We start from the raw sequence: 138,992 nt of genomic DNA, 5'->3' as shown, positions 1-138,992 counted from the left end.
GCTTTTTTAATGGAATATGTACATAGGTGTTTAGAGGCCCATTTCCAGTGTTCTAATGGTACATTGTGTTTTCTAATCACGTTAGAAGACTATTGGGTGATTAGAAAACCCTTGTTTTCAAGGGTTTGTTGCACATGTGAGATGTTAGCTGTTAGCACAGCTGAAAACAGTTTTGCTGGTTCTTTGACGAATGGGCAAAATTATTATTTTGAATAAAAATCATTATTTCTAATCTTGTCAATGTCTTGACTATATTTTCTATTAATTTTGCAACTCTTTTGATGAATAAAAGTGTGACTTTTAATGGAAAACACAAAAAAAGTGTATAGGTGACCCCAAACTTTTGAACGGTAGTGTATGTGTACACATTTGACTGCAAAATCAAAACAACTACACGTCATTGCAAATACTTAACTCAGCCAAAGAGGTCATGTTTGTCTGGGATTTGGATTAAATAATCTGCAGGTTATGTCACAAGTAGGAAACAATAAGGTTTTAGTGGTGACCCTTTTACGGATCACTTTCACTGTCCTTCCTTCTTCCTCTCATCTACAGCTCACACTGACCTAATTATTATAAAAGTTTGCAAGGAAAAAGGAAGTTGTTGTTTTTTTTGGTTCCCGCCATTGATAACCAACTTGTCAGGTTCCAAACAAAATTCTTTTCCGTGAGTTCGGGGGTTTGCAAACCGGGAACTGTGTCAGTATGAAAGTGTTACGAGCGCTTGCTCTAGTTTGTTTGTCACGTAATCAGACAATGGAACAAAACATAGAGGCTGGATGGCGTCCATCGCCCTGACATTGTCGTTACGCAAAACTAGCTATAAATCTTAAAAAATAAAGTGTTTCCTGTGGACAATAGAAGCCAAGGAGACAACACCTATAGACGGATAGACGGATTATTAGTAGTCAAGGAGGCCGATAACTGATATTTTCCAAAAAATTGATTTGCAGTAAAAGTGAAAATATTGGCGTCAAAACACCAACACTTAACTATATGTTTATTTTTCAGATTTGCAACATGTTAAAGTTAAATGACAACTTAAAGGTGCATTATGTAATAAATCTAAAGCAACTGGCCATAAAATCCTCCTAATATGTCACAGAGACTCAGGAATAATGTTCATATAACAAACTGAACTCACCAACAACAACAGTACAGCCAAAATACTTGCATAAAAAAAATATATTTTGCAGACTGAAAATCATGTTTATGTTTTGAAATCATGTTTTGACATGTGGCGCCACCTATCGCCGTCTACCAATCATTGCAGTCAGTAGAGTCTCAGCTGCCGAGCAACCACAGGTTGCCAGTTACGTCAGAAAACGAAACCTAAAAGAATTTGAATTTGAATGTACTAACTGTTTTTGGCCACATTCTTACATATGGCACCTTTAAACAAATAAATAGCTCCCTAAAGTTTACCACAGTAAAGAAAGTTTTCCAAAATTTAAATATAACCAAAATGTTATTTCATCTTTCACTTATCTCTGTTTTTTTTTTTTTAAGTGCAGGGAGTTCCAAGGGTCAACAGCATCTCTTAAAAAGTTAACTGAAATTTTTAATTTTTAATAGATCTCTTCTCGCCCGTCGGATTTTAAAAAAAGAAAAAAAAAACGGCTGATGCCGATATGAGTCAAAATGCCAATCTTTCCCCGCTACAAACACACACACACATATATATATATATTGTATATAAACAGTACATATATAGTGCTTGAATATACCACCATTAATTACACAATCTTATATAATCTTATATAACATTTCCCTCTGTTTTGACATGTGGCATAACAATCCTATGATATGAGGAGGCCTCGACAAAAATAACAGATCCTCCTGTTCATGTCTCGCTAGCATCTACTGCTGACATGTAACACCGGCCTGCAATGTTCCCAGAAGGTTACATGAAGGGGTGGAGAAAAAAAAAAGGGGGGGATTAAGTAACCTTTGCAGTTCTTTCCAAATTCACACAGTATCTACAGGTCAAACATGAGGCTGGACACGATAAACTGCCTCAGATATTCATTCAGGGACCTTCTTCTGAGCGTAAGTAGGCGCCTGTGGCTTTTTCACTTTTTCATACTATATCTGCGTTTGTTTGATTACGTAAAAACGCCCAGCACACAATATGGACGACTAAAGGAGCACTGAAAATGTTGAATTTATTATGTAATCATTGAAGAGACAAAATAAAAACCTTACAGGCTTGGATAAAGAGTTTAAGCTTAGTTTCTATCTATAAATTCTAAGTAGCATTTATGGTTTTCACACATCCTAAGGATAAGTTTCTTAAAGTGTTGTCATTTCTTTTAAGACGGCTTCTCGCTTTTCTCATGCCTTAGATTCCCTTTAAATTAAGTCATTACATGTAAAGAATCCCTGCCATGCAAAGGTACAGCAGATTAAATGGACCTGTTTGTATGGGAGAACACAGCATTAGGATGCAGGTCACATTTCCCCACGTGGTTTTGTTATAAAGACACCCTGACCTTTGACCTCTAGTTGATACACAGCTGCTTCCTCCCTTCACCTCTCTGTCCTCCGTGGACGTTTTCATTCAGCCTCACCCTCTCTCCTCCATTTTGCCTCCCTGCAATGCACGCAGCGGTCGAACAGCGTGCATCTGTCAGGTCGTTTCCATCACTCGACATAGACCCGTACACATATTACATAACGGCTTGTATTTTAAATGTGAGATACTGTTATCCTCCAAGGCAGAATAATCAGATTTGCTGCATTCGTCATTCAGCTGCAGGTGCGTACGCAAAAACAAAGAAGTGTGACTCTGACAAAAGAACATACCTCATGCATTATGACTGCAGCTATTTTGAGGGATGAATCACTGGTATAAAAGAATAACAGGATTTCCTATACTTTACAAGCTATTGGTGGATGACACGTTGGGAATTCTCACTAACACGTGTGACGTTATTTAATATTTCGAATAGTTTCTTAAGAATTTGATTCGGATCTCTTCACAATGACAGAAAAAGTTGTACTACGGTATTTTTACACATTAATAGTACACTTTCCTCTCATATCTTCTTTCTACCTTCATCAAATCCCTTCTCTGCATTTTCTCCCCTCAATCTTCTTCTTTATGAGGATTAACTGTGCTGTCCTGTACAGGGGGCTGAATTCCAGGAATACGCTCGCGGTTTATAACCTAATATCAGTGTGGGAAAAAAGGCCTGAGCGCCACACACAGATAATAGTCGTGTAAAAACTCCTCCAGTGTCCTCAGATTGGCCTGGTTTCTACAGGACTACAGGAGAGCCAAACAGCCAAAGTTAGTGCAGTGAGTAATGGCGGTGGTAGTTTGGTGGAGCGCAGGTGGTGCACAGTTTCAAACAGCTGCCTGCTGGTGTAAATAACACTGATAAAAGCTACGAGAGTGAGGCAAATGACACTGAATGGCTAGAGGGGAACAGTAAAGTGGGCTGATATATTGTGGACTGATATATTAAAGCTGCAGTGAGTGGTTTTTAAAATAGAAATAAATGTCTGTAACATTTGAACCACTGTCAAATGAGTAAATGCTGATTATTAGCTCCACATGACTCTCTCAGTACAGCAGCATTTAGATCGCATGTCACCTGGTGCACACAGGAAATGCTTTGGTTTTCATCAAGATGGATGGACAGCAACATTGTGCTAGTAAAGTCAGACGGCTGCAAACAAGTTGGTGAAAACACAAATATGCTGCATCAAAGAGTTTTGGAGGTGAATTTCACTGCTGAATAAACCTGGTCATTCGCTCCCGTGCTGCTGCTGTATACGCACAAACTCGCTCTCAGTCAGGTCTGATAGTTTTGCTTGACTGAGCCTGTTTTCAGATCACAGAGAACACAGCGTGTTAATAGTATGTGTTAATGCCATTTCTGCTCATAAGCACAAAGACAGAATCAGGAATAATGACAGCGACACCAAAAAGCAGAGGTGGAAAGAGAACTGAAATATTCTACACAATTAAAATATCACTATTTTTATAAATTTTTACTTACGTACAAGTAAAAGTACTGGTCTAAAAATGTACTCAAGTTAAGGTAAAAAAAAAATTAAAAAAATAGCTTGTTTGAAAGTTACACAAACCTCACATTTAATGTATTATTTTAATTAAAGGCAAACTAACAAATAATATGTCAAAATAATAAATAAAATATGACCCACTCAGGGACATTAACACCAATTTAGCTGTCGTCCTCTGTCTCCCCGCCAAATTTAAAGTTTGTGAATTTATTCATTTTATTTCAGGCCAACATTTTTTTTAACTCAATAACAGATGTGATTTAAAATATAGTGAAGTACATTACTTCCAAAAAAACAACCTTAAAGGTGAAGTACGTAGTTTATAGTGACATCTATACGTCTATACAGGCTCCCGTAGAAACATGGCGTTGTGGCAACAGCGCCCCTCGACCATGTTATTTTACATGACTTTTTGAAACACCAGGAAAATGAAACAAAAAATTATATACAGCGACTAGACAATTCAGGAGCACATTATGTATAAAAAATTGGATTTTGGGTTATATTAACCCATAAATACTACGCAGTGTCCCTTTATGTAAAAGTACACAAACAACCTTCTCAATTACAGTAATTCAAGTAAAGGTCATTCATTCATTTCCACCTCTGCTAAAAGGTGTGCACTGCACCTTTAATATTAAACTATTGACCAAAGCAACTTTTAAAAAAAAAAATGGACACAGAGTTCTCTATCCATTATTGATTATGTCATACTGTAGATGTGGGTCATGTGCCAGCACACAAAGCATTGATGCCAGCTGTTCCACAGGAATCAAGTCCTGGGATACAATATGTTCCCGCTCTGACCTCATCTATGCCAGGAAGACCTTCAGAGTGAAGCATCATGGGAGGCATCTTCATCTGGTGCCTGTGGGCTGATTTCACTTGACTTTTTTTGCCCCCAGTTATCTGATCTCTTCACCGTATCCCTGTAATTGAGTGAGTGAGTGAGCTCAGCTTCTAATATGGTTGGCAAGTTATTTTCATGCACCCCGGCTGAGTCACAGATGACTGAGGCAAGGATCTGCCCCGTAGCAACAGCACTCTCTCCCTGCTTAAAAAAGGAAAAGTGGACATACCAAGTAAGTATTGTCATGTACACTGAGAATAATGAAAATGAAGCACACATGCAATCCCTTAGGTCATTAGATTAAACCCTCCTCAGAAAATGTGCTCGTGAAGGATGATGAAGGGCATTCTGTATGGATTCCAACACATAACTGCACCATCAAGGTTAAGCCTTCAGCAGGTGTTAATGTGCTGTTGTGTAACAGCAATGTAAGTGTCCATTACTGCAGAGAGGAGACGAAAAACAGTCAGCTCAACGTCACCACCATGCAAATACTTGATTTAAATGAGGAAAACACATGGAAGTCCTCTGGATTTTCCCGTGTGCGTGCGTGCGTGTGTGCGTGCATGTGTGTTTGGTGGGTGTTGAGAGGGTATGTGTGAAATGTGTCTGCCTCAGTGTTATATAAGCTCAGGCTGCTGGTTGGTGGCTGGTGGCTGCAGTATCACAACACAACAGAAGCATCACGAGAGACGGCAAGACGTAAGCCTTCCAGAGGCACGCCCGCACACACACACACACACACACGCACACACACGCACACACACACACACACACACACACACACACACACACACACACACACACAAAGAACACATAATCCAGTGTGTGTGTGTGTGTGTGTGTGTGTGTGTGTGTGTGTGTGTGTGTGTGTGTGTGTGTGTGTGTGTGTGTGTGTGTGTGTGTGTGTGTGTGTGTGTGATGCTTTAACCATGTGAATTGTTGGAGCATCAGCTTTTTTGTCCCCATGCACCATGAATAAACATAAACTTGTTTTTCTTTCGACTTTCCTTCACGTCATCTTCTCACCTGACAGTCTATGTTACCTTTTTTTTAACATTATAATTTATTTATATATTATATACTTCCCTTTAATTTCTTTTAGATAATGGTGTTAATTCAAACCATTTATCTTATTTGCCATTTTAAACTGTTAAGCTTTATATCCTCGTCATTAAAACAACATTTTAAGCATTTTTAGTGTTTTTGATTTTACAATTAACTGTGTCACATCAGATTTAGTTGTATTCAGTTATTATTCATTATTATGCCCCTTTTTTAAAGCGCACAAAATGTTCTTTGTGGTGCAAGCATGAATAACATTTCTGTTGTGTCGACAGTGCACTGCGAGTGCTTGCTCTCAGGTACACGACTCCTCAGCAGGCTCTCCAGGTGTCAGGGATCAGAGCTCACTGTTTGATTTGGTGTGTTTTACTGGGAGGTGCTGTGTGACACACACACACACACACACATAAAAAAGTGGCAAAGATGGCAACACGGTGGTAAAACCAACATTCTGGTGCAAGAGGTTCGACTGCGTGGAGAGGTCTTGGTTTTTGATCTGTCAGGAGCTTCTAGGGATGAGTCAGCAGATGATATAAGAGCGAAGCAGGTCAGACATGTGTCGACATGGCAACGCTACAAAACCTCATTATCAAATGTGACACTTGTGTCCCTAGTGGAAATAGACAATAGGATAATTAACCCTTTAACGCCTAAGCCTCAAAATGTCCGTCTGGACTTTTTTTTTGCTTATTTTAACCATTAAAAAAGGGACAGAAAATGTCCTGTAACTAAGTGATTTTGTCAACAAGAAAAAACACTGTAGTACCAGATTTTGCATGTTAAATTTGAAATGTTTAATTTAAGACAACGTTTTTTGTCTCAATGTCCAAAAACAGGCCAAAAAATGGAAACTATGTCCAGGTTTTTCCAAATCTCTCCTCTCAAAAAATGTTGATTTGCTGGCTTTCTGCAACAGAGCAAGTAAAATTACCGTAATAACCACACATTGTCTTTGACGTGCAGCTTCTCAGCTTACAGAAACGGCTGGAATTTTTCCGATAGCAAAAACCATCAAGTAATTACGGTAAGTGTGTTTGTCTGACAACACGCTTGGTGTTAAAGGGTTAAATGCTATTATGAAATCTCATTATTTTTGCACTGATTATACTAAAATAGCTCCCAACCAGTGTTTGTACTTCAGACAACAAACCACATTTGGGATCAAATCCAAACTTTCTCTGCTTTTGTCACTTCAGTGTCCTCTCCTAGTTTGAGAGAGTAAAAAAAAGAAAAGAATAGAAATAAAACCATTTTTCCTTCCAAGAAAACAAACATTTGCTATGTTCTTTAACTGTGACTTCTATCACTGCAGTTTCACATGTGTGTCTATGTGAGATGGTGAGGTTCTGATCCCAACCACTGATTGTCTGATTGTCTCCAAGACAAAAATAAAAACATGAATATTTTTGGAAATAACCAAATATTAAGCCATATTTGGAAGACTGTCATATTAAAACCAGATCTACTGATGAATATACACTGACTGAGGGTAATTTTACTAGATCTGGACCCACACATTGTCCTATCTGGACCAGCATCTATTTTTCTCTTCCATGTCACAACTTCAACACTTCCTGGGTTTTTTTCTTTTTCAAAATAAAAGCACTTTCCACTTCAGTTCCCTGAATGCATTCAGTTTCAAACAAGGCTTTTATTGTCAAAATATTTGCATTTGTGTATATTCATATTGGTGTAATTCATTTACATTATTACTACTAATATTGCATTATACTGCAGTTCACTCTCAGTTGTTTATCCTTTTTTTTATTTTATGGACCTGAGTGTAATTTGACTGACTATCAGGCAGATTAGAGGCATCACTGTTACTTCCTGTGGATAAGATAACATCCCAGAATGTCAAAAGGTTTTTGACTCATTATGTTTGTGATTAGAAAACTTAACATTCCACAGCGACAGCAAAACAATGATAAGAATTCCTGGTGGGACAGACCGTAAAGTTCAAAGGTCAAGGTCAAGGAATGTGATTATTTTGATAATAATACAAGGAGTCATGGTATGTATTGTTGTTTGTGTTAGACCCAGCTCCAGATTGTGTCTTTTCATAACTTTGTTCCGTTTCTTTCAAAATAAAATGCTTCTAACATGTCAGATTAAGACTCTAGATTTCGTTTTTAAATTGTCCTCTTTTTTTCTAAATGGCTGAATTACAATGTAATGTGTAACTAAAAATAAATAAATAAATAAATAAATATTTGACTCTCTCTGTGTTTCCCAGTGGCAAATCAAGACCAACAACACCCACGTAAACTTTCAACAGTGAATTCTGCTGCTCCACAATCCTCTTCGTTCAGCAGGTTGATGTTATAATCAGTGTTCTGATAGTTTTGCTTGTTTCTGAAGTTACGCACTGCAGCTTTAACTCTAAACGCTAAACGTGGTTCCTCCAGACATTCCTGGATAATTTAAAGAGAACAAATGCAGCATTCAAACCAATATTACACATGTTTCTGATACATATGTAATTTTAAAAGGCTTTGTCGTGTAATGCCAATGAAATATGTCGGATATTGTATAAGCAGGTCTCAGACGGTATGGAATTCTTAAGGTAAATCCCTCTCATGATGCTTTATTAAAACAAAAAAGGACCCCCAGCAGCACAAAGACTCTCTGTAGTTTTTCCTGCAGGTGATTGAATCCTCATAACCTGACATGACTAAGCAGAATTTGATAGAAAATGCTGAGCTAACGTGCGAGTGACCAACATGTGAGAGAAAGATAATGAGGTGAACGGAGAACAATGGACTCTATTTTTTTATGTATCGAGTGTAAAGGGAAAGAGTTTATTTATTTTGGAGTCAAGTGCGCTTACGTGTTTCTGTTACGCAACGGCAAAAGATCACCTGTCAGTGCAACTGTGTTGTACTGTTTAGAAAATATGAAACGTGATCCACCACTTCCTCCAAAAAACACGGACATTTAACACATGAGCTTTTCACCAGGTTTGTGGAGAAACACAAAACAGGGAAGTGCATATCTTTGTAAATGTTGCAGATGATCACAGGTGGTAACAAAGCCTTTTTGAACTTGTAGGTGCAGTTTTGCTGCATCACGATGCCTCAGCGACATTGTAAACACTGGTGGATGCATATCAAGTTACAATCAACAACAGCCAATGGCAACTTCTCGAAACTTCAAGTTTTCTATGACTGGTGTTAGGAGAAATAAAACAAAAGAAAGCTTCTTTTTTGGGGGGGGAATTACATTTTTTCCACCAGGTATTTGTATTCAGAAGATTGAGTCACATGGAAATGTCAAACTTGAAAAGAAGCAGTGAGTAAACCCCTTCAGCGCATGAAGAAGTGACAACAAAAACAACAACCTTTAACTATTTTCGTCTCAGAAAAGTAGAGACAAAACATGCTATGAAGAAAAATATCCAGGAAATATAATTATAGGTCCTATATTATACCCTATTTCTCCAAGTTAACCTAGTTCCCTGGTGTCCTAATGAACATGTCTGTGACATGTTTTGGTCAAAAAACCATAAGAATGAAGCATCACAGCAGTTCAATCACCCTGCCAAAACAGCCCTGTTCAGAACGCTCTGTTTAGTAGTATCTCTTAAAAAATAAATAAGTAAAAAGTAAAACGAAACTTAAGGGACAAGAAATGACATCAACCACAGAGGCTACTGGAAGCTAACAGCAGTTAGCATTTGGAAAAGTGATCATTTGTAGGCTCTAGCAGGCACAATGCTGTTATATATAACATGTATCCACTGGACAGATAAATCCTCTGAGGCTGGAAGTTTGTGTAGGACTCTGTGCTGCACTGTGGAGCCAAGAATAGAACTTTTCCTGGACTTCGGATACCCCTGCTCTTGCCAGCACTCTCGCGTGTTTTACGGACAAAGCGGAGCTCCGTGAGACAACAATTCCAGGAATTTACCGCATTGTGACGTCCCAGTGAGCGTGGAAGTCAACAACACATGTTTTATCTCCTGTACTTAGACTGAGGAGGACCACAAACACATGAGTGGGTCATCTTTTTTCACACTTTGGCGACTGGTAGGGCCTCCAGAGTACCCAAATATAAGGATTTAAATGATTAAAAAGTTGATTTAGCATAATATGGGACCTTTAATATTTTGTTTTAGATATTTAAAGCTGTAGGTTGTGGACTTGTTGAGCTGCATTGTGGGTAGGTGATGTTAAGCACCAGGTTTTGAGCACAGAGAATAATATACTGAACAAACCAGATGTGACCTGTGCTTCGATTTCGATAAAGACATTGGTTCAATCATTCATTCATTCACCGATGGAGCCAATCTCAGCTGACATAGGGCAAAAAGGTGCATACCTTGGACAGGTCACCAGTCCATCGCAGGGATGACACACAGAGACAAACAACCATTCACTCTCACATTCTTGGAGTGTCCACTTAACTTCTGCAGGTTTTTGGACTGTGGGAGGAAGCCGGAGAACCTGAAGAAAACCCAGGCGTACATGGGCAAACTCCATACAGACAGGCCCTTGTTTGCAGTGTTAACCACAACTCCATCGTGGGGCCCTGATGTTGGATTATAATTAGTGTAAACATAGACTGTACAGTGTGCTGTGTAAAGGTGGACAACATCACCACCCAAAGCAAAGGTCATGAAGCCGGCATCAGTGGTGTTCATGCGTTAGTTGGTTTTAATCATGTATTTGATGGAATAAAAGTAGTTGTTTACTCCATAATACATGCATATAGTGACATACAGCTTGTTTTCATCATTGTGGTTCTAAATTACAGAAGACCCATCTCTCACGGAGAAACAACCAAAAAGATTTCAGTACCAGCCACTGAACTGTGAGACAGCTGAAGGAAAATGCAGTCTCATTAATGGATGGGTGTTGGTTAACATGGACTCGTGGATTCAGTGAATCGTTACGGCTACAACCAGCCAAGAACTGGGAGGCACATTATAGATGTGCGGCAGGAGAAGAAGTGGTTTGTCTTCATACTGCAGATTAACCCACACCTTATATGACGTCTTAACTCCGTCTTCCTGTCCTACATAGCACGTTTCTTGAGCACTAGCACTTCAGCTGAGCGTTCGGTTTCATAACCTCCACCAAGTCGTGAGACTGTCTGTCTGCAGGATTACTCACAATCCACCCAGCGTCAGAGTGTTTTTGTGAAAAGACTAGGTCATACCTCAAGGAAGCTTTTGTGTTGATCTGATTAAAAGTGTTAAAAATGTCTGTCCTCTCAATAAGATATGAAAAATGCCACCACAGACCATGTGTAACAGCATGTAGCGTTCGACATTTGGTCCTCGGAAGGGTTAAAAAGCATGAGCAAATGTTTTAATCTTTCATTCAAATGCCATTCTCTTGAATGTGACTTACTCTGTAAATGCAGTTGCATACAAAGAAAGCAAAATTTTTTACCTAGAGGCCTGTTTGGGTGCAAGTTTCTGACAGTGTTCACTGTACAATCATTGGAGTGCCTGCTTAGCAATGCAAAGCAAGCATTTATTATAATTGTTCGCGTTTCTTATTATCATTATTCCTCTTCCATCACAAATTTTGCCGCAAAACTGGTCCCGCAGCTTTGAGAAAACCACCCACACATCCTTTACCAAAAACATGTGGTTTGATTTGAATGGTGTGCTATGACTTTTCTAAAAAATCTGCAAAGAATTTCCGCATGCACACGAATAGGAAACGATCGAAAAAATTAAGTCAACCCAGCCCACTTTGGAGCTTCACGGTGTCGTCACACTTTAAAGCTCACATAGAATGGTCCTGTTGCACATAATGTGAGTTTTGGAGGTCTACTTACATATATTTACTTGTTTTTATGGTCAAAAACCTCCTAATTGCTGTAAACGAGCTGATAGAAATCTGTCTTTTCTGACGCTCTCCTGAGCCACGATATTTCAGACATAAATCTCACCCCCAGAAGACAGACTGTCTTGTGATTGGCCAGTACTTGGAAGTGACATATTTAGCACACCTGCTCTCAGAAGCGCAGCTCCCCCCTGGTGGATGCACTGCTACTCATTATCAAAACATTGTTTTAACAGTGTTTAAAAATTGCTTCTTCACGACTCCCCTCCGCAGTCCCTTTTATGACTTTGACCCGGAGTCAGACCCAGTCAGAAGACACTGTCGCTCGTGAAACACCTCCACAACAGACGTTATTCTTCTTCTGTGGTTCAATGTACGCAACCGGACCGGGTTTTTTGAGAGATCTCGCTGAGCCCGAGATTACAATAAAACACATCGTTCTCAGCAGTGGCTGAACTGTTTGTTTTGAACATTCAGGGCTTCTTAAACAAGGTAATGATGCAGATACACACTAAAAAACAGCGTTAATTGGAACTTCCGGTCTAGGTCCGCTAGAGACGTGGTTGAAACTATAAACGGGTCACAAGACTGGGACTTGGGACTTTTCTCAGCTAATTTAAAGTTTTAAAACCGATTACAGTTTTTAAACAATCACTGTTTAAGTTTTGTACTTTTTTGTACGTTTTCAGATTTTATAATGAGTGTGTATTGCGCCTCTAGAGTGGCACACTCTAGCTGAGGTTCATGGAAATAATCACAAAAATCTCTAAACCAGCCCACAATTTCCAGCCTACACAGACAATTTCTTGACATAAAAATGTTGCTATGGTTGTCGTCTAACCCCGTGTGTATTTTTCACTTTCATATGACTTGCAGTTCTTCTTAAAATCACCTAAAAGTGCAGAGAGTTTCAGTCAAAACTCCCATTGATACCCATGATAAAACTCAGCTCTGGAGTTTTTGAGAAATTAAAGTGTGATTTTAAAACTGCTATTTCTCTGTCAATTCACAAATTTAAATTTGGGAGCTCATGGAAGCCTCACGAGCCACAAATTTTCACAGTTTCTCTCTCGCTCCACCAGCCCAAGTACTGCACCTGAGGACATCGGCACCAAGAAGTTATTATTATTATCAGTGCACTCTTAGAAATAAAAGTGCTAAGTAGAACCATATAAGGTTCTTCGTCTTGTCCTCATAGGATAACCCTTTTTGGCTCAAGGAACCTTTTTATAAAGGTTCTACCTGGAAGGTTTTAAAACCCTTTATTCAGGAAAGGGGTTTTAAAGGGTTCTCTGGATCAAAATGGTTCTTACTGGAACCATTAGTGTTACCAAGAACCCTTGAAAAACCCTTTCTTCTGGAAATTTCTAAGAGTGTATTATTATTATAAAATAAACCATGCATAATTAGATTTAAAACAAGTATTTGTTCAGTGAAGATTACATACTGTAAGAAGACAGAGGCCATAGCTGCTGTCATGTAGCTTTAGCTCTCCTGCTGCAGAATGAGTTCGTTGTTTCTCATTAATATATTCATGAGTTTAACCGAGGACCTTTCTGTGTGGAGTTTCCGTGTTCTCCCCGTGTGTGCGCGAGTTCTCTCCAGGTTCTCTATGCTTTCCCACAGACATGTAAATTGTGGATTGAGCATAAGTGCGAGTGTGAACGGTTGTGCCACGGTGACCTGTCCAGGGTGTTGCCCCGGCCTTTTGCCCCATGTCAGCTGGGATTGGTACCAGCACCCCATTTAGATCTAGATATAGTTGTTTCTATGCAGTGGACAATAAATCTCCTCCACGGTGGTAGTTGTCACAGAATCTATGAAGGACCTAGACAGTGCATGCATTTCCTACACAGACATACAGTATTTTAAAGATGAAATGTTGTGATTTGATTCAGAAGACATCTGGACTGTGAGAGCTGTGTCATATAAGACATCATTGGAGTCGTGAGTCTTTTACTCATCCTCCCAAAGATCCAAACATCGCTCCTGAACTAACGTTGAGATAGTATTTCATATAGAGTCATACACAGCAGGGAGTCAAGTTCCACAATGACACAGTTTTTAGCAGTGCATCACCAGGTCAACTGATTCCTCATTCCCCATACGGGTAAAATTGACAAGAAAAATAGTAGATGTTTGCATTTTTTGTCTTTCTATCGAGTTTGCATCTTACGTGGAAGTTAAACTGTGTGAACCCTGCTTGGATTTTGATTATCTAACCTGTTCCTCCAGTACTGCCTGCTACACAACTGTGCCACAGAGTGTGGAGCATCCTCACAAAAGTCAAATCAGCTGTTTCTTTGCTTCTCTTAGGATTTATTTTTTAAAGCAACATTATGAGGAAGTGTGGATTCAATTAATAAATAGTTATTGGCTGTATCAGATTTGGCTGTCTAAGCTGGCATTGCCTGTGGGATATGCAGCAGATGTTGGTCTGGGATTATTTTTTTTAGCCGTTTTTCCTCGTTGCCACATGATAGCATGAAAGGGCGGACCTGCTGTAACACACAGTCATGATGACTCACTGCCACAGGGCAGAAGACTGCAGCACGTCCAGCATTCAGTGACGGCTGAAGTCGTGTGGTTACTTGTTTGTTTACACGGGCTCTTTGCGGATCAATGATCGCCTCTTTGCTGTTTGTGATTGTAAGACACAAATGCATTTCAACCATTAAAACAAAAGTGCTACTATGGCCTCAGCTCTGTCCCGTGAGATCTGTGTCACTTTTGGCAGTGCAAAAAAAAACTAAAACAAAACTGAAAACACTCATAAGAAACACCAACCCGCCCATGAACGAGCCCATGATAAATAACACATTTCTGCACATCCACTTTCTCTCACCACAGTCAAAGAAAGCAAACCCTGGTTAAAAGAGAGCTCCTCTTTTATATCAGTGTGTGGTAACGAGGCACGAACCAAACACACCTGGGTGCATCGTTAGCTGAAATGTCAGACAGGTGTTTCAGCAGAGGGAAAGGCTATGATAAAAAATAAAAAAATAAAAAAATAAAAACTACTCTATACGTGTACATTTAAGAGGCCTGCATCACAACTTTTGTACAGATGGTGACAAGACTACAAAAAATATACTTTAACTTATAATCTGAATAATTTCTCTTATTTCAGTACTTTTATATGTATTCATTCCACTAAAATGCACACAGAGTTAATAAACACAAACACATGCTCCAACTCACATAGATAGATAGATAGATAGATAGATAGATAGATAGATAGATAGATAGATAGATAGATAGATAGATAGATAGATAGATAGATAGATAGATAGATAGATAGATAGATAGATAGATAGATAGATAGATAGATAGATAGATAGATAGATAGATAGATAGATAGATAGATAGATAGATAGATAGATAGATAGATAGATAGATAGATAGACCACGACGTAACAACATATGTGAGTGCATGGCCGCTATAGCGTTCATTTTAAATTTGTCTGCGTCCGTCCAGATTGACACGCATATGTACTCGATTTCACATTCCGTTCCAGTAGAGGGGATTTCTCACCAGAAGTTCCATCTCATTCATGTTTTTCTGAGTTGTTCATGTGTAGTAGCAGTGGACCTAGCAAGTTTCCTTGGTTACCACCGTTGTGTTACTAAATATAACAATGATTTATCGGACCACGACGTAATGTTAAAGGTTTATTGGTAGCAGCATAACTTATTAGCATGTGGCTAATCTGACAACAACAACAGAACGTCAAGCTTACCCATCATGCACCTGGTGCATGCCAGCTACGGGTCCTATTATAACCCAGAATACACAACAACCGTCTTCTCAGTTTAGTCTCTTTTGACCAACTGTATTGGAACGTGTACAAGTCCATGTGGTCACAAAGTAAAGCATTTTGGCCAAACAATGACATCATCATTATTACATGGTTGTGTTTACTGTGGGAAGTCACATCGCCAACAGGAAACGTGTTCTCATTTCTGGAAAAACACCTAAGTCTTTGTTTGGCTGCGTATGAGCGGCAGAGCTTGTAATTGCAGGTTTAAAAAGCTAGCATTACTGTATCTTATGCAAATGTGTTTATTTAACTTTAAAGGTATTTAAAGAAGTGTTTGATGTAACAAAGGTGATAGTCTGTACTTGTTATGGGGCGGATTATAATCATTTGATGTCCCTTAATGATCCGCGCTTTGGAAAAACACTCCCAACCGCCCAGGTCGATAGTGAGGAATCTCAGCTATAGAAACTTCACACAGCGTGAACTTTCCCTCATATTCAACACGGATAACGTTATACATTACAATCAAAATACATAACATAACACCTCACGATGCCAGCGTCAGTTTAAACCGCGTCTCCGGTCAACGTAGCGGGCCTGTAGATGGAAGGGCAGCAATTTAGCAAACACACTACAAATCAATCAGTCATACGTAGCTACAGTGTCACACTGCACTGCTACATACTTGCACTCATAGTGTCACAGTGTGTCCACTCACCACACTTACACAGTCATTTCCAAGAATAGCTCTGCAGTGCGAAAAATGAAAAACTGATGTTGTTGCATTATGTGTCAAGACAAGAGAGGACCTGCTTGAAGTGAAAACACTTTTTTTTTCATTTATACCATAGATGTTTTTGTTATCGACCTCTTCATTAAACTAAAATGACAGAATGAATCGAAATAAATTAACCAATGAATGCAAAATGTGACGCTAAAGCTGGCAGATTTCTAACTTCCTCTGTTGCTACTATTACCATTACCCTCAATATATTTAAAACATTCGATGTATTACCACTTTCAGTCAAACATGTTATGAATGAACTTTGGAGCTGATCTGGCACAATCTGTTCTCTCCTCATTGAAGCCATTTTCCAGAAATATGTACTAGTTATTTCTGGAAAATAACTAGTACATTGTTTTACCGGAGCTGACACTTCACCTCTTCTTGACATCATGTTTCTCACTTTTAGCTGCAGACAGGAAACTGTCATACTGTCATGGTGTAAGTATTTGGTTCCACTTCCTGTGTTCAGTGGACAAGAGACACACAGACCAGACAGGAAGTCAGAGGTTATCGTGTACTGACAAGCCTTTGTTTCTCAATCACTAACCACTTCGTTTATTTCTGAACTGTATGATGTTCATTTAAGGCATGAAAAAAAACAGTAGGGGTTTTCTCTTACACATTAATCATACAAAGTTGAATGTCAAATATTAAGATACTGGATTTTCAATTTTAGGGGAAAAGATTGTGTCTATTTTAGCAAGTTCCATGAGATCGAAATCTTATTTACAAGAGAGACGGCAAAACCTCTAACAGTTCAATCAAATAAATGTGTCACGCATACAACAGAGAATATAAAACAACAGTGAAATGTACGAACAGGAGAACAGAAGCAACTCCATTAACATTTGTGCACTCCTCAAATTTACTACCTTCTGACACCTTTGTGACAAAAATGTACACTTACAAAAACGGCTATTAAATAATCATAAATCAATATTTTTCACTTGAATTTTAATTGATTTATTATTTTTTAGATTTTAACCCTTTAAATGCCAGTTGAATCAGTTGAATTATAATTATTTATTACCAAAAAGTTTTGTTTTTTTTCTAATAAATAATTGATAATTCAAATAATTAAACATGGATTTTTTTTTTTATTTAGATCTTCAAACTTATGCAAATGACACCATGGAGAAGGGAAAGGCCCTTTTCAGATTAAATAAATAAAATATGTCTTTTCCATAACCATTGTAAATTGCAAATATAGCAATAATAAATTGTGGTAAAATCCAATCCTCATGTGTTGTTCCAAACTGTTTTATTGCATAAACTGTATCAAGATTTGTACAATAAATCTCCATGTGTGTGTGTGTGTACTGCTGCTCCATTCATTCCATTGCCCTGACTTTACCCTGCGCTGTGAACTGATTTACCTTTATGTGCCCTTTTTTCATTTTTTTTCCTCTCTCCCCGCTGCTCGTCCGAGACGGTCGGACTAACTTTGTGTTTTAAGAGCTACACTATCACGCACAAGAACACAAACACACATGTACTGGCCCACAAAGCAAAACAGCTGGAGCTGTGCGAGGAGTGAAACTTAAATAACTATCTTCACAGTTTTACGTCTTTTCCAGGTCAAATGCAGCCGAAAAAGCCTAGTTTCAGTTATAATCTAAACACGAAAAAAAACACTGCACTTGTGTTCTTATTTAGATGGATTTCAGTCAGATTCACACAACAGAAAAAGGAAAATAAATGAAGAAATTGGGAGGAAAAAAAAATAAAACGCGAATCAATCAAACAAGTGAAAAACTTGCTGTAATAAAAAAATGCAAACTGCATCACACTGCAGGGTAAAACAATACTAAAAATTGAAGTCTCTTAATTAACTATGGCTGTGTTTTAGGTACAAATGCAAACAAATCACAATTCAAATCAGATATTTTACTTAAAAATCGAATTGAAAAAAAAATTCTGTGTAATCATTGATTTCACGATGGAAAAATGTGTCTGAAACTAGTACTGGTATCATGCTGGATGTAAGGTAGGGCATTTCAATCATCATAGTATTAGAAAAGAACATTAAAAAAAAGATTTATTATTGACTATTGTGCTGCCAGATAATAATTAATTGCTGAAAGTGACTCTTGAAAATAAGGTCAAAGTGTGACCTCTGACACATTTGTTTTGCCAGTCTTTCAGTCTCCACTCTCTTTGTGAGAGAGCCTACATCCCACAGCAGCCCGGCAGAGGTGGACAGGGAGTCAGTGGGTTCACAGGGATGACCGAGGGCCATCCTGGGTGGAAAGTTTTTGGAGAGTGAGACGAACGGCCTGGACCTCCCCTCTGGGGCCCCTAAGACTAACGTGATCCCTCCATTTGTGCCCTTGTCATAAAGAATACGCCCGCTAAACCACTTTCCCACCAGTAAGAGGATTACTAAGGTAATGCTGCTGAATTAAGAGATGCTCCAGCACATCTTGACATTAGAAAGATGATTTTTTTTTTTATATCCAGTGGATTTATCTGGTCAAAACTAAACTCTTATGTAATGTGGAGATGCGAGCTGGAAATATTGGTGTTGGTTTTGTAGCTGCTCCTCTTTGTATGGCTCTTGTTTTGTGCTGAATGAAGCATGTCATCATTCTAAACAGTAATTTTTCCTCCCTTAGCTTACCAAGAAACCATCCCAGGACCTTTCTAGGAACGATATTTTAGAGTCTAGCACTAATTTGAGTGTCTCGTTTGGTAACAACTAGTCTAGTGTATGCTGGTGAGCAAAGGTCTTGAGCTTGTGCTTTAAACATGGCTACAGGAAAAATTACTAAGCAGATTTTGGAGGATAATTCTGTTTTCATAATATATGATCACATGAATTGTTGTTTTTCTGGTTGCTCAGACGGAACCGTTTACATGTACAGGACATACAGTGTGTCTGTTCTACAAAGAAATAATGCACAAAGTACCGTTAAAACAGCAATACACTACAAAAGTAATTAAGTTTTGATTTCCTGGTGCACAAGTCAAATGATTGGTAGGATATTATAAATATAGCCCACCTACACTGGACAAAAAAAACTTAAAATCCATGTTTCAATGGGAATGTTTTTACTCTGCGCCCAGTTTAAATAACCGAGGAGCACAGGGGGTTTTATTAGCTTTGAATCCACTTTTAAGTAAGCTTGTGGAAATGCAAGAACCAGAACACGCTCATTTATTCTTCATCTTTTGTTCTTTTTTTTGCAGTGATGCAAAGTCCTGAACATTGTTTGGTGCAACACAATTATGCACATTCATCTTTTTCGGCAATTAACAGCCATTCGCCATGAATGTTTGTAAGAAATATACCTTTCACAATAGATTTGATGTCACATTGTACACTCAGGTAACAATTGTCTTTCTTTTTTTTTTTTTTAATGGCTGCACACCAGCATTCACAAAGTCCAGGTTCACCCACAAATATTAGTGTGAAAGGGACCATAATAGTTGTTTGCACCCATTTTGTTTTGGCTGTTCTAGTATGACACAATCTCAATGAACCCTTTGTTCCTAATATACGGTGGCCCTGAGGCGCAAATCACAAAACACAACACAAATCACAAAACACAACACATATCACAAAACACAACACAAATCAAAAACACAAACGCAAATCAAAAAACACAAACGCAAATCAAAAAACAAAAACGCAAATCAAAAAATCCCGCCCCAAGCAGAAAACAAAAGCATTTAACACAACAACATTATCTCACAACGGAAACGCAAATCATAAAATGCAAACAAAAAAGCAGACAACACAACGGAAATGCATGTCAAAACGGAAACGCAACTCAAAAAACAACAACGAAAATCGTTGTTTCCCGCGATTGACCAGTGTCGTCGCTCATTGCACAGTCCGTGTTTACACAGACTCGGGATTCGAACTGGGGCTATCTGTAGTGTGCACTTCTACAGCAGCTCTACCAAGTGAGCTAAAGTGAGTTAATGTTTTTGTGTTTTCTGCTTTTGTGTTTGCGTTGTGAGTTAATATTTTTGTGTTTTCTGCTTTTGTGTGTGCATTGTGAGTTAATGTTTTTGTGTTTTCTGCTTTTGTGTTTGTGTTGTGTGATTTGTGTTTCCGTTTTAAAGTTAATGTTTTTGTGTTTTTGATTTGCGTTTGTGTTTTTTGATTTGCGTTTGTGTTTTTTGATTTGTGTTGTGTTTTGTGATTTGCGTTTGTGTTCTGCACCAAGGGCCACCGTACTAATATGAGTTACGCGCAATCGTTTTGAAGCTAACACTGCGATGGAATGCGACTGGCATGGAAAAGTGTGTGAAAATTCAGTGGTTATTTTGGCGTTTGAGGTCAAATCTACTGGAGTGTTGTCCAAACTGTGAAGACACTCCAGTGACGGTGGTTGGACTTTTCCCACTGTGTTCGTAGGTTGTGTTTACGTAGTGACCTTGATCCTGTCGCAGGACTCACGTCCGATCAGGATCAACTCTGCCCCTGTGTGTGAGTGTGTGAGTGTGTGAGTGTGTGTGCGTGTATGCGAGCGTCACAACAAGGTTTCCAAAAGATAACACATCCTTTTTGGCGACTTGTTTGCTTTTCAGTCTGATGGACACCAGCCTCTTTTGTGTCACCAAAATACAGCGGCTGCACTCACACGCCCGAGAAAGGGGCACAAGCGCACCCGCATGTAAAACATGGAATTTAAGATTAAACTAACAGCTACGAAATCAGCAGTCCCAGGAACTATAGGATCATACACCGGTTATGCTCTCACGCATTTGACCCCTGCAGAACTTTTCATTCACACCTGAAACAGTTGAGGAAAAACCTAACATTTGTTTTCCTTATAAAGCACGAGGTCTCCTCCTGTGTGGAAAAAATTAAAGAAAAAGTTGTCAGTCTATATTGTAATAAAGATCCTCCTCAGAGGTCGACTATTCCAAGAAGACACAGTGGGGAAGGGGGTAAGTAAGTTTGAGGCGCAAGAAAATCCATGGTCTAAAGTCAGGGAAAATGAAAGTTTAATAGATAGAGACAGGCGGGGGGCTTGGTGGGAGACTGGCACATTTAGCGGTGATGTTCATTTGGACAGTATACGGTGGACTTACATAAGAAATGGACAGGAGGTTACTCACTGTGGGATGATTGGATCTGGACTGGTCATTTGGGATCAGATCATAAGTAGATACTAGCACGCCACCATCGCCGTGAACCACCCTGGAACCCAGAAACTCATTTGGACTCATTGCAGGGACACAATTAAAGCCGTATTTCCACCATGTGGAACGGTTTGGTTTGGTTTGGTACAGTACTTATTTTTGTGTGATTCAATTAGTACCAAAATAACCAACCCCAATTGTTCCATTCGTTGGTACCCTTCCCTTGGCACGTACCAGAGTGAAATGGTACAGTAGTCAGGGCGGAGCCACACCAGAGACAGTCAGTCGCCACCCACGACAGCCGATTGGGTGACAGAGAAAGTTGCGATTAGTATAAATATACTGTACCATGGAAGTTGAAGCAAACACCCGGCGTCTATTCTCTATACAAAGCTTGACGTCTTGTTGAGACAAACCGCCACAAACTGGGCAAGGAAAATCACTCTACCCTCACCATATCAGGCAGCGATGGCCAGTCAGCAGGGTCTAAAGGTGCAGCTTTGATAGACTCATCGTGTAATTCAGGAGGGGTTGACTGGTGTTTGATGTTTGATCAGAAGGCCCCTTCCAGCAGCTGTTTGGGGTGTACATATTTTTTGATAGCATCTAGACAGACATAGAGTAGATAAACTTATTACTGTACAAGCAAAAAAAAAAAACTTGGTGCAGCTTGCATTTTCATCACTTGGCTACTGAATTTAGCCCAATATCAAACGTGTACAGTAGAAGGAGGAGAACTAAGCAGCAGCAACAGTGTCAATGGGCGCACAATTGTTAATAATAGTGATGACTTTGGTAAAATTAATTTTCAACTCTACCAAATATCAATCAATCAATCAATCAATCAATCTTTATTTATATAGCCCACAGTTTACAAAACATAGTTTGTCTCACGGGACTTCACAGGGTTGGTAACATCCTCTGTCCTTAGACCTTCGACCAGGGTAAGGAAAAACTACCAGGGAAAAAACCCTTGTAAAAGGGAAAAAGGGTAGAAACCTTAGGGAGAACCACAGGTGAGGGATCCACTCCCTGGACGGACAGACGTGCAGTAGATGTTACCCAAAACATACAATACACAATGACAGGAATAAAAAGTGAAAAAGTCTTTAAAAGCCAGGATCATCTGGATCACTGGGTTTGTCACAGCCTGTAGTGAAGACTGTTGTGGTCAGAGACTTGAAGATGACAGTCTTCTTTCCTGTCCTGACCTCATGTCGTTCACTGGTGTCAGCAGAACTGTAAGAGATTAAAACCAGTTAGAGATGAGCAACATGTAGATTTATGTGCTACATCTCATGGGGGAACATCGGGTAAGTGGTGAGGGATAAAAAAATCGAGGACGGGGTAGAGAAAGTGCGGCTCGTGCAAAGTCTGTGTGCTCATTCTAAGTGCATGATGGGAAATTCCCCCAGCAGTCTAAGCCTATGGCAGCATAAGATAGACTATTCTAATCAGGACATACCTGATCTAGCTTCGACTATAGGCTATGTTAAAAAGGTAGGTTTTCAGTCTCACCTTAAAGGCAGAGACCGAGTCAGACTGTCTGACTGAAAGCGGAAGTTGGTTCCACAGGAGAGGAACCTGGTAACTAAATGTTCTACCACCGATTCTACTTCTAGTTATTTTAGGAATAACCAGTAGACCTGAGTTCAAGGAGCGCATCGGTCTATTCGGTTGATATAAAGTGATTAAGTCACAAATGTAAGAAGGTGCCTGATTATTCAGGGCCTTGTATGTGAGTAGAAGTATTTTAAAATCGATTCTACTTTTCATTGGGAGCCAGTGAAGAGAAGCCAGGACAGGAGTTATATGATCACATCGTCTGGTTCCAGTCAGTATCCGTGCTGCTGCGTTCTGGACCAGTTGAAGGCTTCTCAAGGACTTACTAGGACATCCAGACAGTAAGGAGTTACAGTAATCCAGCCTAGAGGTTATAAAGGCGTGGATTAGTTTCTCAGAGTCTTGTCTTGATATAATGTTGTCTTGATGTTGCGAAGGTGGAAGAAGGCTGTTCTACATATATGCTTAATGTGTTCATCCAGTGATAAATCCTGGTCGAACAGGACTCCTAGGTTCCTTACTGTAGTGCAAGGGACTGAAGTGTTACTGCCTAGGTTTAGAGCTCCAAGTGCTGCTCTTATATCTTTTGGCCCTGAGGACCATGACCTCAGTTTTTTCTGTGTTAAGCATCAGAAAGTTACGAGTCATCCACGTCTGTATGTCTATGAGACAATCCTGGAGTTTAATAGATGGGTTTGGGTCGTCCGGTCGTACAGATACATATAGCTGGGTGTCGTCTGCATAACAATGAAAATCTATGTTGTATTTCCTGATAATGTTTCCTAATGGCAGCATGTACAGGGTAAAAAGAATAGGTCCAAGCACAGAACCCTGAGGGACCAGACAAGTGCAGATCCTCTAATCCCAACGTCTTGTTCTAGTCTATGTAGCAGGATCTCATGATCTATCGTATCAAATGCTGCACTGAGATCCAACAGGACCAGTATAGAAGCCAGTCCTTTTTCAGAGGCCATAAGAATGTCATCTTTTACTCTAAGTAGTGCAGTCTCTGTACTATGGTGGGTTCTAAACCCAGACTGGAACTTTTCGAATACATTATTGCTACACAGGTGATCACACAACTGGATGGCTACAGCTTTTTCTAAAATATAATGACGAGATGAAACTAAAATGACCAAATCCAAATCAGACCAGACATACAGGCAGAGATGATAACTGTGGAGAAACTATCCTATAATATAACCAATGAAAGGACTTTTACATTCTTCTCATCACAAACATAAACAGCGCCGATGCAGTGCATTTCATATTAAACAAGCTAGCAACCTAACTCAACTTAGCTAGCGAGCTAGCACAAATATAATGTATTCACACAAAACAGCATTATATATATATTATAAATACACATTTACATATATTTAAAAAAGATGGCATATTGTTACCTTTATATAGCGATTTCTTCTTTTCCTCTTTTCTTCTCTTGCGATTCTGGGCTTGGACGTCCTTTTCATCTTGCAAGTAAGTCATTGTTGACCTCCGCTAAGGAGGTATATGTGTTTGCCGCAGTTTATTTGTTTGTTCTTCTGTCTGTCTGTCTTTTTTTTTTTTTGTCTGTTTGCTAGCAACATAACTCGAAAAAAGTCATGGATTTGGATGACATTTTTGGGGCCTTTCAGCTTAAAAGATTGGATATTTTAAGTAAATGTAGAGTATGACGACTGGCACTCAGACATGCTAGCAGCTAGCCAACTAAACTGGAAATGCTAACAAGCTGAAAGGGGGTATTTATCCGTCAAGTTTTCTCCACTTTGAGTGATTCATTTCTCTAATAGTTAGTGTTAAGTGTGTTAAGGCAAATTATGGCATCAAAACAATACATTTTGTATAAGATAATGTCAATATGTGATCACACAAAGGCAAACTTAAGACAAAAGTTAACATTTATTCATTCAAAACAAATAAAAACTTACTTACTGTACAAAAAATAACTTGCATAAATAAAAGCTTAGGCTAGCTGCCTTTTTCTCCCATAAGTTACAAAAAATAAACTGTACACAAATAACACAAACTGGTGTTTTGTGTGATTTTTCAAAATATAAACTTTTTAGAATTTTTTTTATTATTATTACTTTTTCAAAAATCGATTTTTGAAGTTTATGATTCCATTCAGAATCGTGGATGATTAGAATTGCGATTCCTATGTAACTCAATTTTTTAGTCTAGTGTTGCAGGAGTGAGGCAGACACACTTCAATAAATATATTCTCCACAAGTGCTTGTATACCCAGGACAAGGGCAGTAGTCAAGTTAAACAGTGCGGTCGAGATCAAATTGACTGTGTATGGAAATGTACCGAGTACATCATTTCTACTGCTAGCTGTCGCTCAATCAAAACATAAAAGACCCAGAAGTGACATATTTTGGCTAATTTAAATACACTATTCAACAAATTATATTCGTCTTTTTAGATATTTTAATGCAGCAATGTCACATGTTGTATACAGACAGAGATAATCAGTTATTAAGTGTATTGTTGGAAGCAGAAAATGTGTTTGCTATTTGCTACATGTGAATGTGTTTTCTTGTGACTTCTATGTTGGAAATCCTTTGTTGTGGTTTACATAAACTTGCCAAACAGGGCAGCAGTAAACCAGAAGCTCCTGTGTCTTCAAGCTAAAAATGAAAGTTTACAATTCAACAGGTGTTTTCACTCGCTGATAATTAGGCCTATGTGGTTGGGTTGGAAGTGGGCGGGGCTATGATCTCCAAGTCTAATTTAAAAACATAAAGGTGTGAGTAGTCCCGCCTCCTCATGTAGCTGAAAGAGGTCATATTCAAGTACAGAATGGAAACACACGAGAACAGAACCTTTAGTAGTAGTAGTTCATTGCACTCAAATTCATGCAAACAAATAATGGTGTGTAGAACATGCTGTGTGTGGAGGAATATTATGCAATTGTTGTATGACAGAGAAAAATGATCCACAAGTGACCTCAATGAAACAGGATCTCTAAACACACTGTCACAGGTTACACATAAATGTGGTTCATCCTGTTTATGTCGTGTATGTAAATGTTAGACTTTCACACAAGCTCATGTTGTCATTGTCATTTACATTTTGTTTACATTCTCTGTCCGCCATTTTACACATGTCTAACGCCAGTCTTCAAATGGAACGTTGAAGAAACACATTTAGGGGCTTAATTGCTTCTTTTTGCAATAATTTGACTTTCAAGAAGAAGATTTCAAATTTAAAAAATAAAATAAAAAATCTATTATCTGTAGCATGCTAGCTTCACCTTAGCTTAGCATTAGCATATGTAGCATTATTGTGCGATACATAAATAAGAGTGGAGAAGATTTCAAATTTTAAAAAAAATCTGTAGCATGTTAACTTCTCCTTAGCTTAGCATTAGCGTACGTAGTGTGCATACATAAATAGTGAGAGTGAAATCTATCATGTCTTATTCTCACTAGGAAGTTGTTTTTGTTTGTTTGTTTTTAATCATATTATAATTTTCTGACAATGGCTCGGTGGTGTCATCAAAGTTGAGCAACTGGTTATTATTCTAGCATAGAGCAATGAGTAGAACACTCTTTCATGAGGAACACAATGCCATTACCTTATGTCACTCGTCTCAGGTGACACATTTGCAGACACCTGAGTTTAAAATGTATCATTCTCACTTCTCCAGAGATTTTAAAGACTGCCATTTGAACAATGCTGCAAACCTTTCTACTAATGTTTTTGACAGTGTTTCAAGTCTTCCTGTTTCTTGTGAAAGCTGTGGTTTCCTCGACTGATAAGTGAAACTGGGACAGGATGTCATTTCACCAAATTATTACAAAATAACCACCACAACTCTACCCTACCCTACTCCCCCCTAAGGGATCGTACCTATGTTCCCCGATCGGGGAGCATCACCCTTTTTTTTTTTTAAAGGGTCAGATGTTCCCCGTTTTTCCCAAGAAAGGTCCTATGTTCCCCACTTTGTGGAAGCCTGGGTGTGGAGCTCCAGGGTAAAGGGTTAGGGTTAGGGTTAGAGAGAGAGAGTGAGAGAGGGAGTTTCCCAGTTTGTTCACGACCGGCAACAGCGGGGAACATAGGACCTTTTTAAAAAACAAAGGTCCTATGTTCCCCGGGTCCTTTTTGGGTGAAAGCGGGGAACATAGGACCCTTTGGGTGAACAGCTGGGAACATAGGACCCTTTTTTAGAGAAAGGGTCCTATGTTCCCCGGTCACATACAAAGCGGGGAACATAGATACGGTCCCCCACCTACGAGGGTTGACAATTAACTCCTCAGAGGACGTCGTCATCAGGTAGCAACATTTCTTCATACTCTGCATTGACTTCTATTCCTTTTAAAGCCTAAACACCTTACCCCAACCTGATTCATTACCAGCCAATGCTTAACCTTAACCTTAACAGTAATTTACATCCTAACTCTGACCTCAGAAATTAAATACGGTCGGACCCAATAAGGACGACCGGTCCTGACAAGTACATGCACACACATAATAAGCACACGCCCATATGAGTTTGCTGAGTGGCATTGTTGTGGGCTTACACCCAGAGGCAGCTTAATCATGCATTATACAGTTCACAGTTCCAGACGCTGTTACAGTGAACGCCTTGTTTCTTAAACTTCTCAGGAACTGGCTCCCAGTGTGACAGCCGCCACATGATAGGGTCAGCATTATTCAGTGTCGGCAATAATGGACAACCCTGTTGTAGGAAGTCTTCAAGTTCTCTTCACCGTGATTTCACTCTTGTTGACTATTTTGACCACACCCTCACTTAACAGAACGGCCATGGACACTCCCTCAGCTAGACTTCCTGATCTTCCTCCAGTGGGTTCATTCACATTGTAGTAAATGTTCTGTATACTCTGTGAGTGTGAGTGTGTGTGTGTGTGTGTGTGTGTGTGTGTGTGTGTGTGTGTGTGTGTGTGTGTGTGTGTGTGTGTGTGTGTGTGTGTGTGTGTGTGTGTGTGTGTTTTGGGGTAATGGGGCACCAGTGATCAGGCCATGTTCTTTCTTGCACCCCTGACCCCTGCTCCAGTTTCCTGAGCCTTCTTAGGTCTGTTGGCTGGAGCTAAAACCCCAAACAAAGGATTGTACATAGACACACACACATACTAATGTGTGAATGAGAGCAGTGGAATGCCCAATGAATGTGTGTGTGAATGTGCCGCAGATTATGAGTATAAACACAAGTTTTCTCCACTTTGAGTAATTCATTTCTCTAATAGTTAGTGTTAAGTGTGTTAAGGCAAATTATGGCATCAAAACAACACAGTTTGTATAAGATAATGTCAATATGTGATCACACAAAGGCAAACTTAAAGGGATAGTTCAGAATTTTGAACATAAGATCTATTTTCCAACTCAGCCGGTGTGATGGAGACGTTTTCAAGAAATTTCATTCTGTTCTTCTAGTTGCCGAGTTCGCTGATGCTATGGCTAGCGCAAGTCAATGATACAAGGGGGTCGTACCTATGTTCCCCGGGTCCTATGTTCCCAAAAAAGGTCCACTTTGTATGTGACAGGGGAACATAGGACCCTTTTTTTGAAAAAGGGTAGGGTTAGGATTAGGGTTAGAGAAAGGGTCCTATGTTCCCCGGTCACATACAAAGCGGGGAACATAGGACCCGGGGAACATAGATACAGTCCCGATACAAGTTAGCATGGCATTAAAAACACTCATACCAACTCCACAGTGCACCCGAGGCAAATCGATTGTAACGGCAGACTATCTATGTACATAACTGTGTTGATAGAATAATATTTGAAACAAAACTAACGTTGCATAGCATGAATTTTTGAAGGACTACTTTCTCAGCACTATACTTCCGGCAGGGGAATCAGTCCGCCGCTGCCGGAAGTATGACGCGCTGCTGCTGCTGCTGAGACATAAATCCTTCAAATTGCAAGGTTGGTTTTATTTCAAACATTCTATCAACACAGATATGTACATCGATAGTCTGCCGTGGAGTCGGTATGAGTGTTTTTAATGCCATGCTAACTTGTATCATTGACTTGCGCTAGCCATAGCATCAGCGAACTCGGCAACTAGAAGAACTGAATGAAATTTCTTGAAAACGTCTCCAAACGTCTCCATCACACCAGCTGAGTTGGAAAATAGGTCTTATGTCCAAAATTCCGAACTATCACTTTATGACAAAAGTTAACATTTATTCATTCAAAACAAATAAAAACTTACTTACTGTACAGAAAAATAACTTGCATGAATAATAGATTAGGCTAGCTGCCTTTTTCTCCCAGAATTTACAAAAATAAACTGTACACAAATAACACAAACTGGTGTTTTGTGTGATTTTTCAAAATATAAACTTTTTAGAATTTTTTTCTTTTTTTCAAAAATCGTTTTTTGAAGTTTATTATTTGATTCAGAATCGTGGATGATTAGAATCGCGATTCCTATCTATCTAATCTATTTTTTTTTCAGTGACCTTTACAAGAAAATGTCTGCACATGATTAAAAAATGATAATTTCTGTAAAACAGTCCAGCTCCGCGGATCTGTTTGCATCCCAGAAATCCTCCTCTCGTCACTATGGAAACAGTGATCTCTCTCGGGAGGAGAATGTCTGCAGTGATCATGTGTCACAAGATCTCAAAGCCAAAATTAATGTGAGGACTAAAAAAAAAAAAAAAGTGAAGCTGTTCCTGGTATAAATAATGATGATATGACATAATGATGTTGCATCATGTGTCCAAGAAGAAAGATTCCTTTATTTTCATTGACCTGCAGCTGATTCCTGCAGTCAAACCTGAAGTGCCCTGAGGAGAATAACTGGTAATAGTAGTAGTTTATTCAGAGATTATTCAGTTTTAATAATTTATTTATTTAATGAGCAAAGAAACCAGTAATATCTCAGTCAATAATCAGTGTGGTTTGGCGTGTAGCTGTAGTACAAACTGGTAATAGTACAAGTAGTAGAGGGCCAAAAGAGTAAAAGTGGTATTACTACACAACATTGCAATTTACTGTGACTGTGCAGTCTTACATTTTACAGTGTGTATATCTTCTGTAAATTACTGTACTTTCACGGCATAAATACTGTATTTATCAGTGTAGATTACACTTTAAAGATCCCTCCAGGGGAGGTTTATTGTAATCCTGGAAATGACTGACAGCGCACCACAGTAAAAAACTTGTGAGTGTTTCAGTAGTGGGAGATAGTGACGAAGATGTGTGCGTAATCCTTATCAGCATGTTGTAAAGCAGCAGAAAAACAGTTGTAGTATTTAGCAGCAGTTGCGACAGAACGGAACATTATTTTCTATCTTTTCTCTCAGGTCTTGGAATTGAAAGGTTTTTCCATACACCGGCCTAATAATTAACAGAGTGTGCTACACTGAGTCCTCACTACATTAATAATAAACTGGAAACCAGAGCTGTGGAACATTTCCCTCTCACACACACACACAAATACACACACACACACACACACACACACACTACACCTGACCTAACGAGATGAGCCAACATAATTGAGGATCAGGACGGCTGCTGTCACATGACGGCCGTTTGTGCGTAATCTCTTTCAGATATGGAGGTCTGCTTTGAAGCTGTGCTCCCACCCTGATGTGGACTGACAGGTGTCCAGGCCACTTTCTGTCCACGTTCCCTTCAAAGGAAATACACCTGACGTGAACCTGCGTCTGCGTATCTGACCAGATCTGTGAGTCAGGGCCAAATCTCGTGAATAACAAACACATACATTAACAAGACGGAGCTGATTACTCTTGAAGCTGCCCTAAGGTACATGGAAACATACAAAGAAAACTTCCATATTAAATCAACGTTTTAATCATTTAAATCCTTATATTTGGGACTCTGGAGGCCCCACCAGTCGCCAAAGTGTGAAAAATGACTCACTCATGTTTTTGTGGTCCTAAAAACACACGCGATGATGACTTACGCGCTCTTTGGGACGTCACAATGCGCTAAATTCCTGGAATTGTTGTCTCGCGGAGCTCCGCATTATAACAGCAACAAAACATAATTTTTTCTTCTTTTTTTTTAAATGTTATGTTTATCTTCAATTTCTGCCATGTGAAAATGATTTCACCTTCATTTTTACACACTGGGCCTTTTCCACCACAGCAGCATCATAATTTAGTTTCAAGTGCACTTAGCTAAGGGTTATAGATCAAAACATTAAAGCCATTTGCCGGGATCAAACAACAGCCACATGTGAGATCACATTACTCGAAGCAGAACTACATGAATTATTCACACAGTCGACACGTGCTCGTCAACATGACATTTGTTTTGACTCACTGTGGCGCTTTTGGGGTCAAGAGAGGAAACAAGGGTGATGGTAGTGGTTCATTTGAGAGGCACAAAAGGTAACCACACCACACCCTGACTTCTGCTATCACTCAGAACGCAAATAAAACTCTATCTCACATGCCAACACTTTGTAGGACGTTTTGCCTCAAACTCTTGGGAAATACTGTACTTCAGTTTTAAAAAAAAATTTGATATTACTCATATGAACGAAATAAATACACACATTAGAGACATGTACATCCAGCTGGAATAATGTGGCGTCAGAATCCTGCAGTTCATGACTTGGACTTAAACCAGACTTGATTCAGACTTAAAAGTCGAAGATCTGACTAATTCACGTGTTTGAAATCAAACATTGTACACACACACTTCATGTTCCTCCTTCCTGTGGGAAGGCACGCAGTTCTTGGCAGACACTAGGGACTAGACGTGGACTCCATCAGTCTTTTCTTTGATGACTTAAACTCAGACTTTAAATGCTGAATATTTCACTTCTACTTGAATCAATTTATTGATCACTTTGGGACTTGGGACTTTTATTTGGGGACTTGAACACTGAGGCCTACACTGAACTTTTCTTTGGTGACTTCTGAATATTTGGGACTAGACTTTTGGCCAATTCCAATTCCTATCTTAACCCTAAATCTTAACCCTCAAGCTCAACCCTTAATCTTTACTGGCCCTCAAAACCAAGTGTTGAGGGTTATTTTGTCACTTAGAAATGGGACACCCCTTAAATGCAGATACGTCTTCAGACTGTAGGGGGCAGAATAACACGAAAGCTGCGTCCAGTCTGTCAACTCCGAAAAAGAAGAAGAAGAACACATTTACGTCACGATTATTTATTACGATCCGTTTGTCAGTCAAGTTATTAGATTGTCAGTTAGTTATAAGATGATACTCATACAAATACCACAACCACGGACATATTCAGCTGACAGTTACCTCACACCACAGCTTATTGAAAAGTAAACCATAGCAAAATCGCTTGTCCGCACTGGCCAGCTATTGACAAAAGATCATAAAATAAAAATAAATGTGACGCAACAATGACCTAAATAATCCATAATATGGGCCTAAACTAAGATAATACAATGGTTTTCATCATTTTTATATCTCTATTAACAAAGACAATACTTAATTTGTAGCGCACTCGTTTCGCTGCTTTCACACCATCTTTGTTATGTGAAAACATGCAATGCATTCTGGGTAGCCCTTGCTCCCAAGGGTGGTCTCGGAAAATCTCAATATTGAGGGCGATACAGCCCTTAAACTTGCCCCTCAACTTAATTTTTCTGAGAATCGGGACAGCACTTGCACTAGAGGGAGCGCGCATTTTTGAGATTGAGGGTTAAGATTGAGGGTTAAGCAAGGAATTGGAATTCACCCTTTGACTCAAGTCAGATTTTGATGACTCTGACTTAAACTCCAACACTGGGACTAGACTTCATGTAGAAACAAACTTGTTATCGTATGTACGTTTCTATTGCTGAGTCACCAAAGCACGGAAGAGTCATGTAAAGGTTTTGCACATTTGCTGTACATCAACAATCAACAAGACATGGAAATATGAATTTGATGTTCCAACGTGTAGACGACTGGTTTAGAGTTTTGACAGTAACCTTTTTTTCTAAATATGTGAATATTCGCAGCTATCAAAGACATCAAAGCTCTATCAAAGATGTATGGTGTCCTTTATAATAACATCAAAGGTCCATGATACCACATTCCTTTACTGCTCAAAGTCGTCAGTTCACTCCTTTAAAGCGTTCATATATTACATTGTAAACATACGCTTTCATCAATTAACTAAATGAACACAATACTGTCTCCAAAGTCAGGCTCACACTTTCTGATGACTCTGACTTAATGTTGATCACTGGGGACTTCACCAGTATCAGATCCTTTATCATAAGGCAGCTGATTGCTCATTGACTGTGTGTGTGTGTGTGTGTGTGTGTGTGTGTGTGTGTGTGTGCGCGCGCGCGCGCGCGCGCGTGCGTGCGTGTGTGGTTTAACCCGCTGATTGACTGAGAGTACAGTGCTGCTCTGTAGTACAGTGTCCGTAGGTTTCCACTCCACTCTCTAGGTCGCTCCTCTGTTTGTACACAAACCCACGGCTGTGCTGGGGTAAAAAAAAAGTAAAAGGAGGGGGGAGTGAAAAAATCCGCCACGCCTCCTGCTGCTAACTCCTCCCCCTCCTCGCTCTCTCTCCCCCTCCCCCTCCGTCTGAGCTGATGCAACGCTCATCTTTAAAAGGGTGAGTCTCCATCCCTCCTGAAGCAGATCAGCGAGTTGTATTAGAGTGCGCCACTTCTCTGGTGAAACTGCCTTTATTATAGTGACAACATTTAATTCCTCTTTTGCTTCAGCTTCCTTTGTTTGTTTATTTGCTACTTGAACGGTTTCAGTGTTTTTGACTCTGATAACAGATTTTTATTATTATTATTATTATTATTATTCACATTTAAACGAAATCCAGTGAAGGATCAGCGACTCTGTTGTGAAGAAATCCTCTGGACATCTTTTCATTCATTTTTCTAACCAGTGGAAGGATTTTACAGGGCTCGTGCCTCATCTCTGAAAGGTAAGACTGCCGGCATTTGCTCCACTTTCAGTCAGTCAGTGATCATTGGGTGTAGACGCGACGTGTGCGTAATCATCCATGATCTCACTGTCTGTGCTCATTTGCTTTGAATTCTGAATATCACTTCATTTAAAAGAAAGGTGTTGCCTCTTATTTCTATGTCCGACCACATGCGATGTTTATTTTAAGAGTCTGAAATGTTAGAGTGACCCGAGGCTTTATTTGTAACCAGGTCAGTCCTGGTCTAAATAAATATATGATGAGTGTGGTGCTGCAGTGCTGCTCTCATGTTTGGAGGTTGGTAGAACAACTGTCACTGTGCCAGAGCAAGAGTCAACACTAATGTCTCCATTCCAAAATATCCCTGAGTCTATTAGAGAATGTGGCTTTAATCAGAACCACCAGACTGAATTTGAGCGCTCTCTCTGCGCTCTGCGCAAAATGGAGGGGCCATGCCCATAAAGGGACAACACGTGCCTTTGTTTCCATTGGAGCCGGTCATGGATATAATGTCACTAAACGCCACCTGGAGTCACTGCGCCTTTTTTTTTCAGGGAGGACGCACATGTGCGCACAAACTTAATGATTGTTGGTATTACATGTTAAATGTTAAATGACAAGTCTGGTTCAAGTGGCTTCATTTTATTATGGAAACAAAACCGTATGTGTTTTGTGAGAAATAAAAAAAGACGCACGTTTTCATCCCGTTTTTCTAGGTTTAGAAGGAAAACGTGCGCAAAGTCTGCGGCGTTTTCTGAGTTTTTTTTTTTTTTTTTTTTGTCATTCAGCGCCTGACAGTGTTGGAGATGCCGGTCTGGTATTTTTCCACTGCTGCCGGTGCGTCACTCACTCCCCCCTCCCTCCCTGCAAAAATGCGAGTCACATGACCAGCTGCGCGGGCATGGAGGCCATAATATTGATTATTCTGAGGGAACGCGTGAACGCGCACAGCTCGACTGGCTGGAGTGGGCGGGCATGACGCAGACAGCAGGAATGCGTTCAATTTGTAATAATAAGGGAAAAGAAGAGGAGGGGGGGAAGGAGTAAGATGAAGAATTACATTTATATGACACAAAGTGCGAACACATGACAAGGAAAAAAAGCATATTATAATAATAATAATAATAATAATAATAAAAGACGATGAATGAGATGACTGAGACTGGTACCAGAAGTGTTTGAAAAGAGGTGAAGTATCTGAACCAGTGTCCACATGAAGACACGGAGGCCACCTATCAGGACAACAATACCACAATCAGACGCACATTGTGAGAAAATACCACACATACCAATGATACAAAAAAAATCGGGATGTCACATGAGGCAGTAATGCAACATTACACATGTTAAACACCCTTAAAACAACAAAGAAGATGAAGTATATATATATAACTAAATGTGATGTGTGATTTTTCTGCAGCATGAATGAGACCGGTACCAGAACGGAGATGGAGTATCTGAACCAGGGTCAAGATGAAGACAGCATCTACCAGGACAAGAAAACCCCTCTGGACTGGTGAGGAACAACTGCAGTACTTGTTTATGTTCGCACACACACACACACACTCCAAACACCGCCGGTGTTCATGTCTTTAAATTCTTTTCTACTTCCCTTTTAAAAAACCAAAGCTCGGATCCGGAGAACCAAAAATTCCTGCCCGAAAACAACCTGGGAAAGAAGAAGTATGAGACCGAATACGTAAGCGCTCCTCTGTCACTCCACTTCATTCCTCTCCTGTAAACACAGGCTTTGCCGTTCCCTAACACGCTCTGGTTTTCTCCACAGCATCAGGGCAATGCTTCCTTTGGCATGTCCGTCTTCAACCTGGGCAACGCCATCATGGGCAGCGGCATCCTGGGTCTGTCCTACGCTATGGCCAACACTGGCATTGCTCTCTTTGTGTAAGTTTCTAATTATTCGTCCTTCTTCACGGTGCAATAATGCAGGATGACATCAAAGTCACAAAGGGAAAGTCAGCTTTTGACAACAGATGAGTTCTTGTGTCACACCTAAGCCACAGCAGAGGAGAGGTGTGGTTTTGTTGCATCAAAGCCTTGTGCTGTTTAGATACAGGGCGGTTTTTCCGGCCTGTGGTGTGTGTGTGTGTGTGTGTGTGTACCCTGAGGTAAGACTGCACAGGAGGTTGAAGGTTTATAAATGCCTACTGCCTCACAATCAGGTTTGCTGTAGTTCACTGAGCTCCCTCTACTGGTTATACAGTGTAACCTATTTAAATTAGACCCTGGATTTGTGATATTTTCCTACATTGCGCCATTTTAGGTGTAAGCAAATAAGGAGATTGATGTCGTGAGGTGAAATAAGAGGCCACTTCTCCTTAGGTCATGCACAAGAGGTTTGACGACCACCTCAACAGCGTTCTCTGTCAAACGTAGAAAAATCAATTATAGATACAACACAGTGGTTTTTTTTTTTCAAAAGTCAAAGATGCACTTGAATGACTTGCCCTGCCACCTAATGACAGTTGCACGTCTGTTTGAGGAGTGACGGGAGAAGCAGCTTAGCCGAGTTAATCCGGCTGCTTTGGGCCAGCGTTATGTAAGGAGAGCTCACAACACGGTGATCATGAAGCTGCTTTGCTGTCAGCAGCCATTTGACCAATCTGAGCCCGACAACTGCAGGAAGTGAGATTACAAACAGCGAGTGGCTGCTGCGTTGCTGATATAGTGTGTATGCGTGTATAGTTGCTCCCTATCGCAGATTAAGACAATGTCGCACAGTGTGTTTGCACTTCAAAAAGTCTATTGACATCAAACAAGAGGGACTCCAAAGCATATATTTGTTGATCCCACAGTGTATAACGCGATAACAGATGAACAGTTGTGATGTCAGAGGCAGGTAGGGCACGTCAAAGGCTTTAAGCAGCTGGACAGTCAGAGGAAACGGTGTGTCTTTACAGAGCAGGTCTTAAATGACCCGCACTATTAATAGTGCTGGTGCTGCAGCATCACAAGGGCGCTAAGATCATCCCTTACAGGGACAACGTTGCAGACGATTCTCCCGCTCACAGAATGTCGTGACAAAGTGCACTCGGGTCACAAATCCTCTTGTCCTGCCTGAGGCTGAGGAAAATAACATTTGTCTTTATTTTGGCCTCTGTTTACAGGATTCTCCTCGTGGCTGTCGCCATCTTCTCCTTGTATTCTGTCCACTTGCTGTTGAAGACGGCCAATGAAGGAGGTGCGTATCTGAAACAGCCGTGTATATAATCTTCTACAGCATTGATTTTCAATGTGCGGCCCGGGAGCCAATGGCGGCACGCAATGAATTACAGTTGATAGTTTTAATCCAGGAGCTACTAAGCTTGTTAAATGTTTATTGGACATTACTGGATACAGACCAATAAGTGTAAACAAAAATACTGGGTATTTACCTGGTTTCTATATGGTGAATTTTAGTGTATTATTGATTTATAAACTAGTAATAAGCAGGTAGCTAGTAAATATATGGTAACAGAAATGTGTTACTTGGTATTAACCTGTAATTAGAAGGTAAGAACAATGGCCAAAATACTGGGTAATTCCCCAGTAAATTGTAAAGCTATTATTTTGTATTAATGCTTAAATTACATTATATTAACGCTTATATTACTTAAAGGTGCATTGTGTAATAAATCTAAATCAACTGGCCATAAAATCCTCCTAATATGTCACAGAGACTCAGGAATAATGTTCATATAACAAACTGAACTCACCAACAACAACAGTACTGACAAAATATTTGCATTAAAAAAAATATTTTGCAGACTGCAAATCATGTTTATGTTTTGAAATCATGTTTTGGCATGTGGCGCCACCTACCGCCGTCTACCAATCATTGCCGTCAGTAGAGTCTCAGCTGCCGAGCAACCACGGGTTGCCAGTTACGTCTGAAAACCAAACCTAAAAGACCTCGGTATTTGAATTTGAATGTAGTAACCGTTTTTGACCACATTCTTACATATGGCGCCTTTACATTACATTATATTAACGCTTATATTACTTAACGCTAAACTATGGAACTGCAATCTGGTCATTAAAATGATTACAAATGGGATTTCTTTCTGGTTTTTTTTCTTTTGGCGGCCCTCAGTCCAATGTTGGGTTCCTAAATTGGCCCTCAGGTGTCAAAACGTTGAGAACCCCTGTTCTACAGTGTCTTCTTTGTTTTTTTTTCATTTTTAATTCTTTTTGTTGTTTGTTCTCCACAGGCGCACTTGTGTACGAGCAGCTGGGCTACAAAGCCTTCGGGTTGCCGGGGAAACTCGCCGCATCCTTCTCCATTACCATGCAGAACATTGGAGGTGAAAAAAAAAAAAAATCTATTGCCAAGCTTTGTTTTTGGAATGTGGAGTAACTTCCAGTAGAAACACAAGAGTCATTCTTTAAGCATTGTGTTCTTCCATGGACGTCCTAATCATGTTTTATTGTCTTTTCTAGCCATGTCAAGCTACCTCTACATCGTCAAATACGAGCTGCCCATCGTCATTCTGAATTTTGTGGGACCCGACAACCAGTGAGTAACCAAATCTAATCTATCTAATCCCAGCAAACATATTTGATCACCTTCAGGCGCTGACAAAAGCTGTAAACAAAGTCGACACTAGCATTACGCTGTTGTTCTCTGAGAAAATATCATCCGGTATGTGAGAATCTCGACACAGATAGAGGTTGTGTCACTTGAACACAGAGTGAAATAAATGACTCTATCTGTGTGCCAAGGATCCGGTCTGATCCGCCTCGATCGGCTCTGGGCCAAAGAACAATCGATCGTGTTTCGGTAAAGACCGATCTGTGGCAATGAAAATGTTTATAAAGCAGTTGTGCAAGGACGTTTCGTTTACTCGTTCCAAGCGGACGTGTTTGTAGAGTCAGGACTTGGGTTCCACAAGTGCTGCTTGTCGGAGAAGTCTCTCTGTTGTAGCGGGGGAGGGATTTTAAAAGAACCTTCATACTTCTGCGTCGTGGACGGATATGCGATGCAATTACCCGCCCGATCTCTTCAAAGAGCCCTTTTAGAAGATGGGGCCGGTTGCCGCGTCGAGACGGAGCGCGAGACGAGCTCTTCGGCTTAGTTTGTGAATGATGCAACATCTGTGAGCTATGCAGTCACTGAGAGAAGGAAGACCACACAGGATGTGTCAAGACTGTTCTTTTAACGTCTCCTCCTCCTTCTACTGCACTCTGAGAGATAAGGGTTCCAAAAGGGTTCTTCTGCAAGGGCTGAGGTTCTACCTGGAACCATTTGCTTCTGAAAAGCAGCAAAAGTTGCTTTCAAGGGTTCTTGGTAACACTAATGGTTCCAGTAAGAACCATTTTGATCCAGAGAACCCTTTAAAACCCCTTTCCTGAATAAAGGGTTTTAAAAGGGTTCTTGGTGCCTTTTTGGCTGTTCCAGGTGGAACCTTTTTTAAAAAAGATTCTACCTGGAGCCAAAAAAGGTTCTCCTATGAGGACAAGCCGAAGAACCTTATGTGGTTCTACTTAGCACTTTTATTTCTAAGAGTGTTCTACCTGGAACCATTTGCTTCTGAGGGTTCTTGGTAACACTAATGGTTCTAGTCAGGACTATTTAGATCCAGAGAACCCTTTAAAAGCCCTTTCGTTTCCACCTGGAGCCAAAAAGGGTTCTCCCGAGGACAAGCCGAAGAAGCTTATATGGTTCTACTTAGCACTTTTATTTCTAAGAGTGTACCAATTATATACACTTCTTATAGATTGAATTAGTATTGTTTTTATGACTTTAATCAATGGCTGGTTGTCACTGACACGTGGTTCTTTGCTGTGTTACAGAGAATGGTACACTAACGGAGACTACCTGGTGCTGCTGGTGTCATTCATCATCATCCTGCCACTTTCTCTGCTCAAGAACTTAGGTAAGAGCTGTGCCTGCGTCTTCTGAACACGTTCAATGACTCATAGAGAGCATTCCACAGCTTTAAAGTGGAAGCATATCATAAGAACAGTCGCTCATGTGTTGCCTCCCTCGTCCTCCTCTCCTCCCCCAGGTTACCTTGGTTACACCAGTGGTCTGTCCCTGCTCTGCATGGTGTTTTTCCTGATTGTGGTGAGTCAAACACACACACGCACACACACACACACACATATTGGCACATGAAGCAGACTGCTGTTCCAGAGACGTCTTAGTCAGAGAGCACAGTTCAACTTTTCCACAGCTCCCCTTCCTTCCCACATGGAACACTGGGAATTCATTGTTGAACATTTAAAGTATAACACAACAAAGTGACGCCAACTTTGGCATCTTTTTACAAGCACATACTGATTCCTGACACTAGAGTTTCTAAATGTCAGCACACAATGTTCACATCTACAATCTCTTCATCTGTCCTCCAGGTGATCATCAAAAAGTTCCAGATCCCGTGCCCTCTGCCCGAGGACATCAACGCTCTGAACGAAACCTTCAGCAAGTTGCTGAACTCGAGCTTGCCCCAACTAAACTCCACCGCTGTGGACTACAGCGAGGACGCCTGCACGCCCAAATACTTTGTCTACAACTCACAGGTGAAGTTCTTTGACGCGTTGAAAGTGCAGAGAATGAGATTGTTTGGAATCGAAACTTGGTCAATCTTATTCATTTTGTCATGTTTTTTTTTTCTCCGCGTCCAGACCGTCTACGCCGTTCCCATCCTGACCTTCGCCTTCGTTTGCCACCCGGCTATTCTGCCCATGTACGAGGAGCTCAAAGAGTGAGTGCACGACTTTCTTTTATCCGGCTGTGGTCTTATTAAATTTAATCCTCGCAACTTTAGAATTGATGTGATTATTGTGTCTCAATGCAACATTTTCTCTCTCTCTTTTAAACAGTCGTTCCCGTAGAAAGATGCAGGGTGTCGCCAACGTGTCCTTCCTGGCCATGTTCATCATGTATCTGCTCGCCGGACTTTTCGGATACCTGACTTTCAATAGTGAGTCTGGGGAAGGGGAACCCAATTGTGTCATTTTGAGGAAAAAACAGAACTGTATAGTAACAAACTTCAAAGCAACAACGGGTTAACAACACCAGTGTGGGTGTAACAAGCAGTCATTGGCCTCAGGTCATTGACCCAGAGTTAAGAGGACAAGCCTGCAAGTATTCATTAGATACAGATACACAAAATATCAAGGACAGGCCAGGACTGTTATGTAAGACTGTGAAAAAACCCACCTGATGCAGAACTGACAAGTGTGCCAGCATGTTTGTGTTCCTGTTTGCCGTGGCTGGAACATCTGAGTATAGAAAAGTGTTCTTGGAACAACTAACTGGTTATACAAGAACACGACTGCGCACTTCCTCAGTCGTCATGACAGGACAAAGCTCTGCAAATAGTTTTGAGCAAAGGGTGTGTAGGGATTGAGAAATCATTGTGACGTTTGGAAAAAGGCAAAAAGTGAAGCCGATCACACTAAACACTGCGGTGTTTAAACACGAGCAGCTAATCTAACGGAAGAGATCTCGAGTCTCACTTTAATGGCACCTTTCCCCCCCAAGTACAAACACACACATACACAGTCATGATTTTTGTTTCCCGTTTCTGTGGAATCTGCATTAGACCGCGACATGTTCATCTCGACTGGTTTTACCTGTTTTGCTCGCCAAGTGCTTCCTCTCTAAATGGCGTCTCCCGTCTCCCTCCGCAGTTCACGTGGAGCCCGAGCTGCTGCACACCTACTCCAAAGTCTACAAGTCCGACGTGCTCCTGCTGGTCGTCCGTCTGGCTGTCCTGTCCGCCGTCACCCTCACCGTTCCCGTGGTGCTGTTCCCTGTAAGTGTCAAAGATCTCAGGCCTCGTCCACACAGAATCAGAACTGTCCCGTATAAAGCCCAATTTATACTCCTGCGTAAAGTGCTCTGCGTCGACACGATATTTTTTAAGTGTCCGTCACTCTGTCAAGGGACAACGGAGACGGCAAGAGCTGCGATTGGTCCTGAGGACAGGCCGAGCTAACACTGCTCTGTGCCGGCTCACAGAGGTGGAGCTGATCACCGCCGACAACGTCGCTGTCAAACTATAAATACGTCATATCTTAATACACACAGCACATGTTGAGACTAAATGGCCAATATCTCGCCTCAAATTATCTTAAAACTGCATTCCGTGACACAGAAAAGTGAGAAACGGCCACTGTTTCAACAACAACAGTCTTTCTCCCCCTTTCTCTCTCGGACACCATTGCTCACTGTAGCCAAAACACAACAACCTTGCGCAGCGACCCCTACTGATCGGGCGGGTAATTGCAGCGCGTATCCATCCACGACGCAGAAGTATGAAGGTTCGAGGCGTCTCCGTGGTGACGCAGTTGGATAACGCATTACGCAGTCGGAGAAGTATAATGTGGCCACAAGTGTCAGCTAACCTCTCTGTCTCTCTTTGTAGATCCGCACCTCCATTAACCATCACCTGTCCAGTTCCAAGGAATTCAGCTGGATCCGCCACATCATCATCACCGTGGTCCTGCTGGGATGCACCAACGCCCTGGTCATCTTTGTCCCCACCATCAGGGACATCTTTGGCTTCATTGGTGAGTGTCTCGCTCTGTGTTAATTCCATGAAAAAAAGACAAACTCAAAATACAAAAAAATGTTGTGACTAAAGTTTGGATTTTCCTTCTGCTCACAGGTGCATCTGCTGCTGCTATGCTCATCTTCATCCTGCCCTCGGCTTTCTACATCAAACTGGTGAAGAAGGAGTCCATGAAGTCTGTGCAAAAGATCGGGGTAAGGAGTTGTTTTAAACGTACGCTAAAAGCCGGACAGACTGATGGGACACATCAGCTCATACTGTCTCTCTCTCTCTCTCTCTCTCTCTCTCTCTTTAGGCCACTGCTTTCCTTCTGTGCGGCCTCGTGGTCATGATCGGCAGCATGACCCTCATCATCATGGACTGGATCCATAACGCCACAGTCAACGCAGACACACATGACAACGGACACTAAAGCTCCCCCCCGTGCCACAGCCGGGACGGAAGCGAGAAGACGCCGACCACCACGCAAAGATCGAAAAAAAAAAAAGAGTCATGTAAATTAAGAAAAAGACAAGAACTCATTTGCTGCTCAGCTCTGACTTCCTGAGCAACAGACCATTGCCATTCCAAGAGAATGTATTGAAACTTTGTACAGTTTGCTGTTATAGGCCACGAAGATGGTGTTTTACTCGTTTGTGTTTTTTCGTCTCTCTTTTTATCGTATCGTTTTTTTACGTCTTTTTTTGCGCGTTTTTACTCTCTTTTTGGTACAGCTGAAAACAAATAATATGAAGGTGCCTCATAGTCTTAGAGTTCACCACGCAGCTCACACTCAGGTACGGTGTTACGTGCACGAGTGTGGCTTTGACCTCAGATCTGGTCTTAACTGAGAGAGGTACGTGCATCTTTTGACAGAAGAGGCAACAGATTTGAATGTTTATCCTCCTTAAGGACAATTACGTTCCTTCCATCATTTGTTTCATCTGTTTTTTTTTTTTGTTGTGCGTTTTTTTTTTTTTTTTATCCTTCTTCAACTTTGCCAAAAAAAAACTTTCTTTGTAAAGCATCTTTGTAAATTGAGAGCACTTACAGTTTAGCACAGTTGTAAAAAAACAAAAACAGATTTGTCAGTTTTCACAGGCAAGGCCTACCACGCCACCTGCTCAGTGTTTGTACCAAGGCTTTGTGACCTTGCTTGTAGTGTCAGCTTTCCTTGTTAACACATACAGGTCAACAGAACCTGCCTTTTTGAGCCCAACACTGGGAGCTGCAGAGTATCTCACAACAGGACTCTTGTCAAACTGTATTTATTCTTTAAAAACCTGCTGAAGGTCCTGTTGGAATCGTGTGTGCAGCGACGACACTACTGCGTTAAAAAAAAAAAAAAAAAAACCTGGAGGCTGCTAAGCCGTCAGTTCCACCCTTCTGTGTTTAAGGGCAGGGAGGGAAACTGAAACTGTTTTTCTTTATGAGAGAATACCTTGAATTTGACCACATCTGGTGGTTGTAATTTACCTGTAAAACTTGCAACAAAAACAAATAACTTTAAAACTAGACAGTCAGTCGTGCTCTTTGCTACTGACGACCAAACGCTGAGGAGAGCGTCTGTCTGTCACCAGATTGCGAGTGTTACTCAGTTTGGTCACAGTTTTTCTGCTTTTGGAAAATGTTTCACACTGAAGAACTTGAAAGCTTGATGGTGACTTGCTTCCTGTTGAGTCTCGCGCTCGCGTCGCATGACGGCGCGCCGTGCTTCCGACACTAACTTTAAACATCACCAAACTGTCGTTGTCCAACATCTATTTATGGAGAAACCATAAAATCAATGTAATTTAATCTATTTTACTATATTTATAATATTGTATGTACATATATGTGTATATATATCTACTGAGTTCAACTGTATATATGCTTTGTTTTAACTTTTTTGATGAATTGGAGCTGTCAAACAAAAACGATAAACCCAAAACTGGTGAATTTGACGATATTGAATTTGCTTTAACGCGACTTTAAGCTTCTTCCGTTCGTCTCCGTTTGATCGACTGAATTTTCCCGCTCTGATTCTGAGAAAACTGTTACACGTGGAAATCCTAGAGAGAGGGCCGCAGCGGTCTGTTTGTTGTTTTTTTAATGGCGGCCCCTGAACACAACCCCCCCCCCCTCCCGTATTCACAAACTGTTGTATATGCTCGTCTTGGTTAGAGAGTACGTCAACCATCTCTGGACCTCAGGAGCAAAGAGGGCTTCGCCCACCAGTGTTACACTCTTGTTTCAATGAAACACTTTGTATATCCTGTAATTAATGTCAAATTAAAATCAAAGATAAACTATGACATGGTCTTTGTCGTCTTCATTAAGTCTGTTTGACACAGAAATGAGAGTGGTGAGCTGAGTGGGACCTTCTAATGTCTGGTCAGAGGCAGCTAAATGTATTAAAACCATGTTTATGAGGGAGAAAAAAAACAGTTCAGTAACCTATATTCCCTATTAATTTGCTGCTCTTCTGACTAAATTAACAACTTTCTAATTTTAACACGCACAAAATAAAACCTTCACGATTTTATGTAAATAAAAGACATCAAGCATCAGGGCTGTACATAGAGATAAGAGTACACGTGTGCTTCCTTTTTTTTTTTCCACCCCTTCACTTTCCCCTGTGGCCTTGAACATGAACCCAGAGCAACAAACCTGTGATAAGTGTCCAGCACACAGATAAACTACAGCACAGCCACTGTTTTTTGCTTTTTCCCCCTCTGGACAGAGCTTTGAAATGTGGTCTGTATAGATCAGAGTCCATCAAAACATGTTGCGTGTTTTAAAAAGACCAAAAACATTGATGCAGTGACTCTGTACCTCAAACCACTGAAGACAAGACAGGGTCAGAAGTGTGTGGTTGTGATGATTCATCCATGAAGTTAAGCCCGTTCATCTCTTTTCCTTGACAACACTGCTCCCTAGTGGTAACAAACCAAGATGGGAAGAGTTTATTTTGGATGCAAAGAACTTGGGAGATAAAAGAACTCTAAATTTACTGCAGTACTATATGTTGGAAAATTAATCTATTAAACAAAATAAGTGATTATTGTCTGACAACACATTTGCCACATCTTCAAATATAAACGGACAGTCTTAACACAATTCCACACAACTGATTGATTGAACGTCAGATCTAGACTGTGGACAAAATGTGCTCTGCTCCCTGAGTGTCCTGTGAATGTCGACATATCACAGAGAACATGAAACTATCTTGTAATTCCCCATCCAATATAAACACTGTTTTTGTACAGACCTCCATCCATCTTGGTTGTGTTCTTTCATCTTCTATCCGCCGCTGGTGCAGACATGGGATGAAAGACGGGGTGCACACTGGATACGTCACCAGTCCATCGTTTTTTGAAACCAGAGAATATGGGGGAGAACATGCAAACTCCATGTAGAAAGGCCTTGGTTGTACTGTTTAAAGCAATTTTCACATACTTTTCCATTCAAAATCACAATATTATTATTTAACACCAAGTTTACATGAGCACCAAATACACTTGGGACAGCGATAATTGCAACTCTTACTCAAATAGTTCAATTCAACACATTTTCAGTGTATCCAACTACAACTATCAACACTGCTATTAACACTATTAGATATAGACGCGCAGAGTGTATTTGGCCCCAATCAAAAAAAGGTATTAAATTCAATATTTTGCTGTCACTTTATCACAGCAAGGTTTATTGTGTACTTATGTAATGCAATGCTGAAACATTTGGTTTCATGGTTTGACTTGAAGCCTGGGAGTCATTTCATTGGATAATCATGGTTTAAAGTTCCAGTGTGTAAGAATTAGTGACATCTAGTGGTGAGACCGCAGAATAGAATACTGCTCACTCCCATCCCCTTACCAAGGCTATGAAAACATTACTTTCAAGCAGTTACACACTTATAGGTGGTATATTCAACTTCTGCCATTAGAACCTTCCAAATGTTACACACTGGACCTTTTACAGGCAGAAAAAATGTACACACAAAATGGTATGAGCCACTGTTTGTAGGGTGACCGTTGAGAGATGCAACCAAGCAAGATGGAGACAAAAAGAAAAGGTGCCAGACCCTCAGTGAGCGAGAGAAGGAGGCGTTTTCCTCTGACAAACACAAAGAACATCAGGAAGCAGCTAATTTATTTTACTACTCTCTGGACACGTTGCACAGTTCATGTTCTCGCACTGACATTTATTATTACACATTGAGGCAGGATGTTGGGGTCAGTTTCATCTGATTAGCCCCTCCCCAGGACCTGCACCACAGTCACTGCTGACTGGCCATTCCATTTAGCATTTCTTCAACCAAAACAAAATTATATTCACACTCATCAGATTCCAGCCCATGGTTGGACCACAGATTAATCGAGACAATGCACTTTTTTCTTTTTTAAACTAGCCTTTTTCTCTGAAATATGATATGATATTAACAAAAAAGAACATTGACAATATTCTGTTAATAAGCTATGTGATCATGGTGCCATGGAGGAGAAATCTTTCTTACCAGCCAGCACCCTGGGAGAGGCTCTCTACTACAGGAACTAATGTTGTTCAATGAGCATTGCATCACAAGTATCAACCCCCCACCCTCCCCCATCCTGCGCTCCTTACAGTAGTTCCCAAGCCACATGATCTATGCAAAATAAAGGGCTCTTGCATTATAATTTCTGATTGGGTCATTCTTTCCTAGCAAAATATGAAAATCTATAGAAAAAAATCTTCATCGTTCAATAAAAGGTACAGATATCAAAAAATGAAAATGCCGGCTCTCCAACAACTTTCAGTTTGGAGGCCAAATTCCAGCTTGAGGAAATTGCACTTGAGCAGCTGAATGGGTAACTGAGGGCGTCGCTGTGCCGTCAGCACAGCAGGTGGTCACTTCTTGCGAGCGTGCTTGTATTTGTCCACGTAGGCCTTCACCAGGTTGGCCACCTTGCTGGTGTTCACCTCACCGCTCTTGCTGTGACACACCTGAGGGGGGGGGGAACAGAGTGAAGGGTCAAACAAACAACATTGTGTATTGGCACCACATGTGGGACATGAATGAAAATATGGAATCCCAGGTGGACTTAAGAGTGTGATCGAGAGAAAATGGACAACATAAGTAGAGATGCACCGATCCACCTTTTTTCACTTCCAATCCGATCCCGATACCTGACTTTAGATAGCTGCCGATACTCCAATAATATTCCGATATGAATGCTCTGTTTGCTTGATTATTATTATCATCATTGTTTTTATCATCATTTTGATTAAAAGGCTTTAATAAACTCCTTTATACAAGCAAGTATGATATGTACGACTTTTACAATGTTTACAGCGACTTTACAGACCCCTGGCGGCACGCACGCACGCACACTTTTTGCAGCCAGCTAGCAGAGCAGTCAGGGAATCACTTGTGGAGACATTTCAGCAGACACATACACACACACGCACAGACGAATCGGAAATTTGCGATCCAACTACAGAGATTTCCAATCCGTCAATTACATCTGTATCGGAACCCGATACCGATACTGGATCGGATCGGCCCCATCCCTAAACATAAGGAAGAGTAAAAAATTTTAAGTGTTTGTTGTTACGTCTGCGTGTACAACTTACAATCTCCATTTCAATGACACCTTTTCAGCTCCACCTGATGGCAGTTACTGTCATTAAATGCGCAACACTAACAAAAGGCAGATGGAGTGAACAGTGGAGATGTTGTGGATTCATTCTGATACATTTCAAGAAAATAACATGTCAAGACGATCATATTTTGATGGCATGATTACACTCTGAAGGGAAAAACATAATTTTATACTGTTTTAGGATTATAATTCATTGCCACTTTGACATATTATATGTCATTATGGAGAGTGTTAAGAGCAACGCTCATTTTCCTGCTTTGCTGCTGTTGCTTTACATCGTTATCTTGTTATTGGTGCAGCAGACTTATGTTCTGCCAGTTACACCTGCAGGAACTGTGCTACTGTTGTTCATAGAAATATGCTTGACTAAAGCTTTCACACCATTGTTTTTAACCATGGTTAACAGTGAAATTGGTTCATAAATTCATCCATAAGAGAACTGCACACAACATAGCAAATTATTCCTTACTATGCCCCATGTTTTACTTTGCCTGAGGGTTAGGGTTAGGGAGGGAGCTTGAGCAAACTGAGGTTGGACATAACATCTATAAAGCAAGTTGCGTCTCTGTGTCTGTGACAGGCATATTTTGCTGACTGTTAGATCGCCCAAAGACTTTGGATATGGGTTGAGTTTGGCCGATGGTGTGCATCCTTGATTTTCTAATTTTCACTGATTTATCACACTACATCAGACTGGTGGCAGTTCATCAGCAGCAGCTGTGCTGTCTGGAGCAGGGAGGTGGGAGTGAAGAGGCATTTTCACAAGGTTCAACACAGAACATGGTGTTACGACGAAGTGTCCATTCACCAATACGTGAGCACATATTTATTTTGCATTCGCATGCTACTACTTCGCGGCTAACTTGGCGAACCTGTTTCCAAAGGTAAACTAGCGAGGCTACGATTAGTATTAGCGTAGGGCTAACATAACATAACACAAACACTGGGCAACCTCATTAGGCACAACACAAATGTTTTCATTTTTACTAGCGTGGCTGACAGTCACAACAGCTAGCTAAGCTAATGCTAATGAAAAATGAAAAATTAAAACATTTGCGTTGTGCCTCATGAGGTTGCACAGTGTTTGTATTCTGTTAGCCTTTACGTTCCTTATCAAGCATTACCATAACTGAAAAAATATTCTTCAGCTCCCACTATAGGATGCATACTTCCTACGGGCACTGCACTGGTTCAATTAAACAGCAATATTTTAATTTAACAGAGACAACACATTATCCAACACAGCCCTTCAGGATAAGAAGGCGCAGGATGTGTTTGAATTTCACAGATGGAGCAAATGTAATTGTTGCAAATGATGACACGCTTCCAGACATTAAGAAAAAGAAGCGCTCACCTTCTCTACTGCCTTGCGGACAATCTCCTTGTACTCCTCCTTGGTGATTTCCTTCTTTTGGTAGTAAGGTTTAATGGCTGTCTTCACTTCATTTACAGCTTTCTCTTGGATCTGTTGTTTCTACAACAGTGACAGTTATGTTAGATGTCTTGAGGATGAAAATGAGGGACAGAAAAACATGACATTACTTCAAAGTTACCTTTTCCTTTTTAGAGCTGTCGGGTTGAGCCTTGTGATGACCATACCGAGTTGTAGAGGATGGTAGCACTTGGCTTGGTGCCGTCTGTCCCTGGGTCACTCCACCAGCTTTGGTAGGAGTGGGAAGCAGGGCAGGTTTGCCATAACCCACCATGGTGCCGACCATCTAAGGAAAACCAGGATTTAAAAGGGTTTGTGGTAAGTTTACATACAGCACTCATGTATTTTAAAATGTTCTTCTTCAACCTTTAATGGACTTTATGCACTGAGCATCACCTACAACTTGCGTTAAATAGAAGCCAGCCCCTTAACTTCTGGTCATCACTAATGGGAAACTTGGACTTTTAAAGGTAACATTGGTGATATAGACCCAACTTTTACCTCGTTTTTAGTAGTTAGCTCCAAGGGATTCAACATGGCATAAAATTAAAAAGGTATTTCATTTTAAGTGTCATAAGCACTGGAGCATCTATCTGTGTGAATACTCTTGGTAACTTGGTACCTGCAGGTTTGGCTGACAGCTCACCGGAAATAGTTAGGCTGACTGATTGAAAACCAGGGAATGACATATAGTCAATTCACCACAATTTACCATACCTGAGTCATGTGGGGATCAGGCTGGGCTGCTGCAGTCAGGCTGCCTTGCTGCATGGGTGGAGGCGGTGGGGGAGGAGGTGGGAGGCCCTGAGCGCCAACAGCAGGCACCTGAAGCAGTGGCACAGCAGGGTGGAGATGCACAGGGACTGGAGGAGGCATGGCGTATGGTGCAGCAGGCTGCAAGCTGACAGGCAGGGCTCCTCGTGGGCCCTGCATGGGGTAGTGATGGTGAAGAACATTCAGCTGAGGAGGATGAGGAGGAGGCACGTTCATCACAGGCACCGGAGCGTTACCTGGGACTGCCTGGGGAGGGGGCTCACTTTTAGGGGGATCTGCAAATGAAAGAATTTTGTATTTAGAGAAGTGTTTGGCAGTAACAATGCATTAACTGTAATGTTTGAAGTTTGACAGTTGATTCAGAGGACTATATTTGTACAAGTACAAATATATTTTAATTAATCCATTCATTAATAACATGTGCACTTGAATGAAGGTGTTAATGGTTCAAGCAGAACATGTAGATTCAAACAAGTAATTGACGCAAGTACGCAAGACCTTCAAAAGGTATAAATGAACAACTTCAAAGTCGTCAGTTTCCTCTAAAAACACACAAAAATATATATTTTTAACTTTTTGTGCCTGGTAACAGTTGCATTACAGCATTAAATTTACATTTTCTTTTGGTATCAAATATACTTTGAATGTGGATTCATGTCATACCGTTTTTAAACATTTTCTCAAACAGCAACAGTAGTGTTTCTGACAAGAAATAACTTAACATAAAGCTGTTTTTTCACAGTAATGAGAAAAACTGAAGAGAATTCACCTGCTACTGCAGCTGGCTGCTCTTCCTTTAATCGGTCCCAGGCTCCCGGTCCACCTCTCTCCTTCTTGGAGTAATAGTCCTGAACGTCAGCAGGTAGTGTCCTCCTGACAGCCCAGCTGGAGGCCGAGGACCATCCCGAGCGGTCGAGCATGGAATCATCTGACTCTTTCCTCCGGCCACCACCCCTGTTTTCATTGAAGCGACTGTATGCATCATTCCCTGAATTATTGCCTGTACCTGAGAAGTTGTTTCTGGGCTGCCAGCGGTTGTCAGATGTCTCTTCCTGCTGGGTGTAAAAGCTCCTATTACCACCACCACGCCCTGCACCTCTGCCACCCCGGCCACGTGACTCTCCCTTATTCCCACCACTGCTGCGGTTGTCTTCCCAGCGTGAGCCACCACTAAAGCCAAAGTCCCGGGTCTTGCTCTCAGCTTCAGTAGTCTTTTCTGTGACCCAGTCAGGATTTTCTGACCAGCCCTGGCGTTCTGGGGAACCTTCAGAAGGCACACCATTTTCAAAGCGGCCAGCGCCTCCGTGATACCTCCGCCCTTCACCACCAGACCCACTGCCCTGACCCGACCTCCACCCACCTCGACGCTCCCTCCTCTGCGGAGACTGCTCTCTGGATGTTGGATATTCAGGGCTGGGACCCCGTCTGTATGACCTTGTTCTGGATCGAGACCTAGACCGAGATCGGGACCTGGATCTAGAGCGACTCCTTGATCGTCTTCTCCTCCTCTCACGACTACGCTCCCTCCTAGAATGGTCTCTCTCTCCATCACAGTCACGGTCACGATCCCGGTCTCTGTCTCTGCTGCGAGCCCGCGAAGAGCGGCTAGAGGGTGGGCTGCCATCACGCTCTCTTGAGCGTGAGCGTGAGTGCCTGGATGGCTCTCGCCGAGAGTCTTTCTTAGGTGACCAAGTGGAGGTTGGGGAGTGGAAGCGGGAGCGGCGCTGCCTGCCATTCTTTCTCTCCTCGCTCTTTTCCCTCTCATGTTGGCCCTCGTAACTCTCATTCTTGATCACCTGGCTTTCTGAAGGAGGAGATCCTGCAGCAGCTGAATCAGCATTCTCCTTTGACAGTTCCAAAACGGCACCATGCTCACTTGTGGGCGAACTGCAGTCCATGGGGACAACATTAGTGTCATCCGTAGATGGATGGTCCATGCTTTCTACAGAACCATCAGCTACTGAAGGCTCCTCTGATTCAGCCCTCTTTGTATCGCTGTCCTCAACAGCTTTTGCCTCAGGGTCAGTTACACATTCCTCTAACTCACCAGCAGGAGGGGAACCAGTCTGGACCAAGTTCTCACATGATTCGGCTTGTACTTCTTGCAAAGATTCTTCATTATCTGCTTCAACCGACTCTGCACAAATGACCATGTCAACATCCCGATCCTTTTGCTCATCACAATGGGGAGATATCGGGTCTTCCAGCAGAGCATGTTCAGAGTCAGGGGGTGATAGAGAGGCTCTTTTCTCAGAGTCCTTGTCTCCAGATTCAAAGGGACTGGATGGCTTCTCCTCCTCCTCCTCCTCCTCCTCCTCCTCCACCGCCTCCACGTCATCCTCCTCCTCTATTTTGTCCTGATTGCTTTCAGAGCATGAATTAGGGCTATGAGCAGGTGAATCTGAAGGACAGGACGGGTCCTTATCATCTTCCTCTGGCTTAATTACTTGTTCATTGGGTGGTTCCTGGGTCTCATCGGTGTCCTGTCCCATATCATTACTCAAAAGTCCTGAACTTTCTCCCATATCAGGACTGTTAAGATGGTCCTGATCTGCAGTAAGGCTTCCTTCAGCATCAGATTGCTGCTGCTCGGATTCATTTGTGTCCTGCTCATTGTCTCTTTTTTCCTCCTCCACATTGTCACCGCCATCGCCCTCGTCCTCCTCTTCAGTTGCTGCTGGGCTGCTAACAAATTCGGGAGAGCGTTTTTTTCTTGTTTGGGCTTTCCGCTTGCCACTCGCCTTTCGGTTTATTACCTGTTTGCCCTTCCTCTTGGCTGGTGCTTGAGAAGTTTTAGTCGGCTTGGCGGACTGGTTGGTCGACGAATCAGAGTCTGATGAACTTGATTGAGGAGGTGATGGGTCAGATGCCGGAGTCTCTTCCTGGGTTTTGCTGTTGCGTCCAGACCTTCTGGTTGGTAAAGAATCAGCCCCTTTGGTGGAAGCTTTGGAGGTTGAGGCTCGACTGCCTCTCTTCTCTCCCCCTTTGGGACATGTGATGGCACAGACGACACCTTCAAATACTGGGGGAGAAAAACTACATCAGTAATTGTATTTACATATCCATCAATGATTTGCTTAGTCTCCTTTATGCCAGTCTATAGCACATATATAGGGTATTTTAAATAGTTTGTGTGCACATGTGAAACTTCAATTCATGGTGAAAAATTGAGAATCTGTGCAGGACAATTACATCCACATAGACAGGCAGTCTATCACATCTTAACTAGCCAATGTTTTCCAACTGTCCAAATTAAAATCATATGCACACGATTGACAAGTGTATTCAACATTCGGCAAGCATCTTGTTATTTTTTGGTGATGGAAACATTGTAGGAGAAATGTTTTGAGGGTGTCTGTGCTCCACCAAAGATCATCTGTGAGGGAAGAGGCTTCCCTCTGACACAATTATGTGTCTTTTTCCGGCTGATTTTTTCATGTCACTTTCATAAAACATCCCAAAAAATAATAATTTGGGTGTACCAACTTTGGCAACTCTTCATTAATTAGGCAAAATATGTCCACTGTGTCTCAAAAGAAAACCACTAAATCATGCACTTGAGAAAATGAGAAACCAAAGTTTTTCCAATGACATTCATTAAGACACTCTTACAATCTATTAGTAACACATTCAACTCCTAAGGTGTCAGATGTGACTCACCAAAATGCCCAGAGCCCACGGGTGAGCTGGGGCTGAAGGGAGGTGTGCCGAGTCCAAAGGGAAACGTGTGGCTGCAACTGGCTGGATAGAAACTCTGCCTAAAAAACACAAAATGGTAACAAATAACTCTCAGATTTCCCATCAGTGACTGAAATAGTAATATAGACCTGACCTTGATTTTGTTTGAACAAAAAAACTTTTTTGCTTGTAAGAATTAAAAATCATGTGCGACTTAAGCTCATAGCCGATTGGGTGAATTTGGTTTTACCGCAATGGTAATTGGCTCGAGTCATGGACAAACACCACAGTCCAGAAAGAGAATCGTGTTTTGTAGTGTCTACAGTATGAGATCAGATCAGATAGGAATAGAGTTGGGCCATATGAGCAGAAAGCCTTTTTATAGAAGTGACAAGTGTTATGGAGTTTCTTGAATGCATCTCATAGCTGTTCCTCAAAGCTCTGTTTCCATAAGGTTAAGTCACCTCACTGTGTGTTACCCTGCAAAATAGAACTCTTCTATACCATGCTACAGAGAACTAGCCATTTTTTTTAGCAACAACGTTGTCGATCCTTTGCAGCTTTAATGGCTTTGAACCTCATCTGTGTTGTAGTGGAGATGATGCCCTATGGTCCCCCATGTCACACATTATGGCAGCAATAAGTCAACATGCAGCTATAAGGTTTATGTTATGATATCATGCAAAAATGGATGTCAGTATTATTTTGAATGGTAAGACATGGTACAGCCACAGACCTAGACAGAAATTATTCCTGTCAGATCAGTGTTGCTCACAAAGGAAAGGAATGCTCTGAACTTGGATTTCTAACTATCAAGTTCAGTTTAGTCATCATGTTTAAGGGGTCCCCACAGCCTGTAAAAACAGCTGTTAAATGTATTCTGTGGTGCTCGGGGGAGATGATGAGACTTGCAAGTTAGGAAAATAAAGTCTTAATGGCAGTCAGGTGGGGTTTATTTATTACCTTGAGGTGCCATTAGCAGGGATGGCAGCAGCACAGGACAGCCATGGACAGCCCTGCATCTGGGGTTTGCACTTGGCAAAATCAGTGTCATAAGGTATGTCCTCTGTCATCCAAATAGACTCCGCACTGCAGGATAATAAAAACAAGTTATTATTTTATGAAGCACCCACCAAATATGCAGAGGACTATATGGAATATATTTAACAGTATGCTCAAACAGCAAGGAAAGACCTTTGGACGCAGTGTACCATGCAAACCAGCAGGTGGCCTTCTTAACATATTATGATATTTTTCCCTTACCGTACAGAGCTACATAGAAAATTGCATGTGAAACATAAGGGTATTGAAGTAGGTAGTAGTAACAATAATTATTAGAAATATGCAGGGGTCAAAGTAATCCCAGTAGGCCAGTCACTATTCACACTAGTCAGGAACCATTACAAAAGTAAAGGTTTAATACAGGAGTACAAAGAGCAAAAATATAATATTCATTATTTTGAAAGAAAAACATTAAAGCAAAAAATATAGAGATAAATATATATTTTTAGAAAGCATTAAGCAAAGCTGATATATTTCCCACACTGGTGATGTACCATGTTTAACATATTTTGTTGTCCGTCTACAGCAGACTGTGACAAATAAATTGCTTCTAAAAACACAATTTTTGTCAAAGCGATGTAACTTTCTCTTCAGAAAATTTTTTATTTTGCATAATGTGAAAGGAAATTACAAGCTACAGACCAATGCATTGATGATCAATGATCATAGCTTCTCCTGACCTGGTGATTTCATTGTAAACCAGACTATTATGACCGTTTTACAGCTAAAAGGCAGTACCACAGTTACTTGTCACACTACAGGACAAGAAAACATTATCGTGTATTACTGTACATGTCATAATTTACTAGAATTTTAAAAAACTCATTGAGGGGTGTATGCCTTACAGGTCCTGTGTTGATGTGGTTGTTATTGAGACACAGGGAGACGGTGACCAAGCACAGCACTCTGTCCCTCTAACCTGGAGAGAAATTGAAAACTGATGAGATTGGATGGAGGATTAAATTGAAGCAAATACCAACCAATGGGCACATGAGAGAATTAACCTTTTTTCTGCTCAAAGAGGAGGGGTCCTCATCGTTACCTGCAACGGACATTTACATATTAGACCTCACTGAAGAAATGGAGTAGGTAACAGATTTCTTAAGGTAAAATGGTTTGTAACTTACATTTCCTCACAAGTCCTTTTGTTTTGGCATCTGCTGTCCTCTCAGACTTTTGCCATCTTAATCTTCTGGCAGATTTGTTTCTGAAAACAATAATACAATTATAATTGTTCTGAGATTGCTTTCGCAAAACATGATTTCATACTTTCTGAGTTAGTAAGACTGAAAAATAAAGCTTTTGGTACTTTTCCCTGATAGTGACTGATCAAATACTTTCACTTTCTGTAAGCCGTTATGATCCTTTAATCACAAAACATTTCAACACTCACTTGAGACAGACTTTTTGTTCAGGGTTTCTACAGCAACAATTATCAGCTTCAGGTTGAGTTGTTTGCTTCCTCACAGGAACCTTAAAATAACAATGACAAAAGCAATGCGCATTTTATGGTAAAAACTTTGACACAAAGGTTAGTCACGGCTCTGTGTGCTTAAATGACAGCAGAAGGTACACAACGTAAAAAAAAATTGAAAAAAAATCTGTAGTTCTGTGTTAAATGACAACCACATCATTACAAATAACTAGAGATGCACTGAAAATTTGGCGACCAAAACGTATCGGCAACACATGCAAAAACTGATGCCAGCACGTGGCCGTCTTTCCCGCTTAAGCCTTGATTATGCTGTGTCCCGGGGCTCTACAGACAGCTCATGACCTATATATTCAAAATATTCAACTTGTGCTGCCGGATAAACGTCCGCCGCCTAGCAACAGTAGTAAACAACAACTTTACGCATATCGCTTACATTGGTCTCAAAATGACAGACCGTCTCTCTGTGGTTCAAGTATTGGGACAAACATCCCAGCTCCACCAGAATCACCCGGAGGGCTTTTCCCCCTGGGTCACCACTCGTTTTTTGTAACGTGGTACCAATCTCCAGGCTCTGTGTTCTCGGACACAAGAGTCATACAAATGCGTATATAAGCGGACTTGCTTGGCCAGTCTTCCATTGAAAATTAAGAGTTGGTGCACGCCGCAGCTGACAAAGTTACAAAAATTCAGAGGTGCACGCCCTAGCGCCTTTTGGAGCTCACACGCCTGGTCTGACACAAGATGATGACATCATTTCTGTCACATGCCCGGCACACTATGGCGACCATAAACCTAGCTTTAGAGTCTGTCAAAGATTAGTTTGGAACACCAATAACGGTGGAACAGCCACCTATTAGTCTCTTTGCGCAAAATCGAAACTTGGCTTCATACAGTGCAGATTATGAACTACCCGTGACATTCCCTCTGATCCACTGCACTTTGTCGCAACTGTCCTCTATCCTCATCATAAAGATCATTATGTAGGGATAAAGCTACACATCGAGAAATGATCCATGCTGTGCTGGATACGGAGAGCCCGCTTGGAGACGGAGGAGCATGCACGCTTGTTGTCTGATATGTTCGATAAGATCCTCAGAAATATTTTCATAGATTCTTAATTGATTTATTCTTTGAAGCATGTATATTAATATACACAATTGCAATGCCTTGACTTTCGTGAGGTAAGTACACACAGTCAGGGCCATAGAAAATAAAAACGGAACAGAATTGGCATAATAATGTCTTTCGGTTTTTGGCCAAGTATTTCCTGATTTTCGGTTTCGGCCAACAATTTTCATTTCAGTGCATCCCTACAAATAAAATTTGTAAGTCAATTTTAAAATACTCCTTCCATGAACAGACTAATCATATATAGTGACATCCAGCATTCAGACATATTTTGCACAGACAGCATTGTGAGATTTCAAAAATATATAAGAACATTTGCTAAATTTATTGTAAAATTTCTTTGAGATATGTTGGATTACAAAATAAAGTCCAGCAGTTAACAGGGCTAACACTTTTTAAGCTAAAATTGGTATATCCATTCGAACATTGGGAAAGTTCAAGTTCAAACCATAAAAATCAATTTGAGTTGAGTTGAGTCAAAATATATATCTAAAACACACAGACTGTGTGAAGCTTGAAGTTCAGCTTGACCTGTTTCCATTCTCTCTTTGCTCAACAAGCAGACAATAAAGACACTAAAGCACCTGAAAGCCAGGTGTTGAAGTACTTCTGGTTAAGTACTACAGCTCATAAGTTACTGAACAAATCAGTTAACTTAGAGCTTAGCTGATGGGTAATGGGTCGACAAAGACTTAATATTCATTCAAAAATGGACAGCCCTAACAGCTAATGACCTGCTTTGTAATGCAGCCGTCATATGCTCAAAAAAACCCCGAAAAAAACGCTGGTATAATCCAGACTAACCTCCACACAGCGGAGATTCCCATCCCATCTGTAAACATGAGAGAAAGGTCTTCTGTCCACTGGACAGGACGGAGCCATCTGTAACTTCAAAATAAAGACATACCAATTATTTTAAGCTCTTTGGAGTTAAATTTGTGGTGAAAATAAAACCGACTTGACAATTCACAGGGTATGAATTCATGAGCATAATTTTGACAGACACAGATGTAATGTCATTATTAGAAGCACATGCTGCATTCTAATAAACAGTGAAATAAACAAAATATCTGCCACTAAACTGATGCTTTTAGTCCAAACACACAGCACTGTACTTCACATGCATAGCAGCATTGAGCATTACCTCTGCCCATGTGACAAGACATCTGAGGCAGAAGACGTGGCAGCAGCTGTCAGGCATGGCAAGCTCGCTTCCAGCCAGGATGCCTAAACAGATAGGACACTTCTCCGCCTCCTCAGTATCCGCCCCATCTGACGGGCCCTGACCGCCTACAAATACAGAAGAGGGGATATTTGTTAATTACAACAGAAATATTAAGACATATTTTCCAATAAGACCATTTGAATTTGGAATTTGGAAAACATGGATCACAGAAATAACTCACTACTTTCAGCTCCAGTCATGTCTGGCCCTGGGCTGTCCCAATCACAACTAAAACAGAGAAAAGAAGAGAGGAAAAAAGGAGAGAAGATTAGGAACTAGTTGAACAGGGAACTAAAACTGCAGCATGACAAATATTTAGGAATGTCAATTTTTTATTAAAATTCTAAATTGTATTTCAATAATTTCACATTTGAGCTGTAATTTTCAGTTTGAAATGCCTGGCTGCAGTCTCATAGACCATTTGAAGTAGTAACCCTTCAGATCCAGCAGATGGTGCTTGTAAGGTTGCCTACCATATTAGCATATGACCGTGACTGACAAAATCACTTGTTTTGTACAGGTCTCTGTTGTGTACAAAGGCAGCCGCAGCAGCTACAGCAAACCTACATGAGGGAGGCTTTGTGGAGTTCTGGCTCCAGATGGAATAAAATGTTGTGAGAAAAGTTTCTCCTGCATTTACTAATTTGTGCTCTGGATGTGGATAGTAGGGGCCTTTCTGCATGTTATCCCTGGGTGTGCGTGGGTTTTCTCCGGGTTCTCCGGCTTCCTTTCACAGTCCAAAAACATACAATATGGGGATTAGGTAAATTGGACAAGGTAAATTAGGTGTGTGAGTGAATGGTTGTTTGTCTGTGATGGACTGGCGAACTGGCCAGGTTGTACCCCACCTATCGCCCTATGTCAACTGAGATGGCACAGCACCCCCCGCGACCCTCATGTGGAGGATAAAGCAGTAGATAATGGATGGATGGATGTGAATAGTTAGTACCGAGTCAAGCGCTATTCCTAGTCTTCCTACCATCCACAAACTTAAATATACACACACATATATTGAATTTACACAGCTATAGATTTTTACTGCCCTTGATTTTCAAAATCAGTCCCCTACACTGGGTGACCTGAAACTGAAACAGAATCTCTTAACAGCAGTACTTACAATGCTCTGACCGTTTCCGAATGAATTTATGAACACACTCAGGAATCAGCCGGCTAATGATTCGACACTATAAACCCATGTCTGTGTAATTTGACTCTTAGTATACACTCCGGGCTCCTCATATATATATATATATATGGTAAAATACCTTAGGCAATGACACATGAACTATGAGTGAGGCCGTGGAAAATGTGGTAAATGATAAATGTCTCTGTCTGTAGGTAATCGACTAAACAAAAACATGTTTGCACATTGTAAATTCTTGCCCTTGCATTTAAAATATGCACCTTTAATAATAAGCATTGGCAAAGTAGTTATACTGTAAGCACACTTGCCATGACAAATAGTAAATCTAGCTTCTTAATTTCTCCAAAGCTGTATCAGCAATGAGAAAGCTTGTTCATTTTACAGTCTTTAATTGTTTAGCCCCAGGGTTGATTTGATGCTTGGTTTTAGAGTCCATCCCTACACTAAGAAACAATAAGCTCTGCTATTCAGGTAAAAATTCAGACAAAACAGAAATGGACACTGTGACAGGAGAGCGGTAAACGTGCGTTATACTGCTTAGCTTCCTGCAAATGGCACCTGCAGTAAGCGGCATTGGTTGAATGGTACTGGTTAACTGATAAATGCCAACATGCATAGTTCTACAAAACCCAGATTTCAGTGCCACATGCACACACAGCAGATAATACTTTCTGCCTCACAGAAGCAGCAGAATTGCGTTGTGCCAATGTGTGTCAAGGAGCCAAAGCACTGAGTGTGCATAAGCTGTGAGTTGGATAGCAACCTGAACGTATCTGGGTATCTACAGTATATGAGGCACACTTGTTTTGCAAAGCCAGGCATCTAAATGTATCTTTTAATTGTGGTAGGATATGTAGAGAGGTGGAAATGATAAAGGTATCACATGTTAACAAAGATGAGAATCCAACTTTTCAACAATAAGTGCATATTCGTCAAGGTAATACCCCTGAATCTGTCAACAGTCAATATTCCATCTCTTTTTATTACATAAACTACATTGTAGGTTGCATGCAGATAAATCCCTCTCCAACATGTAGTCCTACAGTAAGAGTCCCAGCTACAGTCTCGGTAGATTTTCATTATTGCTATATCACAACCTTGGCTAATGTGCACAGGCGGACAAAACAATCAACAAATATACAATTTGAAAAGTTCGGTAACTGACTTGTCGACAGCATTAAGAATGTTTGAGAAGAACATGTATGGCTGCCTTTCCCTCCTAACACTAAAAAAATCTAAACAAATCAACATGACTTGCTTTGTTACAGTGCAGGACTGGACATAAAAAGCAACTGAACTAGTCACATAATTCAGTAATAGAGGAAGGTGATATACTAATTGTCTGGATGTGAATGTGTGGACAGCAGATGCAGGTGATAACTCTGGCAAGTCTTGAACCTCAAGGCTCAAAAACAGGAGTTGAGATTCCTTTATAATCGTCTTTCTTTAGCCTTATTAAATTTTATTGTAAAAGCACGGCAGGAAATTTTGGCACAACTCTAAATATGCATGAGAATGGAAATTAAAAATGTCAGTATCACTTAGTGTCAAACCAAGGCATTTCAGCAAATGGCACGTAACCCTTTACAACTTATTCCAACCTTTATTGACCAAGGTATAAACAGTCAAGAAATAAGGTAAAAACATCAGAATGAATGGGCACAAAATCAAACCATTGGCATGACATGATAAGCATGACAATGTAGCTGATGATATAATATTTGAGTATGGTGATCTGATAACAGATAAACGAAATTCAAATTACAGCTTCTTGACTTGGTCTTGTCATTTTGTGTTGTGTTGCTGCGCTGTTGTAAATAGGATTGTAACTATGCCAAAAACTGTATTCCATTTAAAGTAAAGAAGTTGTGCAGAAATGCATGTTCTATCACACATTGGTGCATAAATGTTGTTAGAGTAATGCTCAGTACTGTAGCCTGAATCGTTCTTGTGATGCAGCAAATTCTACAAGTGAATGAGAAAGTGTTTTCCATTTAAAACCCACTAATTTTACTGAAACAGCAATGGCTGATAACATGGGGATCAGGTAAAGACTGAATGATCTGATTAGTTGTGATTTTAGGTTTCTGTGATCCAGACGGCACACTCATCATTTACCTTCACTATTATAGTTGAAGTAACATAACTCCTACACGCCATCAGGCCTCTGCAGCGAGCAAACAATGAGCAGATTGGTCCTATGCCCCAGACTCAAATCCTCCCATGGCTGAGTTCGTGGTTTAGTCCACTTTAATTGTTTTGAAATGTGTCCAAGTCTACACAACATACTCAAATCACAGCCACTGCGAAGGGAGAGAAACCAACGGGTCTCATTTCAAAACACTTAAAATAAACCAAGTCAACACAAGCCATCAGTCTCTCGCCTTGTGCTCAATCTGTCATCTCACTCAGTTATTCGATGGACTTTAGCTATTCATTTAACACTACCGGCTAACTTGTTATTCTGATATCCTCAACTGAGCTCTGGCCTAACGGTGCATTACGAGCATTGTGTTAACTTCTATCAGATGAAGTGACTGTTGTTAGTAGCAGCTGAGTTTATGTGTGGATAGTTGTTTGGGGCAGATACGGCCTGGCTCCTGAGGGCAGAACATTAGCACCAACTTGACCAACCAGTGCCAACACGACGGTGACAACATGGTTGTTGTTGCTTTACCAGACAGCTACTGCTAGCTAAAAACACCGCAACATACGCGCTAGCTGGTTGTAGTTAGCACGGAAGCAAACACGGCTAAATAGCGTCTAATATTAGCAGCGGCGATTACACTGAAGGTCATGAGTTAGCTGGTTGGCTAAGCAAATTTAGCTGAAAGCTAGCTGCATTGAACAACAGCACCTGTCTGCGTCGCTTTTAGCTTGCTAGCTATTAGCTCCTGTTAGCCAGCAGCGACAATTGTTACTCACCTTTTAGTGCAACTGCGGCTGGTATGCACCTTTTAAATAATATTTTTAACCGTCCAAACCCCTGCTATGAAAATGTTGACGACTCGCACTATCTGGGAAGTGTTTCTGGCTAAAAACGGAGTGGAGCTTTCAGAAAGTCTCAGCCACATGTCTCACGGTCCGGCAGAGAGTCCGTGCAGCTGGCGACACCAACAGGCGCCGCCGGGTATTGCAGAGCCAAGCGGATTTGTCCATCTGATGATAATAAAAATAACAACTAACAGCTGAAGGAGTCATCTGCACACATTTGGAATCTCACATATATATATACCCTATATATATACATGCAATTCATATTTTCAAACTTAAATGTGTTGCAAATAAAAGGTATACAAATTAATTGATTAATTAGGTACTTGGCACTGCATTATTATTTCTAACCTCGATAAATGCTGTAAGGTTCGGTGGACAAGAGTATTTCATATACAATTTGTAAATAAAAAAAATTTTCTTAATTTAAAATATGCAGTGTACATGCACTGTGGTGCAGATAGAAAATGCATATTGTTTAATAAATATGAAATAATATAAAATAAGTTTTGTGTATTGTTGGTTATTAATTACTGACAGTAAAAATGGAAAACGGTAAAATAGCAAAATATAAGGCAAAAAATAAATGAAAATACAGATTCCAGTTCAAGATTAATTCTCAAACTATATAATTAACTTAACAGACAACAGAAAATAATATTAAACCGGGAAACACTCAATTAGGAATTAATTAATGTCTATCTCTTCTTTTTATCTACCTGTTCCTTTTGCTTTTTTCCTACTTTTTTTATAACTTTTTCTTGCAGACATTTAATTTTATGATCGTCACCTTCGTTGCTGCATGTAGTCAACTTCCACTGTCATCTATCTATAAATAAATAAGCCTGTGTCCAATTTGACTGTATGGACAGATTGTTTTTTGTTATCATCAACTCTCACATAAGCGCAGAAAAAAACAGCACACTGGATCAAATCTTACAAGTGAAACAACTGACGAGTTGTTTCACCATCACAGACACAACACAAGTCAAAGTGAGAGTGGGCACAGAACAGAAGGGGCCAACATTCACAAGCTGTGTGGGCCTTTTTAGTGAGTGATTGAAGTCCACACAGGCATCATCATGGTAACGCTCTTTGGCCTCAGTGGTTACAGAACCTGCAACATAATGAAAGACATGGTGGTTAAATTGAGCAAGGGTTGATTGTTTTCTTTTTGGGTTTTTTACCATGACCTCAACAGCACACAACACTGATTACTGCTGAGCTTTGAACAACATACACGGCTGTAGAAGTAATCTAGCAACAAACACGTCGGATTATACTTTGAGCACCGACAAAATGTGCCACCTTTTGGTTATTGCAGTGAAGAAAGCACTTCGCGCGTTTCAGAAGAGGTGGGAAGTGGAGCGCTCAACAAAAGTCTTTAACAATTCAATTATACGTTGAAAGGAACAAGGAAAGAGTGCAGTGGTTGAGCAGAATAAAGGGCCGAGCTTGCCAGTAAATAGAGATTGTTAACTTAGTTTCTATCAGACGTGTTTGAAGTTTTCAGTGCAAAACCATGAAAACGGAATTCTCGGTCATGTCTTTATTTAAAGCAGAACACACAGAAACAGGAGTACAGTGAGAGACACTGTTTAAAAATTTAAATTTTTAGTCTTCAGATCAGTGTGGTATGTTTATAACTAAGGGAACACATTATCTGATCAACGGTGACTCTATTTCCATAGATGGACGTTAAATCATTTTGTCATCAGGGAATTATACATTTTATATCGGTAAATACTTTATGTGAGACTTTTTTACTTCAATATTTAGCAGTTGCACTACTTCAGCTATTGATTACAGTAAGTCTAATTCTTATTTAATTGATAAATTTCCGCTATCTTTTTAGCCTATATGAACTTGTTTTATATTGATATCATTTAAGCCAACAACTTCTATTTTCCGTTACTTGTATTAAGAATTCAATCTGGCTGTTTGTATCAACTGTTGACATCATTTATATTAATAAATGTTATATAAATGCCATCTTGCCACCTCAGTTTTCACTCATTTATCAATTTGGCTACAGTAGGCAGTAATTAATTACATCCTTTGAATAAATTCAATCACAACACAAAGTGTTAAAGTATTAGACAGCTCGACAAACAAATTTATTTTTCTTTCATCAAATCCCTGATATAGATTTTTTCCAATCTTCTGAGCTTCCTGCACAGCAACATATACATGATCTGCTCTACATTTACTGCTAAATGTGCTTCGATGAAAACGGGGGGGAAATGAAAGGAGCGAGAAGTGAAAAACCAAAGCAAAATGTTCAGTGTTTTATTTAAAAACTATAAACAGTCACCAAAGTAAATAAAGCCAATCTCTAACAGACTGTTAGGTCTATGTATAGTCACACATCCTACTGACACCGCAGAAATGAGGATGGTTGGGTCGCCCCGGTCAGATGCTAATACGACAGGCAGTCATAAATGTTACACAACACACGGTAGAGAGGACAGTCTGAGGACGTGAGCCGGAATGTGGCATGGTATTAAGAATGAAAAAATAGTACAATAAAACTCCACACTATATTAAGATAGAAAAAAGTAGTGAAGAAAATATCATACCTGCACGTAAAGCAAAGAACACAGGAGAAAACCTGTATAAAAACTCCATGTATTTAAACCAATTTACAAATACAAAAGAATTTTGGTACGCGCACTGTGCCCGTACAATGACAAAACGCTTACAGTGGATATATGTCACTTGTGTGTGCGTGTTGAGGGGAGAGTGTGAGAGGGAAAAGGAAGGAAAGAGAATACCTTCAATATTTTTTCTTCTTCTACAAAATGACATGAGATATATTATTCCATACTCTTTCAGCCAGCAAAATGAGTTCTACAAGGTATTATAATACAAAAATGTCACAGTTCCACAAAAAACTGTTTTTTCCCCCATCCCTAAGCTTTACAGCATCAGTACCTTTGCAGAATTATTTACAGGTTTTTAAGTACATTCATCCACTGCTGAGTATAGAATCACATTAGATACAAGTGACCAGGGATCATAAAAAAGCAAAAAACAAAAACAAAAACATACTAGTTTATTCAATCCTACCAAAGTAATGCTTCTATTACTCCACAGAGCAAGTTCTCCAGTGGCTGCATCGGCATGAAAGAGGATCTTCTTTATATATATTCACAACATATTTACAAGATTCTTTTTCATTAATTGTAATGGTATTTATTTCAATAATAAATAAGTGAAAATATATTGACTCAAGTAAGAAAACCAAGCTACCAATTTTCTAAAGGAAAAAAAAAAAATCTCTGCACCAGTTGCCGGCTGAGTCCTCCTCCACCCGACCCTGTGGGACACCAACAATAGGCCCCGCCCATTTCACGAACCCCCCTGCCCACATGTACTTTTCAGTCAAAAGCCACTCACTCCAACGTACACATCAGTTCACGGGAACAAGGACAAAAAAATTAAAAGAAGAGAGAAACTTGAAAAGTGTGCTCGTGTTTGGGGTTTCGTTGTTGAGTCCCTTGGGGAAGCAGTCGTAAAGCACTCTCCCTGGTGGGCAGCTGGTGGAAGACCCCGTGGCAGTTTGTTTTAGTGTGTGTGTATGTATGTATTTGTGAGTGTGTGTCTGTGTGTGTGTAGGGGCAATTTGAACACAGGTGGCCAAGGAAGGAGGTGAAGGGGGTTGAGGGGAGGGTTGGCAGGTGCAGCAGAAGGAGGGTCTTTGTTGCAGTTCCTGTCCTCTGCTCCCCACGTGGACCCGCTACGGCTCACTGGTGGCTTTTTTTCCCCCTCTCGTCTAGGAGAGGGACGGGGTGGTGGTTGAAAAAAAGTTGTCCTTTTGGCGTTAAGCCTGAAGCGTGCGTGTCAGTTCGTAAAGGCATTTGGCGAGCGTGGTGGAAACCTCCATGTTACTTAGTGCGAGCACAGAGAGGTGCGTCTCATGCCTCTTTACCAACCTGAGAGACAAAGGAGGACACAAAAGTACAAACTTTAAGTTGAGAAAAAAAACAACACCCAAGGATGAATGGGTTCGTCATGTCTTATGGCATTTTTATGGCGAGACAGCAGGTTGTAAAAAGAAGTCACTTCAGATAGAAGACAATGGGAAATTTCACACTCAAGTTATGATGTCATGTATGATTTTCCCGAGTAATTAACGGTCTCAATCACGAGTTTCAGGTTTCAGAACATGATGTCAATTGTGAAATTATGTTCCCATTTAGAGGAAAAAAGATGATTAAAGTAGACAAATTATTATACCCCATTTCTCCAAATTAACCTAGTTCCTTGGTGTCCTAATGAACATGTCTGTGACATGCTTTGGTCAAAATAACTTAAGGATGAAGCACCACAGCAGTTAGCATTTGGAAAAGCGATCATTTGCTGACTCTAGCCGGCACATTGCGTCATATATAACATGTATCCACTGGACACGTAAATCCTCTGAGGCTGGAAGTTTGTGTAGAACGCTGTGCTGCACTGTAGAGCCAAGAATAGAACACTTTGCGGACTTCCGGTCACCAGCACTCTCGCGTTTTTTAGGACAAAGGGGAAGTCAACATTGCGTGTTTTACTTGGACAGGGTTAGTCATTTTTTTCGCACTATACCTACTCATAGGACCTCCAGAGTCCCAAATTTAAGGATTAAAATTATTAAAATGTTGATTTTGCATAATATGTCTCCTTTAAATACAGCACATCTGGGTGGACTGTAGTGTAAATGACTGCTGGTATTGTTTGACAGGGGCCTCACTGCAGGTTTCCTGTTCCGAAACCTCAAAATGGTGCTGGCTGAATCACCAATCTCAAGGCTTCAAAATGAGAGTTGAGATTATTTTGAGCAACGTAACTACCAGTTGACACTTGGTCAAAAGAGACATTGAAGAAGATGCTAATCATAGACGCTTGCTCAGAGTAATGTGAGGAGGTCCACCAGTACTCATGCATGCTCATTTCTGTGCTCAGAGAATAGAAAGTGTATGCAAATGAGCACAAACGCCTGGCAATAAATCGCCATGACTGGAATGGGGATGTGAAATAGAGTGCATAGAATCCTAGATTTATGTGAACCATAATTTTAGTATGAATGGGAATGTGAAGTGGCTTTCTGAAGACTGTAGCAGTATTTTTCATATTTTAAAATTATATCAATAACAAACACCATGTGAGAAACTTACATGCGACCACAGTCCGAGTGCTTGGCGATGTTCTTCAACGTTAAGGCAGCAGTTAGTCGTATGTGTTTGGTTACTGGTCCCTCTTTCTCGTCCTGCCACAGGAAACAGCCAACATAATCATGAATACTTATATAGATCATTTAAAAAAGTCTAAATGTATGATGCTTGTTAATAAAGGGGAAATGTGGTCAGGATCGGTCCAGTTCCACTCACAGTGAAGTCCCTGAAGACCAGGTTTCGAGAGCCTCTGCGAAGGGCCATGAGAGCTGCACTCGGATGATTGACGATTGCTTTTGGTGCTCGTGGTGCCGGAGAACTGCCTGCCACTGGAGGAGTCCTTCAAAAACAAATGACACACCTTGCATCAGTGCCTGTTGTCCCAGAATCTGTGTTGCTGCATTACCCCTCAAGAATCTCCATTTAATTACAGTTAAAACAAGTTCAATTGTCCATGTTCACACACTGGACTCAAATGAAAACCAGCCAATCAAGTGTTTGCTGCTCTGTGTGACTGTATGCTACTTCGTAATACACATGGCTCCAATAATCAGATTCCATTCATATTCCTCTTAACAGATTAAGAAGCACACTGATTATGACTCATCTACATTAAATCCACTGCAGGGAATCCGATTAAGACCAATACAAAAAGTCTGCATTGTGTGACTAAGATCAGAATCCTCCAATTTTTCCAATTTTGCCTTCGATGGGTAAAAGTAAGTTTCAAGGGTACAAGCAGGTACAAAACACCAACATCAAGATTTGATTGTAATTTGAAATGTAGAAAGATGTTCATACTGGGAAGAAGTCTGATTGGGACTTTGTGCCTGTTCCTCTAGCTTGAGTGCAGCCAGCAAAGCCTCTCGAGAACAGTGTTTATCCTGGGAAACCAAAAGCAGACACATTTAGGTGAGAAATGTCAGTATTAGATTGTTTAAATAAAAAATAAACTCATTAACTTCATTAAAAATGTTCTTAGTGTAAAGCAGGGAGTCTTACCTGTAAATGTGTGATGAAGGATAGTCTCTGCCGAGGAAAAGGTTCACATCCTTCCCACAGACACTGGCCTCCATACATGTCCTTCCCTCCATGTTTCGTTGCTGCGTGGTAAAACACCTGAGACGGTGTTTCAAACCACCTGGACAAACAAAGAGGAACAGATCAGCAGACTGTTGACTGTAGCAACTATGGTTAATTATGAACATTAGACAGTGGTGGATAGCAACGACAAGTACCTTTTACAGGACTGCCACAGACATTTAAAGTTCTGCCCTGCTTTCCTGCTTTGCTCTGGTGGCGCTGCAGAGGTTTGCTGTGCTGGGAGGTGAGGGTTGTGGTTCCCTGCTGGTGCAGGCTGCGATACAGGGGATGGGGTAACGGTTGGCTGCGGGGAAGAAACATCATGAGAACAGACAATATGGTATGGTCCATTATAAAAATGAGCAATTTGTTTCAATTAAACAACCAAAAAGATATTTAGAAATCCTAAAGGTGTTGGCTGAGATGTAACCGCTGTCCTTCTAGTGGTAGGAGTTGTTCTCTCAGCAGCATTAATATAGGAGGTGGGTATCGGTAAGAGCCACATGGTCTTAACTGGTCTCACCTTCTTAACCTCCACACATCAACTCCAAAACCACACCTGAATCCTTCGAGCCACAAGTGTTGTGGAGTGTGCGCATATTTGTTACATTCTCGTATGCTATATATATACATACTTTCCCGAGTGTATTTTGAAAATGATCTAAAGACCTTTGTTTATATTTAACAGTCACACATGACAGCTTGTTTCCACATGTCAGTTCTTGCTCTTGGAATTATACTTGTTTTCTTAGCTCCCTAACCCTAGCGACAACAATAACAACAACACAATGGAAATGAGGTGTGCTACCATTCAAGATGCAGGGAAAGATTTTTCAGTTATGCAAAAATGCAGATGCATAATAGACACTCTTATGCAAAATTCCACATCTCGCCTATTCTCATTACAGTTCACCAGCTAACACTAAAACACATCATACACACACCCACACACACACACATAGCAATTGGACACCCTGTCCAACTGGAACACCATGTGTAAAACCATTTCTGGCCACCTGAAAACAACATGCAACTTCAAAATTTAACTATCAATTTTCAAAATCACTCACAGGAGCCACATTCAAATGATTCTCCGGAGTATCAGGCCATCAGTAAAAAAAAAAAAAAAAAAAATCCAAAATGCTTCGACACATAATATTAAAAAATATTAATATTCTCGTTGACAGACCTGTGTTTCTGGCAAATAATTCAGTTGGGCTGTTTGCCTCAATGTATGTAACAATGTAATTAAATTCGAGCTAAAAGCTATCTGGGCTTCCTCCTGTTGTCAGTGATTCATTCAGGGAGAGCTGTACATTTTAAATACTATCAGCACTGTTGTTTAGTTAAAATAGTTAATGAGTTAATGTTAATTCTGGGGGTTTTTCAAAGTTTTTTGTTCAAATCTCTTGTATTTTCTGGATATCTTCCAATAAGGGAATAGAGAAATAATGACATGATATTGTCATTAAAGCATGGCTAAAACAACAAACCTAAGGTGGCACAAGACGTTTGCACTTCTGCAGCGACTCACCGTTGAGCCAGCTGTCTCTGTGGCGGAGCAGTTCCTCTGCTGAGTGGCGTTCTCTATTGCTACTTTGGCTACTGTGCTTGGGTCTGTTCCTGCTGGCACTGCCACCATGGTGGCACTGCTGCCGGCATTGTTGGGGTCACTGATGGTGATGATCCGCACTCCCACTTTATTCGGGATCCCAGAGGACACTGCCGCCATGCTGCGGTCCTCGTGCTCAGCCGGCCTCTTGAGGCCCCGAGCCTCAGAGGCCATTCCATTTGCAGGAAAGGCAGAAAGACTCTGGGAGGTAACAGTGGAGGGGAGGGAGGAGTTGGGAAGCAGTTGCTGTCTAAGCACAGCATGGCCAGGCCCCAAAGGTCCATTGGTTAATTCCGAGGGAAGCCTATTGCCTACTGCCTGGGGTCCGTTGGCCAGGCGCTCAGCCTGCTGGGCTTTGGCAGTGTCCTGCTGGGGGAGCAGAGGACTAGGGAGAGGGGGGTCAGAGCTGTGACTCTTTTCAGAGGGCCCCACCTCCCCATTCCCCAAGTACTGTTTGGAAGCAATGTGATTTGGAATGTTTTTGTTTAAGTTGCCACCACTGTCACCCCGATCAAAGTCACACACTCCATTGACCAAAGTCTTTTTGGGGTCAGGGTTGCCCTCCATTGGTTTGTTCAGGCAGGGGGACAGGGCCTGTTTCCCATTAGCAGGGTGACTCTCTGTAGCTGGGCCATTGAGTGCCCCCTGGCTGTTCCCTGAGTGGTATGGAGGTAGATCGGACTCCATGCACTTCCGACCATTAAGCAGCTTCGCACCTGCCACAACATCGCCGTTACTCGTTTTGCCATTGGAGGACTCTCCTTCTGCCAAAGAGGAGTTCTCCATCACCTCTATCTTCCTTTCATGGATGTGCAGACCCGTGGCATCCTTAGCCTCCTCCTCCTTTTGACAAATGATCTTGTCTCCTCTAAGGGGAGTTGGCAGTGGTGGTGGCGTCGGAGGAGCTGCTGGAGTGTGATGGGGCATCGTTACAGGAGAAAATGGAGGAGGGGGAACGACTGGAGCCACAGCCCCTTGGCTCACAGCAGCAACAGCAGCAGTAGAGGTGGTAAAGCCAGTGTTGGGGACCACGGTGAATGTGACTTGTCCAGCTGCCGTAGGGCCCTGGATGATTGTAGCTGCTCCCGGGCTACTAGTGGAAATGAGCTGGCCTGGCAAGAGCTGGACCGTCTGTAGGGCTGGAGCCCCAGCAGCAGGAAGCTGACCAGGAACTAGCTGAACATTAAGCTGCTGAGGAGAGGAATTCTGTGTGCTGTAGCCTGCCTGGTAGATGATCTGTGGACTGGAGGCTATCGTGCTATTGGGAGGGGGCACCTGTGGAGCAGGCAGAATGAGCTTCCCACCTGGTGTAGAAGGCCCTCGCTTTGGAAGCAACAGCTGTTTAATCAAGCTGGACTCTGTGGAGGTAGGTTGTGAGGGAGGAGCTTGGGAAATTATTTGGAGAGGCAACGGTTGTTGATGCTGCTGTTGGTGCCGTTTCATGGACAGTGCGTGGCTGAGAGTTTGATTGGGCTGGACCTGGGTATTGGACTGAGAGGCAGGAGGTGTGCAGGGACTGGAAGCAGCTCCAGATTGCCCTGCTATCTGGAGAGTCGGGGCACCTGGTCTGGCGGCGGGGTTGGCAAGAACAATCTGGTGTATGGCAGGGGTGTAGGCTGGGCTCTGCTGAGGATTGGGGCCAACTATTACAACACCCTGCGCCTGCTGCTGGTTGGGACTGGCTATCGTGGATGCTGGTCCACTTGACTGATTCGGCGCAGGTTTGGGAGCAATATTTTGAAATGTGACACGCGTACCCTGGGAACTGGGCACACTTAACGTTTGACCACCCCCCACCTGGATGGAGGAGGGTGCCGATACTGCAGCAACACAGTGAGGCTCCACTTGAGGAGCTCCACCATGAAGCCCAGACAAGGGAGGGGTTTGAGGCAGAGAAGGATGCTGGGAGATAGGGGGGCACACACCTTGTACCCTGGCGGTGAGGATATGGCCCTGTGGTACCTGTTGAAATATGGTGACGGGTGTTCCAGTAGGAGGTATGGGGGAGTGTTGCAGTTGATGAGCTGCAAGTGGAGTGGTGGGGTTCTGAGGGCTGTGGTTCTGGGTCACCAGTGTTGACATTGGAATCTGGACCACTGGACCAGGTCGCTGCTGCTGCTCTGCTGCCAGAGGATTTGGGGGCAACTGCGGAGGCACCTGTTGGGTCATCGGGGGACGAGAAACAGTTGGATAGCTTGCATGGGTAGGTTCCTGTGCAGTCAAGGCCATGGATGGGGCGGCAACACCAGTGCTGTGGTTAGGTCCTAGGGTCCGAACAAACTGGGATCCATGAACAGGGTGCCCTGCAGTCAGGCCTGGTTACAAACAGATAAGAAACTGCTCAGGTCTAGTCAGCAACTTAAAAGCCTAGTTTGTTCACATTCTAAATCTTTACATTGACACAATGTAGAGGAAAATATACAGTACTGTGCAAATGTCTAGGGCCACCATTAGATTTGTTTTTATCAATGCTACAATGACCATACAGCATAATTTTTTCTCAATCACTTTACTGGAACACAGCCAGAAAATATATGAAACATGTATACAAGTTTTCAGGAACAGCTTCTATGGGTTTACATGTGAAGGATGTAGTGTACCCTTACATTTAATTAGCACAACCCTGGCTCTCTTAAAACTGAAGTGGAACCCATAATTACAAATATATGCTGTGAAAAGGTTTTATCAAGACGCACTTTAGCATTACATGTATATATTGTTTGAATGAAACTCACTGGCAGCTTGTAAATGTACAAGGCCAAACTCCCATGCACATCATTCCAATCCAAATTATCACATAATTAGAGACATGAATACAACAAAGCTGTTGGTGGTGACCTGGGACATTTGCACATTATTATATATGTAATACATATAATTTAAGGTAGGCCTTCCAGAATTAATCTCCTCACAATATCTTTTCTGAAGTGATTTTGTTTGTTGTTGTCTACATCTTTGCATCTCTGCATATCATAGCTTTTGAGATTTGGCTATTGTCAGTATTGTTAAGCAAGCATCAAAACTGAGCCATAGGAGAATAGTTGGTATCTTAGAGAAACTCAGTGTGTATTCAAGTATAACTTTAACAAACAATTTGATCAATTTGAACCAATTGTACTTTCTATACCTGGTGGTGGGCCCTGAGGATCTCCTGGTGTATCTTGTCGTGCTGCTGGAGGTGGAGGAGCTGTTGCAGAATTTTGCTGCTGTTGCTGCTGAGACTGCTGGTAGTACAGCTGGATGGGCAGCGGGATTGATCTTCGCCTTAGCCCTACCAGAAGGATGTGAACTTGTCCATTTACCTTTGGCTCCTCCTGCCGCCGCATCGTGTGGTTGGGGAACACAGTCCTGTAGCGGGAGAGGCAGATGCAAAGAAAACAGATGGGTGAGTAGGGATGGCCACATGAAAGATGTCATAATCCGTCGCAATGTGGTGTCGCTATTATGATGCCATGCCCCCTCCCTGCCACACAGACACACAATGGCCTTGCAATAATGTATTAGTAAATTAATTATTTAAATTCTATTCATCTCTACATCACCTTTACTCCGTTTCACTTGTATGGCTGCAGTATTATCATATGCAATTAGTCTACAATGATACAGGCAGAGTGATTCAGTGATACACAAACCAGCAGATCGATCCTCAGTCACTTTCATATACCGCTATTTTAAGATGTATACACATCACACAACATACGGCTATTTTAAGTGTGACACAGACATCAAAATGTTTAAGATTTACTCAAAATTTAAGCAGCCATATCTTCACATTTGTTGGCATCTTGTTAAGCTTTGCTTAGGTCGTGATGCAATAGCAAACAGCACCACAGGCTGTGCATCAAACGGAGAAAAACACAACTTTTTAAATGGCAACATCTGCTCTGGTCGGGGCACAGAGATTTATTAGTTCTCTGCGTCGACTGAAAATAAATACAGACGTGTGAGAATAAGAAAACTCACCGTAGACATTTGAGGAAGCCAGTAGCGTTCAAGATGTTGCTACGTCCCATTTTACTACACGTGGCCAAGTACTCGGAGTACATTTCTGATCGAGATACAGAACCCTCAGAGTTTGACTCAAAGTGTGCTTTTAGCCTGATTGAGAAACAAAAAGCACAGGTTATCATCATTAGAACTCCACTGCAACCATCCACTGCAATTGAACTATGTTTAGCGATGCACGTTGATAAATTCATCTTACCACTGCAGTGTAAATTTTTCCCCGTCTAGTTCAACGATTCCAGGTGGTGGTTGAGTGGATTGTACTGCGACCCTTGTTACTGCAGAGACAAAAACAAGAGAATTATCAAATCTAAACTGAAAGACCACCAAAGAAAAACATTGTCCTTTGATTCAATTAATATCACGTTCGTAGTGCTCCCCTAGCCGTCCACTAGATGTCAGCACACTGTTTGTTCTGGAATGACTGCAGAGTCCAAGGTTAAACAGGTGTTAAGTCTCACCCTGGGGTCAATTGTCAATTAACACAATGAAGGCACTGTGAGGAAGTTATTACATGTCTGTTTACATAAAAACTGTTTTGTATTTGTAACCCAACAGGTGACAATTTCTGTGGTCGTCTTACCATAACTTCTAGCTACTTACATTTATCTTTTATTTTTGATCTAAACTGCTTTCTGGAGTATCTATGATGAGAAACGGTAAAAAGAAAATCCCCACTGTGGCTCAGCGACAGGAAAGCGAGTTTTACTTGCAGTTGGACTGCAAGTAAAACTGGCAGTGACTGTGGATTTCAAGTTTCTTATGTTACAACAGCAGCATAAGGAAAATGAATCAGAAACTTGTTAGGTTTCTTGTTGGCTTCATCATGTTGAAGCTGTTATGCAGTATTTTCAAAGTTCATCTAGAGCTCAAACATACAACGGATGACATTGAGATTCCTTCTTTCGTTTTATTCTGAATACCAAGAATTATACCAGTCATTTGCAGTTTATTTGCATGGACACACCCTTTCAGTTGGGCCTTCTGCCTGTTGATAGTAAAGTCAAAATAAACAAAGGTGCAACATTGATGGAAAAAAAACCAACTGAATTTTGGATCAAGTTGAAATTACCACTACTATATTTTATAATACTAATATGACAAAAAAAAACTCATGTTATGGTTGATTATCCATTTGTGATGTTCAAACTGTCCAATGAACCTTAAAGATTGAGGAAAAACCCAAGTTTTATGTTGACGCATGCCAACATTAAGCTATGATGGTTACATTCCTGAATAACATTCCACAACTGCACTTTCAAACTAGTCTGTTTAGAAATTAGCGTGGAGTTTACACAACTCCAATCTGGAGTGTCAAAAGCAGCATTTCAACCACAGGCCCACCCCAGATTTAAGAGCCCTATGCCGGGAACTCTGTATATTTTTGACTTCATGGATGAGGGTCTAAATATTTCACCTCCTATTATTTCAAGTTATTTCAATACCTGTTTGCAAATCAAATCTCTTTTCTGATTTACAGCAGCATTATTTGAATTAGAAAAGCATAGAATTTACTTGTCAAATTTACTTTAAAGTGACAGTGTACAGCTGAAACATACCCCTTTGTCATTTGATGCATCAGGTTACAGCTGAGAGAAAATAAAATCACATACAGTGCCTTGTCTCACCATGTTTATGATCGTTCACACTTTGCATCAAGTGTGAATGACGTAAACCAAGTGTGATTACAAATTCACACACCAAGTCAAATGTAAACATTTTCTTTTTTGTTTTAAATCAAATACATATTTTGGGAAATACTATTAATGTATTCCGCATTCCTGCTGCCTAGCAGACTGGAGTCAAACCACTTAGTGACCACAGGTTGTTCAGACAGACTCATTTGCCAAATTTCCAAACCTAGCAATGTAAACCAAAGCAAACAATGAACTGCAACATTCTATTTGCTGATTAAAAAACACACACAAAAAAACACAATCCAAAACCTTGGGCCGACTATTGCAGGTACCTTTGGTTGAAACATGATAATGCCAAAAATGCCATACTTTTCTCAGACTTCTCTGAGGATTTTTCAGTCAATATTAAACATCTGAATACCAAGTGTTAGATGCTTATTATGTAAATAAATGGTTTTAAAATCCTTCACTTATTTTTCATGAAGCCAGCCCTCGGAAAACTTGCATCGACCCATGTCACTGTCGCTGCCGACAATAGGTGGCTGGCTCAACAACAGGTATGGAAAATAATAAATAAATGAGAATCGCAGTCAGCAACAGTAACCATGGTAACTCGACACCATTGTACAGCCAGCTTGATTAGTTGAATATCATATACAGGTAGGCTATGTTGTGTTAGTAACTTGTTTTGATTTGTCTTTATCAATATATTTAATTTTCGAAAGTGAGATAATAGTCTGGAAACAACACAAACTTTTTTCCATACTTTTTCCCTACTTTTCCAGATCTGGAAATTACTCAAATTAAATTCCATACTTTTCCATGTTGCGTAAGAACCCTGTAATGACTGTTACTGACAGATGGAGGAGATGTAAAAGCACTCACCAGGTGCTGCTGCTGCTCCCTGCACGGCAGCAGGTACCTGCTCTACCAGCTGTGGCCGAACCTCGGCTGCCTGGTCAGCACTGGCTTGATGCTCGATCAACCGTACAGCTGTTAGGGCGTCAGGTCCAAACGTATGAAGGTCTACTGATACTAATCGCACTAACAGGTCTGAGAAGAGAGTGAGAAGCAGGAAGACAAAAACAAAACAAGGGTGAGAAAAGGCGAGCATGGTTTAAATCCATCTCAATTCAGCTGTTCAATCAAACTCAATGAGACAAAGCAATGGTAAATTTAAAGGGCAGAAAGTAAATGTTATAGAAACCGGTTACACATCAATGGAAAATATTGTAGAAAGAGAAACCAAGTAGAATCCTATGGCCTGCTTACCTATACTGTGGTCGACAGTGGCAATCTTGGTGCAGGGAATGTCTCCAAGCTGAGCCAGTAGATACAGCACCTCCAAGGAGGCCATGAGGAACATGAGGTCAGGCAGGGTGAGGAGCATCATTACCTCCCTGTACGAGTCCTGGTCCACGTACTCGCAGATTAATACCCCGTTGTCCTCGACCTTACTGAGGTTGCCAAGGATCTCCATGGCTAAGGAAGCAAACACAAAAATACATCTTTATTTTTAAGATACTACACATACTAGACAATGGCATTAACAGCCAAAAAACAGTTTTTTTTATTATTATTATTATTATTATTAGCCTACTTCTGATGTACATAAATACATCTTCATGAGGAAGAGCACTCACCTCTCATTTTGAGGAACCTGTCCCTGGACATTAAGCATTTGGTGATGGTGTGAAAGATCAGGTGAGTTGTCCGAAAGTCAACGGGATCCAGCTGGAGCTACAAGGTGTCAGATAAGTATAATTCAGTCAGACGGCAACAGCAGCAACATCCCTTATGAATATCTGACAGAGTGGACAGTCCATCCTCCTCAGTACTGGGATGACCAAGCAGCAGAAAGCATGCCACTGAATAAAAACTGTACTCAACCAGAACAAAGTCTGGCTCGTTACTCGCAACACATTACACAGTGATCTAGTTGGGTTTTGATTATTTACACAAAAACATAACAAGACTTTGCAGCTTCATAAATCTGAAGAATGGTCTAATTACCAAACACGCAAGCATGTGATTAATCACATCCAAGCCTGGCTGATTGTATCAGGGACTATGCATGTTTCTAAAAATAGACAGACGCACTTTCATGTATCTCACACTAATAAATTGAACTAGGTCTGTACAGACAGCCAATATTTCAACAACAATTTCTAATTTTAAGCCTGTTTTGATTGTGTGGCTCTGTCTTCAGTGCATGTCTGTAGCTGCTATAAAATATGATGACAAATTTAGGTTGAATTAAGATGAGGAAAATATTCTAACGATGCGACTGCTTGTAAACTGTCTGAAGCAACAGCTTCCTCAGAAAATGAAAGCCATGGCTGCCAGAGTCTCTAAAATGTACCACTATTCTGTCCCAAATCAAGCCAGCACATAAGTTTCGGAACAGTCACAAACTACTTAATGATTAACTGACTTTCCTTATTAATTAGCTCATTTTAAGTACATCAAGTGGTTATACTGTTGTCTAGTATGTTTCTGTTCATCTAAAACTGAAAAGCTACAAACAAGCTCGACAGAGCTGCTGTGCCTTGCAACTGCTTCTATATTGAAATTGTGCCACATTGGGGGAGGAGCTTAGCTCATAATGAATTAAATCTGTTAAGAACAATGCAACCAATAATGTAATGCACAGTTGACAACCCCCACCCCCAAGAACAGAACTGATATCATGCATCAACTTAAAGGACTCATCCTAGTCTCTAGTCAGCCCATTGTGAATGAGATGATAGCTGTGTCACAATGACCTACATTTTAGATGCAAATCACCCTAAGACGGTTCACAGTTACAACATTCCACAACTGACCCAAATATGACAAAATCTTGCAAACATGTTTGTACAATTCCCCAAAAACCCCAGACGAACCTCAGCAGCCACGTTGCCCAACGTGTCCAGTCCGAGCTGTCGGAGAGAGATGAGGTTACAGTGGGCACAGAGCAGGAGGAAGCGCAGGCACGTTCGGTTGGCCGCCAGCAGCTTGACGTTGGCCTCTTCGAAGGAGAGGTTCCGCAGGATAACGGCAATCTGCAGCACCCGCTGGGCCTCCATGTCACTGATGCCCTGGGACCGCGGCGGGTGGAAGAGGCTCTGCCACCGCTTCTCACATGATGTACCATCTGTAGAGAGGAGGGGAAAGTTTAGAATTATTTACCAGGCGAGGGTGTGAGCACATGTTTAACAAGGATAAGCAGCGTGAGAGATCCAACTTTTTATTATCACATTGTCATTTAGGGACTTCACCGTAATTTGGGTTCGAGCACGACAGTGCAAGAATGCAAGGTATTATATTTTTTTTTTTCGGCAAATAAAAAGGCCTTTGAGGCCTTTCCCATGTCCCAAAACTCACAGATTTTTGCGACCGCATCAATCCTGTTGAAAGTTTACGTATTTAAAAGGTTTAAAAAAGCATGCAAAATTGGAAGTGGGAGGGACTAAAAACGGATGCAAAAAAGTGCTAGTCGGTCATCTCCTGTCGGGTTTAACGTACAAGTACGAAACTTGGTACACACATTCATTAGGTTGTGCCGTAAATAAAAGTCGATGACAACTGTTCTGTAAATCCTACAGGAAGGCTGCCACCATTTTGGATTGAACGCGAAAACAGAGGCGTTTTTGGCGAATTTACACCAATGCAACAAAATCTATTTTGTGTTTGAAAGTACGTTGCTAGGACGTAGGATACCAGTCTGACATTTCTACAATCGTGTGTCAGTCTACTTTTGTTGGGATTCTGTGTGATCTTCACTTCATTTGTTGTTAATCTTGTGTATGCTAGGTTGGTGAAGATGCATCCCACTTCTCCCACACAACAGAAATTGACAAAAAGTGTCAATAAATGGAAATCCAACCGTGTTCTGACTTTTTTTTTTTGGTCATAAGTGATTCAGTCAGTGGCAGATCAAACTCTACAAACCATCCTGAAACATCATGAACGCAATCCACCTTTAGGAAAATTTAGAGGCCACCCCCCCAGAAGACACCACCCGATTTACAGCGGTTTCATTTATTGTTTTACACAAATCGCTTCTGTAATTTCGACACCGATGGATACGACTTATAACTTATTTTTCCGCATGGTAAAAACTTACACCAGCCTGAGTAAAGCTTTGAGTCCCTTGAGCAACCGTCATCTCAGACAAACATGTGTTAGTCAGGTTATGAAAACATAATTATTTTCATGTCAACAGTCATGTCATAAGTGAGTATTTGATTAAAGGGCACAGGCACCAAATACATTCATATGTGGTCATACCTGATCATGAACAATCACTGAGGACGGATGTTAATAGCAGGTCTGAACAGTGCCTTAGACTGCCTCTTATGGCCTTAATCACCCAGTGTGTTTACCTTGTGCTGGGTTGTTCTTGTCCCAGATCAGCTCCCTGACTTCAGTGTCCTCCACCACCTCTCTCCAGAACTGCAGAGAGACAGAAGCTGTTAGCGGGGCCATTAAATGCATAATAATTGTACTGATTTAAAACATTTAAAAACATGCAGTAACTTCTATGAGACTCAAATAAAAACCTATAATACTCAGTTACTTACTGCCCAGCAAGCACATAAATAACTCTCTATTTTAACAGACCAGACTGTGTCTCAGAGTAAGATACTGAAATGCTGCTGGCACCAGATCTCACCCAGAGTGAACTCTGACCTCACTTAACGACAAACTGCCCTGAATTGAGGAAAAATAATAATGACTTGCTTAACAGCCATGACTGAGCTTTTATGCATCTTAAGTTGACGGACACAAAAGCAGATTTATCTCCATTCTGTTTAAAGATGAAAGAAAACCACACCCAGTAAAGAGTAATCATCATATTTCCTGCCGATCTTCACACGGTTAAAAGTGTGAATTCTTTGTAACAGCTGCATTTTATTTCCATCTATTACAGTTAAATAAGAGACCAACAAAAGGGAACAACTAAGAGAATACACACAACAGATCACACACAAAACAGCCATACTTCTAACTTTACCTTGACAAAGTCCCGGCAGGTTTTCTCCTTCCAGTCTGTACCAAACACCCCAGAGAAGCTGCCTAACGCTACACATGTAAAGACAGAGGGTTAGAGACTTCACAGTGAAAAAATATGTATACAATTCAAATCAAAACTAGATTTTCCCATACAAATTAAGATTAACAAAGAATGAGTCTCTTTTTAAAATAATTTTTACTGAAAACAAACACGTCTTTTAACTGTTCATTATCCGAACTTAAAGTATAATCTGAGCGAGGTCGTGGACTTACAGTCATCGAAGACGCCGGCGTGGGCCAGCAGCAACGTGACAAGTTTGGGGTCCTTGTCCAACTGCATGGCATGCTTGCTCTCATTGGAAAGCAAAGTGCAAACATTAACAGCAAAGTCCACTTCGTTGGGCAGGCCCGAAAGGAGAGACAGCACCAGTTTATTGTAATCACACGGTGGAACGAAATCCGTAGACAGTCCATAGCTTTGGCGGAGATAGTCTGAATATGGTAAAAAAAAAACACACAAAAACTCATGGTTACTAGAAAATTAACTTTTGTTATTTATACAAGCTTAATATAAAATTGCCATCATGATAAAATCACCAACATGTGTTTGCTAATGAAATAATTTAACATGTCGTATTTAAAGCTGATTAATGAAGCATCAAAGCTACATTGCATATTGACAACAGCAGGCAGAGGAGACAATGTGTCAGAAGAGCTTCAGGGAAGACATGAAGAGTTTATTTTTAAAAGTGGAAATCAGTGGAAAATGTGAACATCAGCAACAGAGGGGATCAACCCTAGCACAGAGCTCCAGAAACTAGGGAGAGGAGCCGTCATTTCATTATACCACCATTATCATACTACTGCCTTTGCAAATCTTTAGCCACTTAAACGCAGAGCGGTTTTTACTTTCAATGAGCTCAATCAAAACAAACGTACTTCTGAGCTGTCGGGTGAAGGTCTCGTCTCACAGAGGAACATGACTGTCAATGTCCATGATTGGCTTTTTATAATTAAAAGGTGCAGGAGTGTAAAATAAGATATTGGCAGGATTTGAAGATATACTGTAATAGCTATACTAAATTTCACAAAGAGGACAATCAGCTGCTTGTATCAGTTTCATACTGTATTTATGAGGAGCCGGGTCAGCTCTACAGAAGCTGCCATGTTGGACCACCGTGTTTTTGCAACAGCCCACAACAGAGAGGCTAAACCCTAACCTGCGTAGGTCCTCAACACACTTGGAAGAGGAGGGTGAGGTGAGATATTCAGCTACAATATGCAACTTCACTTCAAAGGCTGATAAATTCTACACACTCCAACTTTAAAGGTCCAATCGTAAAAACTAAAGAGCCGTTTGTGGCAGAAAGAATCATCACTGTACCTCAGTTAACTATGCATTGATTTACTGTTATCAACCACTTTATGTACTTTTTCCATACAAGGGATATTTTAGATTTTGATTTCCATGATGTAAATTCATTCTATGCCGATTCTCAACCACCTGCAGCACAGCGACACCATGTAGAGCTGCAGAGGCAACAGAGTGTTCCTCTTATAAACCCAACCGAAACATGACAACAGGACAGAGTTGAGATCAGTGGTCAAATAACTCATCATCACGGAACCAGCCAAGTCAACCACACTGTGCTACTGTATTTTGTTTACATTTAAATCCAGAGCATAGGACATAATATGTCTATATGTATGTATATTATACCATGTTGTTTTAAATGTCTGCATGCACGCTACACCAACAAATGCCTCAAAGCAGATGCCTACTAATGTTTGGCATGATTTTTTTTTTGTTCTGCAGTTTTAACCAGCCACTAAAATGAGTATTTTCAATCTAATTCTTAAAACTCTCTTTCTTTTTAACCCCACAGGAAAGTGTGGCAAGTAACTACTTTGCCAAATTTGAATGTTCATATATTTGAAGCGTCATTCTCTGCCCTGAAACACTGGTGCGACTCTGGTGTCATCAAGCCATATTTTTAGACAGACCAATGTGTGCAGGTAACCACTGGAACTTAATAACTAATTCAAATTAAAAAAAGGATATGTAATGCATACGTTTGCAGACGACAAGCCACAGAATAAACTCATCTCTTCCCACCGCACGTGTTTTGGAGTCACCACCTCAGCAGGCAGTGGAATGATTACCTGGAAAAAAGGGTATGTGACCAGCGGGCTGGGAGCTTTTTCATCTAAACTCAAACGGTTAACACAACAACAACAAGTGTTTTGTGCTCCTCTTCATCAATACCTGCTGTCAGGGCGGTCAATTACCTCGACAAGAAGCTCAGTGGTCAATTTCACAGCTCTGTGCAGCTAATGGACATCCAACATTCACAGCACAAACAAGAGGCTGGGGCTTTGATCTGCAGCACTACCAACGCTTAGTTTGAAATATGATGTGGTTACACGGACTGCTCTTTCAACACAAAAAGCAGCAGCGTGCTTAGGTAAAAAGAAATGATATATATATACAGTTAGGTGTGTGTCGGCAACTAGCAAAGAACAAATAAGCCCTGATGAGAACAGCACGTTTCATAGCCTTGGATTAAAAAAAGACAAACAGTGATGAGAAAACGTGTAAATAATGTGTGCTAAATAGAATGAGGACACATGAAGTGGACAAACATGGAACAATTCGCATGGAAAGGTAATCATTTGGCTGTAGTTAATGTTAAAGCTCAAGAGTAACTGCGTCATGGTATGATGAAGAAAATTTTTTTTTGCTGTTGTTTTAAACCACTATGGGTTATAAGATGTATGATCTCTTACTTCTCAAGTAGAAGTTTACAAATCAAATCAGCTCAATTTGGAGAGTACACAATGCTAGTGCAGTGTCTGTATCTCAGACTTCAATACATTGCCTTGCATATTATCTATCCTCAATGCAAACAATTGTCTTTAGGCATGCAGAAGCAGCTCGTTTAGTGATATATCGGTTGTATTTCTTCCAATTGTAAAGACAATTTAAAATTATACACAATTACTTCTTTGAATACATTAAATAGTTTCTCCCCTGCACAACTACCTGGCAACACCCTGAAATTAGAGCCACATTTTGAGATTCCCTGGCCAAAAGCAGCACTGCCACCTGCACCCACTGGCAGCATCTGTTATAGCTGAACAGCTGCTCGAACAATTTAAATAAAAACAGGACATCATTGGCAGATATTGCTCCCAAAATATCTCTGCCGTTGGTGGCAAAACATTTTATCAGCATGTCCCTAATGTAATGTAAAAACAATTCAACATGATCTGGCTGAGCTACGGACATGAGAAGGAGGAGCCAAGAAGACAATTCAGAGGTGTTGCAGTCAGATGTTTCTTAAAGCAAAGATGAACTTTGTTCGGCAACGGTCAGACCTCTGGAGACAACACAACCAATCTACTCCAGCAGCTTAAGTAGAAGCATCTATATGAATGTGAATGTGCAGTATGTTTCGCTTGGGTCGGGGAATAATCTCACTGATCTTGATCTGTCAAGGTTCCACAAAATAAACAAACTTAGTAGAGCAGACAGAGAAAAACTGCTCAGGTGGTTTTGTATCAATCTAACTGAGGATATGGTGCTGAACAAAGGTGTGGACAAGTTGGATATAAGACAGTGATGCAGAGATGAATCAGTGTCAAATAATGTCCTTTGTGCAAAATTGCGCCCAGAGACTGTTTTTTAAGTCTGGATATTCTCAAACCTGCATTTCAAAACAGAGACCTCTGTTGATTGTCTGCTACAAACACACTACCTCATTTCTGTTTTAATATCATGCCTCACAGACGTTCCATTGAGTCGTTACATCTGTAAAGCACCGACAGCTGCGATACTCTACAGTACATCGACTGCTCAAGTTGTTATAGCCACAGTGCTAACATGTAGCCTAGTTTCCCGTGCATGCCTCTCACAGCTCTGATGAACCGATGCTTTGCTGTGATCACATCTGTGTGAGTGCGAGTCGACTGACGGGCACACAGAAAGAGACAAGAAGCAAGCAGAGAAAAATGTGCATCCATGTAACTGATAGAGAAACAAAGAGTGAACAAGTGAACACAGTGAGGCGGTCTCTCTGCTTACCCGATACAATGTGTTGCTGGTAGTTGTAAGAATTGGGAATTGCACCAATTGGGAGAGAGGCTTTGGGATTCCCTGGCTGCGCTTCTTCCTCGTCCTCGCCGAAGTGGTGAACTTTCTCATATTTCTCTAGATATCTGCAGAGAGGAAAAAAGAAAAACACAAGACAATGAGCCAAGACTCCCTTGGTGTACATTTTACCATGAATGTGTGTTCGGTGTGTGTGTGTGTGGGGTCTGTCGACCATACGCAGGAGCACAGACGCAGCATTTGTCTCCGTCATACTTTGCACAAATAAAGTAAACCACTGTGACACATCAGAGTGTGTGGTGAAACTGAAGCCTTTTATCGATTAAACACCAAGATTCAGGTCTAGCATTTGTAACCTTTTATAGTAAGTTACTGACGGAGCCTATTTTTATCTTTCCCCAAACTTTAAAATGTCAAATCAAAGCAGAAATGTCTGTATGTGCAATGCAACTCAAAAGGATGGGATTACAGGAAGTGTAACAGGAGATGTTAGGCTGAGAGGTAGAGCTAAAATGGAAATAGATAAATTATTGAATTAAGTATCACACTGAAATGCAAGATACTTAAAGATTTGCTCCTGCATGAAAGCTAAAGAAATGATTACCTCCCAACAGTTAACAGTCCCAATTATTAAACTGTAGAAAGTGACATCACACAACCTGACAGAGTATTGTTTGATGAACAGAGAAAATCAGGCAGAGTTACAGTGCTAAATCAAGCTGGCTTATGGCGCAATAACCTGCTGATCTACTGCAAAACATCTTCATCTAAGCCATAACTTATCCACATGGCTATCCTGACATCAGCATCGTCAGCATCGCACACAAAACATCACCGTTTATAACCACATACAATATTTCATAAATGCCGCTGCCGACACGATAATTGAAAATACAGAGAGATTTGGATGATCTAACCCATCAATACAGGAAACATGACACTAACCTAACTAATGTTGGAAGGTTAACATCACTATATGACCAGCTGTGCAGATTTTTGTGTACTGTGTGAGAGATGAGAGTTTATTACAGCTTACTTCATATGAAAATGGAGTCCATACACACATCCTCTTTCATCTGAAAGTATAAACAAAAATCTGCACAATGCCACTTTCTCGTGTCCAATACTGATATCAGCATTTCTGTTAACACATTAGCCATTTCAAGCTACTTCAAAAACATAAGTCTCCAGCTAATGCTCTTCACCCACTGATACAGAGTACTGTTACCGAGTCTCGCACCGATACCGAGTATCGTATTGTTGCCTAGTATCGCACTGATACAGAGCATCGTACCGATACCAGGTATCGTATATTCAGAGTATGTAAATAGCAGATTAAGTTAGTAATCGATTAACCTCTGCAGCCCTAGCGTCAACGTCGTTCACAACATCAAGTGAGCGTAGAGAGCCAGCATTACCGCACGGCAATGTTTGAAGGCAGCATAGCGATGTGCCTTTTTACGTCCGGGTACAGGCTGTGCATGTCTGAACATACAATCTGCAGGCGCCGTGAGGACAGAAGATTAAGATAGAGTCCTTTTTATTGGGCTGTAAAAAAAAAAAGGCCCCAAATGCTGCCACATCCAAACATTTATTAAGTTGTCAAAAAATAAATTACACAAAAATAATTTCATTTTTGACTGCACACGCGTCTGTTATTGAATTACTGCCCAGCCCTACAGCTTCAATAATAAGAGGATGAGGAAATAATTCCACCTCAAAATTTCTGCTAAAGTCTTTCATCTGATTTATTTGATTAGTCGTCAAAACATATAACGTATCGCTTTCATGTGCATGTCTTAAGAAAAGACGTCTAATAAACCCAGTGCAATTCTAACTATTATTTCATTCTGTCTTTGCTTACAAAACAAAGGTTTAACCTTAAAATAACACTTGAGGACTATGAATAGGAGACAAAAACACACGAGTTAGAGATTTCACTTATTTCAAGTAAGGAGGAAATCAGTTGACTGACCTTCTTGTACATGTTGTCAAGGAGACACACTGCAGTAAAAAACTGCACAACGAAAGTTCATTCGTGTGACTTTGGAAAGCATCTTTATACATGATGCCAGCACAGTCATGTGACTACTGCTGCTGCCGCACCCCCCAATATGACCTCACATTACAGGGTAAAAAAAGAAAAATACATCCTGGAAAGATGAGATGAAATAATTCAATAGCTGAGATTTAAAATAGAACAAGTGCAGAATATAGCATTCTTCGTCACCTATGGCTGTGAGAGACTCATGTCGTCATGTCAACATATTTTCCAAGAAGAAATCACTGGTCACTTCAAGCAGATATAGATGACTTTTGAACTGAACTTCTCACCGTGATAGAAAGATTAGACCATCCACATTTATACTGATCCCCTAAATGTGTTGCTTTCACTGTTATTCTGTTTCCGAACAGGACAAGGATTTTCACTGAGAGATAACTCGTAACTGATTAATCTGTGGATTATTTTCTCAGTTCATTCATTAGTTGTGTGTTCCATAAGGATTTTGAAATTGTTGAAACATTCTGACCGGCACTTAGCAAACCATAAAGTGGCGACGTCTTCAAATGTCTTGTTTTATCAACATACTGAAATTATTCAGAGCAAAGAATGCAGGAAATAATCACATTTAAGAATCAATACAGTTGACAGTTAATTCAGCATATCTCATCTATTAATAGTTGCAGCCCTACAACACAGCAGAACAGCAGCTCTGAGGAAAAGAACCTGCATCCTTCCTGGCATCTTGCCGCTTCTTTTTTGACAGTGACCAAACGGTTAAGAGAATCATAATAACCTATTTCTCCAAGTTAAGCTTGTTCGCTGGTGTCCTAATGAACATGTCTGTGACATGCTTTGGTAAAAATACCATAAGAATGAAGCACCACAGCAGTTCAATCACCCTGCTAAAACAGCTCAGCTGTAGTAGTATCTCTTTAGGTCCACCTACAGAGGCTGCTGGGAGCTAACAGCAGTTAGCATTTGGAAAGTGATAATTTGCAGGCTCTAGCAGGCACATTGCCGTCATATATAACATGTATCCACTGGACAGATAAATCCTCTGAGGCTGGAAGTTTGTGTAGGACTCTGTGCTGCACTGTGGAGCCAAGAATAGAACTTTCACGTTCACGTTCTTCACAGACAAAGCAGAGCTCCGTGAGACAACAATTCCAGGAATTTAGCACATTGTGATGTCCCAATAATAATCTCCTGTACTTGGACTGAGGAGGACCACAAAAACATAATTGAGTGATCTTTTTTCACACTTTGCCGACTGAGAGGACCCCCAGAGTCCCAAATATAAGGATTTAAATGACTAAAAAGTTGATTTTGCATAATATGTCCCCCTTAACTAAGGAAGAGGTTGGGTTAGTAGAAAAGACGCGACTACAAATAAATAAATAGATGTGGCTATAAATAACACTCAAGTTCAGCTAGCTGAGTTTTCATGATTGTAAGCCCAGCATCATCGTGATGCTTTGTGCAAACTCATGAGAACCAAATGAATCTGTGGCAACTGGACTTACAGATTTCTTGATGTTTCAACAGGCTTCTTCAAAACCGTACACCACCACGTCTCAAAAGCACTGCAGCAACCCTACGTAGAAAGAAATACCTGCAACACAACCAACAGTGTTCCAAATAGAGCTGCGACGTTGACGAAACAAGTCCAATCTTTTGAACGGATCTTTTAAATGAACGATGAGAACAGAGTCACGTTTGTGAACCGTTTGTTTGCCAGCCATTCTTTTTACACGCAAATTGTCCACACTGCCTTTACATCAACCTGGAGGAGGAGCCGAGCTCAGTGACTCCAAAACAAAACACTGCCTGCCACATCGCTGCTGCTGACAGACAGAAAGGGAGGAGATAAAACTTGCGAGTGCCGCACTAAAATAACACTGCCAAAATGAGGAAACGTAGCAGCATCTGGATGCACTTTTCTGGGGCAGACAGGCAAGGCAAAACAAAATGCAACACATGCCAAAAATGCAACACATGCCAAAAATGCATCCCCAAGTTTTTTAGGTGAGGGAAAAGCCAAAACGGTGATCTCACTGTCAAAGCATGGTGATATGGCACTAACCTTATGGAATGTTTACAATGAAAACACAAGCCAAAGAAATGTAATCAATATTTCAGAATAACTTCCTCCAATAATGTATATTGGTGCAATGTGCAAGTTTGATTCATTCATTCTGATCCAAATCCTTATAATTACAACCAGTGACAAAAATTAGTTACCCCTATTTGGTTTCTCAAAAATAATTAAATATGTATAATATATAATATTGTATACTACAATAATAAGAACGAGCCAGTCTTTTGAAAGGAATAGCTCCTCAAGATCCCAGCTCAAGTTCCAACATCCAATGAGTAATTCATCTCTCACTGTCACTCACATTTTAGCTAAATATTATAACTGCCAAATCAGACTTTTTTTCACACCCAAATGTGATGTTAGGAAATCTGCCAGACAAACAGCAAGACACAAACACACACACACACACACACTTCTACAAGCATGCATCAAAATACCTCAGCAGTGAATGAGCGGAGAACCCTGCCTGTGTGGTCGTGAGTCACTGAGCAAACAGCCGTTTTTGAATGAGGCCCCGCTTGTTCACTGAGGCCAAGGTAATCCCCCGTCCGCTGGCTGCCGGGTGACACCTTGGACTATAAATACACTCAGCCTTCATTTGTAGAGAGTGAGGAGCGCATGAGAGGGAGAAAGAGCGGGAGAGATAGGCCGCGGCCCCAACTGCAGCATCATCAACCGCTGTCTGGGCACAAGCAAAAAAAAAAAAAAGAGGGGGAAGAGGGGTTGACTGCAACTGCTTCTCCCTGCACTTCCCCTTTTTCATACATGCACAATGAGAGGAACATAAGTCGCCCTGCTCCCTGCATCAGTAGAATGTGACTACCCACCAACAGCAAACTACTGGGATGTCATCGCTTTAAGCAAACCATTTAGGGAAGTGTGAGTGTCATCACTAAAACTGATCTTAGCTTTGCTTCCCAAAAACATTAGGAAACTAGCATGACAGGTGACGGATAAACAAGCAGCTTCAAAACAGCGTCTGTCATTGGTATTGTGTTATTTACGCTCATGTGGATCACACAAGCCGCACACAGACACTCCTGGCTTCCCAGATGCATTCAATGTGTTGGTGTGTGGGAGTTGATTGCCCCCTGCTGGACATGGACACAGACATGCAATCAATCCCACTGCCAACCTCTGTACACAAAGGTTAGCTGGTAGTTAATGGCGCAGGCCTTTCAAAACACAGGCCGAGGGTGGCACGCTTTGTCAATAGTCACCAGAACTTTGCTGGTGACAGACATGGAGCCTATGGAGAAATTTGTTATTTAGGTTCATCCTATTCACAATGTTTGTTATGTAACAAATAAGGTCACTACAGAGTACTGAATAAGAAAGTGAGCGAGTAAATAATGCAAACGAAATGGAATAACCTAAGGAGGAGTGTTTTCACCAAAATAGCCAAAACAAAACAATCGCAGTGTTTCCCCTACATTTGGCATTGTTGCTATGCTAATGATTATAATGATGATAATCGAAACATGTTCAAGTGAGCAGTAAAAGCTGCAAATTAAGATTTTTATTCATTTCTTTTTTAACGTAAAGAAAAACACCACGACTGAAAATAAAGCCCTTGTGGAAACAAGGTTGCAAACATCTCTATTTCTTTATCAGGCTGCTGAAGTTCAATGACACAGTGATTCATTTCTTGGGAACAAACTAAGCTTTTTTGCAAAAGAAACTAACTGAATTTCACATCAGTGCAAGATCAGCCACAGGTGACGCTTGTCAAAGAAAGTGCTATTTGACCAATCTTTCTCCTTTTTTGCCTTTGACTGAAAAATGTATTTTCCTTAGACTGTGTACTTCATTTCTTACAACATTATGGTTCACCGTCTACCTTTGTGTTATTGAATTTGGAGAAAGATTTTTTTTGTCTGTGAGTGCGACTTTGCTTCCCTTGTACCCAAATACTCATCCTGTCCCTCAGTGCTCCACTGATATGTATAAGATGTTAAACCCACATCCACCTACAGATGCTATTTATTTTGTGGATTTCACAGTTTCCCATGAGCCTGGCTCTGGCTTCACAAATTTTTGCATTATATATTGCCAATTTACCACTACCAGGAGGGATCTGGTTTAGGACCTTGTTCCGTACCAATGTTTGACCCGGATTATCTGAGAATTTAAAGGGTTTACAGACCGAATCCGCAACATCCACACCCTGGGGTCATCTCGATTATATCAAATGTTCAGTTATGAGTTAAAGGTGCATTATGTAATAAATCTAAAGCAACTGGCCATAAAATCCTCCTAATATGTCACAGAGACTCAGGAATAATGTTCATATAACAAACTGAACTCACCAACAACAACAACAACAACAACAACAACAGTACAGCCAAAATATTTGCATTAAAAAAAATATTTTGCAGACTGCAAATCATGTTTATGTTTTTAAATCATGTTTTGGCATGTGGCGCCGCCACACCGTCGTCTACCAATCATTGCAGTCAGTAGAGTCTCAGCTGCCGAGCAACCACGGGTTGCCAGTTACGTCAGGAAACGAAATTTGAATGTAGTAACCGTTTTTGGCCACATTCTTACATATGGCACGTTTAAATGATTATGTCAGCACAATAGCCAATAAGACATAGATATTTACACAGAATTAGGATCGCAAGTAGAGTTGTTAAATGCATCTACCCGAACATTTTCTCACCCAGACTAATTTATTTAGCCTTCGGCTTTTGTCAATACTGGGGATGGGAATTTCACACATTTTTAGAGTCGATTGTCGAGTTAGTTAAGTTGTTAGTTAGTTGTCCCAAGTTAATACCTCTCACTGCAAAGTTAATACTATCATTACAATCAGTTATTGCACCAGCAAGCCGTCTTGGTTTTCCTCTTCATATTTTAAGGTTTTGGAACAAATTGAGAAAAAAGAAATACTCTGATCTGCTGTGATGTGCTTTCAGTCACTGTAGCTATGAGTGATTTATTTTGCCTTGCAGGTGGCACATACCTAAAATATGTCTTCCTGTATTTTCAATGAAAAATTAATTTTCTTCTTCTTGTGCAGACCTACAAATGTTGGACATGCGTGTTGAGTAAAAGGCACTTCAGCAATTCTTATTTTTCCTGAAAGCTGGAGGCCATGAAACATCAAGAGTCCATGTAAATGAAATGATTCTAGCATGAAAGATAAGAGCTGTCAATCTGCCTGTTAGCAAGGAACCTGGAGGAGATTAGACCATCATTGGTGGCCAACGCTGCTGGAAGGAAGGTGAAATTACAGACTGGCCAAAATACAAAGTCTCAAGAGCCTTCAGATGTTATCCGTGATGGCAAGTTTGCTCTGCTGCTCTGATTTTTGTTTTGACACTTTTCGGTGGTTTAATTTGATGTTTTGACACACTATTATGCTTCCGAACCTCTCTACTCAGGTAAACCATATGTAAGGAATGATGAGTTAATGTAGCTGGGTAAAACTCAGTCAATGAAAATAAATATCTATAAATATAAATATTAAAGGAGGCACTGAAATTAGCCAATCTGAAATTCTGCTGTTTTTCCAGGTCTTTACTATCCTTGGGAAGTCTGTGCAACTGTGTACTGACTCAATGACTGTGCAGCTTTTTCTTGACAGAATTACAGCTCGTGTGTGTTAAATTGGAGTGTTGGACAGTGGGTCTGGCCAGGCCAGGCTGAGAACACGGTTGAGGGTTGCGTCTGAAAAGTTGTGCCATCACTACCTTGCGCTTCAACACAGGACAGGCAAGCAGCGAGTGATTCCTGCGTCACCGAGCTGCCATGTACCACGACACACATCAGCGGTTCACACAGTGAAGTGTAGGCAGCTGTGGAGCTAATGATGTTTTACAAAGGGGTTTCCATTGACAACTTCCATTCAAAAAAATACATTTTATTCTGCCCATGTACTCAACTAATGGTCCTCTAGTATAAGGCTTTGTACATCCAGTGGGCCAGCAAATTTCACTTAAATTTGACTTTGAAACAGGTACATATTTAAATATTCAGATCATTTTCACTGCCTTTTGCCGTAAGAACCCAATTCACTAGAAGGTGTGGTTGCTCTAATATGATTATGTGGTCCCCAAAAGTAATTTATATACAGGCTGTGCGCATTTCCTCATGGATTGTGTTTTTCATCATTTTTCCAGGATATAGTTAACTAGAGCTGCATTATGATCAACAAAGATGTAAAATCTCGCTTTTCATGCAGGGCCTTGAACATCTCTTAAGTCCACACGGCACATCAGATGAGGCAGGGGAATAAAGACTCCGCTAATGCAAGCCAGATCAAAGGCCACTTCATCCAGATGTTTCAGATGAGCAGGAGAATCTACTGGCACACACAATGAAAAGAGCAGCACCGCAAACAAGATGGTAACTGGAACAGTCATGTCCAAGTGTGAAGATTAACACATGCAAAGCAGATCAAGGTGTTGAAATGTGTTTCTTGTGTATAAACTGTGAATTTTATGCTCGTCTTAATTGAAAAAGCACTACAACGTAAAGAACGCCATTAATTCTAACTGCATTCAAATGTGAAAAGATGAGTCGTTACATTCGCAGTCAGTGGACTTTAAATTATTTTTCAATGCCTGCAAACCATTTTCAGCATCGTCTACTTCCATATAAAACTAAACTAGAGAAATTACTTTGCATCAGACTCTATAGTCTTAATGGATAACCCGTGTGACGCATGTGAATTTCTATTTCTCTACCGCCAAGTTTCTTATTCACTTGGTTCAGAAACTCACGTGGCATGGTTTGATATTAGTGAGGGATTTCTGGGGATTTCTATGGCTGTGGAAATTCCACTTAATTCACATTTTACATCAAAATGAAATTCACATTTGAGTTTATGTTACAGACTAACATTACTGACTATGAATCAGTTGCTAAGATACAGGGTTTTTGATTCTTTCTTGCAGGAAAATAAAATCCCAATGCACAATTTCACATGAACAAAAACTCTGATTGCCAGTGTTATGAGGAATTCTGGCCTCAGCAGTGAGGTCACAAGTCAAATACAGTTGAGGAAACCAACTGGTACCAAGGCCTGCGCTAACAGCGAGATAAGTGTAAAACATTCAAATACACAGAAACTTTAAAAAGCGTCAGTGGAGTTGCACCTGCTTCACACAGCTGAGAGGCACAGCTAAAAGTTTGGTCCAAGTATTTAGCCGTTATGAAAATAGCATGTTCCAATCTAAAAAAGAAAGACTGCTATGTAGTGGTTGATTAAGCAGAAAGAGCTGGTGTCACAAGCTTGTTTCTTTTGTGTAAATCACCGTACATAGTAAAAACTGTCCTTGGCAGAAGATCTAGAAGCCTAATGTGCACATAATATAGCACAGATGAGAAGGTAGAATCTAAAACACGACTGAAATCCTTTCAGTAGATCATTCACTGCCATGTTTATTCATCAAATCAATTTTGATTCAAGCGTGCAAAAGGTCCTGTAAATAAAAAATACTCCTCAAAACAAATGTCCGTAGTACTGGGTCACGTTAAAACAACAATCTCCTTATAAAAAGTGTAAAACAAGGCGGAAAACAACTTCCGTTACACATTTCCAACCATGTGTAAAAATCTCATCAAGATAACAACAATAGATGACTTGTGCGTTTAAACTAACACAGAATCTGATCTCCTCCTAGTGAGGATGCAGTGGGAGAAGGCAAACAAAGGTTGAACTGAGGCACCTGTCACCTAACTTGGCTTCTCTGTTAGTTAGTATAGTTCAGAGGAAGAAGTCCCTCACAGGCTGTGGCTGCACCAGATGCCTTATTTCAAAAACACCTCTCATTCACTCTACGAATTACAGCGAGTGCTTGGATGCAATCCACCTCCAAAAGCATAAAACAGTGGACAAAAAACCTATATAGAAAATCATTGTATAAGAGCATCGACTCACAATTATCTAAATCAGTGCAGCCACAGAAAAAATACAACCAGCCTTTCGAAAATAACTAAATCCAGTGAAACAGTAGCATTATGCAGAACATAAATGTATGTCAACTTATGTTCAAAGTCTTCTACCGCATACGTATCGCAACACACACACACAGTGTGTCAACGATGTTGTTTGTTTTCTCATAATACTTTAAAAATAATCAGTGATGTGCAATACATTTTAAGAACCCTTCTAAAACTTCATCATGGTGTATGCAAGCCTCGGTCATGTTTCTTGTTTTCCTTCAACGCTTGCCCTTCATGTTAGCAGCTCTATTGGGCAACATCTTATTTATTGCAAGTCTTTCCGATCAATAATTCCCTCAATCTCATAAACGAAGCTTATTCTCTAATGTGTCACTGTGATTTGATGCCAGTGCTTTGACCTAGAGCGTGAATCCTTCCACCCAAAAGCTGAAATGAAATCAGTGCCGTGAGGTAGGGCCGACAAACACGACACTTTAACAAGTGGAAAACCAGCGTGATAAATGTTTCTGGACAGCTGCGCTCACTTATTATCTGGCGACATTCAGATATCAAATCAGCGGCAGTAGGAGCTGGCACTGAAGTGCTTATTAACCACCTCTGCGTGGGAGGTGCTGACCCACCAGAGCCACATCATGATCTTCCCATTCAATCATAACGGGAAGTTTGGTCAACAGTTGTCCCATCCAATGAGACAACAGTCACAGGTGGGATCCCAGCAATGACACATCCTACCTGCTGTTCTACACTTGCAGAGAAAAAACCCATCAGAATTGGTACTTGGTGCAAGTAGTCAATGTTAAGCTGAGCTTGTTAAAAGGCCTACAATAAAATTCTTGATGTTGATTAAAAGTGTAAAAGGGTTTAAAATGCCTGCAGCAGCTAGAGGTTAATAATCTATTATCACAAACATCTATCTAACTTAAGTGCCCCCAAGTGAGATGCTGATTATGACCCAGCTCCAATGAGTGTATCCAGAGTGTAACTGGCTGTGACCTCTGAACTCCCTGGATGAGGACAAGCTGAAGAATCACTCCGGCAACTATTAAACTGCTAACCCAATTTTTCATGAATAAACTGGGAAAAAGTAACAATTGATTAGAGAAGTAGACTGGAAGGGGTGAGAACTGCCTCTATTATTAGCCTTACCTCACGCAAGACCACTGACACCAAATACGCAGAGCTGACTTTAGATAAACTTAACAATGCATCTCTAAAATATGTCATGAAAAAATACACAGCATGTCGGTTAAGGGAGTCGTCAGGCTCTCCTCATTCATCTCCCAAAATATTTTTCGTAAAAAGATAAGAATTACAGTCATTTTGCTGTTGTGAGTAACAAAGGTGAACGTTTAAATGAAAAACTGAAAGAAAAGATAGACGGCCATGATGTTAATGACTCTACATAATCTTATGCTTCTTGTCAACTGCAGAGCAAAGTATCAACCTACTGGTATTTATAAAGCACTTTCTGACACAAGATAATGGAAACATTAGCTGGTCTGATATGTGCCCTCTTATAAAATACTTTAGAAGCTACACAAAACAGTCAGCTGGCGTTCTACAGGAACAACCATAAGATGAAAAATATCTCTGAATTATGCATTTCATTGAAACTATGAGGAAAGTTTCCCCATCTATCTAGAAAATGCAAGGAAGTTCTGTCCGTCTGGTTATTGCATAACTGCCCAACGGGCCACTTTACAGGCTTCAAATTTGGCAGGTGACTTACTAATAAGGGCACCAGCATGTGTAGTGTTTAGATGAACTATGCAAGATTTCGTTAAAAAAATAATAAAAACAGGAACATATTGAACATGCAGTAAATTAGAAAGTCAGACCACAGAAGTGCAACACCTTTGTGGTGTTTTGGCACTCCAGGGGCGCAAACTCTTATGTATAAGAAAACCTTGTCTCAAGTTGTAAGTAATTTACACAAAATATATAATAGTGTATTCTGGGGGAGGAAGAGGCCTCAAATGCATTAACTTCATTAGCACTGCACAGCGAGCAGACATGTGCCTGAGGTGTTTCTCCACAGCAGCCAATGCTGTCAGACAGTTGTAGTGTATGTGAACTTTTGAGGAGCCACAGGTCTCATGAGCCGTGTACTGTGAGTAATCAAATCGGCCACAACGCTTGCAGCCTGCAAGAGCTTCCATTGAGGGCAAACTTGGCATACATGCACAGATAATTAGGCTCTGCTTGTACCATCAACCAGTGACCCACAATTGCCCCTACAATATCCACGATAGGCTACAAGCATTTCCCCACCATGGAGCTCTAACCCCCCACCCCACACACACACGCACACGCAGGTGCTGCTGATGGGAACAATCGTTGCATGAGGTTTGAGAGTAAAGGGAAAAGGAGTGTAGAGAAAGCAACAACACCACAACCACAGATGCCAGCTGTTGGAGAGAGCTGCTTACAACCAGGCTCCCATCACTGGCAGCTGACTGCGTTTAGATTTGGAAGCTGCCTGCAATTTATGTTAACAACACCCAGAGCTGCACAATGCAAGTTCATCTAAATCAAATGTACTGTGGCTGCACCATTTCCACAGAGAGAAAAAAAACAATAATAAATGAAGACTAGTTATTGTATTCTGCCAAACAATATTAGAGATTTGACTAAATTTGACCATATACACCTCTCATAAAAGATAGATCATACCTGCTTTAATTTATGTGGAAGAGATGCGCGAGTAAAAGTCTCCTGCTCTATGGCAAATGCACACAATATTGTACCACTGCAGCTTAGTAGCAGAGGAGAGTGTAGGCTGACTGCATGTGCACATTTGTAAACATTTCCCACATGCTACCTGAGAGGATAGGAGCTGCTGCATGGCCATGCTACTCACCGAAGGTAGTACTGTTTTAAAGCAAATGCAGCGTTGGAGCAACCTCTGGGAAAGTTAAACTCTTCTCCAAGTTCAATCCATTGGTTTTTGTCAGAGACCTGAAAGGAGGAAATAGGTTCATTAGGAGATTAGATTAAGAAGAAAGACCGGCAACGACAAGAGAAAAAGAGCGGTTAAACTGCAGCCATCTGTTCTGCTACAGGTTCCCCCTCCAACGAGGCAATACTACAATCACCAATCAATAACTTTTTTTAAACTGCTCGAAACACTTAAAATTACTAAACACCCCGTTGTTGTCTTGCAATATCTTTTAAACAATATCGTTGAATTAGCTGCTAGCATAGTGAATCCTATTTACGTTTGGTACATCAGTAAACACAAACTACCTTACTCCCTTGAAGATAATATCGATACAGTTACAGTTACGGCTAGTTAGCACTCAAGCTAACAAGCTAAGTTGACTTTTTTGGCAAATGTGCATTAAAACCCGACGAAGACAAACTCTATTTAAGTGTCTCTGTTTTGAAAAAACTAACGTGTTAGCCTGCGTTTGGTTTTTGGAGTAGCTTTTTGGTTGCCGTTGACTGTATTCACTACATGGGCCTGTGAGGCCTACATTCTGAGATCAGCCATGAAGCCGAAGAAAGATGGCTATGGCGAGAAAGAAAAAGCAAGCTTCCCCCGGCTGGAAACTGCCGGCAAAAGCCCGTGCGACACGCTGCGTCCTCCGCGGTGTATCCCGAGGCCGGGCTCTGTGCCGGTAATCGATGTTAAACGTGCCCGCTAATTTTGAGTCGCTCCAACTGCACTCTGACTCCGAGCGGTCGGACTCTCCGATTCAAACCACACAACAAACACAAGCCACCACATTGCATAGAGATACACTGCAAACTAGCACAAGGCCAACGTCGAGCCACTAACGCTGTTTATTCACACGGTTTACGCTTGCACCGGGTTTCACACACGGAGTTGTAGAGTGATCCACGGAGGAGTCCACGGACGGCAGAGTGTGGAGAAAAATCCACTTTTAGTTCCCACTCACCTTAGCAAATCCACCTAAGGAGACGACTCTGATATAGAGAGTATTCAGATCCAGCTCTTTCCCACCCACGATAGGAATCTTCTTAAACGGTGTTCTGGAGGGATAACACACGAAATAAATGCACAAACACTTAATAAACAGTTTTGCTTTAGTCACAGTCTGGGGCAATTCAAATTTAAAGTTATATTTCTTGGTAATAAAGACGCCCCAATCTCACCCTCTGCTCTGGTGGAATTGCCGCAGCTCGTCCAGGAAAGCCTGTCCTTTCCTTCGCTGATCTAGTAGATTTTTCCCCGTCGAATTTGCCATTGTTTTTGCACGCAAAGACGTTTAAAGCCCACTTCAGTCGCTTCTTAAGACACCAAGGATCCCATACTCCGCCGGCGCTCAGTCATTCGCGAAGCTGAGTGTTTAAAAAGTTAAAGAAATAGCTGATAGCAAGAAGAGCGGCAGCTCGCTAATAAAGACTGATGCACACAGAAAGCCAGCCCGATTCAAGCCCGGACTAAGTTCCAACGAGCCGTCACAAATACGAGCGATTTACCCGCGGATGAGGAACGGCATGACGGAAGGTGTTGAATTAATGCTTTTGGTCGCGGTTGTGTTCGTCTGGAGTGGTTTGACAGTGTGTTACGGACGCGGCTCCGAGGCTATCGCACACACTGTAGAGCGGCAGAGGGATCCAGTTCTCAGACAAAAAGATGTGGAGGCCGCGAGCCCGGCCTGCCATGCGTGCAGCGCCCTCTGCGGCCACCGGCGGCACTGCACCGTCCAGAGCTGAGCGGGTGTTGGAACAATAGAGACTGTTTTCTTTTTTAGGGACCGTCTGACAACTCGCCTCTCTGTTAGGAAAACGGGTCAGGAGGTACTTGGAAATGTCCCATGGGGGGAGGGGGATAACACTAATTAACATAGGTTCCTTGTTATCACCCAAAAGGCGAGTAATGGAGGGCAACCATGTGCTTTACTGGTAACATGCTGTTTCAAAGGCTGACAAAATAAACTTAGAATATTTGTAACTGCCATCAAAGTAAGTGTCACAACTTCCTGTTATCAGTTAATAATTACTGTGTAACGAATGTATAATTACAAAGCCAAAAACACAGGAATATTTTCAAAGATGATAAAGATAAGTTAAACCAACACATACCATGCATTGTTATAATACAATTATTTTCAATCCACTTCCCCACAAAGTATACTCTTGTGAATATGTAGTTACTGTTTACAGGTAACCTATTTTGTGATGAACTAAATGCAACAGTTTTTAGTGCTACATAAGTGCTCTGTTTTTTTTCAATAACAATATATATTGAAATATAATTTTCTTCAATCTCTATATAACAAAGGTTCAATATATATTGAAATATAATTTTCTTCAATCTCTATATAAAGGTTCAAGATATATATCACCAAAATTGTTTTTTTTTTCAACTTCCAAAACTTAAAATGTATCTAATTATGTGGCATTGTCTGAAACATGTTTATCTTGATAACATGTTTGATAATATCACCCTACAGCTAATGTATTATTCATGTGCATGTCTGCATATATCTATCTTACATTGATGACCATGTGCCTTATAATTGTCATGTTTCCTTGATAATGTATTTAGTTTAACTAATTGGAATTATTTTACGTGTCATTTCAACCTTAACACTATTATAATGGAGTTGTCACAATGACATCGAATTAGAAATCTCATCATAACAACATAAGTGAATGCTTGATTAGTTGATGTACAGGTCTGTAATGTTTTTATTTTGGTGGAATAAAATACAGCAAATATGTCTATGTCAATTCAAAAATAGAGATGGCTACACTCCTGTGACTGTGTCTGTACAAGCACAGGTTTTATTTTTTATTATTATTATTATTAAGTTTTTACGGTTTAAATATCATCATGATCATTTATAAATATTTTTTATAATATTTTTTTATATAACAGTTTGTGGCTGTGAAGTTTTAAAACGCAGATACTAGCTACCCCTATCCCTTGCTGACCACTTCAAAATGACTTTTATCTCTCGGGATCATTGGAAATTAGTCCTGATCCCTTTTCTCTCTGACTGCCAAGCGGATATCTTCTTGATGGGGTTACATTCAACCATTACACGTACCCCTTTGCTCAATGAAAAACCTGTCACAAAATGGCGGAGACGTACGTTAGCAGACCCCATTTTGAGGAATTGACACTAGACAGCGGAACAGAGTGTGTCCGTGGTTGTGGTTTTCACACAGTGCTCTTTTTTTGCAAACAAATTGTGGAACATCGGAGTTCACCTCACGCCTGTTTGGGCTCTGCACCCGTCAGCCGAATTCTGGGCTAACGAGTCGGTCGTGCGCTAGCTAGCTCACTAGCCTAGCAACTTTTAGTCAACTTCACGATAAAACCATGGATATGTTTCGACGAGTTTATGTTGACCCACATACCCGACGACATCTCGCAGGCGAATTCATGTAGTGTTTGGTGTCGATATACAACAATACAGCTTTTTAAAATGAGCGTTGCGTGGTTTGGACGCTAGCTTTGTCGGCGGCTCACACTAGCGAGTCGGATTTCAATCCCTTATTAACACTTAGATTACTAACCAGGTTACAACTGAATCCCAACAGACGCTTTCACGTCGAATATACCATCACAGTTGTCACAATGGGATGTTTTTAATATCAAATACTAAACGCTCTTATCTTGAAATTGATCTAGTTTAGTGTTTTAGGACCGCTTTGAGGGACTGCGATTCTGTGGCTAATGGTTAAATAGGGTATGCTAGTTAGCCGCCTTGTGCGCACATCTTCGCTTAGTATGTTTCACCCTTTTGGTAAATGTCCACGGTTTTGACTGTCCACGAGCTAAGACCACTATTAGCTCATCTTTAGGATATTAGTGTCCATTTAATGACTTCATGTTTGTGTGCGGTTTGTTACAATATTTAAGGAAGGCTGTGGTGAACGCAATCTGTAATGCGGACCAGCGTTGATTTGTGAGTGTTTTTTATCAAACAGTAAGCCTTGAAATTAATTTTAATTTACTCACTGCCTTTGTAGTCCAGTGAAAGTTACAGCTTCTCATTTACAGCTCCATTAAAAGCAAAACACGTTATTGTGTGTTGCATTTATACCTCTCCTCCAATGCACTGTATATGATTTCATATGTTAGCAATAAAAGTAATTAAAAAAAATTACAGTTGTATACTTGAACCAGTCATGCAAACTACTCCATTGTGAGTGCTTAACTATCATATTGCATGCTTATTCTGCATACATGGGCATGCTCTTCTTCGTTAATGTTGGGGGATATACTGTATTTTCATTTCAGCTATCATTCTGGTGCATATAACAAACAATTATACACTGTGGATCGATTGCAGCCGTTGTGCTAAAACTACATGTAGTTGACTTGCATGCAAGTTTTATTTTGCTTTTATTGTCAGACCTACAACAAAATATTACTTAAAAAGCATGGGTACAGCATATACCATATGTCAGGCATGGAATTGCTGTAGCATCTAAGGTTAAGGGCTGCAAAAATGTGATATATTTTTTTTTACAGGAGATTTCCCTGTAACTTAATTCATAGCATCCTGACAATTAAATGAACGATGGACTGTGGACAATGCTTACCTACAGTATATATTGCCCTAATATCAATAATTATAGTTTTGTGTTGTTATTATATGCTTCAAAGTCACTAAATGCCCCAACTGAGTCCTTTACATTGTATTGAAAATGAGTACTGAAAAATATTGAACTTCTCTGTCCTTTAACAGCTTTGTTGCCACCCATGCATTGTGTGCGAAAGTGATGAGTAGTGTGCAGTGACTGTAAATGTGCACTTGGCGGCTGCACGTTCAGTTATGCCATCATGCTAAGGTCCTTATCTGATGTGACAGCAAGGCCTCTCGTGGCATATGGTGCAAACGGGGCCAGTGAGCCCAAGCTGCCACCAAGCACCCAGACAAAAGACCCCAGTGGGAGGCTAACTACACGTATAACCTCCTTTTACACCTCCCTGCAGCTTCCTCCTGAGCTCCGTGTCTCTGCAGCATTGTGGGGGCTGAGTTATTTGTTGGAAAGTGGCTCCATCTCCTGGCTCATGAGTGTCATGTATGGAGGGAATATGATGGATTCACCTCATTTCCTTAGGAACACACTGTACTAGGAGGATCAGTTGAGAGATTTTAAGTAGGAGTCAGTCACAGTTGGATTAAGATGCATGCTTGAAGATTAGACGAGAGGAGGGAGCAGTGGGTGGTAGATAATGATCCTAATACAACTGGAAGTTATGCAGCACAGCTTCACTGAGTTCTGTTCTTAAGTTCTTTTCTTTACTCAAAGCTTTTAATATCTTGCCAGTAGTATTTGTGTTGACAGTGCCTGATGATTAAACATTTAGAATCAATGAATCAGATTCATTTGAGTGTAATGTAATCTTATTTATGTAGTGTTATTATTATACAGACCAGCGACTGATGCCTTTAAAAAGTGTTATCAAAGTAGGAAAAGTTTCCCCATCACATACATTGCATACATTGAAATGAGCGCCAATGAGTTTGAATGACCACATTTATCTGTGATGGTGTACAACGTTCTCTATTGTTTTGTATATTTTGTTGCCGAACAAGCCACTGCTTGGGCTTCATGGTACCAAACTGATAAGGGCCTAGAATTTAATCTCCATAGAAAATCATGTCTCCTATCTTTATTTGTCAGATACAAACTGTAGGCTATGCCACTGCAGGTCATATTGACCTCAAGGCTGATGAATCAACTCAACAACGCAGACTCCAAACCTCGTGAACTCTCTTCGTTTATTAGGTTTGTCATGGTTGATGTTAGGTTTGTCAAATGATGTAACATTTCGGTCATTTTCACTACACATACTGTTCTAATCTTTTGTTTGCTGTCAATTCTTTTTTTAAAAATATTTCCATTTAATTCAAATGGTGCAACTTCCCATATGTTGCAGTTTACAGTTTTTCCATCTAAATCTTATTTTTGTAAACAATCACTGTAATACATATTCAAAATACATATGGTATACATACTTTACACACACACAAACACACATATATATATGTGTTTACACCATTTACATTGATCATGTTTATGATTATGGCTTCATGACTTGTGTTTCCTCGTAATAACAAAACAAATAAGGAGCATAATATAACAAAAATATAAATAGCAACAAATTAACACCATTGATGTTCACTAAATCCTTCTGACACATTCAGGCTCTCGCCCTGTGAGTCTATAATATCAGCACTTTAATCCAACATTATGTTTGAAGACGTCTATCACTCCAGCTGTCATGATTTCACAGTTACTGTCAGGCTCTCGTGTTTCAGTTTCAACCTCCGATCACTAGGTGGCACTTGTGTCTAAAGGATGTGAGGGGACTGTGTGAATCCCCTTTTTGCTCTGTATTTTGTGCACTTTTTGTGTTCTCTATTACAGAAGTGTGACAGCATGGCTGTGTGCTGTTCGGCTGTCATTGTTCACGACTCACGAGACATTTGAGGGTCTCAGCAGTGAACATGCCATTGGCCCTTCAGTTACATAAGTTAAAAACAGAACTTTTTTCTGAAGAAATTGCAATTATGTTGTTATTGTCTCTCTTCTATTATTTTGTATAGCACTTTGGTGGTTGTTTTAAAGTACATTACAATAAAGTTGGATTGGACTATTTGGAGCAAAAACAATATTAATATTATGTTTGTATACATGAGGATTAAAAGGATTTCATTTATTCTGAGAGCATAATGGAAGAAAAGCTAGTATTTGTTGAATCTCTCGCAGAGTCTGATCCAACATTGTTGTGATTGTGATCCAATCCAATGGCTCTCACTTGTCTAACAGGGCCTCTGTTCCATTCAACAAGGCCTTGGAGCTGGTGCATGTAACAGAATACGGACGTTGTTTATGCCCGTAATCGCCCCCATGTTTTTAATTTAAACCTACAAAAAGTCCACATACCTGCCGTGAAAAGACTGACCACAAAGTGAAGTCATTTGTGTCAGATATAACTAATAAAATTAACAAAATTGGAAACATGGCTGTCTTATGAAGTATAGACAATCAGGTGGGCAACAGGAAATTTATTTTGGTCCCCATTCAAATGAACCGTATTTTATTTTCTAGCCTATTAAATAACATACTTTAAATGAAGCTGCGATTCTTTTATCAAACACATATACAGCTCTTGCTCTTGTCATGATTTATCTTGTACAGTGGGTTGTGATCGTTTATCATATTTACAAAGTGGGTCCTCATATATATAAAGTTTGGCAAACACTTTGGCTGTACTCTACTTTTACTACAAAGCACCAAGTGGCATACGACCCCATTTGCTTGCATATGCTAATGTTTCCTTTCACATTACAAAATAAATGCAACTGACAATGTTCTCTTTCCATTAAAAGCTGCTTCCTTTTTGTTTAAAACACAACTCTGTCGATCGCTGCCACGCATTATTTTGCCACAATTTTTTCATGATGAGGTGGCAAGTAACGTTTCCTCCTGATGACTCTTCCACGGAGTCTGTGTGCAGCACCGCGCCACTATTGCAGAGTCAGATGAAGTGTGTCAAGCGTGGCTCGTTTGCAGGGTTTTATGTTGCATGTTAGCACTTTTATAAGAAGGTTGTTTCTGTCCCCCGCTGTCTTGCGTTAACTGCCACTTTCAGACGCTAAAAACAAAACTTTTTCTATAGCTTGACCTGCTCTGTCGATAATTGAATCTTCATTTTCAGATCATCAGTCTCCTGCTTTGAGGGGTTCATTGTTGTTGAGTGATAACACAAGGTTCTGAAGAGTCAGAGCATCAGCTGACAGTGAATAATGACCTGCCTGAGTCAATTAAGGCCTAACGAGATAATGGACAAACAAGGCTGCACAAACTTTTGCACACGCGTCATTCACTTTTATAATATTTATTTACTTTCTATTGTTTACTTCATAAAAAAAACAAACAGTGAAAAGAGCTCATTATGATGTGGGTTTTTAGTTGTTTGTGTTTCCTAGGCTCCAACAACAGAAGAATATCCAGTTTCCGGCAGCTTCAGAAGGTCAGCTGGCAGGGACTCAGCAGCTGGAGGGCTGCCTTGTTTCCTGTAGTATTTATAACAAGAAAAGGGTTGTAGTAGGGGCTGCCATGGTTTCACTCCACAATGGCGAGGGTGCGGCTGAAACTCAACACAAACCTGTCCTCCCTCCCCCTCACGAGACCATGAAAAGCCCCTGAAGAGATACATGGTGGTAAAAGGACTCATCCTCCCTCTTGTACTCCATATAGGACAATGTCATGTATTTGATGGGTCAGATATGTCTATGGAGACACTGTGGTTGTCACTTCTATCACTGCTTTGACAGGCAGAGGTGTCCCCAAGAATTGGGCCATTAAAACCTCTATCTCAATATGCACATTAATAAGAAACAGAACAGAAAACGTGAATTGAGCAGGAGGGACAATGGGGACACACCTCACTTGTTTTAATCAATTTCATGCAGCCCGCAACTTAAAATCAACTTATGAGTTATTTTGTTTTAATTTTATTATACATCATTCCAAAGCAAAACCCTCTTATTTTGGGAAATATGGTCACCAATATCATTATTGTGATGTAATTATGGAATATTGTGACATCATTTTAAGCTAATAATACTGAGTAGTTGTGTTAAATTTAACATTTTAATTAATAAGCTCACGTGCTTACTATGTTGATTGACCCTTAGAGCTGTTTGTGTCACAATGTGGTAGACTTTAAAACTAATTTGTTTGCCTGTTTTATGTTTTTTTCTATATAGGGATATTTCCTCCTCACATTTTCTATCCAGTTTTCATTTTCAATCTAAACTTCTTCTGACTTCAGATGCTATATTATAGACGCTGCACAGATCCAGTTTAGATCATTTCATTGATTTGACAGCTATAATAATTTACTACAAAGTCAGAATTTACACTCTAAGCATAGGAGAATGTGAAAATGTATCATGTCTTGGTGCAGGAGAATGTACAGTAGAATACAGTGCCATGAGAACACAACTAAATAGGTAGAGTAGCATCAATAGGTTAAGTTAAACTTTATTATCCAGAATGTGGAGAACCATAAAAACATGAATAACAAATACAAGATAAGACAATGATTTTCAAGAAAGACAATAACACTTGAGGGACTGGACATACATTACTGTCAGTCCATTTCAGTTTAATTCCAGGTGAAGTGAATTGCACCTGGTTTGTCTAATTCCATCAACGTGCTAAGATGTAAATGGCCATAATCTGGCATAGTTACATGATTTTCATAAATGAGCAATGTCTCGTTCTTTAAATGAATACATAAATGTGACATGTGACAACTGTCAATGCCAAGCCATCATTTCTTCAAAGTCGACAAAACTGAAAAATAAACACATTCATTTATTTCTTAACTTATATCATCATATCATTCATAAAATCCTTTAACAATCCAAGAGTGTATGGCTGGCTTTATTTATTGTCTTGTATATTGTTGTTATGAATGAATATTCACCATTCAGTAAAATGACACTCAGGTGAATCACTGACTCCGCCCCCCGGCGCAGGGAGCGCTCTGATTGGCTGTTTCGAACAGCGCTTCTGACACAAACTCTACAGTCAGTGCGTGGAGCAGCAGTGGAGAACGTGAGTAACTCCTCACTCTAACCGGAGTAACATTCAAGTTTTCCACCAGGAAAAAACGACCGAAAAGCAACAAAACGGGTCCAGACTTTGTGCTTGAAGACTTTTATCTCGTCAGTGTTCCTGGTAAGTGTTAAACTTTTACCTCGCTTGAGATAATTTTGTCTGAGGGGAGAGTTCGTTGATCCGTAAGTGCAGCGGTTTGCTCCCGTTTCTGTCCCAAAATCCATGAGGGAGCCTCGTGGAAGCTGTTGACGTGGAAAATACTCACTATTATTGTGAATAACCCACGTGTCCCGCATGTTCTTAAACATAAATAGTCGTGTGAAATGTAGAAAACTGTCAAGGCAAGCTGCCAGGAATTTGAAATGGAAACGGTCTGAGGTGACGCATAGATTTTCCAAATTGTTAAAAACAGTCTTTAATGTTGTTTAGAGTTTGATAAAAGCGGATGTGTACGTTTTTATATGAACCCCAACTCTCAAAATAACCAAAAACTTTGACTGACTTTTCACTCGAGCCTCAAACCAGTTTAAAGGGTGCAGGTGCAGTGTGAACCAGATTTAAACCAGTTCACATAAGTCTGGACAGATGTCAGTGTTGTGTCATGGCAGGTTAATTGAATCAGTTTACAGGTAGATATGGTAAATGTAACCCGGCTGTTGGATTATAAGTGAGCGATGTCTTTATGATTAAGGGTTTGGTATATGGAATGATAATTTGAAATGATTGTGCATTGTGATGAAAATCTCCTACAATAATCTACCCATGGTGAGTCAACTTAAATATAGTCCTAGTGATTCATGTTAAGAGCCACAAGGGGATTTATTTAAAGCCTCCGTGTGTAATTTGTTGGTGTTTTTGTTAACCTTTCTGTTACCATCCTGTCGCCACCAATGGGATTTGGCATGCATACTTCTCTTGAAGTTGACGATATTTAGAAAATTCAAAAACTATGGACCCTCGTGACCTTCATGTGGAGGATAAAGTGGTAGAAGATGGATGGATGGGATACTGGCCTGATTATCATGATGGTCATAAGGGGTTAATCTGAAAACAGTCAAGCAAAACTATCAGACCTGACTGATGCAGTGTTTGTGTGCATTGCAGTGCAGTGCAACATTGATTTAATTAATTCATCAGTATTTTTTTTTCAAATCTGTGAGATTGAGAAATGTATTTTATGAAATCCTAATAGCTGTGAATCAAATTAAACTAGATCTTGGACATATTCTTACATTAAAGGCACCACATGTAAGAATGTGGCCAAAAAGGGTTACTACACTCAAATTCAAAACACAGAGGTCTTTCAGGTTTCGTTTTCTCCGCCATTGTAGCTCAGACGTAACTGGCAGCCTGTGGTTGCTCGGTAGCTGAGACTCTACTGACTGCAATGATTGGTAGACGGTGGTAGGGGGCGCCACATGCCAAAACATGATTTCAAAACGTAAACATGATATATGTCTGCAAAATATTTTTTTAATGCGAATATTTTGTCTGTACTGTTGTTGTTGGTCAATTCAGTTTGTTATATGAATATTATTCCCGAGTCTCTGTGACATATTAGGAGGATTTTATGGCCAGTTGCTTTAGATTTATTACACAATGCACCTTTAATAAAAAATAAAAAATAGTTTTAGTTTTCAAAGAATATTTGTTTATAATTATCACAAGATTCTCCTGTATTGCAGTTATATTGGTCAGAATAAATATGACAGGAAATTTCCATACATTCATGTTTTCCTGTTTGAGGAAAGAGATGAAGTCCAGGGGGAACAGCTGCTTCCTGCAAAGAGGGGTTCAACAGTAAAATCCTCTTCACACTCAGGTCATAAGTTTATAGAGATGACAAGGATTTTTATTAGTATTTAATGCCACAATGGCAATATTACATTTTTTGACCTTGAGAAAAGAAGAATTGACATTTAACATTGACATTTTATTTAGACTGTTTTATTCTCCTGTTCAGAACAATAGCTTGTCTGTTTCCCCAAAGCACTTATCCTACCTTTGCACTTCATGGTACAGACCAAAGTAAACAAATACAGTATGTTTCAGGGATGCCACTGACTAGTCCCTAATGAATAGGTTCCCCTATATGAGTAGCAACCCCAATTCCAGCTATCTTCATAATCTCCATCTGCTTGATCTCTGGCATCAGGCCTTGTGTTATTGGACCTGCTGCAGCTCATGCAAGGAGTTACACACACACACACACACACACACACACACACACACACACACACACACACACACACACACACACACACACACACACACACACACACACGCCTCCTGTAAGCTGTATCCTGAATAAATGAGGGGTAATCCAAGATTTCATTATCATCTCCTTTGTGTCCACACATGCGGCATCAAAAGCCCATATGTCTCCATGTGCATTTTTAACTCATTAAGTCTTCTTTTTGTGCCTCTGTGTGTGTGGTAATATAGTGCTTATACATGGCAATTGTGCGAAGGGATTAAAATTATTATCTGCACTTAAATATTTAAAGGTACAATAGACATGATTGTTTGAGCATTATTGTGGTCAAAAAGAAAATCTATCATGACATTTTAATGTACTGTAAATCAAGCAGTCAGAGTGGGAGTAGGATGCTCCGATCAGCTGTTCCATTACACCAACTCTGCATCCAGGACTTTTGTTGTGCTGCAGCTGCAAAGAAACCTAAAAAACAGGATAGATTGTAAAAGAGAGTTGGACAGCAAATGCAATGAAACGTGTCAGAATCGGCAGTTTCCAAAATGTAGAGATCGTTTATGAAACAAGTGAATGGTTATGTGTTTATCTGTTTGAAATAGATCAGGAGAACAGAGAACCTTGATCCCAAAACATTAATGAGACTACCCTTTGCTCAGTAATCCTGCCTGCATCAGCTTTAATCATGTCTTAATGAAGAATAGACCATTGTATTTAAATCAGACATTGATCAAAGTCGTTTCCTCTTAAATCTTTGTTTTATTTTTCAAGCTTAATAATTTGTTTTTTTTAGTCATCCATTAAACCAACTCCTGTCATACTGTTGGATTTAGGACACACTGAGCCAGTTGAACTCAAACTTATCTCAGTCATGTGGATTTTCACTGAAGCTCCTGCGGTTCATGACACTGAAAACAGTGACATGATCAGTAGAAACAGTGACTGGGGTTCATGTCATGGACTGAGTACAGCTCTTCATAACTGATGCCATTTCCAATCATTGAAATTCTGATATGGAGGCTGGTTCATTAAAGTGATGGCAGGATGTTAGTGTGTTTGATATTAAACAATTTATTATTATATTAAGTCAGACTAACCCATATGGTCGGTAGTGCAACTGCTTGTACAAATTCAGGTAGATCAGAGTTGGACTCAACATTACCACCCCCGCTTAAACCTGTAAATAATAGAGTAGGGCTTTTATTTTCATGATCGCTTAATCTGTTGATTATTGTCTTGATCGATCGAGTAATCACTTGGTCCATAAAATGTCAGAAAATTTTGATGAGAGTTTCTCAAAACCTGGAAATGCTCATGTTCTCAAATGTCTTGTTTTGTCCACAAACCAAAATATTTGTTGTTATTTTGGAGCAAAGAAACGAGAAAATATTTACATTTAATTGATCAGTCAATTAATCGAGTAATTGTTTTAGCGCTATAATAGAGGAGACGGTTAGACAGAAGGACAAGACAACAGTGACAAAAACATGGCAAGTTATTTATTCTGGTATGTTGTTTTTGGGCTGCGAGTATACCGATTTTATTTAAGAATTGAATAGTTTAATATTCACGGATGGCAGGAAGACTCTGAATGGTGCTCAAAATGCTAATATCTAGCCACAAGCTGAATTGGTAACCACCTCATACTATAACAAGCTGTAAGGGGGCGTGTTGCCCTCTAGCACAGCGGAGGCAGACACACTTCATTCAACTAATCGATTCCTCACTAGTGCTTGAATACTGGCTTAAGGACAGTGTTTCAGTTGAACAGCGTAGTCGATGGACTTAATTGTGCATGGAAACAAACAGAGTGAAGATCCAAAGGAGCCTCTGTTTTCCCCCACCATGTAGCGCTGGTAAGGCTGATTAAGGTGAAAGGGCTTTTAAATCCCACCCCTCACCCATCCACCCCACACGCACTAACCAGGATTATTATTTGACAAAAACAACGTGACTAATTAGGCTAAGCTCGATGACCCCTTGACCTTTCACATCCCCTTGGCCTGTCTGAGGAGTTGGGAAGGGGCAAAATGGCAGTTTGTGCTCCACAGGCTTATCTGAGCTGAGCTGACCCTGATAAAGCCTGTTTACCTGGCCACACTGGGGCTGTGTGCTTGCCTCGGACATTTTATTGTACTTTTGTTTGTTGGAAGGAAAAACTCCAGGTCATCGACATAAACCTACAACTCGGCAACAACAGTTTTGTTTCATCGTTTTGAAAATGTGACCTGTCACGTGTCGTCAGTGAAGAAAATAGGATTTTCAGTATACAGGATCACAAACTATATTTGCATTGTTTTAGTTTAGTTTCTGTTGTTTATATTAATATTCTGACTTTGTTTAGTCTTCATCAAGTAAAACAATGTAGCATTATTTGTATGTTATCAGACAAGTATTTATCCTGCCAAACTGCTGAATAACCAGCTTTTCTGATTTGCGTGCGTGCGTGCGTGCGTGCGTGCGTGTGTGTGTGTGAGAGTGTGTGTGTGTGAGAGAGTGTGAGAGAGTGAGGTCAGCATCAACAGAGGGCACCGTGCCAGGGTGGCTGCAGCTTAAAGGATGCTGTGCCTGTGTGTCAGTTACTGCTGACTGACTCAGTTAACTCTTGGCTTACATCAGGGAAAAAGTAGAGAAGTTGACTGAGAGAATGGGGAAACTGACACATCGTGGTGGAACTCTGTCATTAGATGTTGATGGATGATTTGATGATGATGTCCCTCAATGTCAAGAGTATAAAGATTTGTTTTCAATTGTAGGTTACTGGGCCATGAGTGGACATTTCATGTGATGTGTGTCATGACTACATCACAGAGCATTGTCGTCCATATTGTTCACTCTGCAGCTAACACTGCTGTCATGAGAGGATATTTATCTATACATTAACTGTTGTGGTCACTGGTCTGGTGTTCATTTGTGACAGTAACCGACCCCTCATACACAAAATACACGAAAATATAAACGCACAAAGAAGAACTTGTAGTTATTGTTATGTGACAAAATAGAGTAACTATCCAAAAATAACAGTACAACTTTATCAATAAAGTGGCTTTAATTTGTGAGCATTAGGATCAATTTCAAAACAAAAGTCCCAGAGTAATGGCAGGTCGCAACACAATGGGGGTCGATGATCCAAGTTCACAAACTTCAATAACGTGTGTCCACCATTAGCCTCAGGCAGAGCAGTACACCGGCGAAGTATGGATCGTGGCCTGGGGGATGTTGTTCCATTCCTCCTGCAGAGCCACTTGAAGTTGGTGGCCGTTCTGTGGAACTGGAACCCGCTGGCGGACACGCATATCCAGAACACCCCAAAGGCGTTCGATAGGTGACATGTCTGGTGTACGGTGTCATTCAGTTGTGTTGCCACAGCTGTAACGCTCAACCCAGCACTCGGCATGCCAATGGCACGCTCCCTCATGATTTGTGACATCTGTGGCATATTGACAAGTGACAAAAGTCCACATTTTGGTGTGCCCTTTTATTGACCAGACCATAAGGAGTGTCTGTGTACTGGTCACGCATATTGACCACCGCTCTGCCATGCTCCATGACCATGAGTTGAAATACTCAATCTGAGATTGTAGTCAATAGGAGTGGCCAAGTGTCACTGGACTACTGGGTTTGAGCAAAACAAATCATTCCATAAACAAATGCATCAAGAATCTGAGCAAATGTCATGATATTCTGTTTTTGTTCACCATTTCAAGTTTGTGCGTTTATATTTTTGTTGAGTGTACTTTAGATGTTGGGCTAATTACAATAAAGCTTCTTCATAGACTACAAGCTACAACAGGCTTTGTCTAAAGTATTGGTTCCATCTTTGCCCTCCAAAATGGAGTACAAGAATCCATTGACCAGGGCAAATATTTATATTTTAATTAACAAATTATGGCTCTCTAAAGTAAACAGTCCATGTCAGTTTCACTCGCCGGACCTTGCTACTTCATGTCTTCTCGCGGCGGCGTTGCCCAAATGAACGTGGGATACATGGGTGGAAGTTACCTGGCCAAAGAAGAGGGAGTTTACAGCGGGATAATTTGGATAACTTTTCATGGACGTTTTGTTTTCTTCAATTGAACGGACAGATATCGTGATGTATCTATTCGCTATATGATTGTCTTGTTATGCATCGATTATCACAGAATCATTGTATCGTGATAGTATTGGTAGTGTGGTCCATGTATCGTGTATCATATTGTCAGGTACCCTGTGATTCCCACCCCAATTTTCTGGTGACACTAAACATTTTATCAAAAGGAGGAATCCTCTCCGCTCATCCCTCCCTTTCCCAAGCACATCGGGGTGCTTGACCTTCAAATACCATAAATGAGGAATAGAAAACCTATGAAATGGCAGATGCTGATATTGATGCCCGTTATAAAGACAGACATTTTATCTACTATTTGTGGGGAGACTTGACTCTAAAGACTGACTGAGTTGTGCTCATTCGGTTTACTGAACTAGAACTCTGTGCCTCTGTTCATGAAGGTTACATTCAGCTGGGTATGAGGTCTGGTCCTGAGTACAGCACTGACCTGGTGGCGTGTTGGGAGCTGTGGATTAGCATCACTGAATCAAAATGGGATTGGCAGGTGGCTCCCACCCATTCAAGCCTTTAAGATGGGCTTTACTCCCACTGTCATCTCACCTCTAAGGACAGACCACTCCAACAAGGACATCGGGTTGGAAACCAATATATGTTTTAATCCAACTTGAAAGGGCAGATAGTCTTTCTTCTTGGAAAACGATCATGAGCAAGTTTATACAGGCCCACAGGGGACTTGGCGAAAAGTTTTTTTTCTGTTGTTCTTTTGTGGGGCTCACTTTGTCAGCCAACCGTTTAGTGTATTTACTTATTTCATTCTCCTCCACTGAATGAATTTCCCTCTTGGCACATTGCAGCGGGGCCCCATCTGTAGCAAAAAAAAAAGGGGGAGGTTGGACTTTAAATGAAACACTCCTCCAACAGGGTAATTAAGTCCAGACACAAAGGGCTCAGCAGGAAGAAGTTTAACAGAGAAGGAGTTGATATTGCAGGCTACGGGGAGGTTGAAGCAGGTTCAGTGGCTCTTTGAGCTGCTCCACAGCCACAGCACATTACGTCTGTTGGTGATGCACACAAAAACATGTTAGCCATCATTTTATTGTAGATAAGTCACCAAGTGAAATGCCTAAAAATGAAGCATGCTCTTTTTTTTGAAGATGTTTCCAAACAGGATTGTAATTAGAGGTTTTCATATGTAAGTACATAGACATAGACAGTGCTTGTCGTCACTGACGTACAACACAAGAATCAAACCCAACGATACTGAACTGTAGTTCAGTTAAAAACACTTGAAAATCCTGAAAACATGCGCTAAATCTCCAACACTTAGCAAGGACATTTCTAAAATCTTAACAGAGGATTCTGGTGTGTTTATGCCGTATTTGAGTTTTTAGTAGCACAGAAAATAACTGCTTTGTTTGTCACTAGTTTGTGTGTTGCGTCTAAAAAGACATCATGGTAGTTTCATGTTCCACAGGACACTATCAACTACTATTTGTTATACTAAGGATGAGAACTTATGGAAGTTATTTCCAACATGTATGTGAAAAATTGATAGAAATAGTCAAACGCAGGGTTTTCCCTTTTTTTTTTTGAACAGTTCAAATGAAAATGGGACGAGTTTTTCGTTAAAGTTGGATAAAATGTGTAAAGAATGAATGTTTCCTGCTTTTATATTTCAACACATTTTATATTTCCCTTTGGGTGTCCCCCACCCTTTGGCTTCAAAATAAGCACAACAACACAGAGGAGGGACAGCTGTTTCTGCATCACGTGCGTCTTTTATGTCCTCCATCTGTGGTAACTTACAGCAATTTGAAATCATGAAAATAAATCCTTTCTCCGGAGACTCCAACAAAAACCTCATATCGATTTGTTTACTTCGCGTACTCTTTGCTTTCAAATGCGTTATGCAGGTATAGTAGGAAAATCAGAGTGACATCACCTATAAACATGCCACTCTTATATTATTACATAATGTGCTTCTTTTTTTTTTGCACTTATGCACGGGTGCTCGCATGCTCTGCCAGAGTGCTGCAGGCTGCATCCGTGCTCCACGTGCAGTGTGTTGTGATGATGACGACGTGTGATGTGGAGGTGGACGTGCTCTGTTGTCTGGAATAGCTCTGATCCTCTTATATGATTACTGGCTGAGACTAGAGAAAAAGAGAGACCTAGAGAGAGGCGACCTGCATGGGGGCAGATGTCTCACCCCCACTCTCAACACACACACACACACACACACACACACACACACACACACACACACACACACACACACACACACACACACACACACACACACACACCTATGTTTAGTCCAGGCTACAGGGAAGTTCAGACTAGATCCCTTTCCTTTAATAGGGCCAAAGTCTATTGTACTGCTCATGTTTGCCCGGATAAAGGAAATTCCACTAATTTATCCACCACCTTTTCCTGACAAGTAGGGGATTTTTTGAGAACAAAAGTTATCTAAATTAGCTGTCAGCCAGTTGATACAGATACAATTCTGATGGAGGTCTGTCATACTTACCATATTATGGACCTGCACATAGCTGCTTGGCATTTCCACATGTGCATATACATGCCTGTGGTTCCACAAGTATATCCACATCAGTCTTGTGCTCCACTCGTGCATCCTCAATCTCGCATTCCATTTTCGTAGCGGCTATTTCTCCCCTGGAATCAGCCACATATCCTTGTTTTGTTTGAGTGCTGAGTTTGACCAGCGGACTTCCATACGGTGTGTTTCCATTAGGGATGCACCCATTAATCGGCCAGTGATCGGAACCGGCCGATTTTCACGTGATCGGCCGAAATCGGTGACCGGCCGATCAGACAGAATATTCTGATTTTAATAAGCCGATCAAAATGCACCCGCATCGCGCAGCATCAGCAACACGCGTGCACGCGGCTACACGCACATGTAGTAGAGTGTAGGGCTGGGCGGTATACCGGTTCACACTGAATACGTTTTTTTCCGTTATGATATGAATTTTTAATATACGGCCGTACCGGTCTATTTGATTACACAACATCCGCTCGGCTGCTGCTGTCTGCTTTGCGAGTGAGCGCTCTGCATGTAAACGTTTCATTAATGTTTATATATTTGTTTCAATCACTGAACGAAGCCTGTCATCTTTAAGACAAGAGTCAGGATCTTAAATCACTTGCACAAAACTTTTGATCAGCATTTGTTTGTTTGTCATTTAAACCTGTGTGCGCAGAGAGCACGAGGCATTGTTGGCACGGGGCGGGAGAGAGCGAGCGAGAAAGAGAGAGAGAGAGTGTGAGGTCATTTACTTATTTGTGTGTAGGTACTATGTTGTGAAATATGTTTAAACTTAAATAAACTACACATACAGGTAGTGATTCGTTCTTGTATTTTTAGTTGGATATTGGATGTGAACAACATGGTTCCATAACACTGCACTTTTAAGATGTGTGTGAATATTCCACAGCATTATTTAGTTATATTTTATAGTGGTAATCTGTTCAAAAAGTCACACTTTAAGTTATTATGTTCCATGGTAGCATGTTCAAATGTATCATGACAATTGTTTTTGTATTTTTATATATACTTCTATTTTATAGTGAGTCGTTTTTGTATTTTTAGTTGGATATTGGATGTTAACTGATTGTATTTCTATGTTAAAATGTTCTTTTAAGGAGAAAAGATGCAAAAATATATATCTTTCTGTATGCTGAAAAGTGGTTTAAAAAATTTAAATCGGAATCGGCTAAAATCGGTATCGGCAGGTCAAACTTCTTGAAAAATCGGTAATCGGTGTATCCCTAGTTTCCATCATGGTACAGTACAGTATGGATTGGAGCAGTAAAGTCCTTGGTCAGACTTGCTCTTTGACTGAGAACAGCATCTTTACTGGGAAGGCTGGGTGTGTGCGCTGTGCCCCATGGCCACATAAGCAATATATGTACAGGTACACCAATAACGAACAGCCACATTGAACGTGACGGAAGATGGCAACCCAACGGACAATGACAGAGCAGCTCGTTTTTAAGCGCCCGTCGCAAGGGGTGACGCTTTTCTGACTGTTGTGGGTCGAGCTCCACCCGACTGTACCGTTACTCTGGTACTCCTAGGGAAGGGTTCTGAAAAAGGAACAGTTTTGGGGCACTAATTTTGTCCTTTTCCTTATCGAAACACAAAAAAATGATGGAAACACTGCTTAATTAAGCTATTTTCCATGGTTGCCATTTTTTTTGTCTTTATTACCACCAAAGAAAGAGTGAATCACCAAATGGACTTCAGTTGTACAACAACAAATGACGCTGATCAAACTGGACAGATATGGACCAACGTGGAAATAGGTGGATGATGAAATTTACATCATGCAGACTCTAGTGGACCTCTGTGCTGGATATAGCAAGTATGACTTGGATCTTACCCACACTCACGTTCTTGGCACATGATTAGCATAAACAAAAATCAACAGTGATTGTGTAATTATGTTTTTTTGTTGTTGCATGTCCCGGCAGGACAAATATCGCACAAGCCTAAAAGTTATTGTGATTGCATTCAGAGGACTTAGACGTGACCGCTCAGTGACTCACACACTGATTGAGCCCATTCTCTGGAAATAGCAGTTTTCCCAAGGGGATAAATCAGAAAAAAACAAAGCTTGTGTGTCATCGTGACAAGAAATACAGGTTAAGCAACCCAAACATGACCAGGGTCTTTTGTGTGCCAGGTTCCTTTGCCTCATTTACTCAGTTAATCCTTAATCTGACTTTAGAAATTTAGGAATGGCATGCAAGTGCAGTGCACCTGAACAAAAGAGAATATTGGACATTTTTGGAGGTTTCCGCACTGCCATTTTCACAGAATATGATACTGCTCAAACGAAGTACATTCTGTTCTTCATGAGCTTCATCTGTCGATGATGCAAGATGTTTTGCAGAGATGCTCGGCTGCATGTTTGGCCCCTAAGTAATGAGAATCATCTCAAATTCTCTGAATGGAAATGTGGATTCGTGAAAGAACAGAGAAAATGCATATTGAGCATGGGTGATAGAATAGTCCCAGCATTGTCAGATGGTTTTTTTTCCCTTCCTCTGTGACCCATTGGGAATGTGCGTGGTAGTGAACAGTGTCCAGTGTCCTGTTCTGTCCTTTCCAGTGAGCCACTCCCAAGTTCACAATCGCTGTGAAGCACGTTTTGTCTTCGCCTCCCTGGTTTTGGCTTCGATTCTCTGGCCCTCCTCTGTGTTTGACATTTGCCTGCGTTTGAAAGCCTTTGGTCCCCGTGGGGAGTCGTTCTCACAGGCTCAGCTGGGGCTGCAGATGCACACAACTGGAGTCCAGAGCCAAAGATCTGCCCTTTGTCCCATGTTGCTAAGTGTGACCCTTCACATACACCCGCGTACTTAAAAGAAGCAGAGCCATTCTGGATTGTCCGCCCTTTCCTCTGAAACCCAAAATATCATCACTCTGTCCGTGTTTCTGGGCTTTCAGCTTGACGGCTTTTCTGAACAATACATTTTAAAGACTTCACTGACTTTTGGAATGCCTTTCCGACCTGATCTTTGACATTACCCGATCTGTCCATGATACCCAAGAGTTGCAAAAGCAAACCTTATTTCTCAAGATTTATTTTGAAAATGAAGCACAGCCAAATGGCCACATTGAAGATGTCATTTTAAGGGTGAATTCCAATTCCTTGCTTAACCCTCAATCTCAAAAATGCGTGCTCTCTCTAGTGCAAGTGCTGTCCCGATTCTCAGAAAAATTAAGTTGAGGGGCAAGTTTAAGGGCTGTATCGCCCTCAATATTGAGATTTTCCAAGACCACCCTTGGGAGCAAGGGCTACCCAGAATACATTGCGTGTTTTCACATAACAAAGATGGCGTTGAAAGCAGCAAAGCGAGTGCGCTACAAATTAAGTATTTTCTTTGTTAATAGAGATATAAAAATGATAAAAACCATTGTATTATCTTAGTTTAGGCCCATATTATGGATTACTGACGTCATTGTTGCGTAACATTTATTTTTATTTTACGATCTTTTGTCAATAGCCGGCTGGAGTATCATCTTATAACTAACTGACAATCTAATAACTTGACTGACAAACGGATCGTAATAAATAATCGTGACGTAAATGTGTTCTTCTTCTTCTTTTTGGAGTTGACAGACTGGACGCAGCTTTCGCTTTATTCTGCCCCCCACAGTCTGAAGACGTATCTGCATTTAAGGGGTGTCCCATTTCTAAGTGACAAAATGACCCTCAACACTTGGTTTTGAGGGCCAGTTAAGATTAAGGGTTGAGCTTGAGGGTTAAGATAGGAATTGGAATTGGCCCTAATTCTATGGTTGCAGTCTTCATATTCAGTCTCCCATCACAGTATGGTTGGAATGATGCATGCAGTCAAAAGAACAGAGCCAGTTAAAACAGCTGTGAAAAATCAACATCTAGGCGTCTGATTTACTGGTATGATGTCGTCATGTGTTCTCTTGTTTTGTTGCTTGGACGTTTCCCCTGTGTTCTGTAACTAAGCTGAGAGCTTTTGTTTTGTGTCATTAAAGACTTCCAATGAAGTCTTTAATGACACGTACTAGTTTACTGCAAACCATGAAGAAATAACATCATTTGCTCACTGTTTTGCTGATTCTGACCCTTTTACCTTTTAAACAAGCATGGAGGTGAGGAAATATAAAAGGAAGTAGAGGTAAACCCCCCCCCACCCATCTCCTCTATCCCATATCATACCATTTCATGGTAACCTGATTGGGGAGTTCCTGATTTGGAAGTGTGTGTGTGTGTGTGTGTGTGTTGCAGGGAGGGTGGCATTTCTGACAAAACAATGGACGCTTTGTAAGAGAGAACTGCTGTGACAGAATTGTTGGTGGAGAACAGGGGGGGCCAGTCGGAGCTTATCGAAGCGAAGCCACTTCATTAGGGCTCTCCTTTTGCGCCTCCCCCTGCTACCACTCCTGCCTCCCTCCCTCCCTCCCTCCCTGTCATTCTCACACAGCCTTTCCCTCCCTGCTCACTCGTGAAAAGCACAGAGGCTCGAGCCACTCAGGCTGGACAGTACTGAGCGCAAACGTGGGCTTTTGGCTTCCCATTGATGAGGATGTTCTTTTGAGGCATACCGGACTTGTTTGGCGCGGTGTTTCCTCACTCTGTACTATTCTGTTTTTGTTTGCGAGGTAAGTCCTCTTGTGATGTCATCCTTCCTGTCCCGTCCTTGTCCGCTGACTTGCATCGTCTCTCCTCCGGGCTGCAGATTTGGTGTCGGATGAGTGGACACAGCATTCTGTGGCGGGCCTTTGATGAGCAACTGAGGATGTGATTTAAGTGTCTGTGGTTATGAGGGCAGTTGTAGATAAGGATGAGGTTTCTTCAGTCTGCGTGGTTACATCAGAGGAAAACACCAGAACATACACAAACTGCATTCTCGAAGTTTCCCAAAACCCATTTTTAGTGAATAATTCATCTGTTTAAAGCATGCCCAGGGAATTGGAGGAGGGGTAGACTGTATTGCCTCAGCTGTGTTGGCCAAATTATCAGTGTTATTAGGACCTACATGCTTCTGATTACTTTCTCCCCCCACCCACCAGCTCCCTTTGTCAAACACAAACCCTTGGGGACACATGAGTGTCGGGGTAATCCTTCACATCCTGTGTGGGAAAGGGAATAGAGGAGCACTCAGAACGAACTCATCACTTCCTCGTGAGAAAGTCTGATCTACTCAAACTCACTTTGTGTCCAGTAACAACAACAGCCTTGCGTCTTTCTTACCCAGAGGTCCGTTCACGACATCCTGAGAGCCTCTGTGCAGCATATATCCTGTCAAACTGTTCCTATATTCCTGCTATAGTCACAAATTATATTCAAACATCCCAACTGATCCACCAGACCACCCTCCAAATGTGAATGTGACTATTTCTTGGGGAATTCAAAGAAAAGGGAAATTGCTGCCTCTTCTGTACATAATTCTGAAGGTTTTTCCAGGGGAATTATTGTAGGATACTGATTTAGGAAGAATTGAGTTTAAAGACTGTATGGACTTCATACAATAATCAGGGTCTGTCCTGAATCAGGCTTAAAAGTCTGTGTGGAATTGCTTAAGCTTGCAGGTCATCACCAGAGCTCTTTTATGAACTATTGAACTCGTATTGTATTGGAATTTGTCTGAATTTTAAATTGTGATGTCGTGTAGAGAAGAGAGAAGAATACCCTTGTCAACCTCACAAAAGATGTAGGCAATGAAGCAGCAATGCTTACTTATTACATTGGGGGAAAAAACAAATGAGTTACATATAAATGATAATCCCAAGTGTACTTTGTCCTACTCGGCAAATACGGATGTCATATTGTTAGCGCTGGAAATATCTATTCAATCACACGTCTGCATAGCTTGAAGCAATTAGCTTGTTCTTTACTAGTCTGGTTAAGAAATCTAACCATCGAGCTCAATAACACCAATCTAGTTTGTTGGGTAATGAAGTAAAATGTTTCCTGGATAAAGTTCATTACTCTATGCAGCAATGAAGACTCTGCTAGTCATAGGTCCAGTGTGTACGATTTAGTGACATCTACTGGTGACACTGCAGATTCCATGGTCTCTCTCTCGTTTCCTCCCTCTTCTTCATTGGTTTAGGAATCAAGTTCATGTCGGTAGGAGCAGTTCTTTGATTACGTTGTAAGGTTCCGCTTCGATCGTGAAGAACACATCCGTTTGTGCCACTGTAGAAACATGGCAGTGCAAAAAAGTAAAGCAAGACTCTTAGCTAAAATACAGAGGTGTTGTTCTAAAGCTATGGAAATTGAAAGAGATTTTATTTAGAAACAAAACAACAATTTTGCACACTAGACCTTTAAGCGCCTGCTTGCTAAGAAATACTTAAATCTCCAAACTGCTGATTCCCCTTATGTTCAGTTTAAATGCTAAGCCCAAGTGTTTACCAAAAACACTCTCCTAATCAAATGCCACGTGCGTCTTCATAACTGATTTTAAGAAACAAGCAACCGACTGTCTGGACTTCCTCATTTATCCTCTATGTAAACCGCAATATATCTATATATAAAGTCAGAAGTCATCCTTCTCTTACTCATCTCTCGTTGTCATTTATCCACAGGATGAAGAAGTGAATCGATCATCGCAGTCATGGCTGTCCAGGCTGGCATCCAGGTAAGCGTGTCACCGCGTAATTGACAAAAATGTTTTCATATTTGATTTGCAAATCGATTATATTCTGACTTTGGGTGATCTCTTTTTCATTTTCCTCACCTTTTTGTCAAATCCTCTGTACGCTTTGTGCAGCTGCATGGACTCACAAATTAAATCTCTACCCCACCAAAGGGCTGAACCTGACTTGTCAGTACAGCGCCCTCTTCAGGGCCTTATCAGTGTCATTCTTGGTGTGCAAGCAGCGAGTCAGGATCACTGTCAGACTATGTGCCAAACCGGGGAAAAACTTCCCAGACATTTTAACAGAGGTATTCAGATGACATAGAAGCGCAGACATCTGTCTCCCGCTCAACAGCTGTGACGGGCCCACCTGTGTTACGGCACGCCGTCTTGTTGTTGCTGTGCATGTCTGACGTTCCACTGCTGACACCCTAAGGAGTTCACTCCTCTTCACATTTTTATAGGGGGAGAGGGTGGAATGCTCCACGCTTATTTTCCTCCACCGTCCACTCCCAGGAACGAAGCGCAAGTCATCCAAAGATCCAAAACAACAAGTGTATCGTGTTACAGATTTTGTCACATTGCTGCACCTCGGTGTGAAGAGACTTTTCTCTGTCATCTGGTTTTGATATTCCCGGCTCTCTCCGCCTGTCTTGGAGTGTGAATATGCAAAATATGAACCTCAGAGCTGTATGCATGTAGCATGTGGCAGGAAACCTGTCAGACTGATGAGATGCTGGCAAGGCTATGAAGAGAATCCACATAGTGTTGATGGACTGCGGTGGGACACTGTAGCATCAGATTAGCCGCATTTCCACAAAGTGGTACAGTGTCATTTAGGTTGTCATGATATGGTTTGGAACATCAAGCTCTGGTCTGGCGTTTGTTTCCCCCAGCTGTGTCAGCCATGTAATAAATACCTTGACATCGTACTAGTTTGATATTATTGGCACAATATCTGTATTGACAGATAATGGCTTTAAAAGGAATTATAGGATATCGGCAAACACACCAGGATCTGTCGATATGACTAATGACTACAACAGTAGGCTAAATAGGCTAAATAAACAGAGTAGGCTTTTATGCTGGCGCCCTCTACAACTACAATTGTTTTACATTTATTTTATTTATGTGACATGAGTAGGCAAAATATTATGTTAAATCTCTAATAGAGTGGTCCTATCTCACATATATGTGAGTTATGGAGGTCTACTTAAAAACCTCCTAATTCCTGGAAATGAACCGATAAAAATCTCTCCTCACTGAAGCTCTCGTCAGTTGCGGTGTTTCAGACTGAAATCTCACCCCCAGAAGACAGAACTGTGTTGTGATTGGCCAGCCAACGACAGCTTTCCCAGCTGTCTTGTGATTGGCCAATACCTGGAAGTGACGTATTTAGCACATCCACTCTCAGAAGCGCAGCTCCCCCCTCTGGAATGGTGGATGCACTGCTCCTCATTATCCAAACATTGTTTTAACAATGTTTAAAAATAGCTTTGTCACGACTCCCCGCTGCAGTCCCTTTTACGACTTTGACCCAGAGTCTGACCCAGAGTCAGAAGACACTTTCACAAGCGGAAAACCTCCACAACGGACGTTCTTCTTCTTCTGCGGTACAATGTACGCAACCGGATGTACCCAGACTAGTGCCCGGAGCAGGAGGATCCGCTGTTCAGGAGAAATGCTGTTTACGTAACCGAACCAGGTTTTTTCAGAGATCTCGCTGAGCCCGTGATTACAATAAAACACAGCATTCTCAGCAGTGGCTGAACTGTTTGTTTAGAATCTTCAGGGCTTCATAAACAAGGTAATGACGCAGATACACACCAATTGGTACTTCTGGTCTAGGTCCGCTTTAAACAGCAAAGCAAATTAGAGTAAAAATGTTAAGTATTTGATCAACAAATCATTGTTGATTAGACATTTTCAGATGATTTAAAACACAGCAGGAGGAAGAGTCGCCATTCTTAGTACTGAAGAGAAGATCTACATTAAATAGCACAAATGAGAAACCACAGTAAAGACACAAAGGAAGTCGAGGAGCAGCGTTCACACACAGTAGATCAGCACATTCTTCATTAATACCAGGGAGACGTCCGAATGAGCAACCGACGAGCTCTTTTCTTTGCTCTTGTTTCAGAAGAGAAATGTTGACCCTGTTAGTTCAGGCTGACCAAACCAAACACACTGTGTGCTTCTCTGTGATCCTGAAGCAGCAAAGGTCAACAGACGGAGCATGGGAAGTTCTGTAAGTCGGGTCATTGCAATGATGATTTTTAATGTAACCTAATGCAAATGATGCAATTGTTTGCATTAGGTTACATTAAAAATTTGCAGAAAATGTCATTTACAACTGCAGTGAATGTCCATTGCAATCAAACCAATGTTACTTTTTTTTTTCTTCACACTAGTAGACTTATTTACAGGCTTCATATACATGAATTAGTAAGAGGTGGATAGTTTCTAGTTTTTATAAGGTCACGAAAACATCTTATGTCATGAGGAATCTTTAAAGAAAAGGCTGATGATGATGGTATTCCAGTAAAAGGAAGTTGCTACTGAGTGAGTATTGTTTGAGATCCTTAAAATCTCTCTCTCTCTTGATAAACGGCTTGGATTAAAAGCATCAGGTTATGCTTTAAAATCTCAGGAGGTTGCTTTCTGTGCTGGATTACCAATCAACATTCCCACAGCCAATGAGGAGAGAGGTGGCGCAAGAAAAGAGATTAACAGTATTCGTGCCCCTGTCCTCGGATTTCAGTTTACGACATGAGTCCGAATGCTCACGGCGAACCCATATACAGTCAGGTGACGATGTATGATGTGGGATTATCCTCTCCACTATAGGTCCTCTCTTCTAATCTGCACAATGTCTTTTATGTAACTTGTGAACATTACACTACACTGCCTTATTCTGTAATTAGCTGGATGACTACAGAAGCACATATGTTGTTGTGAGGCTGCTGAGCGTGAACAAAGTTATGTAATATATTCGTGTGGTTGGATCAGGTGTTTGCCCCTCTACTCTCTGCCTCTCACTCTCTCTTGTGCTTGTATTCGTTGTTTTTGGAGCTTTTCTGGCATAAACACTGACCATCGACAGGACCAGCAGTCCAAAAGCTGGTCCTAAGGAGGCAGAACCTCATGTCTGAGGAACAGGTTAAATTTAAGGCTAACATTTGAATTGATGTTAGGTTATGGTTCGGGTTAGGAATTAATTGGTTATGGTTCAAGTTAGAGCCAAAAGGACATCTGTGGGAACTTGTGTGTGTGTTTTCTAACATCTGATGACTTTAAAAAGCGTCTTCAAAGCGATGACGTCCTTTCTGACGTTTTAAACGCTATAGGCTGTTTACTGCTGATGTCACCCAACAATGACTTTACTAATGTGTGAAAACTGAGCCAAAGGCCAAATTGCATGAATTTTAATGTTAAAGGCCCATTACACCAAATCCACAAAAATAATTGTAGTTCACCTATTACAAAGGGCTGAACAATTTATTGTTGATTTCAATCACAGTTTCCAACTAGGAACTGTTTATTGTTAACTAATCCCTTGCATTGTGGGAAATATAGCTGTTATCTGAGCTCATATCCCAGCCTTTGTTGCTTCTTTGCTTTGCGGGTCCTATTATGAAAGGGCTACTACATGCATTTGCATTTTTTATTGTTTAGGTTTAAAAACTCGCAGGTGTTAATTTTACTAGGGTTGTGTCCAAGCTGTAAATTGCAGAAATAAACTCAGAGTTGTTGCCCTTCTCACAGTTCAATTTAAAGGTCCAGTGTGTAAGAATTGGTGACACAGCAAGACTGCAGATTGTAATTCTGGCTGCGGGCAGCTTCTAGCAGCCTCCTTGTTTCAAGGAAATCCCATGTAAAAAGTCTATTGTGAGTCAGTCTGACAATAAGCCCTCCTAAATGTTCAGCACTAGACCTTTAAAGTAGTATCACAGCAGAAAACTGAAAACACACATGCACACATTTAGAATATTAATCTTTATCAGTGCTGTTGGGTCTTCTTAGAGGAACCACACATGTCCATGACTTTGTAGACTGTCTCAGAGGTTTCCTGTTTGTTTGCACAGCCATCATGATGAATTTCATGGTCTGAATAAGACCCAGGCCTTGTTTAAGTACAATATCCCCCTCAGGACAGTGGATACAGAATGCTTTCTCTTCCACGATGACATGTGACGGACACAAAGATTAAAGGTTGTATGCTAAACAGATGTCAACAATCTAGCACGGGGGGTGGGGGGAGGGACGGTGGACTCATACGCAAGTTATGTAATGTCTGGACAAGTCATTGAAACGCACATCTGGTGCTGGTTTGTAGATCTCTCCTCATGTCTGTTAACAATCAAAAGGTAAAAGCAACAACATGGGCAGTTTGTAAATATGAGTTTGATGCATTTTTCTGAGCAATACGCAGCATGTCTGGTGGTTGTATAACAAAAACAGATACTCTTTCTTTTTTTGGGGGGGTCTTTTTGTGCTTTCATGTTGAGGACGGTGCAGAGCTGGAATGTGAAAGTGAAGGGAGTGGGTGGGAGTGTATGTCAGAGGAGATGGATGTGATGGGACGTCAGTTTTCAAGAGCCAGGATCGGCAGCTCGCTCCAGGCTGAGGATGAGGCCGCTCACCGTGAACTAGTGTTGGACTCATTTAAGCAGTCAAGTGCAACAGTGATGAAGTGACTCTGTTTCCTTTTGGATGTGAAGCAAAGTACAATGTTGGTATAGAGGAGGTTGTATGTACCATATAAACATGTATTACCTGGCAGAGCAGTGTCAGAGGGTGTAGTAAGTGTAAGCTGTGAGCTTCAGTAGAGTGTCGTTGAGGAACAGTGTGCCATGATGAGGCTATACGAATCTCCCACAATGCAAATCTCAGTGGTAACTGGAGTGTGATGATGATGCTTGTCTGTATGAAGTGTTGGCCTGTGGTGAACTGCTAACCTATATTCAGGTTTGTAAGTAATCCATACTATGAATGTTCATACTGACATTTCAACACGTCAAGAAGCAGGACTGTAAGATTATAAAATGACAAAGCGGAATTTAAGTGAATTGAAACATTTCGGGGAATCATATTAGAAATAGAAATAGAAATCCGATTTAAAAATCTATTAAAAGACAATTAAAGCAGTGTCTCAGGGATAAATGTATAAGCTGATAACTGGCTGCTGTTGGTAGTATGATAAGATATTGACCCGCGGGTGTGGTGTTAATCCTCTCACATAGGGACCAGTGTCGGTCTGATATCAGTTTTGAATCTGGGAAAGAGATGAAAATAAGATTGGATACTGTTTGTGAACTGCAAATGTAAGGTTTATGTTTTTTGAAATGGCAGATTAAAGCTGGGAGGGTAATGCATCAACACACTTGTGTTATTAACAGTTAAGGTGTTTAAAAGTGGCTTAAGACTGTATCAGTAGATGCTCAAAGCTCTGATATTGGTGTTGGACATGAAAATATAGTAAACCATCCTTATTTTCAAGAGACTCTGAAAAGAAAGCTCAATAACATAATTATCATTTCCCAAAACGATGAACTATTTCTTTAAACTTGAACTTGAATCAGAATTGTCTTTATCTTTTCATTAACCTTCCTCTCTCTCACCGTCTCTCCTCTCCAGGTGTGGTTCGGTGAAAAGTTCGACGCTCCCCTGCTAAGCCCCAGGAGCCCTCGCAGCCCATTAGCACAGCGACACGGCCCTGGCCTCACAGACGTCTTCCAGTATGATCAGTGGCTGGCAGTGCGACACGAGGCCACGCTGGTGCCCATGCAGGAGGATCTGGCCATCTGGCTCACTGGCATGCTGGGTAAGTGCCAGCGTACCATCTGAGATCGTTGAGGCTCAGGGGGCACTTTTGACCCCTGGGACCAGTGTTTATTTTAAAAGTGATATTTGTGAAATACTTGAATTTCTTTTCTTTTTTAAATGACAGGAGAAAAGAAAAAAACCTCATAACACCTGTGTTTCTCTCCCTCTACTGGCTTCCTATTTGTTTTAGGAGTGATTTTAAAATGGTGTTGTTGGTATTTAAAGCTCTTAATGGTTTGGCACCATCTTATCAAATCAGAACACCCCATCCCAAGCACTGACGTCCAATAACAGGTTGCCTTTAGATGTGCCAAAATCCTGATTTAAAAACTTAGGGCGAGATGGCCTTTTCTGTAGCTGCCCCCTAACATTGGAATGATTTACTACCTCTTCTCCTTGGCTTTCACCCGGACACTTCTGCCTAGATTTTAACCATTTTAATATTTTACTTTTATGTCTTTATTGATTTTATGTTTATTAAAGTTGACTTGAATTGAAATATCCACTGACAACACAAGCTTTATATGTCTACAGTTTAATACATCTTCCACCCTTGTTTTCTTTCTCCTCTGGTTGAGACCTTTTTGAGAGGAGTGGTGGGGCTTTTAGGTTTGAAAACTTGAGGCATTTCTCACCCATTGCCGTAGTTTGCTGTGATGGTAGCATAGACCAAATGTAGTATTGAAGTTTAAATATTTTCATAATCTCTGATGATATACTAGGATAATTTTATCACTTAATTCAACACATGAATTAATGATGGATGTGTACATGAGAGTCAATGTGTCCAAACCTTTGAATCAACTCTCGACATACTCACAGTTTCTCCCTGCAGGCGAGGAACATACCAGAGCACAATTGACATGGGTTTCCCATGTAATTGGATTTGGATGCCACTATATCTAACTGGGCTTGAGCAAAGCACATAAACAGTGGTGGAACAAAATCCCCTCATTTCACCTGTCTCTGCCATTATCCAGACATCCTTTGTCTCCTGCGATACAATGGACCTGTGAGGAAACTGAAACTGACTCTATTGTTGACTTCTGAAACTGCTTTTTTTCAGAAGGAGACATTCACTTTGTCTCATAAAGAATGTGGGCAGGTACTAGAAACGCTCACTCAACATGAGTTATTGACCATGACCATGATGACCTGCATCCCATGTTTTGAGGTGTTTTTTTAAAAAACGTTTGACCGACCAGACCACTGATCCCAGACGGGGCCGGATGCTGCAGAAGCAGGTGGCGTGCAGTGTATCGTGTTTCTGGCCTCGAGGCTTGGTTGGTGTTTGGAAAATAAACTTTTGTGGAGCGATGCTAGTCGCTTAGTGTTATGGCCATTGTGGAATTTGTTCACTGTGTGAATCAAGTCAGACCCAGTGGCCTTTTGTTGAGATTTAGAGGGCGGTGATTTACAATTAGAGGTTGTGGGAACCAGAGGTCCTTGAGAAGTTTATAGATTTGGAGTCCTGCAACAATGAAACGCTAAAAAAGTGGAATAATTTAGTTTGGAATATGCTCTATCGCATTGGTTCTCTAAGTGCGGCCCGGGGGCCAATGGCGGCCCGCAGAAGCATTTCTTTCGGCTCGCAATGAATAACAGTTGATAGTTTTAATCCAGGAGCTACTAAGCTTGTTAAATGTTTATTGGACATTACTGGATACAGACCAATAAGTGTAAACAAAAATACTGGGTATTTACCTGGTTTCTATATGGTGAATTTTAGTGTATTATTGGGTTATAAGCTGGTAATAAGCAGGTAATTACAGCCCCCAATTACTAGCTATTTACCCAGTAAATATATGGTAACAGAAATGTGTTACTTGGTATTAACCTGTAATTAGAAGGTAAGAACAATGGCCAAAATACTGGGTTATTACCCAGAAAATTATAAAGCGTTATTATATTAATGCTTGAATTAGATTAATGCTTAAATTACATTAATGGTTAAATGACATTATATTAACGCTTATATAACTTAAAGCTAAACTGTAGAACTGCAATCTGGTCATTAAAATTATTACAAATGGTATTTCTTTCTGTTTTTTTTTCTTTTTTTTCCTTTGGCGGCCCTCAGTCCAATGTTGGGTTAACTAAATTAGCCCTCAGGTATCAAAACTTTGAGAACCCCTGCTCAATCGGTTCTTTACTGGACATGTCAGATTATAATAAAAAAGTAGTATAAAAAAGTAAATAAATTCTCTCCTGAGACTCCAAACCCCTCTCCAACTTGCTGGCACTCATGTTGAGTGCTTCCTCTTCCTGCAGCAGCTCACAAATCTCATGAGAGTTCAGAGCGAGACTTAAGTGAGAGCTGAGTGACACTCCGTAATGTTGTCAGGTTCTTGAGTCACGTACTTTTGAAAACAAGCATTTTTAACACGTTTTTAGGCAAAGGCCCCAGGTTGACATGGCGCCGTCCACTTAACTCGCGTCTCTGTGTTTGTAGGTGAGGAGGTGAGAGCAGAGTTTTTCATGGAGGAGCTGAACAACGGCGTGAAGCTCTGCCAGCTCATCGGCGTGTTGCAGACTAAGATCGCCCAGAGCTGCCCCTCCGCACTGGGCAAGGTGAGTCACATGTCAGCGACGTAAACAGAGCAGATTTCATGCTCACGTGGAGAGAAAAACCGCTGCCGGGTCCCAGTCCCTGCGGCGAGTTAACGTGCTGTGATAGAAGATCTGATTCCACACACATCTTTGCTGCCATTTGTTATAACAACATAACAGACTAGGCTGGTTACTCACCGTGACCATGCTGTATTTATACTGCACACATCTGGCTCCACATCTGTCGTCAAACACGACACAGCGACGGATGGCAGCTGGTAGCCGTGACGAGCTACACGCGAAATGATTAATCATCTGACTCTACATCGTACTTGATGTGTAAACAGTAACTGGGGTTCATGATGAGTGTATTTTTCCCCGACAGCTGTTCCCCATGAGGAAGGTGGCGTGCAAGCGCGACGCCTCGCCAGGTTCCTTCTTCGCCCGCGACAACACCGCCAACTTCCTGGCCTGGTGTCGACAAATCGGCGTAGAAGAGACATACCTTTTTGAGTCGGAAGGCCTCGGTAAGCGCTGCAACGAAGAACATTCCACATCAACCTCTCCTCTTTGTGAACCGTTTGACCTCCAAGTAACAGCTTCAAAATCATTTTGATGGGTCACTGACTTGCAATAGGGGGAATGCTGCCTCTGTCTTCCCTGCTCTGCACTTTATGTGCCTATTCTTGCATGAGTAACTTAGTTGTAAGCGATCTCTGAAGAAAAGTGCGTCACTGAGCAATGTTAGCATCTTTAAGTGCTAGATTAAAGCCTGGCAATTGTAATTGTAATGTTTAATTGTAGATTAATTTAATTTACTGTGGAATTCTTGTTTGGAAAAACCAATATATACTATATTGCAATAAAAGTTTTTTAAATTCAAGACGTGAATTTTTGCTTAATCTTTTCTAACTGTTCATTTTCTGCCTCAGTGCTGCACAAGGAGCCGCGGCAGGTTTGTCTGTGTCTGCTGGAGATCGGCCGCATCGTCTCCAAGTAAGTCTGCACACTCTGCACAAGATGCTTTTGTGTTTTTATTTTCATACCACTCATTATTTTCATAATCAATTCATCTGTTGATTATTTTCTCGATTAATTGAATAAATAAAATGTTGAAAATGTTCTGAAATGTCTTGTTTTGTCCACAAATCAAAAATAATTCACTTGTCATGATTCCTTTGTTATACATACTAAAACAAAATGTATATAATTATTGAAAAGACACTCAAATCGATCATCAAAATAGTAGTAATCAATGAATGTAAACGCTGTTTGACAGATACGGCGTGGAGCCTCCCGTGCTCGTGAAGCTGGAGAAGGAGATTGAGTTGGAGGAGACTCTGCTACTGACGGAGGAGCCTCCTCCTGCAGTCAAAACCTTCAGTGTTTGCTGTCAGCACGGTGGCCTCTACCAATCTGGGGTAAGGCTGTCACACTATTATTAGCATAAGAAATTAATCCTGGCTCTGAGGTCAAAGTCAAAATAATTGATATCGCACATTTTAAAACAACCCCTGTTGCCCCAAAGTGCATTAAAACGTGCTTAAAAGGTTAAAGGAAGCATAAAAGTCAACAAATGGAAGAAACAAAAGGACCCAATAAAAACTCCCTCTGCTGGGTCATGCAGTAATTACTTCAGATGGTCTGATGCTCTCCTGCACGTCTATACTGTTTATTGAAAACCAAACAGGTTTTTTTATGGGTTTTTTAAGATTGAATTTTCCTCACGTTTAAATAAATATGTGAATTTTTGGTGCTCAAGTGATGCCCCAGGTCTTTAGTGAGTTCTGACAAACTGGTTAAACACACAAACAGTATCCGAGCCTCTGCACTAACAGATAATGAAACCTTCTACCTGGAGGCCGCACGTGTGGCATGAGACTATTCCTGCTCTCCTTGTCATTATTCTGCGTCGCCTCAGTCCACATGATGAAATTGAAACCCGCTGTTTATTCAGCGGTTAACAATCACCCTCCGACCCCACCCCCGTCTGCGGAGAACTGAAGGCCAACGGCCGATCACGTTCCCGTCGCGTACTTGTGGCACATGTGTGACCCAGTTGAAGGCGAGCCGAGATTCAGCAGGAGTTCTTGCCGCTTCACTGGCGCCCCCAAAGGGCACATGACACATCAACAGCATGATCACATGACGCTTGGCATGTGATCGCCGCGGCTGCAAATATGCAACGCCACGCAGCCAGAAGTGAAGAGTGCGGCGAACTTTGTGTTCATATGTCAGAGGAAATGTACCATCACTTTAATACTCTCTCTCTCTCTAAACTATCACTGACGCACACTGTGACTCGTGTTGGGGATGAGGATGGGGTTTTATTCCCTTGTGCAGTTCAGTGGTTGGGGGTTTAACTCCCAGAGGAAACAGTTGGACTAAAAAAAAACAACAACACACTCACTGAAGTGGAATGCAGTTGGAAATAAACTGGTATATTTATTCACGTGTGTAGTTGCCCTCAAACGCTGAAGTCGCTGTATGTTAGACGCTCGCAGCAAACTCCATTCGTGTCAGTGCAGTTTTGTGTGAGAAAGTGAATAACTTGACTTATTCAGTGGGTGTAATCACATGACATAGACCAGTGCAGTCTGATGGCTCAGGCCATCTGAGGTGATACTGCATCGTGTCCTCACTTTTGCGCTAAACGAAGACAAAGACAGAAAGAGGACGCTATAAAATATTTAAATGTCAAATGTTTATGAACATATTGATCATTATATGATGCCAGTGAAGTGAGAAGCTGGGATACGGTGACCTTATGGCTGTCTATTGTTCTTTGTAGGAGCACGGCATGGACGAGCCGCCCTGCAACTGCTCCAACAGAGTGTCCATTGAGTATCTGTCAGAGGGACGTTACAGGCTGGGGGACAAGACCATCTTTATTCGGGTGAGACTCACAAACATCACACACACACACACACACACACACACACACACACACACACACACACACACACACACACACACACACACTTCCTCATTCTAATCCAAAGTTCTGCCATTTGGACGCAGTAGCTCAGTAACATGGAGTTTCCACACGCGTCTATTGCAAGATTAAAGCTGCTGTACGCAGGTTCACTGCTGACAATTAGCTGTTGTCGATTTTCATGTGCAGATTAATAAAATACTCAAATCTCGTCAAATCAGCCAGATGCACTCGTCTCATATGTGACAAATGACACGTGTAGTCATTAGCACTTAGGACCCGTATGCAGACTAGGTGAAGTAGAAGAGCACAGGATAGAAGTAGTGCACTCTCTCTCTCTTCGACCTTCCCCTGTGATTGATTAAAGTCTCATTTCACTCAAAGGATTGCCCTTCAAATGGTGTAATTGACCAAAAAGATGCCTGTGACTCAACAGATGTAGTTCTGAGGCTTTAAAGTGAGTCAAGAAGAGGCTAAGAAGCATTGTTCTGTCTCGGATTAAGTGATTTAAATGATGTGTTCCCAAAAAAATCCTCTCTCTAGATATGTGACTTCAGTGTTTGAAAACCTTCATTCACAACAAAAATAACACAGACTTAATAAATGAGGCATCAGTTAATTTTCGTTGCCAGAGAGTGGGTGGTTATGACACCATGGTATTGATTACTATGTACGGTTTCCGCGTTAATCTGCTATAAATAATGTGTTTCTATCCAATTAAAGTAAGTAGTAGGATTCACACAACAACACAGGCTGCTGCCAGAGTGTGAGTAAGTGAGACAGAGAGAGAGAAGGACAGACAGACAGACAGACAGACAGACAGATGGAGAGAAACCCAGCACAGAGGTCTTCTCAACTTCACCCACAGCTCTGACTGGAAACACGTAATCATGTTACCTAACAGTGATGCTACGTGTTGGACGATTACATCACAGTTACACTGTGGTCCAATGGGTCAGGCCCCAGGACACACTCATTTACAGAGCTGCACAGACTTTTAAATTGGCTAATTTCCATCTGTAGTCGTGAGGTGTTTTTATGTAACAGGATGAACACATACAAACAAACACACAGTAATGTACACACAGGGATTCACAGCAACATCTATGTGCAGTTAGACACAAAACACACAACAATATGAAGTGACAACAACAAAGTGTCACTGAGAATTACATCCTACACTGTGTACTGCAGTGGATGTAGCTTACACAGTATATCCAGTTTATATATAGCTGCATATATTCAGTTTATATATTACTGCACAGTCAGTTTATATATTAAGTTTATATATTGCTGCACATAGTCAGTTTATATTATTCAGATTATATATTCAGTTTATATATTGCTGCACATAGTCAGTTTATATTATTCAGTTTATATATTGCTGCACATAGTCAGTTTATATGTTGCTGCACATAGTCAGTTTATATATTCAGTTTATATGTTGCTGCTTTTATATTGTATATAAACTAATAAGTGTCCCCTCCTCAGATGCTCCATGGTAAACATGTGATGGTGCGTGTAGGCGGCGGCTGGGACACACTGCGTGGCTTCCTGACCAAGTACGACCCTCTGCGAGTTCTGCAGTTCACCACTCTGGAGCAGAAGATCCTGGCCTTCCAGAAAGGTCCTCCAGGCCTGGGAGGCCACCACCATGGTGGTGCAGCTGCCCCGCCGCCTCCTCCTGACATGGATCCCCTCGCCGCTGTCAACAACCTCATGTCATCTACGTCCTCCTCTTCCTCATCCTCCTCTTCGTCTCTCTCTGGCACAGGCAGTAAGCAGATGCCTGTGACTGCTGCAGGTCAGGTGGGTCGTCTCCACGCTGCCTCTCCTGCCTGCACACCAACGCTGCCCAGGAAAGGTGCTGCAGCAGCTAAGAAGAACCTCGAGATGACACCCTCCTCCCCCAGGAAGCCCACACAGCTGCCTCTGCCCGTCACCACCAAAGGCTCCTCGTCTTTGCCCTCCACACCTGTGGGAAGCTCCTCTAAACTTTCTCCCACCGCTGTGTGTCGACGCAGAGCTGTGACTCCATCAGCAGCTCCATCATCATCTTCCGCCACAGATTCAAGCCCCGCCTCCAAACTCAAGCTCAGAACGTCACCACGCGGTGTTGCCTCTCAGCCCAGAAGCCCCGTCTGCCCTGAACCGTCCTCCAAATGCCCCAAACCCTCCTCCCCCACCACCACCACAGTGCCTCGCCCTGTCACTGCTCCAGCACGGGCTCCCACACCGAGAGATGCTCGCCCACCGCTGGCTACCAGCCAGCGTTCTCGCCTCGCACATCGCCGCCCTGGCTCCCCAGCCTCACGCCTCCGTGTAGAGGCAGCCAGGCGAGTGCGAACAGTCACACGAGCTGCGGTCGCCGCCTCTGCACCTACATCCAGAGCGGCAACTCCACAGTCCCTCGCCTCCACCCCCAGCTCACGGACAGTTTCACCAGTGCCGCCTAAACCTACCTGCTCTCAACCCAAAGGCAAAGAAGCCATAGCCAAAGCCAAGGGGGGGCCAGCCCTGACCAAGGCTGCCACCCCCCCACGAGGTATCACTGCTGCCCCTGGGCGTGTCCCAGGAAACAACACTGACCCCTCCCCCTCCAGCAAAGCCAATCACAAAACACCAGCCACAGTGCACACAACAGCTAAAAAACCAGCAGCCACAACCACAGCTAACGCCATCAAATCCACTCTAAAACCAGAACCAGGTCCAGGACGAACTGCGCTCCCGCAGAAGTCCAGCAGCAACAACAACAACGTCAGAGCCGTCAAAGTCGAGTCCGGTGTCGGCAAGAAGACGCCACAGTGCAAGGGCAAGAACCAGGACACTTACTTTGAAATGAACAGCAGGAGGAGACTGAAGACGTAACTGTGACGCAGCTTCTTCCCACAAACCAGCACAAATAAATAAAGAAATAATAGTCATCACTAATATTCGTTTTAAACAAGCTTCTAAATTCTTATCTGCAGATGTTTTTGTTTGTAGATACATCTCTTTCTGTTCGTTTAATAGTTTTATTTTTTTTAATTTTTAATCCTAAAGGGTCCGAGACAAATTGACACTTTGTTGTTGTTGTCGTCGTTAATTAACACTCAGCTCCGCGTACGCGGCTAAACAGGAAAACTTGCACAATGTTTACATTTCCACCTCTGTTACTCCCGCAGTCGTCTGAATGGACTTTTGAAGAACAGAAGATGACGTGTGGAAGAAACTCGCGTTTACAGGAGTTACTTTTACTCAAGTACCGCATGTGTCCTGTTTTCTTCATCTTGTTACTAATCTCGTGGGGTTTTTGTTTGTTTTTTTCCACCAGTGAGAACAGGCTTTCCACTGGTGGACGCTCAGATATTTAGTGTTTTGTATAAATGATATCCAGACGGGGCGTTTTGGTCTCTGTGTCGCCGTATAAAGCGTCGTCAGGACCGTTACTGTCGCGTCATGTGCCTTTATCAGAAAATCTCTTGTTTCTGTGCGGCATTAGAGAATGTATTAGAGGGTCGCGGGTGGTGTCGGGGTTAAAATTGCACACAGTGTGTACGAGCACTCATTTACTTTGGTCTTCTCTGATGAACTACTGATTTTCTTTTTAACAAGAAACTCGTTTTTTAAGCAGAATCTACTCGGTATAGACTTGTTTTATATGGTTTCTGATTTTTGTTTGTGTGTATGTGATGTCTGTGTCTGTGTGTGTGTGATTGTACATAGGAGTATAAAGTATATTATCAGTGAGGCTTTTGTTTTTCATGTTTGGCACTTTACAGAGACCTGTTTGTCACACTTTGAATGTTGATTCTGTCGTGTCTCTTGTCCCTGCTACCTTTTTTTGTTTGTCTTTTTGATTAATAAATGGACAAGTGTTTTAAAAAAAAAACAAATCATCCTCGACTGTGTCTTATTGGTTTGGTTCACATTATCTTCTCTAAAGTTTCTCTAAACATTTTCACATGGTTTAACACAGAATATGATGTTATACTGAAATGACGAAGTCAGTGTCCATTCACCAATACGCAAGCACATATTTATTTAGCATTAGCATGCTACTATTTTGTGGTTTCCAAAGCTGTTTCCAAAGGTTAGCTAGTGAGGTTACATTTAGCAATATCGTAGCTAGCTGTTTTGTGGCTTTCAGACACGCTGGAATCTCTTTACAAGGCGTATTTGATTTGCGGTGTGCACATACTTCCTACGGGCACTGCACTAGTATGAAAAACAATATTTTTTTATTGTAATATTATTACAATGCCGTATCATGGAGTATTATGGCCA

The 138,992-nt window shown here is 41.0% G+C and overlaps 4 protein-coding genes across 4 annotated transcripts; 2 read left to right on the top strand and 2 right to left on the bottom strand.

Annotated features, from left to right (window-relative positions):
* The first annotated feature begins 33,531 nt into the window (after nt 1-33,531).
* slc38a2 (solute carrier family 38 member 2) lies at nt 33,532-44,615 on the top strand. The gene is made up of 16 exons (XM_083906974.1): nt 33,532-33,823; nt 35,244-35,339; nt 35,453-35,522; nt 35,610-35,725; nt 36,949-37,022; nt 38,032-38,124; nt 38,261-38,336; nt 39,614-39,696; nt 39,829-39,887; nt 40,175-40,342; nt 40,448-40,527; nt 40,646-40,746; nt 41,459-41,583; nt 42,196-42,340; nt 42,439-42,536; nt 42,638-44,615. Exons 2-16 carry the CDS (start codon nt 35,245-35,247, stop codon nt 42,752-42,754), a joined length of 1,500 nt encoding a protein of 499 aa, XP_083763100.1. The 5' UTR covers nt 33,532-33,823; nt 35,244; the 3' UTR covers nt 42,755-44,615.
* Nucleotides 44,616-46,874: 2,259 nt separating this feature from the next.
* Nucleotides 46,875-62,893, bottom strand: scaf11 (SR-related CTD-associated factor 11). Its single transcript, XM_083907043.1, has 16 exons — nt 62,746-62,893; nt 58,858-58,904; nt 58,596-58,741; nt 58,256-58,339; nt 56,282-56,361; nt 56,016-56,095; nt 55,893-55,930; nt 55,734-55,807; nt 54,790-54,915; nt 53,809-53,906; nt 52,482-53,170; nt 50,918-52,424; nt 50,092-50,423; nt 49,496-49,660; nt 49,297-49,416; nt 46,875-47,283 (listed from the first exon to the last, which is right to left on the bottom strand). Exons 2-16 carry the CDS (start codon nt 58,874-58,876, stop codon nt 47,188-47,190), a joined length of 3,654 nt encoding a protein of 1,217 aa, XP_083763169.1. The 5' UTR covers nt 58,877-58,904; nt 62,746-62,893; the 3' UTR covers nt 46,875-47,187.
* A 2,247-nt stretch (nt 62,894-65,140) lies between these two features.
* Nucleotides 65,141-98,414, bottom strand: arid2 (AT-rich interactive domain 2). Its single transcript, XM_083906913.1, has 19 exons — nt 98,293-98,414; nt 85,387-85,520; nt 81,576-81,794; nt 81,304-81,371; nt 80,672-80,741; nt 79,190-79,440; nt 77,948-78,044; nt 77,577-77,786; nt 77,190-77,357; nt 74,867-74,945; nt 74,626-74,760; nt 73,790-74,010; nt 70,585-72,977; nt 69,206-69,354; nt 68,970-69,108; nt 68,769-68,851; nt 68,184-68,307; nt 67,971-68,062; nt 65,141-66,749 (listed from the first exon to the last, which is right to left on the bottom strand). Exons 3-19 carry the CDS (start codon nt 81,640-81,642, stop codon nt 66,638-66,640), a joined length of 4,458 nt encoding a protein of 1,485 aa, XP_083763039.1. The 5' UTR covers nt 81,643-81,794; nt 85,387-85,520; nt 98,293-98,414; the 3' UTR covers nt 65,141-66,637.
* Nucleotides 98,415-121,294: 22,880 nt separating this feature from the next.
* Nucleotides 121,295-138,534, top strand: gas2l3 (growth arrest-specific 2 like 3). Its single transcript, XM_083907234.1, has 9 exons — nt 121,295-121,430; nt 123,363-123,415; nt 129,053-129,239; nt 131,694-131,812; nt 132,177-132,318; nt 132,724-132,787; nt 133,071-133,212; nt 134,583-134,687; nt 136,218-138,534. Exons 2-9 carry the CDS (start codon nt 123,392-123,394, stop codon nt 137,592-137,594), a joined length of 2,160 nt encoding a protein of 719 aa, XP_083763360.1. The 5' UTR covers nt 121,295-121,430; nt 123,363-123,391; the 3' UTR covers nt 137,595-138,534.
* Nucleotides 138,535-138,992: the final 458 nt, after the last annotated feature.

The sequence above is a fragment of the Microchirus variegatus genome (genome assembly GCF_963457635.1).
Source record: "Microchirus variegatus genome assembly, chromosome: 20".
Classification (NCBI taxonomy): Eukaryota; Metazoa; Chordata; class Actinopteri; order Pleuronectiformes; family Soleidae; genus Microchirus; species Microchirus variegatus.
This window is presented reverse-complemented; position numbering and strand designations above follow the sequence as displayed.

Excerpts from the sequence above, each read along its gene's own strand:
- scaf11 (XM_083907043.1), bottom strand. Across the intron at positions 56,096-56,281 it reads GAACAAAAAGTCTGTCTCAA|AAACAAATCTGCCAGAAGAT; the intron begins GTGAGTGTTGAA and ends TATTGTTTTCAG. Across the intron at positions 55,931-56,015 it reads AAAAGGACTTGTGAGGAAAT|GTAACGATGAGGACCCCTCC; the intron begins GTAAGTTACAAA and ends TGTCCGTTGCAG.
- slc38a2 (XM_083906974.1), top strand. The coding sequence starts at position 35,245 with ATGAATGAGACCGGTACCAGAACGGAGATGGAGTATCTGAACCAGGGT. Across the intron at positions 38,125-38,260 it reads TACCATGCAGAACATTGGAG|CCATGTCAAGCTACCTCTAC; the intron begins GTGAAAAAAAAA and ends TGTCTTTTCTAG. Across the intron at positions 40,343-40,447 it reads ACTTTGTCTACAACTCACAG|ACCGTCTACGCCGTTCCCAT; the intron begins GTGAAGTTCTTT and ends CTCCGCGTCCAG.
- gas2l3 (XM_083907234.1), top strand. The coding sequence starts at position 123,392 with ATGGCTGTCCAGGCTGGCATCCAG. Across the intron at positions 132,319-132,723 it reads TTTTGAGTCGGAAGGCCTCG|TGCTGCACAAGGAGCCGCGG; the intron begins GTAAGCGCTGCA and ends TTTCTGCCTCAG. Across the intron at positions 133,213-134,582 it reads GTGGCCTCTACCAATCTGGG|GAGCACGGCATGGACGAGCC; the intron begins GTAAGGCTGTCA and ends TGTTCTTTGTAG.
- arid2 (XM_083906913.1), bottom strand. The coding sequence starts at position 81,642 with ATGCAGTTGGACAAGGACCCCAAACTTGTCACGTTGCTGCTGGCCCAC. Across the intron at positions 78,045-79,189 it reads TGGGCAACGTGGCTGCTGAG|CTCCAGCTGGATCCCGTTGA; the intron begins GTTCGTCTGGGG and ends GACACCTTGTAG. Across the intron at positions 68,308-68,768 it reads CCCAATCAGACTTCTTCCCA|GACTCCTCCAGTGGCAGGCA; the intron begins GTATGAACATCT and ends TTGTTTTTGAAG.